The sequence below is a fragment of the Chanos chanos genome, chromosome 7, assembly GCF_902362185.1.
Source record: "Chanos chanos chromosome 7, fChaCha1.1, whole genome shotgun sequence".
Classification (NCBI taxonomy): domain Eukaryota; kingdom Metazoa; phylum Chordata; class Actinopteri; order Gonorynchiformes; family Chanidae; genus Chanos; species Chanos chanos.
In genome coordinates this window covers 5452016-5554158 of record NC_044501.1, presented here as the reverse complement: position 1 = coordinate 5554158, position 102143 = coordinate 5452016, and the positions used below count along the sequence as shown (strand labels likewise).

Sequence of the window (102143 nt, the reverse complement as noted above, 5' to 3'; positions counted from 1 at the left end):
ATGTGACAGAGAGAGATGCAGTTATGTATCTATTCAGATTTATTACAGATAAGAATCAGTGGACTGGCAAACCTGGAGTTAAACTGTCAGTTGCAGGTACGTTTTGAAACAGGATCTCCTGTTCTCTCTGTAAAAACTCCCATCAGTTGTGTTCACGCTGACTTTACTGACAGAGAGGCCTTGTCAAACCAAGAAGAAATCAAATATCTCTAATTATCCATTGGTTGGTTTGACTGAATCTGAGATGTTCTCTGTTCTCTCCTGTTTTCAGACCTACAGGTGGAGACTCCAGAGAGAGTGGTGGAGGGTGATACAGTCACTCTGAAATGTAATACCACCTGTTCCCTGAGTAACACACCAACCTTCATCTGGTATAAAAATGGACATGTTTTAACAAGGAAAACCATCAAGAACAATGAACTCTCTCTCCAGTCAGTCAGCTCTGAGGATAGAGGCAGTTATATGTGTGCTGTACAAGGTCATGAGGATCTTCCCTCTCCTGCTGTCACTCTCACTGTCATATGTGGGTAGAAATTCATTTTATGGAACATAATTTACTGTGAGATCACGCATAGATGTGAAAAATCACAAAAAGCCAATATTACAGCAAAGGGTCAACAGAGTTATACCTCAGCTCACACAAATGATGTTGATCTCAGTAGTTCACAAAAGCACAATGTACGATTTTATGGAATATTTTGTGATACTTAGCATTTTGTATTTGTATTTGTGTAGTACATTATTTGTGAAGATTTTCAAAAACATCATCACTCTAGATGTCGCATATGTTACATATGTGTCATTTTTAATCGACTGTCTCATTCAGATGCTCCAAAGAAGACATCAGTGTCAGTCAGTCCCCCTGATGAAATAGTGGAGGGCAGTTCAGTGACTCTGACCTGCAGCAGTGATGCTAATCCATCAGCCACCTATACCTGGTTTAAGAAGAATGGAGCTGTCACTATAGGAAAAGAACAGACCTACAGGATCAACAAGATCAGCTCTGAGGACAGTGGAGAATATCACTGCAAGTCCAGTAATCAACATGGAGAGCATTTCGCTACTGTGTCCCTAAATATTCACTGTGAGTATCTTTGATCACACTGATATTTAAACTGCTTAATTTTTTAAAGACGTTGTGTCAGTGAACATTTGGGTTTCTTCAGGCTTTTTCTTGTTGTGATGTTTCTCTCATTGAGATCCTCCAAAGAAGACCACAGTGTCAGTCAGTCCCTCTGGTGAAATAGTGGAGGGCAGTTCAGTGACTCTGACCTGCAGCAGTGATGCTAATCCACCAGCCACCTACACCTGGTTTAAGAAGAATGAAACTGTCACTATAGGAAAAGAAAAGACCTACAGGATCAACAAGATCAGCTCTGAGGACAGTGGAGAATATCAGTGCAAGTCCAGTAATCAACATGGACATCAGAATTCAAATACTGTATCTCTGAATGTTTTATGTGAGTGAATTTTTAATGTTTTAAGTGAGACCTAAAATGAGTCTTAGCATTCATAATTCTTAGTGTTATCCTTGTTGTCACTGTATGTTTTGTATATTTTAATTTCTTTAGATCCTCCAAGACATACCACAGTCTCAGTCAATGCCTCTGGTGAAATAGTGGAGGGCAATTCAGTGACTCTGACCTGCAGCAGTGATGCTAATCCATCACATTTAAACTACACCTGGTATAAAGAGAGTGTAACTTCACCTGTAGGATATGGACAGAGTTACATCATCAACAACATTCAGTCCAGTAACAGTGGACTGTACTACTGTGAGGCCCAGAATAAACATGGCTCTCAGAAAACCACTGCTGTACCAATCACACTGAAAGGTACGGAAACTGTCATAGATGTTGTCATATGAAATCTGTCTTTACTAGAGCTATGATGAAGTGATTTGGACTTTGTTTTCTCAGGAGACTACAACACTGTCATTTATACAGTTACTGGGACTGTCACAGTGTGTGGAGGAACTCTAGTTCTCATTGGTTTAATGTGGATGAGGTCAGTCAGCATGTGGGAACAATTACATGTTTTAAATAAAATAAAAAAAAAAAAACAATGACTGAAACTCCAACTTCTGAGTATATTTGTGGAATCAAGAACAAAAGTACTTTTGTTCTTGATTCATCTTGTTTGACAAAACATCTTTTTTTTAACAATAGGAAGAAGAGAAGAGGGAGCAATCCAACCGAACAAAGTTCAAAACAGGCAAGTTTTATGATTTCGTGTTAAATAACATTTGTCTTTAAAAATGTTATGAATCCCAAAATGTCAGGGAGAGATTTAACCTTCTCTTAAGATATTACCAAAAGTACTGTTACAATACCCTTGTAGGTGCAATTGCAGTCCTAACACAGGGACGCCAAAAGATGTAGGTGTGATAGGATTAATAAATCAGTCTCATAAAATTTATTAACTATTAATTTGGGTGTTCAATATTTTATTAATTAAACAACCAAGATTAATGGGGTAAGCTAGCTGTAACACTGTGCTACAGTCTTAGAGAGTATTGCAGTACTAATGTATTACAATTACCCTACTAACTCCATAACACTCATGAACAACCAGACTGGTGAAGGTAATTGGGAGTGCTTTGATGGCAGAGGTTGGCATTCAATGAATACTGTGGCAGGAACAGACAGGACAACAGTTTATTTCAATGATACTATTTATTAACACAATCAATACTACTTGGCAAACTAATACTGATATGGTACAATCAATAATCAGCAGCAATAGAATGATCAAAGGGTAAATGGTAACAAAATGGTAATGAGTCTATGTACAGGTATTCAGTGTAGGACTGAATGAGTGTCAGACCAGAGATGAGTGAGTGTGTGTGTGTGTGTGTGTGTGTGTGAGTGAGAGAGAGAGAGCGCGTGCGTGTATGTGGGCGTGTGCCCAGCTGCGCACTGAAGAGAGAGGGAGGAGTTATTTCGAGAGAGGCTGTGCACAGGCGCACAGAACAGAAAAGGAGGAGCGAGGGAGAGACGCTGTGCGCATGTGCACAGCAAGAGCTATGCGTGGTATGAGGATTTAGCGCGCAAGCGTGTGTGCTAGGCACCAACTAGAGTGGGGGTGGCAACGAGAATCGCATGTGTGCGAGAGACCAAAGAATGTCTAACTTGAGAGCTAGTCTCAAGTAAGTAGGCCCTAAACTCAACAACTCTACCCAACCCTTAAGTCACGCTGCAATTCCAATGTTGGAGGTGTGCAATCAGAAAAGGGGAGTTAGAGAGAGAGAGAACGCATGCCAGATCTATCCTTCATTAGTTGTGACCAAAAGAAAATAGCAAACGGCTAGGGTTAGGGTTAGGGTTAGGTGTGTACATTTAAATCATAAAAGAATTCAAATAACAACACTTCCTTCACGTTAACTGCATGTAATCTTAATACTAAAGTATGCCCAGATGCCAGCCTTACTTTGAACAGCTTATTGCGTGGCGACCAAAGGTGCGTCTTTGGTAGTCCGATGAGCAGTGCGATTCGCAGGTCCAGGGAGAAGTTCCTTTCCTTGTCACTTGAAGATCTTCGGGGCTCCGTTACTCGTCCGACGATCTTTAAGGGTTCTCGATTTAGTTCGTCGACGTTTAAAGAAGTAAAAAGGGATCCGGTCGCCTTTTCTTCCGTCGAATACTGTGTGCGTTACAGTGTAACTAGCCGGTAGAAGTTATAGTTGCAACTGCGCGAGAGAAAGTAAATTAAACTTTGGTTGTACAAATGTCTCGCTTCTTTGTTACGCTGTCCTTTTCTTCGGCGGAGAAAAGAGACACCCGTTGCTAGCGAGCTGCAACTAGAGCGAGCCGCTGTTAGGGAGTTGCAGAATTGAAGCTGGAAAGAGATGGAAAAGAAAGCTAGAGTTTGGAATTTTCTGCGGTTTTATGGCGAAAATTGTGTCATCACTGTATCTGCTCCATTGCTGTAACCAATACCGTTACAGTGAAACCTGAGAAGATGGGTACAGCTTACCCATGCGGTCAAGCAGGGAATTATGGGTAATATGTTCTACGGCCTGACGACCCCTACAGCCTGCTATAGTGATTTGGTTTGGTCACATTGAGGTCAGAGTTCTATGTAATGTTTGGCTCTACAAGCAAGAGTCACTGCCATGGATTTCAGTGTAAATGACTGTATGTACCTTTATTTACAACACCTAACAACAACAACAACAACAAATGTGGACGATAATAAACTAAAATAATAAAGAGGGTAAGAAAGTCCAAGAGACCAAATGAGTTAAACATCCACTTTCAGCTCAGTCCATGTTCCAAGTTATCAGTCAGTGCTAATCTGATTGCATTTCGCAGTGGAAAGTTGTTTTTCCTGTTTTACTGTTTCAATTTATCTTCACATTTATCTGAAAGAGGTCAGAGCAGTCGGTTCTCGTTTTGCAGTGTGTGTAACCTGCAGTCCCGAAATTTAGGACCTTTGGTGATATTGCATCACTTGGAGATCTTTTCATGTTCCTGATGAAGAACCTTAAAACATACTAATGCTTAGATTTGTTTTTCTCATTGTCATAGAGAAGGGCCTTAAAAACTGTCACGTATAGTTTTCTTATTGATTTTTTTTTTTAAAGAACCTTAAACTAAATTGTACGAAAGGTTTCTTTTGTATCATTCTTACTGTTACTTGTGCCGTTGATTTTGTCGCTTATTTTGTTGCTATTCATGTAAAATTTGTTTTTCAATTCTGAGTTGATTCCATTCTCTTTCAGCCCAACAGTGATACAGTCTGAACCATGGCCCAAACACTGATGAACAATTGTTTAATACGGTGAACCGTTACACGTCTAGTGGACACTAAATATACCTTAGCACTTCTTTCAACAACATTTTTCAGTAAATTAGGCCAAGATCTCCTCACAGCAGGGAGGTTAATTGATCTTCACAACGATGAACAGAATTTCAATGTTAGAGTGCCCTCTAGACAAATTCTACAATTACAGCAAGAAGCTGACTCTCATAATGCAGTGCAGTTTATTTAGGTTACAAAAAGACAGTTATCGTAAGTGAGTTGGAAAGGCAGAGTGTCTGCCACTGTCACTTTTTTTCACCTCTTCACCTTTGAGTTTGTCCATGTCAAATCCACAGTCTCCTGTGCCAAAACATCCACACAAAGACTATCTAATAGAGGAAAGTATTTGGTGAAAACACTAGGCATGATTATCCTGTAGCTGTCCCTGATCAACCCCTGCATCAGCACAGCTCCAGAAAGTCAAGATCTCTCCTGTTTGGTTAAGGAGCTTTACAATGGGCCACTGAGCAGAGTACAGGGGAGGAAAATTTTATGTCTGTATGTTGAGTTATTCCTACTTCAACTGATATGAAACCCAATTCATGCTGGAAACTGTTGTTTGTCATTACTGGTTGAAGAGACTGGATGCATGATCAGCCTAGGTTTAATTTTATTTAAATGGAACAAAGGACTTCTGGAAATTTAAAGGGTTCAGGCTTCAAACGAAGTAAACAGACAAATCAATGCAACATCAGACAAAACAATTCCACACAAAGAACCAAGGGCAAGACTAGTATTTATACAGACCAGTCAAGACTAAACTAGCAACGCACAGATGTGACTAATAATTAAACTGACAGGCTGAACTAAGGGAACCAGGAAGTAACACAGATCTTAACAAGACCAGCCACTAGAGGGGGAAAGAGAAGCCCAGGACATGACACAATGTTGGTACCAAATTAGGACAGGAGCTGGAAACATGTGCTCAGTGCTGTTTGTTTGCTCCTCTGATGTTAAGTAAAGAGAGAAGTTAACCTGAACTTTGTGTTGGGTTCTGTGATGTAATTATGAGTTGCTGAAATTGCACTGAAAAAGTTAACATTTTAAACTGATTTACTTACATATTTCATATTTTTTTTCACCAAGATTTACTGAAAACATCTCTTTTTGGCACTCTAGAATGAATGATTTTCTTGGTTTATATGGAATAAAAACTTTTTAAAAATGTGTTTCACCAACGTGTTTTTCAGGACAGTGTACAAAATCATATCTCATCAGAAAGCTTGAGCGATGACCCAACATCACATGACCCTGATACAGCCAATCAGGATGATGATCAGTATGCCAACATTACCTTTCCAAAACCTGAGTCTTCACCTAAACCCTCAGTTTCTGACATGTCTAAAAATGATATATACGCTAATGTACAGAGACATGTTGGCAAATCGACACATAAAACACAAGAAGATGATGTCCAGTACGCTACTGTTCATTTTCACCGTCATGCTGCAACCAAGACATGAGTCTGTGAGTCAGACCCAATTATTTCATATTAGATTGTACAGAATAACTAAAGCTGGAATGTCATAACCTCACATTAGAAAACGATGTTAGAAAAGGAGGTTCTGTAACTATGACTTACAAATTCAAAGACAAGTTCAAGTTCAAGTTTATTTAGAGCCCAATATCACCATTTACAATCTCAAAGGGCTTTACAGGCCACAACAGTCAAATCAAAACATGATGGCACCCCCTGACTTAATTCTCATGGCGGGCAAGAAAAAACTCCCCAAAAACCCAAAAGGGAAATGGGAAAATGGGAGAAATCTTGAGAAGGACCACAGAGAGAGGAGGCCCCTCCTTGGCCAGACAGGTGTGCAATAGGTGCCGACCACGTGGGCAGTTACAATTGAAAGTAAATTGGGGCATGAACAAAGGGGATGGCGATGCAGATAGGAGGCTGACAGGGGGATGAAAGATGATAACACCAGGATGGATCGGTCCACAGGGCGGGAGGAGTCAGGAGTCAGTCTCTCAGGAGTAGCATGTGTGGCTCGACAGAGAGAGATAGAGAGAGAGAAAGAAAGAGAGAGAGAGAGAGAGAGACATTGTTAGATGTTCATTTCCACATAATGGCTAAGGGGAAATATACATCGTGTGCCGAGTGCAGGCAGAGACTCCAGCAAGACTAGCTAGTACAGCATAGTTAAAAGGGAGAGCTAGAAGGTAATATGGACATGATGGCACTCTGGGACACAAGGCGGCCACCCACTCCACCGTCAACAAACCTGAGTGAACGTGTTAGAGAGGGGGGGCAACAGCATTCAAACATCCCAGTTCACCAAACATTCTATGCCCGAGAACCCTCCAGATCTGCTCCTTTGCCTAGTATTCCATAATAATGTTGTGTTTTTTGCAGACATCAAACATATCAAACACAAATATCTGTCCTGGTTATCTGATTGGCTTACAGCATTATGAGATCATTGTGAAGTCATTATTTGGTGAGTTGTGATTTGCGAAGCATTATGACTTTTTATGGACTTTTGCCCTCTCCAGTGTAGCTTGGAAGTGTAGCATGTTTATTATGACACTCAGATTTTTGTTTGTTTATTCCACAACTATGCTGTGTTCTGAGGAGAAGTCCTGTCTATGTTGAAGAGGATTTTTCACCTACAGGTATTGTCACCTACAATACAAAAGGCCATAAGTATGACTTCAGTGGTCTTGGAAAACTTCCCAGATCCCAAACCTATCGCCCCTAGAACTGTTTGGGGATTCAGCCACAACCTCTCTTTTGGAATTTCATCCTATTATCCCACTTGGAAAACAACGAGAGGATCATTTTTAGAGACAATCAAAGATCCCTGAGGTTATACAAGCACAGGGCTCCTCACTGAGATGAACTCAGTACTCTGAAGTTCTCCACTAGATACTTCCCAGCCATTCAGGAGGACCAGCCTAATTGAAGGTTGAGATTACATTCACTGCTGGAGCTCAGCTGCATACACCACAGAGGTTCTGTCACACAACATCTTGGATAGGTAACGTTTGAGGATAAGGTCCCTTATGGACTTTCATCACCAAATCCTTATGTTAGTCCAAGGAAAGAGTATTTCCTTTGGATTTCAACCACAGGATCCTGCCTGGAGATCCAATGGAGTGAAGAGCTATAAAAGAGGTCCAACACAAGCTTTTCACTGGACTTGAACCATGAGACTGGAGATTAGTTTGTTGTTTACAGTCTGTCTTTTAGATTGAGCATATTGAAGCAGTAATCAGTTACATATACATTTACATATTTTAACATTTTACTTATGCATTCATTGTGTAAATGTTAACTATCAAATCAATGTCAAATTATTAACTGAACTATCTGTAGATTGACTTTTTTTAGTTTCTGTATTCTGTCCCTTTTTGCTACAATCTGCCATTTTGTCTTTTAGTTTATAGCATGAAACGAAATTGATATAAATATCAGTTAACTTTTTTCTAATGTTTTTTCCTGTGACTCTCCTTCAGTGATGTTGGTTGTAGATGTGTTTTAGGTTCACTTTCACATTTATTATTGCTTATTTCTGATGTGACTTTAATGTTTTATACGGTCATTTATGGCTATTTATATGGTCAACATTTTCCTAATGTACAATGAAAGTGGATCATTGTAAGTGTTCAATAAAGATCGTGTTTCAATTTGTCAGCGTGGACGTTACTTGTGTTACTATGGCTGCTAATTCTCCAGACCAGAGTTGCTCTGGCTGGGCTTCAGACACAGTCAGTGATAAACTCAGTCTGGCATTCCAGTACTCAGGCAATTCTAGGGATGCAGGGGTCCTATACCAATATCGGATATTGGCCCGATGCTGACTTAAATAGCCAGATCGGGTATCGGTGACAATGGGGCCCATCTATGGGGCTGATCTGTTCAATTCTGTTCTATTCTCCATGCCCACTATCGTTTTCATGCTTTTTTCCAAATGTTCTACGTCCACACCAAAATGCTAAAATGCCTGTTTGTTGTTTGTTGTTACACCATTATGAAGTTGTCCCATCAACTACTTGTTTGCCCAGGTTGCGCCCAAATTTGTCGCTTCACGTGAGGTTTGAACTGCTGTTGCGGCAAATGCAAAGCAGCAAAGAGAAATCTCTTAAGCACAGCAAATACGTAGTTCGTCTTCCACGTTGGAACAGTTGATGTGCATTGTACAGTATGATGATTTGTATTTTTGAAGATAGATTAGCAAATTTTATAGACAGAGCAGCATTGAGTGTATTTTGCCCCTCATGTTTGTTCTGGTATCTCGAACACAAACTTTCGCCAGTGTCATGGCAACCCTATGTCTTCATTTCTGAAACTCTCCATTTTCCCCGTCCACATTACAACGTGAACCCAGTGTTTTCAAATGTATGCACCTCAGAGAGCGTTTTCAAAAAATATCGTTTTCGGTGGCGGAGAATGTTGTTTTAGTGTGGACGGCAGGGCTAAACAGAGAAATAATTATGCATTTTCAAATTTACCTGGGTTAGTGTGAGCAGGGCAGCGCACCCCCAGAAGAATCATGCCAAAGAACTCATGGAGTTCAACCATACAAAAAAAGTGGACGGTTTGAAGAACAGAGTTCCGACACATTTTCCTTTTCAAAATTCCATACTTTTCCAGACTTCTCTGCAGATTGGCAGACCCTATCTGACATCCCAGTACAAAAAGCTAGAAATTTATTATGTAAATATGTCAGGGAAAAAAGGGGACTCAGTTGGAGACTCGCTGATGAATGAATAAGATGTTTATCGTGCCAGGCAGAAGTCTTTCAATACACTTGGCAGAAAGCGGAATCCAAAAAACAAGCAGAGGTTGTATCACAAAGCAGTCAGAGGGAGGCAAACAATCCAAAACGGCAGACAAAGGCAAAATCCAGAGACAGGCAAAAGGGTCAAAAACAGGTACAGGGCAAGGCAGGCAGGCAGAAGAGGCAAAATCCAACAGGCAAAAAATAGTAAAAAAAAAAAAAAAAAAAAAAAAAAAAAAAAAAACAAGCAGAGGTCAAACACAGAAGGCAATCAGAATATGAAAAGGCTGGTACGACACACTGGGGAAAGCGGTACGAACTGACAAACAAAGGGTAGAACAGGCAGGGTTTAAATAGACAGACTAATTACAACTTCAACGAGAGACAGGTGAGCACAATGACACAATAAGTGAGGGGCGGGGCCAGAGCACATGGAGAACCAAAATAAACAAAAGCACATGACAAAACCAAAAACAAATGACAGCTAACACCAGACCTGACCAGCAGGGGCGCAACAGAAAATAGTTCATGCAGGAACCCTGACAAAATAAATGATTTTAAAACCCAACTGTTAACATGTATGTTACATTCTGACTATGTGTACTATTACTGTTTGTTAACAAATAGCTATAAGATTGCAGCTAGGTACTGTAGCTCAAACAAATCAATTTACACCAATTCCAGACCAGTTCAATGCACAGCATTTTTCTCAAGCTACAATGCTCCATAGCCTAGTACATTAATTATTCCTTAAATAAGAGAGCGAGTCATGTTTTAGGTTACCAGGGGACCGAAGGCAGAAATTTGGATTTTTGTATTTATTTCTCCATACCAGAAACCAATTTACCCCCAAGAGATAAGGGAGAAGCCCAGAGAGCTCCCCTGAGCTCCAGAGCCAGAAATTTTGAATTTATTTTTAATTTAGGAGTCTTTTAGTAATTTGGATTACCAGGGGGCCAGAGAAATTTAGACAAAATTTGTCTAATACCTGTTTTCCACTAGGACAGTGCCAAAGCCGAGCCAGGTCTGCCTTGGTGCCTTTTGAGAACTAGTCTGCATTTCGACAGGTTTGAGAACCGAATTTTATGCTAGGCCTCCACACAGTGAATTTTGCCCCCAGAGTGAAAAGTGGTAGGGCGAAATTCACGAAAAGAAGGAAGCCTGTCACCTAGCTCAAAAGTTTGAGTCCTTGAACGAAGCTACAATGGTCTATTTGCCCCTAGCAGAGCCATTGAGAGAGTTTTTTCTACCACTCCGGCCCTGACTTTTGCCTCCATCATCTTGGTCAGACTTTTTTTGTTACTCCCACCTCTCCAGAGTATGTCATATACCAAACACACCACACACCTTCACTGATTGGTTCTCAACATGATTCTCATTTGCATAGCCACTGACTTCAGTGGTTCCAACGTTTGGACAATCAATTTTGAGGAGCCGTCTCTTTTTGGTGGAAACTAGTGGAACTGGTTGTAGATTAGGCACCACAACTGGCACACGTTGGTGGAAAAGGGCTGTAAGTCCCTTTTGCTGGGCTTTTGACTGTGCTGACTGCCTGCTCCAAATGCCATGAAAAACACTCTGCTTGTATAAGTTTATTTGTAGAAATTCTGAATTTTATATTTTAGAAAACAGAATTGGAAACACAAACATTTTTCCACACTCTCTTTTCTTTTTCCATACTGATCCACACTTGGAAATTACTAAAATCAAATTCCATACATTTCCATGCTGCGTAGGAACCCTGGAAGAAGCAGTTAACTTTGTCGTGTGTACTGCAACAAATTCAGCTGCTGGTGCACAATTATTTATTATTTCAGTAATAATTAACAAGTCAGTAAATATATATGTACTTATTTGTTACATCTTGTTTTACAAAGTTAGGAGAGCAATGTTGAAGTCAAGCCTGATGTTGCCTTGCAAATAAAAGAATGATCCCAATCTCTTCCACATAGTGAGGCATACAGCTTATGAATTACACTGATATAGGATCAGTACTCGGTATCAACCGATACCCAAAGCCCAGGTATTGGTATCGATATCAGGAATGAAAAAGTTGGATGGGTGCATCCCTAGCCAAATCCAATCATAACCCACCTGAAACCCACTTGGACTAAACAAAGACATGTTTGCTGGGAAAGACTGATCAGTTTGAAGCCATCTACAATCTAATGTGCCTGAGACATTTTGTTTTGTTTGACATGACTTACACTACTGATATGTATTGTGTTGCAAACATGTTTTGGTCATATGTAAATATGTATACTTATTCTACAATGGGGTCCTGTTATCTTATTTATTTGGAAACCTGTAAATAAATGTATAATTACAATTACAATTACAATTTGATATTTAGCAGACGCTTTTAGCCAAATTGACTTACAATAAGTCATCAGTCAGATCCCATTGCCTTATTAACACAGATCACAATAAGGCTGTACATTAATTACCCTCCGTATTATGCTCCTGGAATTCTGTGACAGTAAACGATAAACACAAGACTTGCGATATAAGGACAAGGTTAGTAGGGGTTTTTTTTGTGACATAGAAAGGGAGGTTAGGCAGTGGGGGACAGGTGGGTTCTGAAGAGGTGGGTTTTCAGTTTCCTGCGGAAGATGGCAAGAGATTCCATAGTCCTAACTAAGTGAGGGAGAGGCGTGGTCAAGAAGAATGGCTGTCAGGTTCCCAAAGTGAGGGGACCATCAGCTGACCAGAGGTAGTAGAGCGGAGAGCTCTAGCAGGGATATAAGGAGTTATCAGAGACTGAAGTTAAGATGGGGCGGAGCCTCTTGTGGCCTGGTAGGCCAGCACCAGTGTCTTGAACCGGATGCGGGCTGCTACCGGAAGCCAGTGGAGGGCAGTAAGGAGCAGAGTGACATGAGAGTGTTTTGCGAGGTTGAATACCAGGCGTGCAGCAGTATTCTGAACAAGCTGGAACGGCCTGATAGAGCAGGTTGGCAAGTCAGCCAATAAAGCGTTACCGTAGTTGAGGCGGGAGATGACAAGTCCTTGGACCAAGAGCTGGGTTGCTTGTTGCATGAGGAAGGGGCAGATCCTCCTGATGTTGTAGAGGGAGAATCTACAGGATCGAGTGACCGCTGCGATGTGGCTTGAGAAGGTCAGCTGCTTGTCGAGGGTCATGCCAAGGTTTTCGGCTGCTCTGGAGGGGAACACCACAGAACCCTCAATGGTGATTGAAGCGTCGATTGTTGGGGAGCTCTTAGCGGGAAAAAACAGAAGCTCAGTTTTCTCCAGGTTGAGCTTGAGATGGTTAGCGGACATCCAGGAGGCGATGTCAGCTAAGCAGGCTGCAATGCGAGGCTGAACCTGAGAGTCGGAGGAGGGGAAGGAGAAGAACAGCTGTGTGTCATTGTCGTAACAGTGGTAAGAGAGACCATGGGCGGAGATAACTTGAGTGATCTGGTGTAAAGAGAGAGAAGGAGTGGGCCAAGTACAGAACCTTGTCGGACCCCTGTGTGGAAAGGGCGGGTGGAGGAGACCGATTCCCTCCAAGAAACCTGGTAAGAATGGTCAGACAGATAGGACTCGACCCATGCGAGTGCAGATCCCGCGAAGCCCATCCCAGGGATGAGAGGAGAATCTGGTGGCTAACCGTGTCAAATGCTGCGGAGAGGTCAAGGAGTATGAGGACAGAGCTGAGCGACTTCACTCTGGCCAAGTGGAGCTCTTCTGAGACAGTGAGGAGGGTCGTCTCGGTGGAGTGGCCAGCTTATAAATTTAGAACTTTTTTTTTTTCAGAAAACATGTAAATCACAAAGACAATGATTAATATCTGAATGCAGAATTTTAGAAGCCTTCTGTTATCGCAGAGTTTGTCTTTGATAATCAACAAAAAACAGGAAGTAACAAGACACAACACAATGAGAGAAGTGTGAAAGAACTCAGCATTACCATAGCAATGGCGCCGTGCTATCAGAAGTGATGCAATGAGAGAGAGAGAGAGAGAGAGAGAGAGAGAGAGAGAGAGAAAGAAAAACAGGACTTCCCCAAAATGTGACTGTATGCACTCCTCTCTATCTGACTCTCTCTGTCTCACACTACATACAAATGACTCATCCCATGATGCTGTTCTAAGTTCTCAGTTCTAAGATTCATTTGCATAAATGAACTCTAGGGCTCCAGTTCATTTCTAGCTGATCTGAAAGCTCCAAACAAACTGACATATAGTGTAAATACCTTACTGAACTCAAATCGGTCACAGACAACTGTTGACAACTAAGACAACTAAGTCCTCAGACATTGATATTGGGCAATGATATCAGGCATCGATACCAAACTTTTCACAACAGATGGCATGGAAGCGGTTGTTAAGAAATACCGACAGATGTTAATCAGCTAATTGATTAGTATTTTTGTAATTACAACTTTGTAATCTAAAATAAATTGAGTAATTATATACGTGGAATAACCTGAGGTAAGAGTCAGTCTGTCCTTCACTGGGAGCATTTGTTAACATGTTCATGCTTTTGTACAAGCAATTTCTTTTTTGTCTGGTAAGTACTATAAGCATCGAGGTTCAGGTCTGTGTTGGATGCTCAAATGCTTGCAGTTCCATGCCTGAGAAAGAGAGACAGACTGTGACAGTTGGAGGCCGATTGCGGAAAAACCCAAAGCGTCTCCAACCCCAGACACCATAACACTCTTAATGCTGTTTACGCTGCTCTGACCTAAGCACTTCCCCTTACTGTTCTTTCGTGAGTTTCATGAGGGCAAATAGCCATCTCAAGCCACACATTCGAAGAATTGAGGATTATTAGTTTTTCAGCCACATTTGTGTTAAAGAGGCCAAGGAAATACCAGGTCTCAGGTCAAACCTTATTAGATTGTTCTGGAAGAACCTGTTGCTACTCCAACTGGAAGGTGACAGAAAACGTTGAGAACACTAGAATCCACCAGCTTTTACATCATCTGACTGGGCAAGACTATAGGCAACATCTGTTACTTTATCGAAATGAAGACTTTTCATGTTGTCATTTGGATTGTTCTCTCAAGTGAGTTTTGTTTGTTTTGATTGTTTTTTTTTTTTTTTTCAAGCAAGTCCAAGCATTGCGATAAAGATGTTGAAAGATAGTTGTATGACATGCTAAAACTAATTACGGTGGAGTTCTGCTTTGACTGCAAGTCAGAGAATGATGTTCATTCACAATGGTCATGACCAATCCAGAACTCAAATATAGATGGTCTTAGACCTGATTACTGCCTAAAACCCACGTCTTAAAAGGCAGACAGTAATCAATGCTCTGTAGTATCTCTTCTGGCAACTATAGCAACAAAACTATAACTATATACTATAGCAACTATAGCAACAAAAGAGATATATTAGCATGTTCGTAGATAATGCACAATCCAAAATCAATAAATAAGCAAAACTGTACTTATATCAATTGTTTGTTTGTTTGTGTGCGTGTGCATGCATGCATGTATGTGTGTGTGTGTGTCTGTGTGTGAGACAGTTGATAGGTTTGTGATGTCCCCCCAGTCACTGCGTGCACATGTTGGAGAAACAATTAAAGTGATTTGCTTAGTTAGTTTGCCTGAATGGGAAACCAACAAGTACATTTGTAAGAAACCATGCAATGATAATGACACCCTTGTCACCTCTGATCGGCCATCAAATGGGAGATACACAGTGGAGGATGCCGGAACAGGAAGGTTCACTGTGACCATCACTGGACTGAAGAAGTCAGACTCTGGGACATACTGGTGTGTAGGCGGCAACGCTATATATAATGTGGTGGAAGTCACGGTTGTGGACGGTAAGATTAATTACAACATTAAGTATATTGAAACAGATTTATTAACAGATTGATTAATTGGTTTATTGTACAGACCCTTGTTCCTTTTATCCAATTTCATGATCTTGCCAGATGCCAGATTCTTGGGACCCTCTATTGATTTCCACTTTGACACAAGTAAAGAATAACAACCTAACCTTAACCCTAACCTTACTCTAACCAAAAATACTTTCACACTTAAATTTACCAATAACAGCAGTATATTTCATAAAAAGCACCTGTGCAATTGTTTTTATTAGTGTTGGCTATGTTTTTGACTCGTCTGTCAATGTGTCCCCAGTAGGACAGTGTTCTTTCAGTCAGACATCCTCCTGAATTAGCAAAAACAAGTACTCTCTCTCTCTCTCTCTCTCTCTCTCTCTCTCTCTCTCTCTCTCTCTCTCTCTCTCGCACACACACGCTCATATACAGACACATTCCCATGCACATATACAGACACATTCACGCGCACACACACACACACACACATTCACACACACACACAAACACACATGGTCATTGCTAAATTCAACAAAGATGGTAAGAGATAGGAGCCTGACATGCTATTTCCCAGAAACAGAGTACCATGAGGGCCAGGATGCATGACCAAATAAGGTGATCTGTGAGGAAGTAACACAGGCATTTGTTTTTGCAGAGCAAAAAAGAGACACAAAACTGGTCAGAACATTTTTCCCCCCAAGAATAAGAGACGTAATGTAAATTAATGCTACAGTTCATGACAGTAGGCACGAGAGGACAGGACATCAGTATTCTGATGTGGAGAAGCTGGCTGAGGAAATTAATATCAGGGGGCTGTGTCTCCTATCTCTGCTCTGGCACATCAAAGCTTGCTAACTGAAAATGAAGAGGAGGCCTTTCATCAGGCAGCATTTGCATAATGGTCCTCAGAGATACTCTTTGAAAGTTTTTGGTCAAATCTGACCTGTTTGAGATTCAGTAGCTCTAGATTTCAGCTGCAGGTGCTCTCTCTAAATGACTGGTAAAAATACAAGGACATACGCAATGTCATCATCCAGTTACACATCAACACAAAGTTCTACCTGACTAGGGGTCGACCGATATGCATTTTAGGACTGATACCGATATCGATATCATATGGCTCAGGATGGCCAATAACGGATACTTGGCTGATATTTTGGGCTGATATTCATTTATCATATTTGGCTGTTGCAATAACAAACCTACATAAAGGAAATCATGATGAATTTGTTTGCAAATACCTCCTATGCCAAACAACAGGCAATATACAGATCTAATACTGCTTTATTGAGTAAATACTTATTCTTTTACAAACTTAAAAGTAGAAATAAATCTGTTTACGTAATGTGAAAAAAAAAAAAAAAAACCTAAAGCGAAGAAACCCCACCACTGTTTAAACTGCGAAGCAGGGCTTGATGCTTACTTTTGTGCTCCTAAGTTGAAAAATTTAGAAGTGCATAAAGAACTTTAGGGGTGCAATGAAAATTTATCAGATTATGTGTTTTCACTTAATAAAGGGATATGAGGAGACATTTATAAGCAAAATGATTTAAGTTATTTGAATACAAAAAGTATACTAGGTTTTTAATTATTTCTGCTTCAATTTATTTAATAATTATGTAAACATTTATACTTTAAACAGTATAAATGGTATAAACAGTTTGAGCACCTTAAGAAGTAGTTCTTAGTTCCAAATGCCAAGAAAAGTCTGTTCAGTCCGCTCAGAAACAAAGGATATCGTTAGTCCAGCAGCTTTTGTAAGCAGGTCATCTGGCCCACTTTGAGCCAGCAGTCCAGAAAAAGTGATGCGTAGAACAGTGGTTCTCAATCCTGCTCCTGGGGCAGGATTGCTCCTACCTGACTGATTAGTGTGATTAGCATGCTCTTGATTAAATCAGGTGTGCTCAGCCAATCAAACGTGCCACTGACGAGTTCAATCAGGTAGGTAGGGCAGGGAAAGATGGAAAATGTGCAGAGCAGCGGTCCCCCAGGAGCAAGACTGAGAACCACTGGTATAGAGGGCCCTTTGTGCAGACGAACGGATCATGAGATGTTTTTCAGCGGACAGCATCGGTTCAGCACAGTGACTGCATAATTGCCATTGTTGTGTTCGGGGCTGCACAGTGCAGCATTGAAAAATTCAAGTTTTGTTTATTAAATTGGCATTCCATTGTGAAATTAAACATGCGATTATTAGGATGGGTGCTCAGTTGCAGTTTTAAAGTTATCGCTACTGTAATACAAGAAATTTAGATGTTAAATGCTTACTTTTTTTATCATCATTTAACATAAGCAGTTTTTCCAATAAACACATTTGCACTTTTTGAATTTCAGTAACGAAAACCTTGTGTTCCTCTCCATCAAGGCATCATAAATTCGCTCATAAGCAAGGAATAAGGTTTGTTTGTGATTCTCAGTCCTGGACAAAAAAAAAGTCCAAGAAATCTCTGATTTGGAAGCATTTTAGCTTACCGATGATTATAAAAAGTGGAGTGCCAGATATGCAAGATAAAACTCGTGTACCATCACTCAACAACAAATTTGGGATACCATCTGAAAAGTGTAAGTTTATTTCTGAATTCGTAAAAATGGCTATCCTTGTAAATTAAGGTCTATAATATCGTTAGTTACGCCTAAGTTTAGTTTAGCCTACTGCGCAAATAATCACTGTATTATTTGTGAATGTTTAGGTGCATCCTCAGCTATGGAAAGAATGCCAACCGTCAACACCGAAAAGACAGTGTTGGGCATCAACGTTTTTAAAAGTGTTGAAAATAACAAACAGGCACGACAATGACTTGAGATAGCTCTTTTGTCTTTATTGAACAAAAGGTAGAGTATACAGCAAAAAGCAGAGAGGCACCCAGACAGAGTCTTGATGGTGGAAGACTAGACTACAAGGTCTCACACACACACAGATATACCTGTGCAGCCAAGGGCCTTTGACCTTGACGCCCATAGATAATGAGAACTTCTAAACTGTGGGGCAGGTGCGTGAGAGAAGTGAGAGAAAATGAACGCATGTCTGTAACATAAGATGAAAGAGTATGTCCACACATTCCATTCACTTAACAAGATATATATTGTGATCGTGTTTTACCACTACACCTCTCTAAGAGTCTGGAGATGTCCGGTGACGGTACAAAACATCAGCTGGGCCCCACAACAGTAAACTCTGGATCAAATTATGTAAACAATGTTCATGAAAGAGTGTTAAACTTAAAAAAGTGTGTCTTGCAGTTTCTCATATTTGTCAAGTCTTTACTCATATTATTGAGTAGATAGTAGAGTATCCCGAAACAACAGGCCAAAACGATGACGTCACGTCACAGACATTTGAAGCGTTGTCAGAAAAGGGTTGGCTGAAATTCGACTGGCAAAAAATGAATTTTGTAATACTTTTTATGCTCCTTGATACATTTTATAGTTCACAAACATCTGTTTTTATTCACAAATCCGAGTGAAATGCTCGCACTGTTGAGCCCTGAAAGTACATAAAGTGTTCAGACATCACATAACACTCAAATAATCCCAGTTCAGGAGAACAAAGTTGTAATATCAGCAAAACCGATATGAGGAGGCCGATACCAGTATGGACCAATGAATGTCAAAAGAGGCCGATAGTGGCCGATATATCGGCAAAGCCGATATATCGGTCAACCTCTATACCTGACCCCAGGGACTGTGCTTCATCAGGACTTTACAAAATCTGCTAGATGACTGGTTAAAAGCAGCATTTACCTCTCTCTGTCTGCTGTGGCTGTGGGGAATATTTGTGGGATATGAAGACCCCAATTTGCATTAGTCAATGCAGAACATCCATATATTTTCCCCTCTATTTTTCACTATTTTTCACAATATGACTGGTACAGGCTATGAGATAAAGACCTCATGTTTATAGCTCCTTCCTGGGGTTACAGATGGGAAGTCATTTAGGGGGCTGCTTTGTCGTGCCCATTATCACCATCACTCCTAACAAACATCCCTCTCCAATTTTCTGCAGATGATGAAACTACCACAACTGTTTTGAAGACAACTACTCAACCTGCTGTGACAGATCATACAGGTTAGTAAGAAAAACACTATTCATCGACATTACCTCTATCTTCACTACCTGTTCTAACATTGGCCTTTACCATTATCTGCATGTGTAGGATGAGTTTAACTGGCTTCCTGGTGCAACAGTGGGCCCATACCAGAATAGTGCATGATTGTATCTCAGACTGGTACTACAGTACCCTCAGTGTCATCATTAAGCAAAAGCCTGGCATCATGCTACTTATTGGACTGGGAGGACAGGTACAGATTAACATGAACTGGTTCCTCCCAAACAGGCCTGGCCAGCAATGTTGATTAATAAACATCCTCTAAACAGCCTAAGCGGGAGGCTTATGCTTCACCCATACAATCTTCGTTAACACTGTCACCTCCTACATCAAAGACGTACACCTTTGGAGCCTGAAACAGCCTTCAGAATAAGCTAAGGGATCTTCTTTGCTTTCTTCACTACTTTCCCCTGTGTTTGGCCTTTGAAGAGCCAAAGACCAGCTATAGGCTGGTCTAAGGCTTCAGCATATGAGTTTCCCTGAGCCCTCTGCCCAGTGGAGGCCTGATATCCCTCTGATCTGGGTGATTGGTGACTCTCTCTGGTGACTGTGTCATCTTTTGCGTGTGCCCTTTTTTAATGTATAATGGTATTCTAACTGGAATAGTCTACGCAATAGTTTACAGTCTTTCATTCTTATGTCCAGCACATTCGGCACTGCCCAGGAGGTAAGGATCAGCTTTCCAGCTGAGAAGTGAGTTGGGGGGTGCTTTGTTGTGTCTGTTATCATCATCACTCAGAACACCTTTTTCAATTTTTTTCTGCAGATCCTGAAACCACCAATTCTGTTTCGGTAAGAACAACACAGCCTGTTGTGACAAAATGCTCAGGTGAGTAAGAAGAGCACTACTCCATCACCACCACTTATACCCTTTTCCTGTGCAGCTTTAATTAGTGTGGGGCTGGCATGTAGTACACAGTCATGTAGTTGGCCTGGTTTCATTATGTCAGCAGACTATGAGGGTAGTTCCTCTGACTACACGGCAGGTCATCTCTGGTTGGCTACTGTGGTTCCTCTTGTATCACTTTGTTTTTTGTACATTGTCCCTGGTTAGAAATGAGTTGGCTTGGGCAACTTGTCTTCTTAGGCCTGCTGCAGAGCCTGTTGCTCTGTCAAGGGTACAGGTTCTCAGCCAGGTTCACTTCGAGGCTATGACGATATTTTAACATTACAGTTACCAACATTCTACAGTAGCCCAAGATAGAAAGCTCAGTCAACAAAGCATGTTGTGCACACTATAGTGGGTTAAAGCAGGTTATATTTGAAAACGCATAATTATTTCTCTGTTAAATGTTCTTATTGTGTTTATTGCAGCTGTTTTTTTTTTTTTGTTTTGTTTTTGTTTTGCCTGGTCATCATTAGTAAGCCTAACTGACTTAGAAATTAAATTAGTCATATTTGCTTGCATCAATCTCTTAACAACATTAATTTGTTTAACCGCGTTAGCAGCCTAGTCTATTATATGACAGACCCAATGTTAAAGCCATCCTTGAGAAATCCGTCCACAACTCACAAATGTTGCACATTTATTTCATCCCAACAACAGTTGGGACAGAAAATTTGAACAGTGAAATACAACAATAAAGCAAACAAACTATCGCTTCACCCTTTTATGCTGTCGCCATCATTCCTCTTGTTTACCAAGGGTTCTAACTGGAAACTGAGTGCGCGTGAGATCTCGTATCACGCGATTAGCGAGTACTCGAGATAATGTAGAAACTCGAGAACTGATGTAACTGCTTAAGATAGAATGCTCGAGCACTCTGTGCAACCCCTAATATGTGGCAGGTGGCACTATAGGTACCACCAGGTGGCATACCTAAGTGGAGCATGTAGTTGAACGGGCAATAAAAGAGACTCGTGTCCTGGGTCTTGCAGTGCATGGTGCGAAGATGCTAGAGGATTTTGAACTGCCCATTGTAGCGGGAATGAGATCCATTTGTTTGCTGCCTGAGGTTGCGTGCAGAAACATCTCAGTTGTGCGTCCATTACAGAGGCAATGCCAACTGCTCTTTTTTTATTGTTTATTTTACCAGTTCTTCTATTGTTTCTTTAACTGTTTGTTTTATTGTTATCATTCCCGTTTTTACTGTTTTAGCGGGTTCTTAGTGATCATTCATTGTTATTATGACAGATGCTCGTCCACATATTTTATCTTTAGTTTTATGTTTTATTTCACATTTGTAAGGCCTTCCCAAGGTAGCCTGGCCATCTGCGTGTTCTGCCGCGAAGAAATTTTAGAAATGTGTGTGTGTGTGTGTGTGCGTGTCTGTGTGTGTAATACAGTGTGAGGGGCAGCAAGAGTAACTCAGTGTTTTATACTAAATTGTATAACAACAACACTCTTGAGAATTCCGTGTAGATCCTGTGAGCTTTACCGTGTGCTATGCTTCACTCTCAGTGTGGTTATATTTTACTCTGTGTGCTGTGTGCCAGTGTGTCTAAACTTAGTGTGGTTCCAGTGACCTTTTTTGATGCACTGTGTATCACTTAAAACTTGCGAGGTTGCCGTGGACTGTAATGTGTATTTCATGTCACTCCTTTGCACTCTTGCTGATCACGCTGGTAAGGATATCCACACTTGGGTAGAGGTGGAAATGCAAACTGGCCATGCATTGTTTTATTCTGTTTTAATTATTCCTGCTCAACACGATATTCTTAATAAATGTCGTAACATTGGCCATTGTTGTCATCATTTATTTGATAACCTGCAGAGTCTCCCCTTCACTCCCAGTTCCCCAATAAGGGGTGGTGTAGTCTCTGGCCCTTAGGGGGCGCTACAAATAGACTAAACAGACTCCATTCAAAATGTACTTATACTTTTATACTTTCACAGATATCTCTCTCTCTCTCTCTCTTTCTTTTATTCTAACAGGAAACAGTACTGACGTGCAAAAGGCATGGAAGGCACGTAAGAGTAACTAATGATTATCACAGATTTGAGACAAGTGACTGTCATTATAACACAATAATTTTTTTGAGTTCAGTACGATATTTTCTAATTTTCTGCTTTTGAAATAACCTGGCAGGATGAATACAGTTATATTGAATAGATCTGTAATGTTGGGATACATTTGGATATAAGGATTTTATGGTTTATTTTAAAATGCAGGAAAGTTCCAGCAAAGATTATGGTGTGACATTTCTGGAATGCTTACGAAATATCTCTGTGTTGCCGGAGGATGTGAGTTACAGTAAACTAATTGCCTATCTATCTATCTATCTATCTATCTATCTATCTATCTATCTGTCTATCTATCTATCTATCTATCTATCTATCTATCTATCTATCTATCTATCTATCTATCTATCTATCTATCTATCTATCTATCTCTGTCTGTCCATAAATAAAGACACTAATTTGTCTGTCATGCTTCTCCTACCCCAGCTCTTAGTGTGCTGTCCAATTTTGTTCTGTGTGCTCACATGGATGTCTTAAAGTTCTCATGTAATATACTACACTCTCTGCTGTGTTTCCCCTTCATTGTTATTCACATTTCAATTAAAATGACAAGAATAAAGTCTCACCCACAGGAAATACTATAATAATAATGAAAGTGTAAAAAGGTTCTATTACAAAGTTGAATTCCACATTTATTTTAAGAAAGTAACAATTCATTTTATCTAATAATTATTCATAATAATTGTATTTATTCATTTATTTTCACAGAAGGTAAAAGCTCAACTGGATGAGGTGTTAAATACACTGCAGAGGAAATCTGATAAATCCAGTGAATCAGAAAATCTGGCATCACGGGCAAGCACATTTCTGAACATTTCTGAGACACTGGTCTCTTTACTGGTGAAACCAACAGACACAGAAGAGCTCCTCAACTTTACCTCCAACACCACTGGTACATAATGTCTTTACTCTGACATCATACACACAGTCCTCTCTATCAGATATGTTTACCTATGCATGGATGGACTCCTCCATGTCAAATACATTCAAAACAGATCAGTGTTCACTTCTGACAGGACTGCTACTGTAGTCCAGGTGTGCTCACTTCCTGTCTCTGAGGGTCAAAGTCCAAACACTCTGGTCTTTTACTTTCTGATAAGTGCATCCATTCTCTTTCGTCTATCTGTCAGAGGTCAAAGTCTACACTGTTGGACCAAATGCCACTTTAAAAAATGTCCTTCGACTCAGTAATACTGCCGCTCTCATGGATATCGACATCATCAGTATTGCAAAGAACAACAAGGGTAAGTCCAGAATCTGAACTCAGATAACAGTCTGTATTATACAGATATTGTGATGGTTGGCCTGGATATGTGTTTGTAAAGTTTAAGTAAATGTTAAGTACTCAACATTAAAAACACTGAATAACAGAGGGCAGTGTGGTGACAAAGTTCTCATAATTAGACTTTAAAATGTTATTCAAAATGTTCTTTATCTGAAACTCAGGACATGCATCTGTGGCCTTCATGACGTATGACAACATGTCAGAAATACTGCAGCCCACCTTCTTCCCCTCAAAGAAAGGCACAGTCAACACTATGATGTCCACAGTAGTCTCAGCCTCCCTGCCCAAAACCACCAACAAAACGCTTATCAATCCAGTTAACTTCACCCTGAAACACATCAGAGTAAGCATTTTGACTCCTTAAATGGATATATGGAAGGAAACAGATGGATCATTACATGAATACACCATTGTATATGATAAATGAGAAAATAAATAATTACTTCATATCAGCAATAATAACATATGCCACAATAAGCATAATTACAAATCATTAAAAAAAAAAAAAAAAAAAACAGAGAGTGATGTGAGAGGGAGGCACCTATGTATTCAGACACAAACACATAAGTGCACCATTTTACTTTGTTGGATTTCACACTTAAAGTTTACGCATGTTCCACCTCCACTGACCAGGAGATGGATCCTACAGGAACACTTTACTGTGTCTACTGGGACAAAACTGAATGGAGCACAAATGGCTGTGTGAGAATCAGTGAGGAAAATTCCAATGATACAATCTGCTCCTGCACACACTTGTCTACCTTTGCTCTCCTCATGCAAACTGAAAAATTACCTGAGGTAAGGGATCACAGGTACTTTAACATGTAGATAAAAGTAAAATATACCACAGAATTATAAAGGAATGTCGATTAAATACACATGCTACTTTGTGTCATGAATGATGTGTGGAGTGATATCAGCACCACAGCATCTTTTGGTGGGAAAGGATCAATAGTTGACGTAGTTATGATGTCATGCTCCAGTGGCCGCTATTTTACGCATCTCAGTTCTGATTTTTACTTTCAACATGAATTCATGGGTTAATTTTAATCATAAACATTACCAGCATGGTCATATTTCCAAAGTCACATCATAGCTTGTGTGTTATTTCATAAGATTATTATGCCAACATTTTAATGATATAAATTTAAATTATGATTTTTTAATTTATTTTATAAAAATATTTAATTTTCCAATTCTTTATTAATTTTTATTACCATCACCACCAACACAGAGCAGCTGAGAGGAAAAACATCACTCTGATGTTTCATAGTCACACTTTACCTTTTTATCACCTGGATGTCTCAGATAGGCAGACAGTTCAGTTTTCTTTAATGGCCTGCATAGAACCTGCGGAATCCCTCACCATCTTCCGCAAGAAACTGAAAACCCACCTCTTCAGAACCCACCTATCCCCCTAAGCCTAACCCCCCTTCCTTAAAAAAAAAAAAAAAAAACTTGTCTTGTATCTATGTTTGTCTAAGAGTTCCAGGGCGCAATACGAAGGAGTAAATTGACGTTCAGTCTTTTTAGCGATGTATGCTTAAGAGGTATTAGGAATCTGACTGATGCACTGATCGTAAGTCGCTTTGGCTAAAAGCGTCTGCTAAATGCTGAATTGTAAATTGTAACCTTTAAGTCAACCCAACAGAGTATGTTTGGAATGAAATAGAACAGACCTTTTTCAGTGTGAATGTGGATTCCATTACAGCAGCATGGACCATTATTCCACTGAAACATTTCTAGCAACTTGTAGGATCAAAGGTCTGAAGAGTTGAGATTGTTCTGGAAGCAAAAGCTCATCTGACCCCGTTCAACCTCAACCACATGTCGTTTTTCAGTGGAGTCATCGCTTGGAGCTGCTGAGCACCATTGCTGTTACAGTAGGGCTGATCTTTCTGTCCTTGGCTGTTTTGACCTTCATCCTGTTTCGTAAGAACTCGAGAGTGAGCAGCGTACTCCGACTGAACCTCTGCATCTGTCTACTGCTATCACACCTCCTCTTCCTGCTTACTCAACGTTTTCTGGCTCACAGCAGTTACAAGGTGTTGTTAATGGCATATCACCCATCATCAGTTCACTTACATTAATGAAATGGTAACAGTGGTATACATGAAAAATAGGTTGATATTAAATTACTTTATCAAAATCACGAGGATGCTGCTGATGTTTATAGGGATGATGAAGATGATGATGATGATGATGATAGTAATGGTGACAACTAACATATTTCTTTTTCTAACATCTCGCCTTCTGCTCAGAGACTGTGTTCTGCATTTGCGGGAATATTGCACTTCCTTTTTCTCTCTGCATTTGTGTGGATGTTCCTTGAGGCCGTAACACTCTTCATCTCAGTGAAGAACCTATCAAAGATCAAATCCAGGCGGAGGGAGGTGCTTCACTGGAAATACCAGCTTGTGATTGGTTATGTGGTCCCCACTCTTGTGGTTGGTGTATCTGTGGCTGTTCAGCGTGACGGTTATGACAGTGAGACGTGAGTACGGACAGAGGATCTATCCACCATTTTTTCAGTTAACAAGAACATGATGGTAATTGCACATTACTGAGTATGCAGAAATCAAAGTTTGATTGACAGGAAGATGCATTCCATTTTGAAGTACTGTGTTGGTCAGTAACAAATAGTAATAAACTTTTTGGTGTGGTGGTTTATAAAGTATGATTTGTGATGGATGCTCTTCTCTTCTGTGTAGGTGCTGGATTAAGTTGGGGACAAGCTTTGTGTGGAGTTTTTTGGGTCCTGTTTGCTTCATTCTTGCAGTGTGTATACTTTAGTGATCCTATTCTGTGTTGCTCAGATAGACTTGCCTCTTATACTGTGAATATATTAAATACAGAGGGTGATGGGAGTTCCCTAGGTCCTGGACACATTTAAAGTAAAGTAATGTACAGTTGTCTAATCAGCAATTGAAACTATAATTTTCTCTCACCTGTCCAGGTGAATTTGATCCTCTTCATCATCATCATCATCACTCTTCAGTGTACACTGATGCACCTGAGCGGTGATGTCTCACAGATCAAAAACAGCAGGTAACACAGAGAGACCCACAACACACGCCTTCACATAAACATCTACATTTTTCTAGAACTCCATCATTAATGTCATTAATGCACCTGCAAACAAACTGACACTCTTTAGGACTATGGTGTTCAAAGCACTGGCCCAGTTTTTTATACTGGGTTGCCCCTGGATACTGGGGTTCTCCATAAAATACGGTGAAGGGGTGGAGATCATCTTCTTACTCCTCACTTCCCAGCAGGGCACCTTCATCTTCCTGGTCCACTGTGTCCTCAGTGAAGAGGTAAAGCAGAGTCAACTTCAGAAACTTAGAATTTTTATACATGCATATGTTTCCAAATGTTACGTTTGTTTCCAGGTCAGAAAACAGTACAAAAAGTTGTGGTACACCCTCTGCCCTCACCATGAGATCAGTGCATCTGTAAATGAACAGATGACAGAGGTGAGTGACACTAGCTGACACCAGTCAGATTCCAGTATCACATTTTCTGTCATGAGTGAGATGTAGTGTGTCTTGGCTTAGGACATGACTTGGACTTGAAATTGAAATAAAAGACTTAGGAAAGACTTGAGCTGCTGTCTTTCTTCTTTTTGGTTGTTTTTGTTCCACAATTCACTGCACAGCATATAAACACATTAAGATATGTAATGAACTAATGGAAACAATTCTGCTGGTTGGATATCTCCAAAGGGTCCTTTTAGCACATCTTATCAGTGTTAATGTTAAAGTTGTGTTTAAAAATCAAAGTATGTATAAAATAACTGTTTTCCTATTACTCTGTGACCATTAATTTGGCCTCTGTGTCTGTGTGTGTGTGTGTGTGTCCTCTGCAGATTACAAGGACTGTCCACAGTAACATGTACAGCACCGATGCTGATCTCAGTGTTGACTTGGATAAAAAAAAAATAGTGAGGAGTGGAGAGGAGAGGAGAAGACAGGGAAGGAGAGGAGAGGAGAGGAGTCTACAAGCGGTTTAGTTCCTGATTTCGTCTTTTAACCCCTAATTCATTGGTTTCCATATATTTAGAGAACAATCCATGAACAAACAAGAGAACGATCCATGAACATCCCAGTGTAGCCTGACAGTTCAGTAAAAAATTAGAGCTGTTTTACTCAGCCCAGATCTTAAACAAATAAAAAATAAAGAGATTATGACAAAATAAAAGCATGGAAGAACAGGGGGTTAAGAAACCATTACAATGAAAAAAGAGAGTTATTTACAACTGCACCTACTTAAAAGCAATGTTAAATATGTTATAAGGTTATTTTAAATATGAGAAGTGTACACATACCTTTGAAGTTTTCTGGGAGGGTATTCTATAGTTATAATTAGGCTATATTCATTAACATTAAATGACTGAATAGAAATGTTCGACCTGTTTTGTTTTTTTTTTTAATCTGGATTATAGAGTTAATCAAACTGAACATAAGCATTGGAGGAAATATGAAAAACAATAAGTTGAGGATAGAACATAGAGAACATGCTTTTTATAACATACGTAAGACTGTAATTTGACAGAGTCATTTCTTCCAGTACATACACATACTCTCTTAAAGACTAGGTTATATTTCTCATCTTAATTTCAACTGTTTCCATCATCTGGAGTACAATAAAACAAATAGTATGATTCATGCTGAGACTGTCCTCTGTCCTCAGAGCTCACTTCTGCCCTCTGCTGGTCATTAAACATTCTCTTTCTCTGGTTCAGTCTTTCAGTCATTTAATCATCAGTTGCACCTGTCTTTTGGTATGTAACAGTACTGATCTCTCTGTGTATATATACCCTCGTGTCTCTTATTGTGAAGTCTTGACTCTGACGTTTAGCAGTATTAAGTCTTGTGTTTCTGTAAGCTCCAAAAACTCTGTGTCACGCTGGCGGTGTGGTGCAGGACCCAAGTGCAAAGACATGATGGTTGAAGGTGGCAAACAGAAGACTTTACTTAAAATGAAGACCAAAATACAAGTGCAAACTAATAACAAAACCAATAACAAAAAGGTGCAGCGTGACTGTTGTGCAAACTAACACAAACAACGATAGACCATGGACAAGGCAAACAGTTGGACTTAAATAGAGGGAGAACTAAACAGGGCAACACAGGATTGGTAGAAATTAACAAGGTTAATAATTAGACAAACAGGAACAGGTGAGGGGCGGAGACAGACACAGCAAGAGCACAAAGACATAGCAAACTAAAAGTCCAAAATGGCGGTGCAGGTTGTGACACTCTGTCTGTACCTGTGCGAGTGTGTGGTTAACCTGTTTTGCCTGAGTTCTCTTTCTCCATCTGCCTGTATCTGAATTTGTTCCCTGAGCTTTGTGTTTTTTAGATTGTTTTCAATAAAGTGTGATTTGCACATGCATCCAGCCTTTACCAGAGGGATTCATGAAAGTCTCCGTACGCTGTATGATTAGTTTGTGTCTGTCGTTGCATTGGGCAGAGCGTGAACTTTCCTACTGTTAACACAGTGTGTGAACACATGCGGAAACCAGTTAGCTTGGGAACCATTTGGGACATAACATCGGGTCCTGTGTGAATCCACTACTCCTTTTGCTGTTAGCCAGCAAAAATGCAGAGTTAACATTACTGACAAACGTCCTTGCAGAAATAGATGTTTTAATCTTGTCATATAAACACAGTACTATTAGTAAGGTCACACGAAGGCAGTGGATTCACGTAGGACCTGATCCCAATAAGACAAGGGGGGCGGGAATTAAGCGGTGACGAGGGTCATCCAGCTCTTTCACATTTCAGGCAATGCTATGTAGTAGAAGTAAAATTAACCTATTCTACAACATTATGACATCTTTATCCTTTCAAGGCCAATCTGAGTTAACCTAGGGCCTATTTAATTGAAGCTATACACCGTCTTTTATTGAGGAAGCATTAGATTCAACTGTGTTTCTATAGGTTTTGTTGCATATTCCACAAGCTTTTTATTCTAGAGGTTCTTCAAGCATGTCAATGCATTGAGTAAGTTGTTAGTGGACATTAGGCTCTGTAAATGCATTGTGGCAGCTCATAAGATTCAGTCTAGAAGGAACACAAACTTGAAATTTTGCACATAATGTCTTTGATATACATAAAATATTTCCTTAATATTTCAAATAAATTAGATATCAGCTACTAGGTGAAGTGACCCTTGTCACAAAGTGCATGAAAAGCATTTTTTTCTTTAATTTAGGTAAGACACTGTACCAGCATTAATGCTTTAATCATTGCAGGTGCTATTTATTCCTAAAGTGCAAATCAGCTCTGTACACTTTTATTTTCCTGACTTTTTATTCCTCTAAGATTCAGGCAAATTTTGTAGCCGTGCTTATCTAATTTTGTGGCCTCTATATCTAATATGTCATTCCATCCAGCATAAAACAAATTACAGATTTGGAATGAACAAGAAATATTGAATCAGCATGCCGAACTTCAGAACTCTGTTCATATTTATGGCCAAGTGACTAAACTCCAGAGATCAGAAAAATTCCTGTTACTGAAAAACGCTTACTTTAAAGGTAGTGTACATGAGTACTAAATAATTTCTAAACAGAAATTCTATGGGAGTAGGAAGCAACATTTTTGGGATATGTCATGTCAGAGTGTATTCTTCAAGACAAAAAAATTATCAGCCAAATTAGAGATGGTGTGATGAAAAGATTTTCCCTGGTTGAAACGACATGGAATGACCCAAATGGATTATCAACAGGCTTTTAAATGACATCCCTACATGTACCAATACAGCTTCCCTATGATCTAATATGCACCTGAGTAAAGACCCACAGGCCTACAGTGCTATAGTTTATAAAGTAGCTCAGATTATGGTCGTGTATAGACGTGCTTTACTTTTCACTTTTGCTATTGGACAGTTATTACAGTTAACTAACAGTTTGTTATGAGTGACGGTTTTACTCTAATGAACTTAATGAGTCTCACATCAGCATAATTAATCATTTAACTGAGCAGTTCTCAAATAAACAAACAAAAACACAACTCAAATAGAAAGAAATGAGGGTGAATCCTCATATAAATACAGCCATTACTCTTTTGCATAGAGGGACAATAGAAAGGTCAAGTAAACATGTTGACAGTTCAGTCCCCTCATCCTCAGTGTAGTCCTCTCAGCCACTAGGTGGCACCACATCCCTTTATCCCCTTCATTGTCTCATAAAAGGGAATAAGGTTTACTGAATCAATGCAAGTTCTACAGCATCAGAAACTGAGATACCAATGCAATTTTTTTCCAATACTTGGACATATGGTGCTGTCCAAGGTGCTGAATCCTATTTTTTTTTTCTATCTCTCTCTGGAATTGTCTTGCTTTTTCCACTAGGGGGACACTTTCACCCCAGGACTGAATGCCTCAATCTCCATGGTAGTAGTTACGTGGTCTACCACTAGGGGCTCCCCTGTTTTGTAAAACATGAGCACAAGAAGGAGCCTTTATTTAATTTTCATAAGTCTGTTTTTATGATGATGATGATGTTTAATAGTAGTAGTAGTAGAGAGCTCAGTAATAATCATGTATGTTCTGTATGTCTATGGATTTACTGACACCACTTGACAGTAAGACTTCCCTCATAAAGGGTTTATGAATGCTTGATAATTAGTTTATTAATCGGCTGTGAACACTTTATAAATCATTATTAATGAATTGTTTTAATGCATAAAAGAAAAAGGGCAACTGTGACCTGCTGCTTGCCAAATAGTGAGCCCACATTTATCTGTACTGTTAAGCCTCAGATCTCAATCAGTTACTTAGCTTACTTTGTCTTCTCCATTAGCCATCATTTATACCTGTCAGATTCATTATATGTTTGTTAATACGTTACTAGCATTTAACCACTGTCAGCACATCTTAATAGTCAAAAGGTTTCATTTGGCATATCAAATGATGGCATATGAAATGAACATACCAAATTACCACATTCATACACTAGGGCTTTGCTAATATTGTTTATCTTGACATTTTCAGCATGTTATCAGCAGCCGTCCTCATTATTATCACAGGTGTTGATATGACATATGCTATCAGGTTATTTTGCACACTGGATATTAAAGTGGTATATTGTGATATGTGTTGGGGGGTAGATGGGCAGAGCTTCCCAGCATGCCTTGGGGTGATGCACAGTTGTTTAGCCCCAGTTCATTATTGTTCAGTTTATGTTTGCTATTGCATATAGTAGAAGTGTATGTGAATTGTTCATCATGTAGTCTTTGTGTTGTGTTGTTAATGCTTGTGATAATTTAATGTTATCTCTGTACATCCGGACAAAGCCATAAACATACTGTAGGGGTTTTAGATCACCACTGGCTGGTTAACCAGCAGCTGATTCTCAAACTGTCAACAAACCTAAGACATTCGCAATGTGAGAGCAATCACGTGATATTGATATCACTAGTTATTGCAATAAATGTTTACATTCACACATCTAGTTTTCAGAATAACTGTAATTTCACTGGGTTCAGGTTCTTAAATAAGGTAATGGTTACAGTTAAGTGATATTATTATTAAGTCTAATATTCATAGTGAACCATTAACCAGATTTTCTCTATACCATTGGCACGACATCTGTCTTCACAGTTAGAGGAAATGGACATTTTTCAGCATGATATTTAAATCAAACACCACCCCCCCACCCCCCTACACGCTCAGCCAGCTTCCTTATTTCATGCAATATCCTGCAATTTGGCCATCTACTCGATACATAACAATATATACAGTACAGACACAGACATGTTCAGTGGTAAAATCATTCAGGCAGCCCACTGTTCAGCCAAATCCCACCTTGACTCACCTGAAACCCACTTAGACTCAACAAAGACATGTTTGAAAGACTGATCAGTTTGAAGGTACCGGCAATCTAATATGCCTGAGACATTTTCTTTTCTTTGACCTGATTTACACTACAGGTATGTGTACGTACTGTGTTTCAAAAATGTTTTTGTCATATGAACGTATGTGTACTGATTCAACTTTGGGGGCTTATTACCCGGTTTATTTGGAAACGTACAAATAAATTTATAAATTTAGGATTTTTTTTTTCTCAAAAGCATAAATCATAAAGACAATAATTAATATCTGAATGCAGAACTTTAGAAGCCTTTTCTTATGGCAGAGTTTGTGTTTGAGAATCAGGAAGAGAGACAGGAAATAAGACACAGCACAATGACAGAAGTGTGAAAGAACTGAGTGTTACCATAGCAATGGTACAATGTGCTCATAAATGGACTTTTCTCTGAAAAAAATTTCAATTCAAAAGTTCAAATTTTATCGTTTGCACCAAATCAGAAGTGAGAGCAAGATAGATAGATAGAGAGAGAGAGAGAGAGAGAGAGAGAGAGAGAGAGAGAGGGGGGGGAGAGAGAGAAGACTTCCCCATAGATCTAAAATACTTTTGTATATGTGAAAACTGTTTCCAAATAAATTTACAGTCCCAGAAACTCATCCATTCATCTCCTTCGTTCATGCATGTTTTGACATGAGGGGGTGGGGGATGGGGGCTTCAAACAGAACAAACTCTAGATCATTTTTGGCTGATCTGAAAGCTCCAACCAAACTGACATATAGTGAAAATAGTTGAAACTCTGGTTGACTGACCTCAAATCAGTCACAGACAACTGTTGATATGGTAACTATTCAGGCATTGATATCGAGTATTAATATCAGACATCAATACCAAAGGCTCCACGTCATGGAGGCAGTTGTTAAGAAATACTGACAGATGGTAAACAGCTAAGGGATTAGTATTTTTTGTAATTACAACTTTGTCATCTATAACCAACTGCGTAATCACACACCTGGAATAACCTGAGGTAACAGTCAATCTGTCCTTCACTGGGAGCATTTGTTAACATGTTCATGCTTTAGCACAAGCAATTTTTTTATTGTCTGGTAAGTACTAACAGCATAGAGGTTTAGGTCTGTGTTGGATGCTCAAATGCCTAAGCCATGTAAAAAAAATGATCATGTCCTACTGCTCTTTCTAGATATGTGTTTGTCAAAGTTAACACTTTGACCTCTGTGCTTTGAGTCTTATGCTTCAGAGCAAAGATCTTTTTTGGGTTCGTGTCAAAAGTTAAACCTGTATGTTTGCACTTAACAGAGAAAAAAAGTAACAGTTGGTGGCTGATTGCGTAAAACCCCAAGGCATCTCTAACCTCAGACACCATAACACTCTTAATGCTGTTTACACTGCTCTGACCTAAGACCCTCCCTTTACTGTTCTTTCGTGAGTTTCATGAGAGCATGCACCCATCTCAAGACACACATACACAGAATTGAGGATTGTTATTGCTGCTGCCAAATTTTTGTTGAAGAGGCTGAGGAAATTATAAGTCTCACTTCAAACCTTGGTAGACAGTTCTGGAAAAACCTGTTGCTACTGAAAGGTGACAGAGTAAGTTTAGAACTCTTGAATCCACCAACTGTTACGGTATCTGACTGGGCAAGACTAGAGGCAACATCTATTAGTTTATCAAAATGTGGACTTTACAAGTTGTCATTTGGATTGTTCTCTCAGGTGAGTTTTGTTTGTTTTTGATTGTTTTTTTTTTTCAAGCGAGTTCAAGAATTTCGATTAAGATGTTGAAGGACAGTTATAAAACATGCTAAAACTAGCTAATTACGGTGGAATTCTGCTTTGACTGCGAGTCAGAGAATGATGTTTACTCACTACGGTCATGACCACTGGATAAGTAAGGTTAAGGCACAGTTCAGCTTGAACCAGAACTCAGATATAGATGGTCTTAGGTCTGATTACTGCCTAAAACCCACGTCTTAAAAGGCAGACAGTAATCCATGCACTGTAGTATCTCTTCTGGCAACTATAGCAACAAAACTACTAGGGATATATCAGCGTGTTCATAGACAATGAATAATCCAAAATCAATAAATAAGCAAAACTGTACTTATATCAGTCAGTTGTTTGTGTTTGTGTTTGTGTGTGTGTGTGTGTGTGTGTGTGTGTGTGTGTGTGTGTGTGTGTGTGTGTGTGAGACAGTTGAGAGGATTGTGATGTCTCCCCAGTCACTGCGTGCACATGTTGGAGAAACAATTAAAGTGACTTGCTCAGCTCGTTTGTCTGTGGGGGGAACCAGAAGGTACATCTGTAAGCAACTGTGTGATAATAAGAGTGACATCCTCGTCACGTCTGATCAGCCATCAAACGGGAGATACACACTGGAGGACTCAGGAACAGGAGAGTTCACTGTGACCATCAGTAAACTAAAGAAGTCAGACTCTGGGTCGTACTCGTGTGTCATAAACAGCACTGCATATGATAAAGTGGATATCATAGTTGTGGGCGGTAAGATTAAGAACAGGAGTAAATAAAGAATATTTTAACAGATTTACTGATTGATTGATTGATTGATTGATTGATTGATTGATTGATTGATTTGTTGATTGATTGGGATGGCAGATTCTGGGGACCATCTACTAGTTTCCACAGTGACAAAAGTAAAGAATGACAACCTAACCCTAACCAAACCCTACTCTAGCGAAAAATACTTTCACACTTATAGTTTTACCAATAACAGCAGTATATTTAATAAAAAGCACCTGTGGTTTTTATTAGTGTTGGCTATGTTTTTGACTCGTCTGTCAATGTGTCCCCAGTAGGACAGTGTTCTTTCAGTCAGATATCTTCCTAAATAAGCAAAAACAAGTACTCTCACTCACACACACACACACATTCACCATTCACACACACACACACACACACACACACACACACACACACACACACACACACTCACACACACACACACACACACACACACACACACACACACACACACAACCACACACACACACACATACACACACACACACACACACACAGATACACATAGTAGTCTTTGCTAAATTCAACAAAGCTGGTAAGAGATAGGAGCCACACACGCTATTTCCCAGAAACAGAGCTGTACCATGAGGGACAGGATGCATGACCATATAAGGTGATCTGTGAGGAAGTAACACAGGCGTTTGTACTTGCAGTGCAAAGGAGAAGCTTAAAGTAGGTCAGAGATATTATCAGTAACACTCCTAACAAATATCCTTCTCTAATTTTCTGCAGATGATGAATCTACCACAACTGTTTTGAAGACGACTACTCAACCCACTGTGACAGATCATACAGGTTAGTAAGAAGAACACTATTCATCGACCTTACCTCCATCTTCACTACCTGTTCCAACACTGGCCTTTACAGATATCTGTGTCTGTAGTATGAGTTTAAATGGCTTCCTGGTGCAACAGTGGGCCCATACCAGAATAGTACATGATTGTATCTCAGACTGGTACTACAGTACCCTCAGTGTCATCATTATGCAAAAGCCTGGCATCATGCCACTTATTGGACTGGGAGGACAGGTACAGATTAACATGAACTGGTTCCTCTCAAACAGTTCACGCCAGCAATGTTGAACAATAAACACCCCCCTAAACAGCCTAAGTGGGAGGCTTACGCCTCACCCATACAGTCACTATGCTCTTGGTTAACACTGTCACCTCCTACATCAAAGACATACAGATTCAGAGCCTGAAACAGCCTTCAGAATATGCTGAGGGATCTGCTTTCCTCACTGTTGTCCCTTGTGTTTGGCTTTTGAGCAAGTGCCAAAGGAACTTTGAATATGAGATTATGTGTCTATAACGGATGCTACGGCTTTGCCTCGCACAAGATCTTCCAGCTATGGGCTGGTTTAAGGCTTCAGCATAGTCAGAATAATAGCCTACCGCTATCTCCGGACAAAGAGTCCCGCCTCCCTATGTCACAGTTTCAAGACAGACTTTCCCTGAGCCTTCTGCCTAATGGAGGCTGAGGAGGCCTAATATCCCTCTTATCTGTGTCATGGGTGACTCTCTCTGGTGACGGTCATCATAAAATGACACAAAATGCCCTTTTTTTGATATATAATGGTATTGTAATTGGAATAGTCTATGCAATAGTCCACAGTCTTTCATTCTTATGTCCATTTGGCACTGCCTAACAGGTGAGGATCAGCGCTCCAGCTGTGAAGTGAGTCGGGGGAGGGGCTGCTTTGTTGTGTCATGCAGAACCTCCATATAATTTCTTCAATTTTTCTGCAAGTTCTGCAATGTCTAAATTGTATCTATGTCATGGCGTTGCCTCACACAAGATTTTCCAGCTATGGGCTGGTCTAAATCCTCAGCAAATGACTTTCCCTAAGCCTTCCGCCATCTGTGTGATGGGTGACTCTCTCTGGTGGCTGCGTCATCCATCTTTTACATGTGCCCTTTTTAGTATATGATGGCATTCTAATTGGAATAGTCCATGCAATAGTCCACAGTCATTCATGAATACAGGTTCTCAGCCAGGTTCACTTCGAGGTCACCTCCTCGATCCAGTCCCCGTGTGCTCAACGTTATCGGAGACAGGCGTTGCTGGGGGAAACAGTAGAGGGTGTTGTGTTGTGTTGCCTTTGAGATGAACTTGCTTCTGCGTGGCTTAATTAGCCACTCCCCCTTGAAGTTTGTGGTATTGAGACATGGTTTTACGATGATGGGGCTTTACAGGACTTTGCCAGTAGTGACACAGCATATCAGTTTAATCATGTGTTGAAATAAACAGCAACAGATAAAAATAAAATAAAAAACCAGAGACAGTCACACGTAGGAATGCACAGATTTTTTTAATTTTAGGAGTAGTTATATATACTGAGAAGCTATGCCCTCTCTTGAAGAATTTGTAAAATATTTATACATTTTTTTTTGTTTTTATATTTCTTTCAGTCTATAGTCAATAGATTAAACAAACAAACTCTATTCAAAATGTGCTAATGGGTCAGAGACAAGACGCGCCCAGTTTTCTGTCCGCCAAAAATTAAATTTACAAAAGTCATTTTATGCATATAGAAAACATATTGAATAAAACTACAGTAAAACTACATCCACTGTCAGACTACCTCAAAAGTGGCTGACAGGCCTCAGACTCCATAGGGTTAATGTTTCAAATAACTTTTGGGAAAATACAATGTCAAAACATGGGTGAAATAATGTTTCAAAATCATCATTCAGTGCAATGGTCCACACTTTGATTTTACAATTACATCTTTAAATAAACATATAAAATACCAAGTAAAAGTCTTCTGTAAATCGTGGTAAAAACATATGATAGCCACTGTATTATTTATGCAGAAACTATTAATGTTACACAGTATGCATTTTGATGTAGAGGAAAACAGATCGAATTTTAAGTTGTGTAACCCTTTTATTTATTTATTTATTTATTTATTTATTTATTTATTTATTTATTTATTTATGTATTTATTTATCTTGATGCTTGAAAACCCCTTTTCGTCTTTGACCGTTATACTTTTACACTTTAACCAATAGTTCTCTCTCTCTCTCTCTCTCTCTCTCTCTCCCCCTTTCTTTCATTCTAACAGGCAACAGTATTGAGATGCAAAAGGCCAGTGACAATATCATTAAAGCACAATAATGTTTTTGACTTCGTTGAAATATTTTCTAATTTCATCTTTACATTGAATAGATTCATAATGTTGAGACGCATTTGGATATGGGGATTTTATATTTTATGTTAAAATGCTATCTATCTATCTATCTATCTATCTATCTATCTATCTATCTATCTATCTATCTATCTATCTATCTATCTATCTATCCATCTATCTATCTATCTATCTATCTATCTGTCTGTCTATCTGTCTGTCTGTCTGTGTCTGTCTATAAAAACATTAACTTCCTGATGCTTAACACAGGCAAGACTGTATTGCTGGTCTTTGGTTCCCTAATTTAATTAATCTTACGTAACATTTTGACAACTGCATTCTCTCGCAAAATTCCACAGCTAAAAACCTTGGTGTGACTTTGGATTCTAGTCTCTCGCTTGTCACTCATATCAAGAACACAACCAAAACAGCCTTTTATCATCTCCACAATATCAGCAAAATTAGGCCCTTGCTATGTACAGCTGATGCAGAATCCACTGTTCATGCATTTGTCACTTGTCATTTGTCTTGCCTTGACTACTGTTATGGTCTGTACTCTGGTCTGCCTGCCTCTAATACCAGAAGTCTTCAGCTAGTCCAGAATGCTGCTGCCAGAATTTTGACCAGAACAAGGAAGTTCGTCCATATTACTCCTGTCCTGGCTTTCCTTCATTGGCTCCTTATTCACGCCAGGGCTGATTATAAAGTCCTCCTATTAACATTTAAAATTCACCTTGGACATGTACCGGCAGCCGTGATCTCTGGAATAGCCTACCTTAGAGAGCTGCGCTTATGAGTTGCCGGTTCGATTCCCAGGACCGACATCCATGGCTGTGTGCCCTTGGGCAAGGAATGCTGCGCACTGCTCCTGTGTCTAGTGTGTGTGTTCACTTACTGTTGTGTTACATGAGTTAAATGCATAGGTCAAATTCACTGTTCACAGTACGTGTGTGATTACAAAAATTTACATTTACATCTGTCTGACTTAATTACACACCCCCCCTCCCGTGTCCTCAGGATGCTAGTTTATTAGTTGTTCCAAGAGTTAAAAAGGAAGTCCACCGGCCACCGCGCCTTTATGTACCGCACTCCCTTTCTCTGGAATAGCCTACCTAATAAAGTCAAAGAAGCAAACTCTCTTGATACCTTTAAAACCAAACTTAAGACTCATTTGCTCTCTCTAACGTATAGATAACATAATTTCGAATTGTCCATCGAGGGATGCTCAGTCTCTGCCGTAGTCTCTCCTGGAATAGTTTAGTTTAGTTCCCGCAAGCTTAGCTGCCTCTCATATTTTCTCTCTCCTTCTCCCTTCCCTCTGCTTTTGTCTTGACCATGGTCATTCGGTATAACAGTTACTAACCCGTTCTCTTCTGTTTGTGTGAGTGGTTGATGTCTGTGCCTTGCTGCATGGATGTGGCTCCTTCCCCAGGTCGACTGACTGACTTTGTCTCCATGCCCTGCTGTCCTTGGCCCTGCTCTCCCTGTGTGGCCCTGCTCTTCCTGCGTCCTCCACAGCCACTAGTGCTGCTACATTCATACATCTATAAAATTATTTTCTATTTTGTTAAGTTCTGAAACCCCAATAATGCTCTCCTTTTCCTCCCTCGTCTTCTGCATGGTTGTGTCTCATTTGTTCAAGCACAAGTGTCTCGTTTGAATGTGGATACTTTCCTCTTAGGTGTGACCCCCCCCCCACCTTCCTCCCTCCTGTCATCTTCCTCTTCATCATTCTCCTGGTGGCTGCTGCCGCTTCGTGGCTTGTCCTCTTCCTGTGCTGCTGTGCTTGTGTTGCATGCCACGGTTGAGCGCCCCCTGCTGTTTCGTTATTCTTTATTTCTGTCTGCTAGTGTATTTTCATTTTCATTATTTCTGTGTTGCTTGCAACACAGACGTTCCTCGGCTTAGGAAATCAGCCAAGAGGCAGTTAAACGTTTGCCTATTGAAATAATGGTGTCGAAAGTGGAGGTCAGAATTGTATGGGGTGCAGTGACCTTCCAAACAGCAATCTTTTTTTGAGGATTAAGTCGGGGGTGCCGCCCTAATTTGGTTGTTGTAAACCTGTGGGCATGTAAACCTGTGAGCAAGCCATTTGAGACTGTAAACAGTGATATTGGGCTTTAAATAAACTTGAAAGTTAATTTGTGCTTATGTCTGTCATGCTTCTGCTACCCCATCTCTGTGCTTGGAGTGCTTTCCCATCTTGTTCTATGTACTCCCGTGGATTTCTTAAAGTACTCATGTAATATATTACGTTCTCTGTTGTGTTTCCCCTACTTTGGTAGTTGCAGTTCAATTAAAATGATAAGAATAAAGTCCCACTTACAGGAAATTCTACAAAAATAATGAAAGTGTGAAAAGGTTCCATTACAAAGTTAAATTCCATATTTAGTAAGTAATAATTAAGACGTAAGTATTCATTCTATCTATTATTTATTCATACTAATTTTGCTTTTTATTTTTTTAGAAGATAAAAGCTCGACTAGATGAGGTGTTCAATACACTGCAGAGGAAATCTGATAAATCCAGTGAATCAGAAAATTTGGCATCACATGCAAGCACATTTCTGAACATTTCTGAGACACTGGTCTCTTTAGTGGTGAAACCAACAGACACAGAAGAGCTCCTCAACTTTACCTCCAACACCACTGGTACATAATGTCTTTACCCTGACATCATACACACAGTACCCTCTATCAGATATGTTTACCTATGCATGGATGGGCACCTCCATGTCAAATACATTCAAAACAGATCAGTGTTCACTTTTGACAGGAATACCACTGTAGTCCAGTGTGCTCACTTCCTGTCTCTGAGGGTCAAAGTCCAAACACTCTGGTCTTTTACTCTCTGATAAGTGCATTCACTCTCTTTTGTCTGTCTGTCAGAGGTCAAAGTCTACACTGTTGGACCAAATGCCACTTTAAAAAATGTCCTTCGACTCAATAATACTGCCGCTCTCATGGATATCGACATCATCAGTATTGCAAAGAACAACAAGGGTAAGTTCAAAATCTGAACTCAGATAACAGTCTGTATTATACAGACATTGTGATGGTTGGCCTGGATATGTGTTTGTAAAGTTTAAGTAAATGTTAAGTACTCAACATTAAAATCACTGAATAACAGAAGTTACTGTGCTGACAAAGTTCTTGTAATTAGGATTTAAAATGTTCTTTATCTGAAACTCAGGACATGCATCTGTGGCCTTCATGACGTATGACAACATGTCAGAAATACTGAAGCCCACCTTCTTCCACTCAAAGAAAGACACAGTCAACACTATGATGTCCACAGTAGTCTCAGCCTTCCTGCCCAAAACCACCAACAAAACGCTTATCAATCCAGTTAACTTCACCCTGAAACACATCAGAGTAAGCATTTTAACTTCTTAAACAGATATAGGGAAGGAAATAGCGGGATCATGACATGAATACACCATTATGTATGATAAATGAAGAAAAAAAAAAAAAAAAAACACAGAGAGTGATGTACATGTGAATGTACATTTAGACATGTGAGAGCGAGGCACCTATCACACAAGCATTCCATTTCACTTTGTTGGATCTCACACTTAAAGTTTACACATGTTCCACCTCCAATGACCAGGACATGGATCCTGCAGGAACCCTTCACTGTGTCTACTGGGACAAAACTGAATGGAGCACAAATGGCTGTGTGAGAATCAGTGAGGAAAATTCCAATGATACAATCTGTTCCTGCACACACTTGTCTACCTTTGCTCTCCTCATGCAAACTGAAAAATTACCTGAGGTAAGGGAGTACAGGTACTTTATCATGTAGATAAAAGTAAAATATACTACAGAATTATAAAGGAATGTCAATTAAATACACGTTACTTTGTGTCACGAATGATGTGTGGAGTGATGTCAGAACAGCATCTTTTGGTGGGAAAGTGTCAATAGTTGATGTCATGTGCTGTCCATTAGTAGTGTATCTTAGTTTGGTCTATCTATCTTAGTTTTAATTTTTACTTTCAACATTATTTCATGGATTTATTTTAATCGTAAAAGTTACCAGTATGGTCAAATTTCCAAAGTCACATCATAGTTTGTGTGTTATTTCATAAGATTATTATGCCAACATTTTAATTATATAAATTTAAATTATGATTTTTTTTATTTATTTGTATAAAAATATTTAATTTTCCAATTTTTTATTAATTTTTATTACCATCACCACCAACATGGAGCAGCTGAGTAGAAAAACATCATCCTGATGTTTCATAGTCACAGTTTACCCTTTATCACCTGGATGTCTCAGATAGGCAGACAGTTCAGTTTTCTTTAATGGCCTGCATGGAACCTTTAAGTCAACCCAACAGAGGATTTTTGGGATGAAATAGAACAGACCTTTTTCAGTGTGAATGTGGAGTCCATTACAGCAGCATGGACCATTATTCCACTGAAACCTTTCTAGCAACGTGTAGGATCAAAGGTCTGAAGAGTTGAGACTGCTCTGGAAGCAAAAGCTCATCTGACCCTGTTCAACCTCAACCACTTGTTGTTTTTCAGTGGAGTCATCGCTTGGAGCTGCTGAGCACGATTGCTGTTACAGTAGGGCTGATCTTCCTGTCCTTGGCTGTTTTCACCTTCGTCCTGTTTCGTAAGAACTCGAGAGTGAGCAGCGCACTTCGACTGAACCTCTGCATCTGTCTGCTGCTAGCACACCTCCTCTTCCTGCTTACTCAACGTTTTCTGGCTCACAGCAGTTACAAGGTGTTGTTAATGGCATATCACCCATCATCAGTTCACTTGCATTTATCAAATGGAAACAGTGATATACTTGAAAAATAGCTTGACAATACGTCATCTTATGAAAGTCATGAGGATGCTGCTAATTATGTTGATAGGGATGATGAACATTATGATGATGATGATGATGATGATGATGATGATGATGAGAACAACTAACATATTTCTTTCTCTAACATCTCGCCTTCTGCTCAGGGAGCGTGTGCTGTGTTTGCGGGAATATTGCACTTCCTTTTTCTCTCTGCATTTGTGTGGATGTTCCTTGAGGCCATAACACTCTTCATCTCAGTGATGAACCTATCAAAGATCAAATCCAGGCGGAGGGAGGTGCTTCACTGGAAATACCAACTTGTGATTGGTTATGTGGTCCCCACTCTTGTGGTTGGTGTATCTGCAGCTGTAGTGCGTGACAGTTATGACAGTGAGGCGTGAGTACGGACAGAGGATTGAGTTTTATCCACCATCAATTAAATTCCTTAAGTGATTTTACATTTTTTCAGTTAACAAAAATATGGCGGTAATTGCACATTACTGAGGGTACAGAAATCAAAGTTTGACTTACAATATGATGCATTCCATTTTGAAGTTTTGTTATTGTTTGCTTAGTATCAAACAATAGTAACATTTGGTGTAATAGTTTACACTGTATGATTTGTGATGGACACTATTCTCTTCTGTGTAGGTGCTGGATTAAGTTGGGGACGAGCTTTGTGTGGAGTTTTTTGGGTCCTGTTTGCTTCATTCTTGCAGTGTGTATCCTTTAGTAATCCTATTCTGTGTTGCTCACATAGACTAGCCTCTTGTAATGTGAATATAATAAGCCAGAAGGTGATGGGAGTTTCCTAGGCCCTGAACAAGTTTAAAATAATGTACTTAAACCAGTTTTAGAATCGGCAATTAAAACTATGGTTTTCTCTCGCCTGTCCAGGTAAATTCAATTCTCTTTATCACCATCATCATCACTCTTCAGTGTACACTGATGCACCTGAGCGGTGATGTCTCACAGATCAAAACCAACAGGTAACACACAGAGACCTACAACACACACCTTCACATAAACATCTACATTTTTCTAGAACTCTATTACTAATGTCATTGATGCACCTGCAAATAAACCAACACTCTTTAGGACTATGGTGTTCAAAGCACTGGCCTAGTTTTTTATACTGGGTTGCCCCTGGATACTAGGGTTCAGTGAGGGGGCAGAGATCATCTTCCTTCTCCTCATTTCCCAGCAGGGCACCTTCATCTTCCTGGTCCACTGTGTCTTCAATAAAGAGGTAAAGCAGAATCAACTTCAAAAACCTTTGGATTTTTTTCACATGCATGTTTCCAAATGCACTGTGACCTGCATCAGTGAACTCTGGCCATGATATCTTTCTCAAACTGTTTCTCTCTGACCCCCCCCCCCCCCTTTTTATGTTTGTTTCCAGGTCAGAAAGCAGTACAAAAAGTTGTGGTACATCCTCTGCCCTCACCATGAGACCAATGAACAGATGACAGAGGTGAGTGACATTAGTTGACACCAGTCAGATTCCAGTATCACATTTTCTGACATGAATGAGATGGGCTTAGACTCAACTTGACTTGGGCTTGAAATAAATCTTTTTTTGTGGTAGTTTTACATCCATCAACTCACTGAACATTGTTTAAAGACGTTAAAATATGTATTGAAATATCACAGTTACACTGGTGGGATATCTCCAAGTGGTCCATTTAGCATTTGTTATCAGTGTTAGCATTAGGGTAAAAAACTATAGTCTATATATATATTTTATTTTATTTATAGAGTCTATATAAAATAACAAAATTATTCACTCACCATTCATTAGCCTTCTGTATGTGTGTGTTTGTGTTTGTGTTTGTATGTGTGTGCTCTGCAGAACATGAGGACTGTCCACAGTAACATTTACAGTACTGATGCTGATCTCAGTTTCAACCTGGAGAAAAATAATTAGTATGGAGAGGAGAAGAGAGGTGTCTCTGTCCCGTTGTGTTCAGTCCCTGATTCTGTCTTTTAGCCTGTAATTCATCGATTTCCAAATATTTAGGAGAACAATACCCAGCCTCGCAGTTCTGTACTATTTAGAGCAGTTTTTCTTAACCCAGATCTGAAAAATATTCTCATGTTTCATTGTCTGCTGTCAGGGCTGGCTGCAGGGTGCTATAACTGAGAGGACACACCCCCTTTGGTGCCGGCCCTGTCTGTGTTTCTGGTTTGTGTTCTCTCACACAAAAAACAGATCTCTTGTCAGTTGGTGTCGTCTGACTCTCATAGGATATAATGTTGAACAGTGTGATGCAGAGAACTCCTTACAAGTGAACGCACTGCTTTACCTGTTATTTTTTAACATTATGGGTAAGTTTCATACTTTTTTGCAGAGCAACACGTTAATTCTGCAGTTGACAGAAAGGGTGGCAAACCTTGTAGTATGAAAATGGCAACTCTCAGCCCTTTAACAGTTAGTGGAATCTGAGTCACTGCTATAGATTTAGCCTCACCGTCACATGCTATAAACTGAGCCTCATTCTCACGCGTGATGCAATAGCGGCCTATAGGAAGTGGTTTATGAATATAGGGGAGCAGAATGAGGATAAAAGACCGTGATTAATAAAGCTGGTCATTCTCTCTCATGTCTTCTCAGAGGATGCCACTATGCACTGATGCTGCTTTACATTCTGCCTTTTGTATTTAGCAGTGCTAATGTTGACAGGTGATCATTTTGCCCTGTCTGAATCTATGCTAAATAACATGTTTAGCTTTAAGGCAAACTACCATGTACGTGATGTAGTTGTGATACACGGTTATTTTCATGAACTTTTACGCTGTACATTTCTGAGTGATCACCACATGTTTGTCACAGTACAAATGAATGATTAGCAAGCTTAAGGAGAAAACATTCATTAAAGTTAAGTGATTGAACACAGATGTGTTGTGGCCTGTTGTGTTTTCTGGTTATATAATATCTGAATATAATAAAACTGAAATTAAAAAGTGGAGCAAAATATTATGAAACAACCAACTGTTGATAGAGCATGTGGAACATGGTTTTTATCTGCATGTATGACCATCTTGTCCCTAGAAGGAGTCATTTCTACAGCTTACCCAAACGTAAGTATAAGCCTGTCCTCATTTTTGTCAGTTTAAATGCATGAGTCAAATACCCTGGGATAAGACCCCCAGTGCATCATAGGACTAAGTACATTGTGAACTCCATTCTAGGATCATTTGTTAAACATCAGTTTACATGGCTAAATGTTTTTCCAAAAATCATATTGAAATGTATGTATAACATAGACACAGAAATATCAACTAAGATCATGTATACAAAAAAATAAAAATCAAAACAAAAGCTTGCATACCCATTTTTCTTTGTGATTTTGGTCCACATAGATTTGATGTCAGATGTCTAAACTTTTGCCAAACCTTCCCTGAGTACATTCTCTCAAGAGAGAAGAAGTGGGTTTCAGTGTGATGTGTAGTGTAATGTATAGAATTTTTGGGACAGTTGCTCCAGTCTTTAGTGGGATTCTTCCTTCTAGACCAGCACCAGCACACTTCATTCAACGTCTTACAAGGGGAGATCTTTGTTGGGTTGAGTTCACTGTTGTTAGTGCAAAATCAAGTGAAAATGAAGGTTGTGAGTTGATGAGGTCTGACATGTATAAAAATATACAGCTAAATCAAGTGTTCATTCTATCTCCACTCTGTTCTCCTATCTTTTGCATTCCTTCTATTGTAAACATTGTTATTTTTCATATCTAATTCATGGCACAGCCCTCGATTTCCCCTAATAACTTGAGCAGGATGAGGTACATCGCTGACTTAAACAAAGCTCAGCTGTACACTGGATCCTGTTGTTGCATCTCCCCCAGTGACTAAGTGGCACAAGAACTTTCTTGCTGATATCAACACAGACTATTAAGTCAAATTCAGTGTGAAAAATCTATTAAGCAGGTGAGCATTCTTCTAACCCTGCAGCGGTAGCCTCGTGTCCTGCACGGGTCTGGCCTCTCTCGAGTATTCATAGCAATGATGCTCAGACCACCGTGATTAACGGTTAGTTACTGTCACTCTGTGAGTTGTCACGGGATAATGAGAACAGTGGCACTTACCTCGAAAGGAATGCTACAGAGGCTGTCCCACAGCGGTGTCTGGTTTCGCTCTTCTCTCCTCCATAGTCCAAAGAAAACGACGGACCTGCTCGTGTCTCCACAGTGGTAGCTAGCAAATTGTTAGGTTCTATGCTAACAGACAATTGATTGGACCTGAAAAATTCAACTAGACTTGGAAAAAAAAAAAAAGTCAGCCTGATACATTTTGTCAAACACATTTATCCACGCATTTGATGTCTCACACTTACAGAAACAGTATCTTACGGTGTCTTCTGAAAGTACATCTCAAAATTCTGTTTTAACATTGTCTTTTTCTCCAAAAACAAGCCTTTTAGACCTATCTCTCATTCTCCTCATGCCTCCCGCTCCTCATTCTACCAAATGTCCCACTCCCCGACCAATTATTATTTAATGCACTTACTATCTTTTTTTCCGCCAACAAGAGACAATATGAACCATACGTGATAAAGCTCCTTGTCTGCTTTGTTATGCATAAGTTTCCAAGAAATCAGTTAATACCATTATACTGTTCATAGGAATACAAAGTCATTGAATAAATATCTTTTTTAAAAGATATCAGATTGCATGACACATGCTTAAAGCTTATACGCTCGGTATGGGTTTCAGTTCTGGTTTCCCCTCCGAAGTTAGTAACTAAAAGAAAAAGATGATAATGATAATGAAAACAATTATTGAGACAACGTTGTGTTGGATTTGAAGAAGTATTTAGTCAATATTTATGGTTAATACATTTGATTTTATGTATTTAGGAAGTAAACTCCTCTACAATTACTGAAAATACTAATAGCATGTCAGTGCTCAGTTTGACCACTTCATTATAATCTTTAGGAGGAAGTTGTTTTTTTTTTTTTTCTCTCACTTCTTCTTTTTTCATTTTTTTTTTGCACTTTTCTTCCCACAGTCTGTTGTCTTTTTTTTTTTTTTTTTTCTATCTGCTCAGCTAGTTCCAAAGAAGCAGGACAGAGAGCAGACATAGTGAAGTGACAGATAGGGCTGATGTCACTCTTTTGACAGGCTGTGAGGTCTGAGGTTGAAAGGCAGTCGTAGCACAGAACGCTACCACATAGATTAACACCGCTCCCCCTAAACGTTTTCAACAGCCATGGACCAATGTAAAACCCAAATACCCAAATTCCCTCAGTCTTATCTCATCTCTATCCAGACACATTTAAGGTCTGACTAGTCTAACCATGCAAAATTAAATAAGGCAAGTTTAATGTAAACAATCATTGAGGCAATCTTGTGTTGGATGTTAAAAAAGCGTTTTGTCAATATTTTTGGTTTTTACATTTGACTTTATGTTTAAGAAGGAAACTCCTGTACAATCACCAAAGTTACCAATAGCATGCAAGTGCTCTGTTTGACCACTTCATTATAATATTTAGGAGGAAACATTTTTTTTTTCTTCACTTCATCCTGTGGAGGAAAAGTTGTGTGTTTTTTAAATCTGCTCTGACAGATTAAAAGAAACAGGAAGGAGAGCAGACAGAAGGAAGTGACAGTTCTGAAGCTCTTTCACTCCATCTCATGCGGTGATGGTAAGAGTCAAACGTTGTTTCTTCAGATTTTGTGAACAAATTTCAGTTTGTTTTACTAGTTTTCGCTCTAAACAAAAGTTCTCAAGTTTTCCTCTAAATAAATCCTCAAAATGTTTTTTGAACTACAAATGTTGTACTGAGATGGGATGAAATACCTTGATGAGACATACAAAACAGTAAATGTTATTAAAATGTAGTCACGGTGATGATAACAAATGCATGTCTTGCAGGTATGTTTAACAATGAAACTGGCATTAGTGCGGCCACTCACAATCACTTGGGTGCTTTCTCATGTAATGTCAGGTAACACCTCAATTCATTTTGCAATATATCATTTGTCAGAGGCCAAGTAAGGAGAGGAGGTAGTTTAATATAGTGTTAATCAATTTTACAGTTATGTTTTCTCTGGGTTCATATATAATGGCTCTCTCGCGTTGTGATGATAGAATATTGATGCTGGAATGTTGCAGGTGTTCTAGCTTGGAATGTTCACCACCTTAGGGGAAAAGTCTGTGCCCTGGAACACTCAACTGTGAACATGACCTGCAAATACACAGCTGACAACGGCCACAATGTCACCACAGTCTTCTGGTACCTCAAAGCAATTTCGGGTGAGGAGCCTGAGGATATTTCACTGGATCCAAGATTTCAAGGACGAGTGGAATATCTCGGAGACAAGGAACAGGACTGTGGTCTCAGAATCTCAGATGCGAGAGAGAATGATTCAGGCACTTATGACTTTTTGTTTAAGACCAACATGAATGAGGGAAGTCAGACCAGTGAATCTGGAGTCCAGGTCACCGTTACAGGTGAGTTAATCACATTATTTGAATTTTCTTTTTACCAATAAACTTAATACTGGATATTTGTGAATAAAGAAATGGCAAAGGATGATTTTTTTCTTTTCTTTTTTTTGTGCGTGGGCTTGTGTGTGATCTGGATTAAATTTGCCGTTTTGAAAATTTGTTAAAATTGAACTGTTCTTTGTTGTTTAAAGTAGTCTTCAGTGGACAGAGAGATTAAGTATGCATGTGGGAGACAAATCAGTCATTTTCTAAGAAATTGTACATTACTGCCATTTTAATGGTGCTCTGAGCAATTCAGCTTCACTGTCTATAATTCAGATAGCAGATGACGGATTCTTGTGCAATTTGGCTGCCGCTCTGTCTCTGAAACCTAAGCATTTTGCCATTTAGTCCACACAGTTGAAGCCGGTATATTTCATTGATTACCCTTTAACCTGGACAAACACTTTTAAATACTTTCAAACACTTTTATTGGATTAGCATCTCCAGAGTAGTTCATAATTTCTACTTGCCAGGAAGTTTCCTCTCCTGCAAGCTCTCCTCTCCTGCGAGCTCCAGGACTCCTGGACTGATTCACAGCCTGACTTCATTGTCCTGCTACCGGAGTGGTCCTTGTCTGCTACATTGCCAGCTACCACGAGCCCATCTGCTTATCCGGCCGAGATCTCCTCCTCCCGGTGCGGTCTGTCCCACTGGGCTCGGGTGGTTTTCTCCGCTAGCCATCACTGATATCAGATCATGGATGCAAGCCAGCTTTCTCAAGCTAAATTGTGATAGATCAGACATCATCGGTCCCAAATCCCTCACAAAAACCATTCACAACTTCTGTCTCACCATCGATAACTTCACTCTATCTCCCTCCCCACACATCTGCAACCTTGGAGTCATTTTTGACAGCAACCTCTCTTTTGAACACCACATCAACCAAGTCACTACAACTGCTTTTTATCATCGAGACCAGGGGTGGGCAAATCCAGTCCTGGAGGGCCGGTGTCCTGCTGGTTTTTGTTTTCACCTCTTAGCTACCTGTTGATTTTCACTTTGAAAACAGATGTGCATGCTCTTCAGCCAATCAGAGACTATATTTAGTTGGTTGACAAGAAAAACAGCAGGACCATGGCCCTCCAGTACCGGATTTACCCACCCCTGATCTAGAGAACTTAGAACGTCTCCGTTCATCAATCTCATTTTCTGCTGCTGAGACTCTGATCCATGCCTTCATCACATCCAGAATTGACTACTGCAACAGCATTCTTTATGCTACATCATCCAATGTCCAAAATAAACTCCAGTACATGCAGAACTCTGCTGTACGCCTGCTCAGTCACTCGTGCTCCTCCAGAAGCTTCACTGGCTTCCTATCCCACAACGGATCCAATTCAAAGTCCTCCTCTTCACTTACAAAGCCCTCCCTAACCAGGCCCCCTCCTACCTCACCGACCTGCTCCATCACCACACTCCTTTCCGCAGCCTCCGCTCTTCTGATGCCAAACTCCTGTCTGTACCATGCAGGACCAGGCACCAGACCTGGGGCAACAGAGCTCTCTCCATAGCTTCCCCCTCCCTCTGGAACTCCCTCCCCAAACACATCTGAGACTGCTCTGAACGGTCCACATTCAAATCACTTCTCAAAACCCACCTCTTTACAATTGCTTTTAATGTGTGAATAATGCTGTGTGTCATATGCTTTTTTTGTTGTATTGACTCTTATCATTATTTTATGGATGTTAACCGTCTCTGAGTTATATGATTTTTACAGTACTGATTCTTATGATTATTTTGTATGCATGTTAAACATGCTTGAATACCCTGAAAACTGCTCCATAAATAAAATGTATTATTATTATTATTATTATTATTATTATTATTATTATTATTATTCATTCTGTTTTCTATATAAAGACACACTGAACTGAGTCTGTTTGGAAACTTGCCCGTGACAGCCCTCCTCCCCCCATAGTGTAACTGCACAGTTTAATCTCAAATAATCTTTGTGTGTGTGTGTGTGTGTGTGTGTGTGTGTCTGTGCGTGTGTGTTTATTGTATATGTTGTTCAGAATTTGATGTGCAGGTGCTGTCTATGAAAGATGTCTTGACTGAGGGCGACTGGTTGATACTGAGCTGTGGCAACTGTATCCCCACCAGTTTCATACCCACCTACGTCTGGAAGAAAGACGGACGTCCCCACGCCACCAAACAAGGCAACAACATCCTCGAGATGGAATCCGTTAAGATGGAGGACGGGGGCGAGTACTCCTGCTCAGTGAGGGGACACGAGAGAGTGAAGACTCCTTTTGTCATCATCACAGTCAAAAGTAAGGACATTTGATATTGTCTCATCTGTCTGGGCACTGGGAGAGTGTAAATTCATTTCAGATTCAGTTCAGTGTCATTTTTTCAGAGGTCTTTCTTAAAAGCCTGCAAAAATTTATCTTTCAGACTTGGCTGCACAGAATCCCAAATCTCAGATTTCTTGTAGACCAGTAATCTCACAAAATTCAAACATAAAGAATATACTTTTGAGGGGATCTAAACATGGATTCCTGTCTTTCTCTGACTGGTAGTGTATTGTGATTTGGAAAATATTAGTTTGTTTTCTAGAACTCTTCATTCTTTGTTAAAATAACTGTCTTCATGCAAGGTAATGATGAAGTCAGCAAGAGACACTTTAAAGGGAAGAATAAAACCTTAGGGTAACAGCTGTTGGAATACAGGAGATTTGAGTAAGCTCTTATAAAACACTCACAAATGTCCTGCGCTTAACTACAGTCCATATCGTCTTTTGTAAAAGTATTTTTCCCATATTGCCTTTTCTAGCAACATTCAGAAACTGATTTGATGTTCATTACAGTTTACATCTTCCCCATATTCTTTAGGTCAGTGTTTAAGTACTTAGTTTAACAAATACTGAGGGATAATCACCCTGTAATACATTACATATTAGCGTAAGAATGTCACAGCATGAACTGGTGGATTTCATAAATGTGAAAGGCATGATGTGTGGCTGTGGCTGTCAGTATTAACATATAAAAACAGACACGCAGCTCTAAAATATCTTCACAATCAGCATTGGAGCACTTCTATTCAAGTCTCATAATTCCATGCTTGGAGTAAAGGTCAATGCATTCACTCCTGTGATTCTCACAAGGCAGCTTTGGCGTGAGTGTGTGTGTGTGTGTGTGTGTGTGTGTGTGTGTGTGTGTGTGCGTGTGTGTTTAAACTGTGGGCCACGGTGGAGGCCACAGAATTGATGAAAGCGAGAGACAGAGTGGAGAATAACGGGGACTTTTCTCTACTTTTGCAAATACTGAGCAGTGTTCCACGCTGACAGAACAGTGGCAAATCAGACAAGAGTGTACATGTGCCAATCTTATTTCAATTTGATAAACAGGGCAAATTCTTTTAATTAATGGACAGACGGCTTGTTTGGCACTGGCACTGAATTGAGGGGCTTCTTTGTAGTGGTTGTTTTTGCCATCACTTATAACAAACACCCATTGTTCTGCAGATTCTGAAACTACCACAACTGTTTGGAACACAACTACTCAGCCTGCCATCACAGATCACACAGGTTGGTAAGAAAGACACTGTGGTCACCACACACACACACACATACACAACTACACAGACACACACACACACATGCATGTGCACACCCACACACACACACGCACGCACACAACCACACACACACACACACACACACACACACACACACACACACACACACACACACACCCCTCTCATGTGCTCACTGCTGAATTTCTAAATTTGACAAAGGTGGTAGAAGATATGAAGCAGACAAGGCTATTTCTCAGAGACAACTTGTTTGGCACTGGCCTGTTATGCTTCTGAAAGGGGTTGGTGCTGCTGAAGGGAAGTGAGTTGAGGGGCTTCTTTGTAGTGGTTGTTTTTGCCATCATTCAACACCCATAACAAACACACACTTTTCTGCAGATTCTGAAACTACCACAACTGTTTGGAACACAACTACTCAGCCTGCCGTGACAGATCAGACAGGTTGGTAAGAAGGACACTGGTATTACACACACACACACACACACACACACACACACACATACAAGTTTGCACTCATATCTAGTGGGGACTCCCATTATTCTGTAACTAAAGAATACTAACCTATCCCTAACCCTAACCCTAACCAAAGAAATGTTTTGACACTTTTTGTTTTATCAGTAACAACAATACAGTTTAGAAAAATATTGATCCCCTAGTGGGAACCAGCATTTTGGTCCTCGCCAGGCAATTTTTTTCAGATAATGCTATCTTACTGGGCACTTGCTGGTCCCCAGAAAGATAGCCATACATAATCCATACACACACACATACACACACACACACACACACACAAACACACACAAGTTTGCACTCATATGCAAGTGGGGACTTCCCATTGACTCCCATTATTCTGTAACTAAAGAATACTAACTTATCCCTAACCCTAACCCTAACCTTAACCAAAGAAATGTTTTGACACTTTTTGTTTTATCAGTAACAACAATACAGTTTAGAAAAATATTGATCCCCAAGTGGAAACCAGCATTTCCATACACACAAACACACACACACACACACACACACACGCATGCATGCGTGTACACATACCACTCTCAAGTAGTCATTGGTGAATTTCAAAATTTGAAAAAGATGCTAGAAGATATGAAGCAGACAAGGCTATTTCTCAGAGACAACTTGTTTGGCACTGGCCTGTTATGCTTCTGAAAGGGGTTGGTGCTGCTGAAGGGAAGTGAGTTGAGGGGCTTCTTTGTAGTGGTTGTTTTTGCCATCATTCAACACCCATAACAAACACACACTTTTCTGCAGATTCCGAAACTACCACAACAGTTTGGAACACAACTCCTCAGCTTGCCGTGACAGATCACACAGGTTGGTAAGAAACACACTGTGGTCACCACACACACACACACACACACACACACACACACACACACACGTTTGCACTCATATCTAGTGGGGACTCCCATTATTGTGTAACTAAAGAATACTAACCTATCCCTAACCCTAACCCTAACTGTAACCTTAACCAAAGAAATGTTTTGACTCTTTTTGTTTTATCAGTAACAAAAATATAGTTTAGAAAATTATTGTTCCCCTAGTGGGAACCAACATTTTGGTCCTCACCAGACAATTTTTTCAGATTATGCTATTTTACTGGGTACTTGCTGGTCCCCAGAAAGATAGCCATACATAATCCATACACACACACACGCACACACACGCACACACAAGTTTGCATTCATATTCATATCCAAGTGGGGACTTCTCATTGACTCCCATTATTCTGTAACTAGAGAATACTAACCTATCCCTAACCCTAACCCTTACCTTAACCTTAACCAAAGAAATGTTTTGACTCTTTTTGTTTTATCAGTAACAACAATACAGTTTAGAAAAATATTGATCCCCTAGTGGGAACCAACATTTTGGTCCTCACTAGGCAATTTTTTTCAGATAATGCTATCTTACTGGGCACTTGCTGGTCCCCAGAAAGATAGCCATACATAATCCATACACACACACACACACACACACACGCACACACAAACACACACAGGTTTGCACTCATATCCTAGTAGGGACTTCCCATTGACTCCCATTATTCTGTAACTAAAGAATACTAACATATCGCTAACCCTAACCCTAACCTTAACCAAAGAAATGTTTTGACACTTTTTGTTTTATCAGTAACAACAATACAGTTTAGAAAAATATTGATCCCCTAGTGGGAACCAGCATTTCCATACACACAAACACATACACACACACACACACGCATGCATGCGTGTACACATACCACTCTCAAGTAGTCATTGGTGAATTTCAAAATTTGAAAAAGATGCTAGAAGATATGAAGCAGACAAGGCTATTTCTCAGAAACAGAGTCATGCAATCAGAGACAACTTGTTTGGCACTGGCCTGTTATGCTTCTGAAAGGGGTTGGTGCTGCTGAAGGGAAGTGAGTTGAGGGGCTTCTTTGTAGTGGTTGTTTTTGCCATCATTCAACACCCATAACAAACACACACTTTTCTGCAGATTCTGAAACTACCACAACTGTTTGGAACACAACTACTCAGCCTGCCGTGACAGATCAGACAGGTTGGTAAGAAAGACACTGTGGTCACCACACACACACACACACACGTACACATACGCATGCGTGTGTGTACACACATCACTCCCAAGAAGTCATTTCTGACTTTGTAAATTTGACAAAGATGGTAGAAGATATGAACCAGACATGCTATTTCTCTGAAACAGAATCATGCCATCAGAGACAGGAAGCATGACACAATATGTAAGGAGGAAAACTCAGACAGGCTACTTCACACTGGCTTGTGATGGTTATGAAAAGGGTCAGAATTGCAGATGGGAAGTGAGTTATGGGGCTTGTTGGAACAAACAGCTCTGATGTGTTCTGTCATTTATGCAAACTTGCTTCTTGATGGCGTAACTAGCCACTTCCACTTGGGGTTTATAGGTCTGCAGTGCAGTTTACTGATAATGGGGATTTACAAGATTTTGCCAGTTGAGACACTACTTTTGAGTTTTTTCATGTATTGAGGTGTTGAGCAGTACACAGTCACATTTAGTACGAAACATACAGTCTCAATAGGTCAGTATGACTCAAGAGTAGGATTTTTTAGCTATATATATATATATATATATAGATCGATAGATAGATAGATACACACTGCCTGGCCAAAATGAAGTCCCACACTCTAATATTTCATTGGACTGCCTTTAGCTTTGATTACGGCACACATTTGCTGTGTTTGAATTACCTTATGCAACGTCACAACATTTATTTCCTCCCAGAGATGCATTAATTTTTGGCCGAGATCTTGTTGACGACTGGAGAGTCGGACCACTCCGTAAAGTGTTCTCCAGCTCAGCCCAAAGACTTTCAATCCCAACGACCTTCAATCCCAAAGACTTTCTGACCAACTGAAGCAGCCCCATATCATAACACTGCCTCCATAGGCTCCAAATTCAAATGGCGACGTTCTTTTTGGCCAGGCAGTGTACATATATATATATATATATATATATATATATGTGTCTGTGTGCGTGTGTGTGTGTGTGTGTGTGTGTGTGTATATATATATATATATATACAGTGTAGTATAGTGTGGAGTGTGTCTGGAGTATGTCAATAGATTCAACTTACTCCATTCAATGTATGCTTATACATGATTTATACTTTTATAGGAAGTGGTTGGAGAAAAGTGCTTGAATCTCTCTCTCTCTCTCTCTCTCTCTCTCTCTCTCTCTCTCTCTCTCTCATTCTAACAGGAAACAGTATTGACTTGCAAAAGGAGTGGAAGGTATTAATGGGGACTGATGATTATCACAAGTTTCTGCCCAGTTATTAGTGCACTGCAAAGGTTGTAATAATCAGACATTATGTTTGAGTCCAAGTGAACGCAGAATCCTAAAAGAATGACTCTGGTACAAGTTCAAGTCACCCGCGAGGAGAACAAAAAAAAAAAAAAACTCGAGTCAAAGTTTTAAAGTATGAGGCGTTTAATGTACTCAAGTTTTCAAAAGTGCAAAATGGGAAAAAAAAGGACTCATGACTGTCATTACTAGTTTCATTTGTCACGGTCAGTCATCAGTAGAGATATGTTGACATAAAAAGGACAGAATTTCTTTTCAGATGTAGTCGGGCGGAAAGTGATGGTTGCTCAGATTATCAATACTCAGTCCAAGCACAAATTCACCAATATTCTATCAACAGTCTCAAAGTACTTTTTCTTTATTACTTACCACCTCTGATGCACATTATTATTACAAATATGACTTCCTATTACTCATATAATGACATTTATAACACTTTCTTTTTATACCCCACTAGGATCAATAATGTTATATTGCATATTGTAATTTTGTGACACAACTGGATATATTGATTTTATGTACCTTGTAACTGGATGTTATAATGCAGGAAAGCTCCAGCAATGATAACGGCACGCAGTTCCTAGAACTGTTAAAAAATATCTCATCGTTCACAGTGTTGCCAGTAAAGGTTAGTGGCAGTAAAGTAATTTTCTATCTGTCTATCTATCTATTAGTCTGTCTGTCTGTCTGTCTTTCTTTCTATGTATGTATGTAAGTATGCATGTATGTATGTATGTATGCATGCATCTATGTATGTATGTATGTATGTATGTATGTATCTATCTGTCTGTCTGTCTGTTTATCTATCTATCTATCTCTTTCTGTATACATACATACCTGCTTCAGTTGGCCATCCTGTATTTTGATCATAATCTGTTAACTGTCCGTTAGTCTTAGTCTTGCTCTAATTAGTTGGATTGCTACATATTATATGTTGCCTGTCCTGAGATTTACATCTTGCATAATATTGTGAATTGAAATAAAGCCAGTTCTTACATATGCATCCAGTATCTCTCCATAATTGTGACACAATATAATCCCTTGCCACAGTGGCAGGCAAGAGTAATTTGTAAAATAATGAAAGTATAGAAAAGTTCTATTCTAGTTACAATTAAAAGTAGTTAGAAGTTCTATGTCTAGGTTTTTTTTTTGTTTTTTTTTTTTAAAAAGTGATATGTCATTTTTTCTTTTAATTATTAATTATTAATTTTTGTTTTTGCAGAAGGTAAAAGCTCAGCTGGATGAGGTGTTAAATACACTGGAGAGGAAATCTGATAAATCCAGTAAATCAGAAAATCTGGCATCAAGAGCAACCACAATTCTAAACATTTCTGAGACACTGGTCTCTTTACTGGTGAAACCAACAGACACAGAAGAGCTCCTCAACTTTACCTCCAACACCACTGGTACATAATGTCTTTACCCTGACATCATACACACAGTCCTCTCTATCAGATATGTTTACCTATGCATGGATGGGCACCTCCATGTCAAATACATTCAAAACAGATCAGTGTTCACTTCTGACAGGACTGCTACTGTAGTCCAGGTGTGCTCAGTTCCTGTCTCTGAGGGTCAAAGTCCAACCACTCTGGTCTTTTACTTTCTGATAAGTGCATCTACTCTCTTTTGTCTGTCTGTCAGAGGTCAAAGTCTACACTGTTGGACCAAATGCCACTTTAAAAAATGTCCTTCGGCTCAATAATACTGCTGCTCTCATGGATATCGACATCATCAGTATTGCAAAGAACAACAAGGGTAAGTTCAAAATCTGAACTCAAGATAACAGTCTGTGTTATGCAGAAAGTGTGACTTGGGTGTGTGTATGTGAAGTGTGAGTGAATATTAAGTACTCCACATTAAAATCACTGAATAACAGAAGTTACTGTGCTGACAAAGTTCTTGTAATTAGGATTTAAAATGTTCTTTATCTGAAACTCAGGACATGCATCTGTGGCCTTCATGACGTATGACAACATGTCAGAAATACTGAAGCCCACCTTCTTCCCCTCAAAGAAAGGCACAGTCAACACTATGATGTCCACAGTAGTCTCAGCCTCCCTGCCCAAAACCACCAACAAAATGCTTATCAATCCAGTTAACTTCACCCTGAAACACATCAGAGTAAGCATTTTAACTTCTTAAATGGCTATATAGAAGGAAACAGCTGGATAATTACATGAATACACCATTATATATGATAAATGGCAAAATAAATAATTATTATACATCAGCAATAATGACACTATCAACATAATGACAAATCAATAAAAAAACACAAAGAGTGATATACATGTCAATGTACATTTATACATGTGAGAAGGAGGCACTTGCGTAGTAAGACAGAAGCACACAAGCATTCCATTTCACGTTGTTGGATTTCACACTTAAAGTTTACACATGTTCCACCTCCACTGACCAGGAGACGGATCCTACAGGAACCCTTTACTGTGTCTACTGGGACAAAACTGAATGGAGCACAAATGGCTGTGTGAGAATCAGGGAGGAAAATTCCAATGATACAATCTGTTCCTGCACACACTTGTCTACCTTTGCTCTCCTCATGCAAACTGAAAAATTACCTGAGGTAAGCGAACATGGGTACTTTATCATGTAGATAAAAGTAAAATGTACTACAGAATTAGAAAGGAATGGCAATTGAATATACATGTTACTTTGTGTCATGAATGATGTGTGGAGTGATGTCAGAACAGCATCTTTTGGTGGGAAAGTGTCAATAGTTGACGTAGTTGTGATGTCATGCTTTGTCCATTAGTGGCCGCTATTTTCCCCATCTTAATTTTTGCTTTCAACATTATTTCATGGATTTATTTTAATCATAAACGTTACCAGTATGGTCATATTTCCAAAGTCACATCATAGCTTGTGTGATATTGTGTTAAATTATTAGATCAACATTTTAGTGATATAAATTAAAATTATGATTTTTAAATTTGTTTTTATAAAGCATATTTTTATTTACTGATTTTTAATTTCTGATTATTAATTTTTACTACCATCACCACCAACATGGAGCAGCTGAGTAGAAAAACATCATACTGATGTTTCATAGTCACAGTTTACCCTTTATCACTTGCATGTCTCAGATAGGCAGAGAATTTCTTTTACTTTAAAGGCCTGCATAGAACCTTTAAGTCAACCCAACAGAGGATGTTTGGGATGAAATAGAACAGACCTTTTTCATTGTGAATGTGGAGTCCATTACAGCAGCATGGACCATTATTCCACTGAAACCTTTCTAGCAACGTGTAGGATCAAAGGTCTGAAGAGTTGAGACTGCTCTGGAAGCAAAAGCTCATCTAACTCTGTTCAACCTGAACCACTTGTTGTTTTTCAGTGGAGTCATCGCTTGGAGCTGCTGAGCACGATTGCTGTTACAGTAGGGCTGATCTTCCTGTCCTTGGCTGTTTTCACCTTCATCCTGTTTCGTAAGAACTCGAGAGTGAGCAGCGTACTTCGACTGAACCTCTGCATCTGTCTGCTGCTAGCACACCTCCTCTTCCTGCTTACTCAACGTTTTCTGGCTCACAGCAGTTACAAGGTGTTGTTAATGGCATATCACCCATCATCAGTTCACTTGCATTTATCAAATGGAAACAGTGATATACTTGAAAAATAGCTTGACAATACGTCATCTTATGAAAGTCATGAGGATGCTGCTAATTATGTTGATAGGGATGATGAACATTATGATGATGATGATGATGAGAACTAACATATTTCTTTCTCTAACATCTTGCCTTCTGCTCAGAGAGCATGTGCTGTGTTTGCTGGAATATTGCACTTCCTTTTTCTCTCTGCATTTATGTGGATGTTCCTTGAGGCCATAACACTCTTCATCTCCGTGAAGAACCTATCAAAGATCAAATCCAGGCGGAGGGAGGTGCTTCACTGGAAATACCAACTTGTGATTGGTTATGTGGTCCCCACTCTTGTGGTTGGTGTATCTGCAGCTGTAGTGCGTGACAGTTATGACAGTGAGGCGTGAGTACGGACAGAGGATTGAGTTTTATCCACCATCAATTAAATTCCTTAAGTGATTTTACATTTTTTCAGTTAACAAGAATATGGCGGTAATTGCACATTACTGAGGGAACAGAAATCAAAGTTTGATTGACTGGATGATGCATTCCATTTTGAAGTTTTGTTATTGTTTGCTCAGCATCAAACAATAGCAACATTTGGTGTAATGTTTTACACTGTATGATTTGTGATGGATACTCTTCTCTTCTATGCAGGTGCTGGATTAAGTTGGGGACGAGCTTTGTCTGGAGTTTTTTGGGTCCTGTTTGCTTCATTCTTACAGTGTGTATCCTTTAGTGATCCTATTCTGTGTTGCTCAGATAGACTTGCCTCTTATAATGTGAATATACTAATACAGAAGGTGATGGGAGTTCCCTAGGTCCTGAACAGGTTTAAAGTAAAGTAATGTACTTAAACCAGTTTTAGAATCAGCAATTGAAACTATAATTTTCTCTCACCTGTCCAGGTGAATCTGATCCTCTTCATCACCATCATCATCACTCTTCAGTGTACACTGATGCACCTGAGCGGTGATGTCTCACAGATCAAAAACAGCAGGTAACACGGAACGACTCACAACACAGGCCTTCACATAAACATCTACATTTTTCTGGAAATCCGTCATTAATGTCATTAATGCACCTGTAAACAAACCGACACTCTTTAGGACTATGGTGTTCAAAGCACTGGCCCAGTTTTTTATACTGGGTTGCCCCTGGATACTAGGGTTCTCCATAAAGCATGGTGAAGGGGTGGAGATCATCTTCCTACTCCTCATTTCACAGCAAGGCACCTTCATCTTCCTGGTCCACTGTGTCCTCAGTGAAGAGGTAAATCAGAGTCAACTTCAGAAACTTAGAATTTTTATACATGCATATATTTCCTAATGCTCTGTGATCTGCATCAATAAACTCTGGCCATGATATATTTCTCAACCTGCCCCCCCCCCCCCCTTCCTTTTTTACATTCACGTTCAGGTCAGAAAACAGTACAAAAAGTTGTGGTACACCCTCTGCCCTCACCATGAGTTTGGTTCATCAGAACATGAGCAGATGACAGAGGTGAGTGACATTGGCTGACACCAGTCAGATTCAAACGTCATATTTTCTGACATGAGTGAGATGTAGTGTGCCTTGGTTTAGGACACAACTTGGACTTGGACTTGAAATACAAGACTTAGGGAAGACTTGAGCTGTTGTCTTTTTTCTTTTTAGTTGCTTTTGCTCCACCAATTCACTGTACACTATGTAAACACAATAAGATATGGAATGACCTGCTGGAAACAGTTACGCTGGTCAGATATCTCCAAAGGGTCCCTTTAGAACTTATCATAGTTAATGTAATGGTTACAATTAAAAATCAGTATATAAGTATATATAAAATAACCTTATTCCTATTACTCTGCGACCATTAATTTGGCTGTGTGTGTGTGTATGTGTGTGTGTGTGTGTGTGTGTGTGTTCTACAGAATATGAGGACTGCCCAGAGTAACATGTACAGCACCGATGCAGATCTCAGTGTCGACTTGGATAAAAACGATTAGCAGGGAGAGGAGAGGAGAGAAGGGGGGGGGGGGGGGCTAGAGGAGAGGAGAGGAGAGGAGTCTACAAGCAGTTTAGTTACTGATTCTGTCTTTTAGCCCCTAATTCGTTGTTTTCCATATATTTAGAGCACAATCCATGTACAACCCAGAGTAGCCGGACAGTTCTGTACAAATTAGAGCTGTTTTTCTCAACCCAGGTCTTAATAAACACTCTCAGTTGTTTTATTTGTTTGAGTGTCCATTATATATATAATGGACATTCAAACACACACACACACACACACACACACGCATATATATATATATATATATATATATATGTGTGTGTGTGTGTGTGTGTGTGTGTGTGTGTGTGTGTGTGTCTTTTTCAGAACATGAGGACACATAGTAATATTTACAGCGCTGATGGTGTCTCTATTGTTGACTCAGATAAAATGGATTAGTAGGGAGGGGAGAGGAGAGGAATCAGTGTATAGTTCAGTCCCCAAGTCTCTCTTTACATATTAAATACTAATGAAACATAAAGAGGACATGACGAAATAAAGGCATGGAAGTGGTTAAGAAACCATTAAAATAAAAAAAGAGAGTGATTTACGACACCTAATTAAAAGCAATGTTAAATATGTTATCAGGTTCAATTTAAATATAACAAAGTGTATACATAGCTTTGAGGTTGTCTGGGAGCGTATTCTATAGTTATAATTAGGCTATATTCATAAACATTAAATGACTGAATGACTGAGTGTTTGGCCTGTTTTATTTTTTTTTTTTCAAACTGAACTTAAGCATTGGAGAAAAATACGAAAAACAGTAAGTTGAGGATAGAACATAGAGAACATGCTTTTTATCATATATATAAGACTGTGTCTTGTCAGAGACATTTCTTCCAGTACATAAACATACTCTCTTAGGGACTAAATTATGTTTCTCATCTTAATTTCAACTCTTTCCATCATCTGGAGTACAATAAAACAAATAGTATGATTCATGCTGAGACTGTCCTCTGTCCTCAGAGCTCACGTCTGCCCTCTGCTGGTCATTAAACGTTCTGTTTCTCTGGTTCAGTCATTCAGTCATTTAATCATCAGTTGCTCCTGTCTTTTGTTATTTAGCAGCGCTGATCTCTGTGTATATATACGCTTGTGTCTCTTTGTCTTATTGTGAAGTCTTGATTCTGACTCTTAGCAGTATTAAGTCTTGTGTTTCTGTAAGTTCCAAAAACTCTGTTTGTACCTGTACCTGTGGTTAACCTGTTTTGCCTGAGTTCTCTTTCTCCATCTGCCTGTATCTGAATTTGTTCCCTGAGCTTTGTGTCCTTTACATTGTTTTCAATAAAGTGTGATTTGCACATGTATCCAGCCTCCACCTGAGGGATTCATGAAAGTCTCCGTACGCTGTCAGATTTGGTTATATATATATAACCAAACACACACACACACACACACACACACACACACATACACATACACACACACACACACACACACACACACACACACATATATATATATATATATATATGGAGAGAGAGAGAGAGAGAGGGAGAGAGAGTGTTTATTTAGAGCTCAGTATCACTAATTAAAGTCTCAAAGGGCTTTACATACCCACAACAAGCAAAACAGACTGGCACCCCCTGACTTAATCTTCTAGCGGGCAAGAAAAACCTCCCTCAAAACCCAGGTGTAACAGGGATAAAAATGGAAGAAATCTTGAGAAGGACCACAGAGAGAGGAGACCTCTTCATGGCCAGTCAGGTGTGGAATAGGTGCCGACCCAGAGGACAATTACAAGTAATACAATCATAATGCAAAAGGAAATACACTAGCAAAAAGACAAAATAATGACAACAAAAGCTGGACAAGGGGGGTGACGATGAGGAGGAGGCTGACAGCGAGGGATGAAGAGGACAGAGGGGGGGCCGGGCACACCCGGGAGGAAGACAGCAACACTCACACATTCATATTCAAGCATATGAGACACACAGACACACACAGAAGATGAGGAGGAAAAGGAGAGCATTAGTGGGGTATTAGACCTTAAACAAGCAAATAAAGAATGTAGATGCATTAACTCTGAATCGTTATCACAGACAGAAAAGAAAAGGTTAGTTAGAGAGAACAACACGGTCGATTTAATCCTATCATACTATTTTTAAGCAACAACGCCACACTTACGTATCGCTAAAAGTATATAAGTATCGCTGGAATACTATACTAACAGTTGCAGGTAGGTTAAACAATTTAAATCTAAACAAATCAAGATGGACGCTGATTCGGTTGAATTACCCTCGGTTGTAAAATTCGCATCCATCGCAGAAATGATGTCGACCAAAGGCTGTCGTAGTTGATCGCGGCGTTTCAAAATGTAGCGTCGTTGTACAAAAACAGTGCGAATAAACTAACAAAACATTAATGCTGAGGTAGAGCCCAGAGAACGGCAGCCATCTTAAGATTCAAGGACTATCGCACCTTGGTTAGTGTCTATAACTAGACTATTTATTTGTTTCTGTGAAAGAAATAACATTTTGACCCTTGCTATCATTTCCATCGATTAAGTGTGGTTATGATCTAAAGTTTGACAAAACAACCTGGTTTTCAAAATGTTGTAAAATGTTAACACAGATAAATTCTACCATATTTATTCAGCTCTGATTGAATGGTAACATGCTAATTGGGATGGATAGCAATGACATTACTACTAGATGTCCTGTCTGTACAAGGGGATAGCGGTTAAAGCGTGTATTCAGATAAGCCCTGGTAAAAAAAAAAAAACAACAACAACAAAAAACAAAAACAAAACAAACAAAGAAACAAACAAAAGAAGAAGAAGAAAATAAAAAAACATCTTTCTGACATCACTGAGCATTTTCCATACTGACTTCTGAACATTGGCTGCAGCTGTAGGACCTCAGTTATTCTTAAAACACGACTAACACTGATGTCAATAACACTGTTATTCTGGCCTTGCCTTAATTCTGTGAATGATCTGAAACATGTTCTACTGTATTATGCTGTTCCATTCAAACTAATGGGGCATATAATTTAAGGGATGTCCTATTGTGAAAGACAGGTTGGTATCTGTGAGGAAAATGAGCTGTCTCTGAATAAGGCAGACGTGAGTACTTATTATTTATTCATTTTTTGAGTATGTTTTTATCATGTATATACTTTCAACCTATGGATGAGTTTTGAAGGAGTATCTGTTCAGTTTGAATTGAAGCTTCTTAGCAAGGTTCTTCATCTTCCAATATAAACCAGTCAATTCCTTCATTAACCACTAGGGGAACACATTCACTTTTGGGATCACTGGAAACACATCTTCCTCTCTCAGAGCAGCAATAATATGCTCTACCACTAGGGGCAGTGCTGGAACTAAGGTAATGGTTAAGATTGAAGTGAAAATTAGAGTCAGTATACACACTTCTCCTGTCTGTTTTATGAGTGAACATTGAAGTATGATCTCCTCTCCATGACTGATCCTAAATGAACAATGGAAAAACCTTTTTATATTCTCTCTCTCTCTCTCTCTTTCTCTCTCTCTCTCTCTCTCTCTCTCTCTCTCTCCATAAACATTTCAGAAGACAGATTCATTAACTCATTCATTAACTTCATTAACTCAGAAGGCCGTTTTTGAAACACTACCCATCAGTCACCCTTTAGACTTCTTGGCAGAAGTTTCTTTTTCATGTTAGACCTGTGTTCAGACCTTCGTGTCCTATCAGATGTTGAGTGTTTGGTAGTGCTGGACTTGTTAAGCTGCGTCAGGACTGAGTGGATGATGTCAGCACTGAGTGGATGATGAAATCCAATCAAACTGTTTGATGTTACTGGGTGCAGCTCATTTTGACAAAACTGCCAGAGATCTGTGAGAAAAGTTTGAGCTGACAGACACACACACATACAAAAAGAAAAAAATACAGCAGTAAGTGTGAAATGGAAAGTGGTCATACGCACTGTTTTAATCCTCTATAAGTTTCTGTAAATAGCTGAAGGGTGTGTGTGTGTGAGGGAGAGTATATGTTTCGCACTCTCTTTTTTACTGTGTGGTTGTCACTTTAAGTACGAGAGGCACAAACAAAGTGAACAAAGTTCAACACCATTTAAAATGTGAGTTTAGTGTGTCTTACTTAATGCTGAGAAACTACGTGTTCTGCCAAAACTGTTAAAAAAAAAAATAGTGTGTTTTATTCATGATCTCAACTAAAATGTTCAAAGAAATGTCTTCACGGTCTATCATACCCCAGTGTTTGTGTCTCTGTGGGACTCAGCAAACAGCTGAAGGGTGTGTGTGTAGAAGCACTTTATTCGTCACACACTACACTGAGCAGTGAAATGCAGCAGTGAGCACATATACTAGAGCAGTGAAGCACACACACTACGCTATGGGGACTAACTCCGGGAAGTGAAATCATTCAGTGGTCAGGAGAGCGATGATTTCTAAGAAAGAAAAAATAAAAATCAGCAGTCAACAGCAACAACAATACTTGTGAATCCCCCCACTCTCTAAGAGAAGGGGTAGAGTTTCAGCTCCCCTTTTCATACTGTAAAATATGACCAAGCCTTTTGGCGTAAGTTATTCATTAACCCTTTCATACTAAGATGAATGAAGCATTCTTATATTATCATAAAGATTTTTGATTCATGTGTGAGAGGAAATTAATAACGTTAAAAGTTCATATAATACTTTGCTTGGATAGTTCAGTCTACTTGTTGATTAAATCCAAATGGTGACTATTCAGTGAACCATCTCTGTAAAGAGAAAGATAAACTAAAGGAAATGTGATCACAAAGACAAAAGAAATATTCATCAGGGAAGAAGAAGGATGGTTTCTAGTTGAAGGTTGATTTTAGATGACTTGTTTGAGAGAGAGAGATGTTTTAACATGAGAAGAGGAAGTGAGGAAGGTTTGTACAGTAAAACATGTTAACCACACTCTCTGAGGACAGTTTATCAAATTGACTATATTTATATGTGTGACAACTTCAGGGTGGCAGTCAAATGATGATACTGAGACCTGCAACACCATGGTAAGAGACATAAGACAATAACTTTTCTTTCTTAAAGAGCTTTTGCAGTTTTAAAAAACTACATTTAAAATGGAATATAATAACAAAGCTTCTTCTGCTGAATAATGTGAGAAATGAACTGACTCATTCCTTTGACTCCTTTGACACATGTAGTTGCAGTAATAAGCGATTAAGATTTCAGAATAACAAACTACATTTTAAGTGTAAGTTTTTGAAAAAAATTGAAGACAGTGATGACGGTGTGTAAAAGTGTTTTTGCTTTCTGTAATGCCTTGGACAATTAAACCAACAAAACAATATTATGACACAGGTTATTGTGATGCCATCATTTGAAATGTCTCTTCCTCCTTCTCTGGTCTTTCTGTTTATGGTTCAGGGTGAGTCTGTTCTCTCTCCTTATTCTTTAAAAATGAAATGAAACAAAGTAGAAAGTCTGGCTGCACAAACTGAATGCATTTGAAATGTACCAACACTAGAGTATAATTTTCCCATTGGTATCTGTGTACTATGTTCTGTGCTTTGTGTTTCACTAAAAAAGGTCTTGAATGTATGAGATAAATGTATGTGAAATGGATCAGAGCGACTGTATAACTGTGCTTAAGGCCTCTGTTTACAACGTCCTCTCAGTTAACACATCTATAAATAAATAAATACATAAGACGGCCTTTCTCTGCTGCCTTCTGACTGGCTCTCAATTTGATCTCAGCTCAGTGACCTGCATGCAGTATCATTCTGAGATCTTTAGTTACACAAACAAACTCACAAGTGACATCAACAACGTTTTCATTAAACTCACTATCAAAACCTCACACAAGCATGAATGACATTTATTCTGAATTCACTTATCCAGACACAGGGGTGCCTGCAGGATTTCATCTTAGGGTAACGAAACCTGACCATGCACGGGCACTTGCACGCATGTCGCACACACGCACACGCATCGAAAGAGAGCTGAGAGAGAGACACACCACTGACTGTTTAGTGGATAATTAATCTGGCCTACCTATTTGAAGTTTACTCTCCTTCATCACGTCGCATTAGAGCTTATTCTCACTGTCTGTTTTCATTTCATAGGGGCAAGATCAGTGAGTCTGTCAGTGTGTTGCATAAATAAGTCTTTAGACGCCTCAGAGTGCTAAATGAGTGTTTGGCAGAGGCTGTGGACACTGGCATAGTTAGAAGGGCTTTCAGCACACAGTGAATGTTGGTAGAAATCTGCCGTACTCGAACATTAACTAGCTAGCGTAGGAGCGTAACTGGTGATCATTTTGGGGGAAAGCGCCTCATTCGAAAAGATACAATGAAACATTCTGGGCATCAGCTAACCAATCAGATTTCCCTTATCCACGTATTTGCACAACAGGAGGCAAAGGTTTGACGACATCAACCTCCTTCACGATTGTTTCTGTGGTAGCATTGACAACAGACCAGATATTGATCACATAGCCTAACTGAAGAGTGTTTAGCTGGAGGAGAAATATAAAGTGGACTTGCACATGATCAATGAATATCAGTAAACACTCAGAGACGGTCACCATGTCATTCCCCGCTCACAAATCGGGAATCTCATGGTACGCATTGTGCATATAGACGTACAGCAGCTAGTGCCCGTGTACAGAAACTTTGCTCACATGACATTTATTTAGACTCAAATGACCCTGTTCTAATGTATCATTATGCAACATATATAATGATGATAATGATAATGATGATGATGATGATGATGATGTGTGTGTGTTATGTGTTTCAGGTATTTATGGTCAGGATTGGGGTGTCACATATAATCCTGATAGTATCTGTGCCCTGAAGGGTTCATCAGTAACCATGTCCTGCTCCTACACATATCCCACTGGTCATACAGTCCAAACAGTTTTCTGGACAAAACATGAAGTTGGGGAGCCCTCTGATTTGTCTGAAGACTCAGGTTATAAAGGCAGGGTTCGTTATCTTGGAGATACACGGTCAGACTGTAGCATGAAACTAATTAGCGTGACTCAGACAGATTCAAGGAGGTATCGATTCAGATTTATGACCTATAACGAGAAGTGGCTTGGTCAACCTGGAGTTCGACTGTCAATTACAGGTACATTTTCACCCAGAATCTCCTGTTCTCTCTGTGTATAAAAATCCAATCAGTTCTGTTCACACTGAGTGTACTGAGTGAATCTGAGATCTTCTCTGTTCTCTCCTGTTTTCAGACCTACAGGTGGAGACTCCAGAGAGAGTGAAGGAGGGTGATACAGTCACTCTGACATGTAAAACCACCTGTTCTCTGAGTAACAGTCCAATCTTCATCTGGTATAAAAATGGACATGTTTTAACAAGGAGAAACATCAGGAACAATGAACTCTCTTTCCAGTCAGTCAGCTCTGAGGATAGAGGCAGTTATATGTGTGCTGTACAAGGCCATGAGGATCTTCCCTCTTCTGCTGTCACTCTCACTGTCATATGTGCGTGGAAAAGACTTTGATCACAGATTTCTATTATGAAATAATTGATGTTCATGAAATATGATATTATATGTCCACATATTTCTCTCATTAGATACTTTTGTGAATTGGTGAAAAAGAAAGACATTTTATTCACACAGAGTTTGCCATTCTAAAACTGCAATATGCAATATTTTGCTGAACTTTTTTGTTGTTGTTGTTTCATTCAGATGCTCCAAAAAATACCACAGTGTCAGTCAGTCCCTCTGGTGAAATAGTGGAGGGCAGTTCAGTGACTCTGACCTGCAGCAGTGATGCTAATCCACCAGCCACATACACCTGGTTTAAGAAGAATGAAACTGTCACTATAGGAAAACAAAAAACCCACAGGATCAACAATATCAGCTCTGAGGACAGTGGAGATTATCAGTGCAAATCCAATAATCAACATGGACATCAGTATTCAAATACTGTATCTCTGAATGTTTTATGTAAGTAAGATATGATGTGACTCTTGATGTTTGTGGTTTCATTAAGACCTCAATGGTTATTGTGTGTTTTGTATCTTTTCTTTTCTCTAGATCCTCCAAGAAATACCACAGTGTCAGTCAGTCCCTCTGGTGAAATAGTGGAGGGCAGTTCAGTGACTCTGACCTGCAGCAGTGATGCTAATCCACCAGCCACCTACACCTGGTTTAAGAAGAGTGGAACTGTCACTATAGGAAAAGAAGAAACCTACAGGATCAACAAGATCAGCTCTGAGGACAGTGGAGAATATCACTGCAAGTTCAGTAATCAACATGGACATCAGTATTCAAATACTGTATCTCTGAATGTTTTATGTAAGTGAAACATGATATGACTCTTCAAGTTTGTGGTTTATTATGACCTAAATAGTGACTGTGTGTTTTGTATAGGATGTTTTTTGTTGTTTTCTCTAGATCCTCCAAGAAATACCACAGTGTCAGTCAGTCCCTCTGGTGAAATAGTGGAGGGCAGTTCAGTGACTCTGACCTGCAGCAGTGATGCTAATCCACCACAGATAAGCTACACCTGGTATAAAGAGAGTGTAGCTTCACCTGTAGGATATGGACAGAGTTACATCATCAACAACATTCAGTCCAGTAACAGTGGACTGTACTACTGTGAGGCCCAGAATAAACATGGCTCTCAGAAAACCACTGCTGTACCAATCACACTGAAAGGTACAGAAACTGTCATAGATGTTGTCATATGAAATCTGTCTTAACTAGAGCTATGATGAAGTGATTTGGACTTTGTTTTCTCAGGAGACTACAACACTGTCATTTATATAGTTACTGGGATCACAGTGTGTGGAGGAACTCTACTTCTCATTGGTTTAATGTGGATGAGGTCAGTCAACATGTGGGAATTTACATTCAAAATCTCAGGGACTAATGATCCAACTCATCTACATCTGAATGTGTTTGTAGAACTGGAAAAAAAAGTGTTGATGGCAAAAATATTATTTCCTCATCATATCTTTGTTCATTTGTATATCGATAGAAAGAAGAAAAGGGGGAGCGATTCTTCAGCACAAGGTTCAAAACAGGCAAGCGTTGTTCTTGTTAATTATTATTATTGCTATTGTTATTGTTGTTGTTGTTGCTGTTGTTTGAGTTCTTGTGGTTGTTTTGTTGATGTTGTTGTTGTTGTTGCTATTGTTGTTGTTGATGATGATGATGTCATTGTTGTTGTTTTAGTTGTTGTTTTAATTCTTGCTGAATCTCTCAGAATGTTACCTGGGATGTATTGCAGAAAGCAGAGGGCTGTACTATGAAGCAAGGTAACTGGCTTATCCTGGTAACTTCTGGTTCAGTTCACTCAGGGTGAGTAGTAAACCTCCTAATAAATGGCTTTGTTTTGCCAAGAGAATGAAGCCATAGGTCTCCTCTGTTAGGAGGTTTACTACTTACTCTGAGTTAACTTAACCAGAACTTACCTTTACCTCGTTTCATAGAACAGGCCCAAGGGCTCAGTGAAAACTATGTGTTAGTTAACTTAGGGCAACTAGTAAACCTTATAGCGGTAAACAGCAGACTGAGAGAGGTCTACTTTTAGTTGGGCGCCAGACGCCCTCTAGGAGCGTCACAGAGAGAGAGAGAGAAGAAGAAGAAGAAGAAGAAGAAGGTAAAAAAATAAGAAGAATAGTCTTGTCTACTTTTACCACCATCAGACCGCATAGGCGTCTAGTAGGGAGACCGTGGTAGGGCTTACATATTTCACAAATGCGTACAAAACCATGCAACAATGTTACTGAACTTTAATACTGTGGCATGTATGGGGATAGGTGGGCGGAGTGTCCCAGCATGCACTGGGGCAATGGACTTTATATTAGCCCAAGTTAGCTATTGTTGGTTCATGTTTCCCTTTTTGTGTCTACTCAAATTGTATGTGTATTGTTGATCAAGTTGTCATTGCGTTTTGATGTTCAGTTCATGTGACAGTTTGTGCACTTGTCTGTGTGAATGATGCCTTCCCCTCCTACCATGTAAGACATTTAAGTGTATATCATTTTGGGTGTTTGTTAATGCATGTGTAAGGCTGATACATGACAGTACAACGTGAAACTACATTTGTTACTTAACTGCTGCAACATACAGTCTAGGTGTCTAGTCTTTAGAAAGGCAAATAACTGCTGGAATAACAACAATGGTAAAAACGGCTAAAGATACGGTGAACAGACACTGCGATTTATCAGGAATAGTCCCAGTTTCAACCTGGGTGAACCGAGTCCCGACAAATGTCCGTAAAACACTAAAATGTACCTGTTTTCAACACTCACTACCAAATTGTCCCGGTTAACCGGTTAACCAGCAGTTTCTATCAGTTGATTTTCAACTGGAACCAGACCGATACATTCCAGTAGAAATTTGTATTGGTTTTTCTACTGGGCATTCCAGTAGAAACCAGTTATGAAACCAGTTGAATGTGTTTCAGTTTCCTTATAAAAACCAATAGGAACCAGTTAAAATTGCTATTGGTTTTCAAATGGTTTTCTACTGGTGCTCTACTGGATTTCAGTTGGATGTCTACTGGGATTTTCTGCTGGTCTTGAACTGGAATTTCCAGTAGGGTTTTCACCACAATTAAAATATTAACTATAATACTAGTTTCCAGCGCTTACATACACGTTTATCATGTTCTGTCCCACTCCTTATTATCTAACCCAGGGGTGGGCAAATCCAGTCCTGGAGGGCCGGTGTCCTGTTGGTTTTTGTTTTCACCTCTTAGCTACCTGTTGATTTTCACTTCAAAAACAGGTGTGCATGCTCTTCAGCCAATCAGAGACTATATTTAATTGGTTGACAAGAAAAACAGCAGGACCATGGCCCTCCAGGACCAGATTTGCCCACCCCGATCAAGCAAAAAACACAAACAACAATGCACCTCGTGTCTGAATTCAACAGTGATGTGTGTGTATATGTGTGTCAGTCAATCAGTATGTCGTTGTCAAAGTTGTTGCCATGACGTTTGTGGCTCAATCAATCTGTCAGTAAGTTAACGGTTAGCATCATGCCAAAGGGAAAGTCAGTCTTTTCTAAAGACCTTCAGAAGGCTACCCGTTTCTTCATGAAGCAGCCGACAACGAAAATGAGGACGGTACAGGAGGACATTCTCAGTCACCCACGGCAGAAATGCCGACATAAAAGAAGGCCAAACAGTGGCTATAAGCAGGAAGTAGCACTGTTGCGACCTACTTCAGGAGGGTAAACTCCAGTGACAAATTCAGTTGTATTTCAAAAGAAAAAAATCACAACTATTTTTGCAATTTTCACTGGCTCCCACAATTTCATCACAAAAAAAAATGCCAAAGAGCATCGCAACATGCCTCGAAATGTTTTAGAGGAGCTGCATTTTAGGCTGCAACAATCCCAAAAAAGCCTCGCAAAATTCTGGAGGAACTGATCAGTGTGTCGGCAATGTTTTGAGCTCGCTCCAGTTTACTGCTGTGTTGAGTTTTGGTTGTGGTCACATGTCTGGTTTTGCATAGCATAGAGCTTTAGCAAATATCAGTGTGTCAAATGCCATGTTAGAGGGCCCTCTAGAGGAATTGGAGCAATACAGCAAGAAGCTAACTGTTACAGTGCAGTGATTTTGTTTTGAAGTGTAAGGGTTGGTTAATGGATTCCGATGCTACTGTACCACTTTATTTATTTATTTATTTATTTATTTATTTATTTATTATATTTTCACCTATGAGTTTCTCCATGACACACCCACAGTCTCCTGTGTCAAACTATCCACACAAAAACTCTTGACTGGAGGAAACTGTTTGGTGAAAACACGAGGAATGATCACCTTCTAGTTGTCCCTGATTAACCCCTGCATCAGCACAGGCCCAGAAAGCCAAGATCAGAGCAGAGTACAGGGGAGGAACATTTTCTATCTGTGTGTTGAGTTATTGCTGCTTCATGAACTAATATGAAGTCATGCAGGATACCGCTGTTCAAGGAGGTAACAAATTAAGACAGGAGCTGGAAACATGTGCTCAGTGCTGTTGGATTGCTCCTCTGATGTTAAGTAAAGAGACAAGTTGACCTGAACTTTGTGTTGAGTTGTTTGTTTGCTTGCTTTTTGTATTGTTTTGTTTTTGTTTTATGTTTTTTTTTAACCCCCATTTGTTTAACAGGAATTCTCAAGTCATATATATATATATGTGTGTGTGTGTGTGTGTGTACACACACACACGCACACACACACACACACACACATATATATATATATATATAATTTTTTTTTCCTTTTTTTTTTTTAATTTGTCTTTCAGAACTGTCTGTATAGTGATGTACAACCGAGAGGCTTCTGTGCTGACAACACATCACATGACCCAGGCACTCAGGATGACCTAGCCAATCAGGATGATGATCTGTATGCCAATGTGACTTTTTCAAACCTTCAGTCTTCATGCTCTGTCTCTGACATTTGTGACGATGATATATATGCTAACATGTAGACATGGTGACAATGTCATGAAAACAACACAGGCACATGACATTCAATGACAGTGGAGCTTAGAGGTTTCCTCTTTATTTTGTTTCATTATTTATTCCACAATGCTGTTTCTGGGCTGTCTTTTGGGTTGAGCATATTCAAACTGTTGTCATTTACATTTACATTTACATTTACATATTTTAGCATTTTACTTATGCATTCATCATTTAAATGTTAACTATGTTTTTAATGCAATGCTGAGATCAATGTAAAGTTATTATTTGAACTATTACCTTTCTGTAGATTGATATAATTACAAATACTTCTTTTTATTTCTACACAGTGTCATTTTTTTGCTGGAATCTGCCATTTTGAGTCCCTGTTTGAAACATGAAATTAAATGAATGTAAATTCCTGATAATCTTTTTAAAATGCCTTTCTGTGACTGTCCTTTAGCGATATTGATTTTAGATGTTTGTATGTTTCTAGGTTTTTAATCACAGTTTGTTATTGCCTAATACTGGTATGATTTTAATGTTGTTTATGTTCAGGAAAATGAATATGTCATTTTTTCATTCAGGATGGTGCCCAAATACCTGCACTGGCTTACTGTCTCCACAGCTATGCCACTGATGACAGTTGCTATCGTGACAGGAGGGTTTTGGTGGAAGTCAATAAGCATCTCTTTTGTCTTAGATATGCTGAGTTACAAATATGAATCATCACACCATTTGATAAAATTGTCCAAGACTGGACCATGGCCCACCTCAAGGTGTATGTTTTTCAGTACTACCTCACAATTTAAGAGATAAAACACACACACACACACACACACACACACACACACACACAAGTAAAATTAAAAAAAAAAAAATCTATTCCTTGTAATTCACATTTTCAAAGTGAAATCCAAATGCTTAGCAACAATTTGACTTAATCTAAACAAAACAAACAAACAAACAAAACACTTGTATGTAGGATTACAGTAAATCTGAACATTGATTGTGATTCAGAAAACTGACATAGAACTAGACCTGGTGCTTAGTTTGATTTCATCCACACCATCACCAGCAGCTGGAAAGAGACTGGAACCATCTTCAGTCCTGTAATAGTTACATGCTTTGAAGAAGAATCTCTAAATTTGGTAGGTTGACAGCTCTGGAGTGTAGTGACATTTCCAACCTGTTCTCATGGAACTGGAATTGAACATTAATATGTGTTGACATACACCATGGACAAAATGCCACTAATCAAATTTACTTGAGAAACTGTTGCAGTTCCCAACTAGTTCAGCGCTCTCAGTACTCAAGTTAATTTTCAAAATGATGTCTTGAATGTCATTTCATTGAGAATCGATATAAATAAAGAAAGGTTGTTTTAGAAACTTTTCTGATGCTTAAGATTAACACTTAAAAGTAGGTTTACTTTTAAGTCTCACAATCATTTTTTCTGTACAGACCAGACTGTGGTGTTGTTGAAGGTAGTCTGAGAAAAATGGAAGATGCACAGTTAGTCCAGTTTTCTTGCAGGGTCTTTCAAGCTGGCCGCTTACGGGATTTCATTTGGTGGAGTTCAGGTGTGTACCAGGGAGCTGAGTGTGTTAATGAAACCTTTTTTTGTTGTTGTTTTAACGGGACCCAGCCGATCAAGACAGGAGGAGAGCATGTCATTATAAACCAAATCAGAGGGACCACCAGACAGCAGGGGAGGGGAGGCAGACATGTTACTGTCCGGAGAAGCTAAAGGAACAGAGGGAGGGTCAGATTTGAGATTCCTGAAGGATATTTTACATTTTTCTTTTAGAATGGGGATAAGGACATCGATGTTCATGGTGATTGGCAGGTGGTCAGAGACACTGAGGTTGAAGCTGGAGAGCTGATGTACTTAACCATCTTTATTCAATACTCCTTTTCCATGTTTTACCATCCAGCTAAACCACTCGCCTTAACACCTTACAGATATCAGGCTCAACGTTTTAATGCACCATTTGATCACAAGTCGATAATGATCTGTCATAGAGAAGACCGGATCACCTCAGAGGTTAGTTTACCATGTGAGTGGAATTCAAACCATTCCCACACTCACTCACAAACTATATAGAAGAAAAGAAAATTAAACAATCCTGTACAACGTTACAGAATAATCGCACGTATTGAACCAATAATCAGTGCTATAGCTGTGAACATAGGGATTTAGATAACCACTGTATGATTAACCAACAGCTGACATATTTGATATCTGCGGGTTGTCGCAATGAACGCTTACATTCGCGTTTCTGTTCTCTAACTACATGACAAATCACTTCCTATTTTATTGAATGTGGTGATCCAGGAACTTAGCGAGAGGCATTTAATTTGGAGAGCATTACTGTATTTGCTACATTAATATATTATGTAATATACATTAGAATTTAGAATTAGAAATTTAGAATATGTTAAGGCTAGTGAAGAGTTATTCTGAATAATTTCTAGGTTCAGTGTTTCAGGCCGCTGAGCTACAAATGGAGTTTTCAGAATAACTATAATTTCACTGGGTTCACGTTCTTAAGTAAGATCATGGGTACAGTTAAGTGATATTCGTATTAAGTGTGATATTCACAGTGAACTATCAACCATATTTTCTCTATACCAGTGGCATGACAGCTGGATTCACAGTTGGAGGAAACACTTTTAAGCGCGATATTTAAATCACCCCCCCCCCACCCCCCCAGCATGCTCTCAGCCAGCACCCTGCCCTGACACACATGCCTGCACAGAGAGAGAGAGAGAGAGAGAGAGAGAGAGAGAGAGAGAGAGAGAGAGAAAGAGAGAGAGAGAAAGAGAGAGGGGGGAGGGCCGGGGTCAAGCACCTCTCTTTAACCACTTCCTCTTTTTTCATCTGAAACTCCTTCAGCTTCAGCTGGGCTAATGTTAAAGTAAAGTGTTACGCACCCAGAGGTGGGTAGTAACGAGTAACGTTTACTCCACTACCTGTACTTTAGTAACTTTAGTCCAATACTCATAGGAGTAGTTTTACTGCACAATACTTTTCACTTTTACTCGAGTACATTTAACCCTGCACAGAGAGAGAGAGAGACAGAGAGAGAGAGAGAGAGAGAGAGAGACAGAGTGAGAGAGAATGAGAGAGACAGAGAGAATGAGAGAGAGAAAGAGAGAGAGAGACAGAGAGAGAGATAGAGAGACAGAGACAGAGAGAGAGAGACTGAGAGAGAGAGAGGTTCAAGCTCTTTTCTTTAACCTCTTCCTCCATTTTAATCTGAAACTTCTTCACCTTCAGCTAGGCTAGTATCGATAAAGTACTATAGGCAACTTTGGTAAATGTGCTTATGTCTATCTCTCGCTACATACAAATGGCTCATCCCACGACACTGTATTCACACATAAGTGAAAACATTTCCCCTGAGGGGGGGCGACATTATCCCTGGTTAGAAATGACTTGGCTTGGGCGACTTGTTTTCTTAGGCCTGCTGGAAAGCCTGTGGCTCTGTCACGGACACAGGTTCTTAGCCAGGTTCACTTCGAGGTCACCTCCTCGATTCAGTCCTCATGTGCTCAGTGTTTTCAGAAGCAGGCCTTGCTAGAGGAAACAGTAGAGAGTGTTGTGTTGTGTCCTTGAAATAAACCTGCTTCTGGATGGCTTAATTAGCCACTCCCCCTTGAGGTTCATGGTTTTGAGATGTGGTTTACAATGCTGGGGCTTTACAGGACTTTGCCATTTAAGACACAGCCTATCAGTTTGACCTGTCATAGTTTGACCTATCATAGTTTGACCTATCATAGTTTGACCTGTCATAGTTTGACCTATCATAGTTTGACCTGTCATAGTTTGACCTATCATAGTTTGCCCTATCATAGTTTGACCTATCATAGTTTGATCTGTCATAGTTTGACCTATCATAGTTTGACCTGTCATAGTTTGACCTATCATAGTTTGACCTATCATAGTTTGACTTCACAGTCTGAAAGCCCCTCTGCAGTGTGAACATTCATCATATGTTGAAATAAACAGCAACAGATTAAAAAAAGAAAATTGATACAGCCACACTTAAGAATGAACAGAGCTTTTAAGTTACTATGACTTTTAAGAGTAGTTATATATACTGAGAAGCTATGCCCTCTCTTGGAGACTTTTTAAAACTATTTGTACATCTTTTACCTTTATATTTCATTCAGTCTGTAGTCAATATGTAGCAGGTGGCTGAACAGGCAATAAAGGAGACTCCTGTCTTAGGTCCTGCACTTCATGGTGTGAAGAAGTCAGAGGATTGTTTTTACAGTAAAAGTACTGTTGCTTTTACTGTAAATGAGTATTTTAAAACTAGTTTATTTTAAAAATACAAAGTGCATTCATAGCTTTTTCTAAGAGGGAATTCTACAGTTGTAATTAGATTAATCTTAGATTCGTTAACATTAAATGACTGAATGACTGAATGTCTGTTTTATCTTTTTTTTTTCCTGATTATGAAGGTGATCAAACTGAACATAAGCACTGGGGAAAAATATGAAAAACAGTAAGTTGAGGATAGAACATAGAGAACACGCTTTTTATCACGTACATAAGACTGTGTCTTGTCAGACTCATTTCTTCCAGTACATACACAGGCTCTCTTAAAGACTATTTCTCACAGCTCTCCTCTGCCCTCTGCTGGTCATTAAGCATTCTGTTTCTCCGGTTCAGTCATTCAGTCATTCAGTCATCAGTTTCACCTGTCTTTTGTTATGTAGCTGTACTGATCTCTGTGTATATATACCCTCGTGTCTCTTTGCCTTATTGTGAAGTCTTGATTCTGACTCTTATCAGTTATAAGTCTTGTGTTTCTGTAAGTTCCAAAAACTGTTTGGACCTGTACCTGTGTGTTCTCTTTCTCCATCTGCCTGTATCTGAATTTGTTCCCTGAGCTTTGTGTCTTTCACACTGTTTTCAATAAACCGTGATATGCACATGCATCCAGCCTCCACCTGAGGGATTCATGAAAGTCTCCGTACGCTGCATGATTTGATTGTGTCTGTCGTTGCATTGGGCAGAGTGTGACCTTTCCTAGTTGTTCTTGTCACATTATTAGAACAACAAAACAATTTGTGTGTGTGTGTGTGTGTGTGTGTGTGTGTGTGTGTGTGTGTGTGTGTATATATATATATATATATATACACACACACACAACCTTTTAACTGCTAATTCTGAATAAGTGCGTTTTAAGAACACACGTGCTTCTTACATAAGAACACACTGCAGCTACAGAAGTGTTTTGATTTAGATTTACCGATCAGTGAGCATTTTGGTTCTCTCTCTTAATGACATGATAGGATTATGTATTAATGTAATTTTATTCATTAATAAGTTTAACTAAAGGCTTTCAAAAAGGGGTGGGGACATGTCCCCACCGTCCCCAGCATAAATGACGCCAGTGGTTCCAGTGTACTATGCTGTCCAATTAAACTAATAGGGCATATAATTTAAGGGATGTCCTATTGTGAAAGACAGGTTGGTGTGTGTGTGAGGAAAATGAGCGGTCTCTGAATGAGGCACACCTGAGTGTTTCTTGGGGGGTTTTTTTGGATTATGTTTTTATTATGTATGTACTTTCACAACCCAGACTACTGTTAGTTCTCTATTATTTAGTTTGAATTGAAGCTGCCTACCAAGGTTCTTCATCTCCCAATATAATCCAGTAGATTCCTTCTTTGACCACTAGGGGAACACCTTCACTTTTGGGATTACTGAAAACACATCTTTCTCTCTCAGAGCAGCAATAATATGCTCTTACCACTAGGGGCAGTGCTGGGACTAAGGTAATGGTTTAGATTGAAGTGAAAATTAGAGTCAGTATGCACACTTCTCCTGTCTGTTTTATGAGTACACATTGCAGTAAAAATGATCTCCTCTCCATGACTGACCCTACATGAACAATGGTAAACCTTTTATATTCTCTCTCTCTCTCTCTCTCTCTCGAAACATTTCAGAAGACAGATTATTGATTCTATTATCAGATTATCAGATGTAGCTTTTGAAACTCTGGCCATCAGTCACCTTTTAGTCTTCATGCCAGAAGTTTCTTTTATATATTAGACCTGTGTTAAGACCATCTTGTCAGATCAGATGTTGAGTGTTTGGTAGTGCTGGACTTGTTAAGCTGCGTCAGGACTGAGTGGATGATGAAATCCAATCAAACTGTTCAATGTTACTGAGTGGAGCTCATTTTGACAAAACTGCCACAGATCTGTGAGAAAAGAGAGTTTGAGCTGACAAACGTACGCATACACAAAAAAGCAGCGATGAGTGTGAAATGGAAAGTGGTCATACGCACTGTTTTATTCCTCTATAAGACTCTGCATACAGCTGAAGGGGGTGTGTGTGTGTGTGTGTGTGTGTGTGTGTGAGAGAGAGAGAGAGAGAGAGAGAGAGAGAGAGAGAGAGTGTATGGTTTACACTCTCTTTTTTACTGTGTGGATGTCACTTTCAGTACGAGAGGCACGAACAAAGTGAACAAAGTTCAACACCATTTCAAATGGGAGTTTAGTGTGTCTGACTTAATGCTGACAAACTACATGTTCTGCCAAAACCCTTAAAGAAACAATATATTTTATTCATGATCGCAACTAAAATGTTCAAAGAAACGTGTTGTCTCAGACCTCAGATCTTTATCATCTAAAATTATCAACATAAGAGAAAAGTTCATATCTGTGTGATTCAATTTTTCACCCCAATTTTCTGTTCGTAGTTCTTTACAGAAAGTGAAATCATTCAGTAGTCATATTGCTATCATTTCTAAAAAGAAAAAGAAAAAAGAAAGAAAGAAAGAAAGAAAGAAAGAAAGAAAGAAAGAAGGAAAGAAAGAAAGAAAGAAAGAAAGAAAGAAAGAAAGAAAGAAAGAAAGAAAGAAAGAAAGAAAAATCACCTTTTAGTCTACATGCCAGAAATTTCTTTTTCAAATGAGACTCACCTTGGTCCTAGCAGATGTTCAGTGTTCAGTGACTACTGATTTTTCGGTCATTCAGTCCTGACCCATCTCAGCAAGTCAAGCAATACCAGTTAAGCTGTTAGTTCTTTGTGGGTGGAGCTCATTTTGAGTGAACTGTCTCTGATCTGATCTATAAGAAAAGGCAGTTTGAGTGCTAAAAGAAAAATAAAACTGCTTTAAGTGTGACACTTGTGGACACTTGTCTGTGGATCGGAGACAAACCAATGTTTGTTTCCCTGTAGGACTCTGAAAGGTGTGTGTGTGTGTGTAGAAGTACTTTATTCGTCACACACACACTGAGCAGTGAGCAGTGAAATGCAGCCTCTGCATTTAACCCATCCTAACACCAGTGAGCACACACACTAGAGCAGTGAGACACACACCATAAGCTACGCTATGAGGACTAACTCCTGGTCTTTTCTGCCAGGGCCTTGGAGCACTAATCCTTCTTCTTTTCATATGAGACTCACCTTGGTCCGAGCAGATGGTGAGTGTTTGGATTTACTCATTCACTCAGTCCTGACCCATCTCAGCAAGTCAAGCAATACCAGTTAAGCTGTTAGCTCTTCCAAGGTGGAGCTCATTTTGAGTGAACTGTCTCTGATCTGATCCGTGCGAAAAGATAGTTTGAGTGCTAAGAGAATGTTTTCATGAGCCTCATCAAGTTTACCATGTCTGACTAAAAGCTGACAAACTGCAGTCAAACCTCAACTCTCGTGGGTTTAATCTTCATGGATTTGATTATTTGCGAGTTTGCCAATAATAATTACGTGGGAATTTTTTTGAGTTTTGCAGCCTACTACAGAAAATTGCAGATGGCGCGAAAAATTAGAAAACGTAAACAAAGCTAAAAAAAAAAAAGAAAAAAAAGAAGTTTAGCAAGTCATAAAAACATAGAATAGATTAATAACACATTTACTATCATAAACATATTGTCACTGTCAGGTGGAAACCTTGTATCTCCATATTTCATCTTTTGTTTTTATTCATATAGCAATGCTATTTTTCACCCTTTACATCTGTCTGTGGGTTTTATAAATATTCGACTGATGAAAAGTTTTAAAAAGAGGCCTGAGACAAGCAGAAACGCAGAAGAATGCAGGCAAACCACTGTGGGTTGGGGTGCAGTTTAGTCTAACGTTTACTAAAGGAGAAAAAACAAACTGTTGTGAGTGTGAAATGAGCACTGGTCTGTGTATCAGAGATCTCACATGTCTTCACACTCTATCATACCCCAATGTGTATTTCTCTCTAAGACTGTGTGTGTGTATGTGTAGAAGAAGAAGTACTTTATTCGTCACACACACACACACACACTGAGCAGTGAAATACAGCCTCTGCATTTAACCCATCCTAACACCAGTAAGCACACACACACACACGCACACTAGAGCAATGAGACACACACTATAAGCTATGGGGACCAACTGTAGGCCTTTTTTGCCAGGGCCTTGGTCAAGGTCACCGACTGGTAGATGCTGGTGTCCCACAAAAGACATTATTTACTGGTCTGTTTTCCGAAAACAAGAATTAAATAATACTATTCCTAACATGCAAGCTCCCCATAAAAAGGGCCTGTGACAGGCAGGATTCAAACCCAGGGCCCTCTTGCTGTGAAACACTAGTGCTAACCACTGAGCCACTGTGAAGCATGTGTGTGTGTGTGTGTGTGTGTGTGTGTGTGTGTGTGTTTGTGTCTTAAGTAGATGTGTTAAGTTTTCTTTTTCTGTTTGGTTGTCACGTTTAGACTGAGAATGACAAACAAAGTGAACAAAGTTCAACACCTTTTTAATCCACAGACACTGAAGATGTCATGAGTGGGGAGAGGAGAGAGACACACATAGAGGACGAGACACTAATACAAACCTCAGGCAAAATTCTGTTTGTTCTATAATTATCAAACCATCTTTAACATTTTCATGAGCTGTGTCCCGTTTAGCGTGACTGGCTGAATGCTGACATGTACATGTTTTGTCAAAATTCTTAAAGAAATAGTGTGTTTTATACATGATCTGAATCCTGAAAGAAATAGTGTCTTACACATGATCTGAATCCTGCAGGTCTTTTTTGCCAGGGCCTTGGGCAAGGTCACTGACTGGAATACTGATACTATTCCTAACATGCAAACTCCCCACAGAAAGGGCCTGAGACCCAGGGCCTTCTTGCTGTGAAACACCAGTGCTAACCACTGAGCCACTGTGAAGCATGAGTGTGTGTGTGTGTGTGTGTGTCTTAAGTAGATATGTTAAGTTTTCTTTTTTCTGTTTGGCTGTCACGTTTAGACTGAGAATGACAAACCTGGTGAACAAAGTTCAACACCTTTTTAATCCACAGACAGTGAAGATGTTATTCTAAATGTGGAGAGGAGAGAGAGATAGAGGAAGAGACACTCATACAAACCTGAGGCAAAATTCTATTTGTTCTATAATTATCAAACCATCTTTAACGTTTTCATGAGCTGTGTCCCCTTTTAGTGTGACTGACATGTTCTGCCAACATTCTGCAAGAAATAGTGTGTTTTATACATGATCTGAACTGAGATGTTCAAAGAAATGTGTACTCTCAGACCATCTTTGAATTTTTGTTTGGTTATTTAAAATTATCAGCGAAAGAGGGAAGCTTTCATCTTTATGGGCAATTTTTTTCACAGTGACTTCCTGTTTTTAGTTCTTTACAGGAAGTGAAATAATTCAGTAGTCATGGCAGCAATCATATTTAAGAAAAAAAAAAAAAAAAAGACACTACTGAAACCCTCCACTCTCTAAGAGAAGGGGGTGGAGCTTCAGCTCCCCTTTGTCATACTATGACTTATGACCAAGCCTTTTGGTGTATGTTATTCATTAACCCTTTCATACTAAAATTCGTAAAGCATTCTAATATTATCATAAAGATTTTTGATTCATGTGTAAGAGGAAATTAATAATATTAAAAGTTCATATAATACATTGCTTGGATAGTTCAGTCTTCCAGTTGTTTAAATCCAAATGGTGAATATTCAGTGAACCATCACTGTAAAGACAAAGAGAAACTAAAGGAATTCTGATCACAAAGACAAAAGAAAGATTTATTTGAGAGAGAGAGGGAGATGGTGTCTAGTTGGATGTTGATTTTAGATGCTTTGTTTGAGAGAGAGAGAGAGAGAGAGAGAGAGAGAGAGAGATGTTTTAACATGAGAAGAGGAAGTGAGGGAGGGTTGTACAATAAAACATGTTAACCACACTCTTTAAGGACATATTGTTGGGTAGACTATATTTATATGTGTGACAACTTCAGTTTGGCAGTCAGATGATGGTACTGAGACCTGCAACACCATGGTAAGAGACATAAGACAATAACTTTTCTTTCTTAAAGAGCTTTTGCAGTTTTAAAAAACTACATTTAAAATGGAATATAATAACAAACCTTCTTCTGCTGAATAATGTGAGAAATGAACTGACTCATTCCTTTGACTCCTTTGACACATGTAGTTGCAGTAATAAGCGATTAAGATTTCAGAATAACTAACTAAATTTTAACTGTAAGTTTTTGAAAAAAATTGAAGACAGTGATGACGGTGTGTAAAAGTGTTTTTGCTTTCTGTAATGCCTTGGACAATTAAACCAACAAAACAATATTATGACACAGGTTATTGTGGTGCCATCATTTGAAATGTCTCTTCCTCCTTCTCTGGTCTTTCTGTTTATGGTTCAGGGTGAGTCTGTTCTCTTTCCTTATTCTTTAAAAATGAAATGAAACAATGTAGGAGGTTTATGTGTAGAAAATGAATGCATTTCCTGTACCAACACTAGAGTTGGTCTCTGTGTTCTATGTTCTGTGCTTTGTTTTCACTAAGAAAAGTCTCACTGTATGATGTGAAATGGAGAGAGACTGTGTAAGTGTGCTGAAGACCTCTGTGTACAACATCTTCACAGTTAACACATCTACACAAAATAAATAAATAAATAAATACATACATACATATGGCCTTTCTCTACAGCCTTCTGACTGGCTCTCAATTTGACCTCTGCTCAGTGACCCAAACACAATATCATTCTGAGATCTTTAGTCACACAAACAAAATCACAAGTAACAGCTCCAACAAAGTTTTCAGTAAACTTAATATCAAACCTCACTCAACCATGAGCGACATTTATTCTGAATTCACTTATCCAGACACTTTGCTCACATGACTTTTATTTAGACACAAATGACCTTCAACTAATGCATTACGTATGATGATGATGTGCGTTCTATGTGTTTCAGGTATTTATGGTCAGAGTTGGGGTGTGTGGTACAGGCCTGATAGTATCTGTGCACTCTCTCTCTCTCTCTCTCTCTCTCTCTCTCTCTCTCTCTCTCTCTCACACACACACACACACACACACACACACACACACACACACACAGGCTCTCTCTCTCTCTCTCTCTCTCTCTCTCTCTCTCTCTCTTAAACATCAATACAGATATCAAATTAAAAGTCTCACAATTCCATCAATCGTATAATGTCTCAGGACGGCTGTAAAAGCAGAGTTAAACATTTAAGAATATTCCAAAAATAATCTTATGTAGGATGTGCTGTGTCTCTGTCTATATGCTGATCTTGGCAAATTTGAATCACACAGGTGATGTGAGACCAGCTGTTAGATATAATCATATGCTGCAGGCCATTGTGGTTAGCGTGGTTGACTCTCACATCAAGTACTAGTGATGGAAACTTCAGGCCTATGTACCACTGCCTTCCTTGTTGAAACGGATTGATCAATGAGTCATTTTCCATAAATAAATACACATATTCACTTTTGCCACCTCAGTCTATGGAAATGCTGCTACTGATTTCACTTTATAATGATGTTACTTGTAAGAGGAAAAATAAATTCTATAAAAAAAATTATTTGTGTTATGTGTTTCAGGTATTTATGGTCAGGATTGGGGTGTCACATATAATCCTGTTAGTATCTGTGCCCTGAAGGGTTCATCAGTAACCATGTCCTGCTCCTACACATATCCCAACGATAATACAGTTGAAAGAGTTTTCTGGACAGAGGATGGGGAGCCCTCTGATTTGTCTGAAGACCCAGGTTATAAAGGCAGGGTTCATTACGTTGGAGATAAACAGTCAGCCAATACCATGAAACTCAGTGATGTGACAGAGAGAGATTCAAAGATGTATCTATTCAGATTTATTACAAATAAGGACAAGTGGACCGGTGCACCTGGAGTTAAACTTTCAGTTACAGGTACATTTTGACACAGAATTTCCTGTTCTGTGTGTGTGAACAGTATAAAAAGCCTATCAGTTGTGCTCACACTGAGTGTAATGAGAGACCAAACTGACAGATGAAAATCAAACATTTCTCATTATCCATAGGATGGTTTGACTGAGTCTGAGATCTTCTCTGTTCTCTCCTGTTTTCAGACCTACAGGTGGAAACTCCAGAGAGAGTGATGGAGGGTGATACAGTCACTCTGAAATGTAGAACTACCTGTTCTTTGAGTAACACACAAACCTTCATCTGGTATAAAAATGGACGTGATTTAACAAGGAAAACCATCAAGAACAATGAACTCTCTCTCCAGTCAGTCAGCTCTGAGGATATAGGCAGTTATATGTGTGCTGTACAAGGTCATGAGAATCTTCCCTCTCCTGCTATCAATCTCACTGTCATATGTGAGTTGAAAAATAATTGTATCAGCGATTTTAATTTTGAATTTATCATGTTCATGTAGTATAAAATTACACATATATCCATATGTTTCTCTAATTAGATACTTTTGTGAATTGGTGAAAAAGAAAGATATTTTACTCACAGAGAGTTTGCCATTCTAAAACTGCAGCATTTAATATTTTGCTGAACTTTTTTTGTTTGTTTGTTTCATTTAGATGCTCCAAAGAAGACTACAGTGTCAGTCAGTCCCTCTGGTGAAATAGTGGAGGGCAGTTCAGTGACTCTGACCTGCAGCAGTGATGCTAATCCACCAGCCACCTACACCTGGTTTAACAAGAATGAAACTGTCACTATAGGAAAAGAAGAGACCTACAGGATCAACAAGATCGGCTCTGAGGACAGTGGGCAATATATATGCAAATCCAGTAATCAACATGGACATCAGTATTCAAATACTGTATCTCTGAATGTTTTATGTAAGTAGGATATGATGTGACTCTTCTATGTTTGTAGTTTCATTATGACCTCAATAGTGACTGTGTTTTGAATAGGATGTTTTTTGTTGTTTTCAGATCCTCCAAGAAATACCACAGTGTCAGTCAGTCCCTCTGGTGAAATAGTAAAGGGCAGTTCAGTGACTCTGACCTGCAGCAGTGATGCTAATCCACCACAGATAAACTACACCTGGTATAAAGAGAATGTAACTTCACCTGTAGGATATGGACAGAGTTACATCATCAACAACATTCAGTCCAGTAACAGTGGACTATACTACTGTGAGGCCCAGAATAAACATGGCTCTCAGAAAACCACTGCTGTATTAATCACAGTGAAAGGTATGGACACTCTCATAGGTGTTGTCATATGAAATCTGTCTTAACTAGAGCTGTGATGAAGTGATTTGGACTTTGCTTTCTCAGGAGACTACAACACTGTCATTTATACAGTTACTGGGATCACAGTGTGTGGAGGAACTCTACTTCTCATTGGTTTAATGTGGATGAGGTCAGTCAACATGTGGGAATTTTACATTCAAAATCTCAGTGATTAATGCTCTAACAGGTCTACCTCTGAGTATGTCTGTAGAATTGAAAAAAGAACAAACATATTGCAGGCAAAAAGTATTGTTTCCTCATCATATCTTCATTCATTTGTGTCAACAGAAAGAAGAAAAGGGGGAGTAATCCTGCAGCACAAAGTTCAAAAGAGGCAAGTATTGTTCTTGTTCATAATAATAATAATAATAATAATAATAATTATTATTATTATTGTTGTTGTTGTTGTTGTTGTTGTTGTTGTTGTTGCTGCTGCTGTTGTTGTTGTTGATGATGATGATGTCATTGTTGTTGTTTTAGTTGTTGTTTTATCTATTGCTGAATCTCTCAGGATGTTACTTGGGGTGTATTCCAGAAAGAGGGTGTGCTGAGTTAGTTAACTCAGGGCAAGTGGTAAAAATCCTAAAAGAAGAGTCCTATGGCTTCGCTTTGCTAGGAGAATGAGCCCTAGGGCTCTCTATTCAGAGGTTCACTACTTACATAGTTGACAAGTGCGTACAAAACCATGCAACAATATTACTGAGCTTTAATACCGTAGTGTGTTGGGGGACAGGTGGGTGGAGTGTCCCAGCACACATTGGGGCGATGAACTGTAAATTAGCCCCAGTTCACTATTGTTGGTTCATGTTTCCCTTTTTGTGTCTAGTCAAAGTGTATGTGTATTGTTGATCATGTAGTCTTTGTGTTGTGATGTTCAGTTCATGTGACAGTTTGTGTACCATCATTGTAGTGGTCTGTGTGAATGATGAATTCCCTCCTAACTTGTTGGACATTTAGGTGTAGGTCGCTTAAGGTCTCTGTCAATGCGCATGTAAAGGTGATACCTGATTGTATACAATATGAAATTGCATTTGTATTTAGCTGCTGCAGTACATAGCTGCCCCGTCTTTAATATGGCAAATAACTGCTGGTATAAGAACAATGGCAAGATGACCTTATTTCTTTTGGTGGTGGTATGGCTTTCCTAAGATTTCTTGGCTATTGCTGCGGTATTAACGGTAATGAATGACATGCAGTTTAACCAATGTTTATGGCATGATAGTATACATGACTGTCCATTGGCTGTCCATTGGTGGCATGCCAGAAGGTGGGACCTAAAGAAAAAGGTAAAAGCAATGCAAATGCACATACAATGAATGGCGACTGTGCAGAGCAAAAGGCAAATCCCGGGCATTTTTGGCCATTTAGAAATCCCTTCTGGATGCATTTTTTTAGGTCCAAAAAAGAGGACATGTCCGGGAAAAAGAGCATTTTAGATCTGTATGCTGAGTTATTGCCACCTCATGAACTGATGTGAAACCCAAGTCATGCAGGAAATCATGCTGTTAATGTTGGTAACAAATTAAGAAAGGAGCTGAAAACGTGGTCAGTGCTGTTTGATTGCTCCTCTGACGTTAAGTAAAAAGACAAGTTCACCTGAACTTTGTGTTGGGTATTGTGATGTAACAGTGAGTTTGTTAAAACTGCACTGAAAAAGCTAACACTGAGAAGTGATTTACTTGTTTTTGTTTGTTTTTTTTGTTTTACGGTTTTTTACCCAGAATTTCTTTTTAACAGGAATTCTCAAGTCATCTTCTAAATACTCTAGAATGAAGAATTATCTAGATTTATGTCGTATAAAAACTCTTAAAAAAACAAAAACCAAAAAAAAATCACTCACTTTTCTAATGTGTCTTTCAGAACTGTCTGTATAATGGTGTACCACCAAGGGGCTTGAGTGATGACACCACATCACATGAACCAGACACTCAGGATGACCCAGCCAATCAGGATGTCTCAGCCAGTCAGGATGATGAAGTGTATGCCAACGTTTCTTTTTCAGAACCTGAGTCATCACGTCGTGTCTCTAACATTTGGGATGATGATATATATGCTAACATGTAGACATGGTGACAATGTCATGAAAACAACACAGGCACATGACATTCAATGACAGTGTAGCTTGGAGTTTTCTCCTTTATTTTATTTCTTTATTTACTCCACAATGCTGTTTATGGGCTGTCTTTTGGGTTGAGCATATTCAAACAGTTGTCATTTACATTTACGTATTTTAACATTTTTCTGATGCATTCATTGTTTAAATGTTAACTATAACGTTTCTAACGCAATGCTGAGACCAATGTAAAATTACTAACTGAACTATTGCCTTTCTGTAAACTGACTTATAATTAGAAATGTTTCTTTTACTTTCTGTACAGTGTCATTTTTTTTACTGAAATCTGTCATTTTGAGCTCTCATTTGAAACGTAAAATGAAATGAATGTAAATTCCTGACAATCAACTTTTTTCTAATGCTCGTCTGTGACTGTCCTTTAGTGATATTGATTTTAAACGTGTTTTAGGTTTTTATCACAACTTCATATTGCTTAATACTGATATGATTTTAATGTTGCGTATGTTGAAACGTTTTCCTGATGTACCTGAAAGTGGATCATTGTTAGTGTTAAATAAAGATGTCAATTCAATTTGTCAGTGTGGATGATTCCTGTGTTACTATGGTTACTAATTCTCGGCGTGCATGAGCACAGCACTACTGGGACAATATCTCTTCACTAGACACCAGTGTCAACCTGTTTGGCTTCGTGTTACTCAAGTATGCTGAGGCTTTTATGTGTTCATGGATTTCCTCTGATTTCACTTGTTCATTCATGAAAACAGCAGTATGGCCTTTCATTTTTCACACAGTTGAGTTTAGCAGTACTACCCTAAACTTTAACAAGTAAAAGAAAACACAAATGAATTTTTAAAAAAAATCTTTTTGTATGTAGGATTACAGTAAATCTGAGCATTGATTGTGATTCAGAAAACTGACAGAACTAGACCTGGTGCTTAATTTCATTTCATGCACATCGTCACCAGCAGCTGGAAAGAGACTAGAACTATCTTCAGTCCTGTAATGGTTAGGTGCTTTGAAGTGGTATCTCTAAATCTGGTAGATTGACAGCTCTATATGTAGTGACATTTCCAACCTGTTCTCATGGAACTTGAGTTGAACACTGACATATGTGGACATACACCATGAACAAAACATCAATAGTTGAATTTGCTTGAGAAACTGTTGCAGTTCTATGTTGAATCCTTTAGAGGGCACTAGTTCACCTCTGTCGCTTCTCAATGTCATTTTCAACATGATGTCTTTAATGGCATTTCATTAAGAACTATTATAAAAAATGCTGTTTTACAAACTTTTCTGATGCCTAAGATTAATGCTTCACAGTAAAAGTAAGTTTACAACTTTCACACAATACATTTTCTTATGTTCAACATGATGCTATAAGCATGTTATAACATGTCCATATCTGAAGCCTGTTTAATGAGATCAGACTGGATATGTCAGATACAGAGTCATGTCTCCAGTGGTAGGAATGAGTGTGGAACAGTCTATAATCTTATTCAGAGGCGGCAAAAGTAAAAGTAGAAGTGCCCTTGCAAAAAAAAAGTACTCTATGTGGAATTAAACCGACTACCATTTTTGGAAAGTTTAAGTGACTAAGTATTTTACTCTTACTTAGGTCTTTTTCAGGAGGGACATTTTAACTCTAGCTAGAGTAATATTTTTTTTGCAAAAGTACTTCTACTTTTACTTTTGCCCCCTGACCTTAACATGGTTAATATGACATTTTCTTTCATTCTGGATTCCACAAGTTTCTGTGTCGTATTAAACTAATCTACATGTCTTAGCAAATACCTTAGCAAATTGTCTGGTAGCTCAGGTTTTGCTAAGCTGGAGTCAGGACCAGTGGAGTCCTAGCAGATGAGGAAGTCTAATGAAGTCTAAAGAACTCTAAAGAAGTCTAATGAAGTGTAATGAACTCTAATTAAGTGTAATGAACTCTAATCAAGCTGTTAGAGATGGTTACATGGAGCTGATTTAGACAAAACTTTCACTGATCTGTGAGAATAGTCAGTGTGATTACACTTCTACAATGGAAAAATGTCTGAAAGAAAAGTGAAGAGCAAGAGAAAAAGAGATAGGGGGGCTTTGACCCTAAATAACCCCTTTAATGATCACAGAACACATCCATGCTAACAGACAAATGTTAAAGTTAGAAAAGTGTTATGTTTTCTCACTGAGGCGGTTATCCGGAGATAAGACTGTTGAGTAATTGGCCCACATTGTCACTGGTCTAATGTAATAACAAATCTAAAAAAAGATATAATGCTTATTCTGAGAACATGCTCTTTTATGGAGAGTGTGTGTGTGTGTGTGTGTGTGTGTGTGTGTGTGTGTGTGTGTGAGAGAGAGAGAGAAAGATGAGATGCAGTGTAAAATCAAATTTATTAGCACAGAAGGATAAGATCTCAATAGTACAGTGTATGAAGCATTCATTTGTTAGAGTTCACAACCCATGATTAATGATTAAGAGAAACAGCTAATCACTAAGTGTAAATGGAATATTTTAAATCTCCCGGTCTGTCGTTGTTCAGTTTGTCATCGAAATTAAGATTGTTGCAACACTATCGTGAGAGAGAAAAGAAAATCCTTTTTCTTTTAACTTTTCTTTTTAAGAGTCATTATGGTTTAAAAGAACATCATTTAATTTGTGATTTAAAACTGAATGTTAGATTAATAAAAAGTTGAATTAATGCAATTTAACACTAAACCTGTTTCTATTGAGAAAAGCGTAGTTTTATTACAGCGATATCATTGTAACGGTGGCCTTCCTAATAAAAGATAGAGGGAAATAAAAAAAAACAAAGAAAATATTTCGGTTTAATCATATATGTTAGATAATATGAAACAAACTGGAATCATGCCAAAGGAATGCTCTTTGTATATTGTATAGTATATTGATTACATCGTTAGGAAAACTAATACTTGTATCATATTCGAGTACAAGTGGCTGTGGTGTTGTTATTCAAAATGTCTCTTTTGCTTTCTCTGGTCTTTCTTTGTATGGTTCAGGGTAAGTCTTCTTCCCATTTTGTTCATTAATGATGAAACTGAATTAACTGCCCTCTGTGAACTGCAATAATTGCAGTTACCCTCAGTTCGTTTATGAGTACCTCAGAGTTTCTCTTTGCAGAGATAAACTGTAACCCCGGCTTTAGTGTGTTATGAGCCCTAAACGTGAACATACATGTCCATAAAAGGACTTCCTCCTCTTCTCCTGCGCTCTGATTGGCTCTTTTATTTTTGTTGTTTCTCACCACAGCTTCAGCTTTTCTGTGTATGCTACAGTCAGTGGCACATCCAGGGCTGGAGTTTTTAGACTGGGGCTAAACAGATTCTCCATCTAAAATGCATTTTAGTCTGGGACTAGACAGAATCTTTGTCTCTCAAACTGTGGCCTTGATATTTAGTTACACTCGGAAAACTCACAGTAGTCACTGTTTAACTACAGTCATCATTAACTGCAACTCCATACCCCATTTCACTGATGAGTTCACACATACTAAAACCTTCCAATGCATTTATGAAGACATACATGGCTCTCCACAAATGTATTGGTATAGAATGTTGGTAATGTTGTGTTCTGTGTGTTTCAGGTGTTTATGGTCAGGATTGGGGTGTCACATATAATCCTGATACTATCTGTGCCCTGAGAGGTTCATCAGTAGCCATGTCCTGCTCTTACAAATATCCCATTGGCCCTATAGTCAAAAAAGCTTTCTGGATGGAAAAGCACTTTAAACCTGGTTTGTCTGTAGACCCATATTATAAAGGCAGGTTTCATGACCTTGGAGATAAACAGTCAGACTGTAGCATGAAATGAAGTGATGTGACAGAGAGGGAGATGCAGTTATGTATTTATTCAGAACTGAAACAGCCAAAACAGGGCGGAAACGGACTGGTTTACCTGGAGTCCAACTCTCAGTTACAGGCATTTTTGCAACTCTTTGCAATTTTGCATCTCTAGGTACATGGAACATTGGATTATAAATATTATTACAGTATATTTTAAATGAGCACCAAACATCTTTCATTATTATGATCATTAAGACAGATGTTGGAAACATGTGCTCAGTGCTGTTTGACTGCGTTACGTTAAGTAAAGAGAGAAGTTAACCTTTGTTCCATCTTACGCTCCATGTCTCTGAACACCTTCATTACTTCAGTTAGCTGACAGGCGCTACATCGCAGCTCCTCTATTTCTTTCTGATCCTTAGGCCTGTACAGGTTGTCCCTGTCCTCCACGAATCGTAGGATGGTGTGGCGATGATTCTCATTTTCCATACTATGAGCTGCATTCTCTTGCTCTACCTCTGTGCGAGGGCTCCATAAATCCATCAGCGTCCAAGAGCTTGGTGGCTGGCGGAATGGTTCCCTAGGGACTGGTGAGTCTTCTCACTCTGAATCACTATCTTCATGTTGAGGAGTGTGTAGTCTGGTGGTTGAAGCACACTCTCTTCTGCTATTACTGGAAAGGTCGTAGACCACAAGTTAATTTGGGGGATGAACCTTTCTTCTAGGATGGATTATGGGTAATCCCTCATTCTCAGGCTGGCTGTTGTCATGACTGGAGAAAATCATTACTGTGGTAATTCCCCAAATCCGCCTGGAAGGACCAGTTTGTAAAGTGGGTAATTCTAAAAACGTGACTGACGAGCTAGGTTGCAGATTCGGAGGAGCCTGGTGTCGCCACAGAGCATCCAGTCAGGGATGAAGTTAGGAATTTCCCCTTATTAATTCCAATACACCAACCACATGCACCTTTGGCTTACTGTTGTTTATGGATGTGGTTTCTGACAAAGACAAATACAATGATAATACAAGAGAAGAAAAATGGACATAACTAAGATACTGAATTCGAAACAAATTTATACTGGATTAAACTGTAACATGAGTTGGGTACAGTTATATGAAATGTTCTGATCCTTTACTAATATGTTAACAGTGAGACAATGAGAGATTATCTCTGCTTAAAGCTCTTGTAACCAATATATCCATGAATGAACATTAGCGACTTTAGCTAATATGCTAGTATGCTAGCGTTAGCACATCAGTAGGTACATACAAATACAATAAGGAGGGTAATTAGCAAGTTAGCAACTTTTGGCAGTATTTTGCTAACATCACACAGACCGAAAGTGCTTACAGATAAATTTTCTCTCCACTTCAAACAACATGAGAATTCACAAAGATAGATATTATGAATTTAAGTTAATCTAAAAGGAGGAAATAAACGGGGTCTGATTCTGCCTTTTTGGCTGGCTCACACTTGCATCTCCGAAGTCAACACTGAACCAAAGGCACGTAAACAGTAATTGGAGAAGGGGGGACCCTGTGATTGACAGACACAGAATGCAAGACACAACGCACTGAAAGTAAGCAGTGCATCTACATGGGAAATAACAGAAAACCTTTTCCACAAAAAGAAAAGAAAAGAAAAGATAAGACAGGAGGAGTCATCTTGTCACGTCCACTGTGACTTTGGTCATGAATATAGGAATCAAAAGGAATAAATTGGGGAGACAAAATAGCAATGTGAAAACTGGCATTTATTTATTTACATTTTTAGTCATGGTAAAGTGAAACACGTCAGTTACTCTGTCCACTCACACTCACTCACTCGAAAACTTGAAATTACTCATTCCAGCCACTAGATGTCATCACTTTCCTGCAGACTCCACGTGAACCTGTAATAGTGGATGCCTGACCACAAACCATTTGCATTGATGGTGCTGTCAGGAGGATTTAATCCTTAAAGTTAAGCCAGTGGATTCTTACTTCATCCAGAAGAGAGACATCTTCACTTTAAGTGTTGCCATCATCACTGCTCTTCCTCTCATAGCAGCAATTATGAGTGGGGCAGTGTTGGAGCCATGGTAAGGGTTAAGGTTGGAGTAAAGATTTGAACCAATATACTAACTTCTCCTGTCTGTTTTAAGGGTGAAAATTACACAACAATGGACATGATCCCCTCTCTAGGACTGATCCTTAATGAACAATGGAAAGCCTTTTCATATTTTGTGTCTCTCAGTTTCTCCCTCCCTCTCTCGCTCTTTCTCTCTCTCTATCTTTCTCTCTCTCTACATGAACATTTAAGAAGACAGATTCATTGGCTTTATTATCAGATGCTCACATATAGTTTTTATAATTGAGGCCATTAGTTACCTATTCGTCTTCATGCCAGAAGTTTCTATTTCATATAGACCTGTGTTAAGACCTTCTTATCTTATCAGGTGTTGAGTGGTTGGTGCTGGAGTCGTTATACTTGGTCAGGACTGAGTGGATGAGGAAGTCTAATCAAACTGCTCAATGTTACTGGGTGGAGCTCATTTTGACAAAACTGTCACTGAAGGCAGTTTGAGTGATACCCCCTCACACACACACACCAGTGGCGGCTGGGGGTCTTTGAAACAGGGGAAGAACAGTTTAGGCCTGCTTCATGTTATTAGTCAGTTATTACATTTTTGTTATTTATATGTGAATTCTGTCATCCTTTCCTTTTCTAAAAAATTGTCTGTTACCCTGTCATACCAACAGGGATTCTTTTCTAAAGACTTGACCAGTTTCCTTTCAATGGTCAACAGAGCAAGGTTACTCAAATGGTTTTGGCCCACTGTGTTGTGGCTGTATGACTTCATTCGCTTTAAGCAAGAGAAGCTCCTTTCTACGCCTGATGATGTAGCTCCAATCGTTGCAGCTAAAGACATCAGCTTTATTTCCTGGATTAGCATCACTGCTACAGGTCAGAGTCACTGAACTGCCCTCCACTATTTCACCAGAGGGACTAGAAGTTTGTGTGGTTATCAAAATATCGGCTAAATATTACATATAGGCTAACTGATAGAAAGTTACAGTGAGGAAGGGGGGCAGGCTTCTATACCCAGTCCCACCTAGACCACTGACTGTTATTAGCATTTGAAAGGCCAAGCCATCAGCTAACGACTGTGGTCACACGGATGCCTGAAAACTGCCGTCTAACAGCTGTATTCGGACATTTGCGGGAGTTTTCAGGTCCGCATGACAAAGTTCTGCGGGCATCCGAATACCTCCGGAAAACAGCAGGTTTAGCGGAAGTTTACTTTGTCCGGATATTTCCGAATACACCACTTTTCACGCAGTGTGACACTGTGGTATTTCTTGGAGAATCTAGAGAAAACAACATATAAAAAACATACAGTGACTACAGAGGTAATGATAAAACCACAAACATGAAGAGTCACATCATGTCTTACTTACATAAAACATTCAGAGATACGGTATTTGAATAGCGATGTCCATGTTGGTTACCGGATTTGCAGTGATGTTCTCCACTGTCCTCAGAGCTGATCTTGTTGATCCTGTAGGTCTCTTCTCTTCCTATAGTGACAGTTTCATTCTTTTTAAACCAGGTGTAGTTGGCAGGTGGATTAGCATCACTGCTGCAGGTCAGAATCGCTGAACTGCCCTCTACTATTTCACCAGAGGAACTGACTGACACTGTGGTCTTCTTTGGAGCATCTAAATGAAACAAACCAAAAAAAAAGTTCAATAAAATATTACATGCTGCAGTTTTAGAATGTCAAACTCTTTGTGAATAAAACGTCTTTCTTTTTCACCAGTTCACAAAAGTATCTAATGAGAGAAACATATGGACATGTATGTAATATTATGCTACATGAACACATGTAATAATAAATTCATAATAACATTTTTGATCAATTCTTTTTCACTCACATATGACAGTGAGAGTGACATTGGGAGAGTGAAGATTCTCATGACCTTGTACAGCACACATATAACTGCCTCTATCCTCAGAGCTGACTGACTGGAGAGAGTAGAGCTCATTGTTCTTGATGGTTAAAACCACTGTTATTCTCACCTTTAGACTGAGAAGGACAAACAAAGTGAACACAGTTCAACCCCATTTAAAACCACAAACACTGAAGATGTTATTCTGAGTGTGGAGAGAGAGACAGAGTTAGAGAAAGAGTCACTAATACAAACCTGAGTTAAAATTCTCTTTGTTATGTAATTATCAAACTGGCTGTAATGTTTTCATGAGCCTTATCGAGTTTACTGTGTCAGATTAAATACTGACAAAGTACATGTTCTGCCAAAATCCTTAAAGAAACAGAGGAATTTATTCATGATCTGAACTAAAATGTTCAAAGAAACGTGTACTCTCAGACTCTGTGTGTGTGTGTGTGTGTGTGTGTGTGTGTGTGCGTGCTCTTCCACAAGCCTTTTCAGTAGCACAGTAGTCCTTCTTTGGTGGTCCTTCTGTTTGCATTGATGACGTTGGCGAAAGGATTCAATCCTTAAAGTTAAGCCAGTGGATTCTTACTTCATCCAGAAGAGTGACATCTTCACTTTAACTGTCACCATCATCGCTGCTCTTCCTCTCATAGCAGCAATTATATGCTATACCACTAGGGGCAGTGTTGAAGCCATGATAAGGGGATGGTCGGAGTGAAGATGGAGTGAAGAAAATCAATACACTCACTTCTCCTGCTTGTTTTAAGGATGAAAATGACACAACAATGGACATGGTCACCTCTCTAGGACTGATCCTTAATGAACAATGGAAAGCCTTTTCATATTTTGTGTCTCTCTGTTTCTCTCTGCCCCCCCCCCCCTCTCTCTCTCTCTCTATTCCTAAATAAACATTTCAGAAGACAGATTCATTGGCTTTATTATCAGATGCTCACATATAGTTTTTATAATTGAGGCCATTAGTTACCTTTTAATCTTCATGCCAGAAGTTTCTATTTCATATAGACCTGTGTTAAGACATTCTTGTCTTATCAGATGTTGAGTGGTTGGTAGTGCTGGAGTCGTTATGCTTGGTCAGGACTGAGTGGATGATAAAATCTAAGCTTGCTACTGGATGGAGCTCATTTCGACAAACTGACAAAAAAGACGCTGTGTGTGAATTGGAAACTACACATGTGTGTATGTGTGAGTGCGGATACGCGTGATTGTATGTCTTAAGTAGATGCCACCTGGATTCATATACCATCATCAATTGCATGTTCCACTCTGACCCTGCCAAGTAAACTTAACCGTGCACATGAACTCAAGTGTTCCTTGCTTTTCTCGAGTCTTTTGTATGCCCTGTCAAAGTTAGCCAAATCCCCAGAACCCACTTTTGACCAAACAATACATCCCTGAGATGGTCTCATCAAGGGACATGGCCAGCAGTACTTTTTGTTTGTCAAAGTACTTCCAGTCAACCAGTTCATTTGGGTATACCAGGAAAGCTGAAACAATTGTTTCTTGCTCCCTGACTTTTGGACTAAATTAAAAATTAAATTAATGTTGGGCATTGATCTGCCCTGTCGTTTAATTCTTAGTTTCTCCTCGTAAGGAGGACTATCAAAGGACCTCGCCAAAATCAGGTCGACTACGTTAGCCATATCTGCCATTTTGCTGCTGCTAGCTAGCTAGCTGACTAGATCTCCCCTCTTTCCCTCTCTAGCTTAAAACAAATGTTACTAAAGTGAGCAGCCCGGCGTCCGGCGGCACAAAACCAAACCTACTGTCCAATAGACGTGCAGATATTTTTTTCAAGGCAGAACTCACTCGGTACAGTCTCACTGACTGCCATTGAAGCCGTGCGTCCGGAAATGATGTTTTAAAAGCATGTTGTGCAATAAATGTCCAGCTTTGCTCTACTGGAAACGAGGCATACTCTGAAGTACCATAGAACCCCAGAGACGCATCGACGGGTTTAAATGGATTGTGCTTCCGCGGGCTTCTATGAGAAAAAAAACATCACGTTATATTATGGCGATCTGCAAGACTACTGCTGTGCTGAACCACTACTAACCATGAAGTTGAGCACATTTTAGTCCAAAACATTGTTTTGGAACAAGAGAGTTAAGTAATGTAATACAATTTTACATATTTAACTGACAAACTCTTTTCTTTACAATGTAGAGGAGGCCGGGCTTCCCATGTAGTCCTACAGCAGTCACCTCTGCCACACACACACACACAAAAGATGCTATGTGTGAAATGGAAACTACACGTGTGTATGTGTGAGTGTGTATACATGTGATTGTGTGTCTCAAGCGGATGTGATACGTTGTCTTTTTCTGTGGTATTCTCACCTTTAGACTGAGAAGGACAAACAATGTGAACAAAGTTCAACCCCATTTAAAACCACAAACACTGAAGATGTCACTCTAAATGTGGAGAGAGACAGAGTTAGAGAGAGAATCGCTAATACAAACCTGAGTTAAAATTCTCTTTGTTATGTAATTATCAAACTGGCTGTAATGTTTTCATGAGCCTTATCGAGTTTACTGTGTCGGACTAAATACTGACAAAGTACATGTTCTGCCAAAATCCTTAAAGAAACAGAGGAATTTATTCATGATCTGAACTGAAATGTTCAAAGAAATGTGCACTCTCAGACTATCTTTGGAATTTTTGTTTGTTTATTTTTTTCACCTTGCCATTCTGTTTTCAGCTCTTTACAGGAAGTGAAGTTGTTCAGTAGTCATGGCAGCAATCATGTTAAAAAAAAAAACAAACCCTGTGAATTTGCCCTGCTCTCTGTGAGAAAGGGGTGGAGTTTCAGCTCCCCTTTGTCTTACTGTGAATTATGACCAAGCCTTTTGGTGTATGTTATTCATTAACCCTTTCATACAAAAAGTCGTAAAGCATTCTTATATTATCATAAATATATTGGTTCATGTGTGAGAGAAATGTTGTAACAGTAATAGTTCATGTAATACTTTGCTTGGACAGTTCAGTCTTCTAGTTGTTTAAATCCAAATGGTAAATATTTAATAAACCATCGTTGTAAAGGAAAAGAGAAACGAAAGGAATTCTGATCACAAAGACAAAAGAAAGATTTATCGGGGGGGGGGAGGGGGGGAGGGGGGGGGGGGTTGTCCAGTTAACGGCTGATTTTACATGACTTGTTTCAGAGAGAGAGATGTTTAACACAAGCAAAAGAGGTGAGGAGGAAGTGTACAGTAAAACGTGTTAACCACACTCTCTGAGGACAGATTGTTGGGTAGACTATATTTATATGTGTGACAACTTCAGTGTGGCAGGCAGACGATGGTACTGAGACCAGCAACACCATGGTAAAAGACACAAAACAATAGCTTTTCTTTCTTAAAGAGCGATGGCAGTTTTAAAAAACTACATTTCAAATGGAATATAATATTAAACTCTCTTTTGCTGCATAATGTGAGAAATGAATTGACTCATTTCTTTGACTTGATCATACCTGTAGTTGGAGTAAGTGATTTATCAAACTTTTTAGCATAATGAACTATATTTTAAATGTATGTTTTCGATAAAATTGAAGCCAGTGATAGTGGTGTCTAAAAGTGTTTTTGCTTTCTCTAACGTTATGAGTGAGTAAATAACTAAAACAATACTATTACAGAGGTTATTGTGGTGCCATCATTTGAAATGTCTCTTCCTCCTTCTCTGGTCTTTCTGCTTATTGCTTCAGGGTGAGTCTCTTATCTCTCCATATTCTTTAAAAATGAAATGGAACAAAAAAGAAAGTCTGTCTGCAGAAAATGAATGCATTTGAAATGTTCCAAGACTAAAGTGTAATTGTCCTATTGTTCTCTGGGTACTATGTTTAACTTTAGTTCATTAGGATCGACTAAACAGAACAGTGAGATACTGTAACTCTAACCAGTGACTTCCCCAGGAAAGCAAAAAGTCTGACTGCAGAAAATGAATGCATCAACACTAGAGTGTAA

General features: G+C 39.2%; 5 protein-coding genes and 1 pseudogene across 5 annotated transcripts in view; all 6 read left to right on the top strand.

The window, feature by feature from the left end:
* LOC115815889 (B-cell receptor CD22-like) overlaps positions 1-1867 on the top strand; it is a 35268-nt gene extending 33401 nt beyond the window's left edge. The window contains exons 8-10 of the mRNA XM_030778857.1: positions 827-1084; positions 1200-1460; positions 1572-1867. Of these exons, the coding sequence (XP_030634717.1) occupies positions 827-1084; positions 1200-1460; positions 1572-1867 (815 nt within the window). The remainder of the gene's footprint in view (positions 1-826; positions 1085-1199; positions 1461-1571) is intronic.
* Positions 1868-19477: 17610 nt separating this feature from the next.
* LOC115815887 (adhesion G protein-coupled receptor E3-like) lies at positions 19478-36134 on the top strand. Its single transcript, XM_030778856.1, has 15 exons — positions 19478-19621; positions 22541-22612; positions 23099-23282; positions 23521-23634; positions 23837-24018; positions 24309-24473; positions 25517-25722; positions 25939-26169; positions 26387-26453; positions 26632-26723; positions 26833-26995; positions 27071-27154; positions 34866-35013; positions 35785-35847; positions 36004-36134. The coding sequence occupies exons 1-15, from the start codon at positions 19478-19480 to the stop codon at positions 36132-36134; spliced, it is 2046 nt and encodes a 681-aa protein (XP_030634716.1).
* Positions 36135-40132: 3998 nt separating this feature from the next.
* LOC115815886 (adhesion G protein-coupled receptor E3-like) lies at positions 40133-45280 on the top strand (annotated as a pseudogene).
* A 3890-nt stretch (positions 45281-49170) lies between these two features.
* Positions 49171-62001, top strand: LOC115815885 (adhesion G protein-coupled receptor E3-like). Its single transcript, XM_030778855.1, has 14 exons — positions 49171-49441; positions 49974-50140; positions 50781-50939; positions 51510-51701; positions 58101-58284; positions 58523-58636; positions 58821-59002; positions 59301-59465; positions 60237-60442; positions 60653-60883; positions 61138-61204; positions 61389-61480; positions 61590-61752; positions 61900-62001. Exons 1-14 carry the CDS (start codon positions 49171-49173, stop codon positions 61999-62001), a joined length of 2295 nt encoding a protein of 764 aa, XP_030634715.1.
* A 5825-nt stretch (positions 62002-67826) lies between these two features.
* LOC115815884 (B-cell receptor CD22-like) lies at positions 67827-71158 on the top strand. Its single transcript, XM_030778854.1, has 6 exons — positions 67827-67869; positions 69243-69575; positions 69691-69942; positions 70152-70412; positions 70503-70763; positions 70863-71158. The coding sequence occupies exons 1-6, from the start codon at positions 67827-67829 to the stop codon at positions 71156-71158; spliced, it is 1446 nt and encodes a 481-aa protein (XP_030634714.1).
* Positions 71159-86316: 15158 nt separating this feature from the next.
* LOC115815883 (sialoadhesin-like) lies at positions 86317-90419 on the top strand. Its single transcript, XM_030778853.1, has 6 exons — positions 86317-86332; positions 86725-87051; positions 87231-87482; positions 87696-87956; positions 88053-88297; positions 90216-90419. The coding sequence occupies exons 1-6, from the start codon at positions 86317-86319 to the stop codon at positions 90417-90419; spliced, it is 1305 nt and encodes a 434-aa protein (XP_030634713.1).
* The last annotated feature ends 11724 nt before the right edge of the window (positions 90420-102143 follow it).

Coding starts and splice junctions, on each gene's coding strand:
- LOC115815885 (XM_030778855.1), top strand. CDS start 49,171: ATGACCTGCAAATACACAGCTGACAACGGCCACAATGTCACCACAGTC. Junction 59,003..59,300: donor TCACCCTGAAACACATCAGA/GTAAGCATTTTA, acceptor TCCACTGACCAG/GAGACGGATCCTACAGGAAC. Junction 61,205..61,388: donor CTGTTTGCTTCATTCTTACA/GTGTGTATCCTT, acceptor TCACCTGTCCAG/GTGAATCTGATCCTCTTCAT.
- LOC115815887 (XM_030778856.1), top strand. CDS start 19,478: ATGAGTTTAACTGGCTTCCTGGTGCAACAGTGGGCCCATACCAGAATA. Junction 25,723..25,938: donor GCTCACAGCAGTTACAAGGT/GTTGTTAATGGC, acceptor TTCTGCTCAGAG/ACTGTGTTCTGCATTTGCGG. Junction 26,724..26,832: donor TCACAGATCAAAAACAGCAG/GTAACACAGAGA, acceptor GACACTCTTTAG/GACTATGGTGTTCAAAGCAC.
- LOC115815884 (XM_030778854.1), top strand. CDS start 67,827: ATGTCTCTTCCTCCTTCTCTGGTCTTTCTGTTTATGGTTCAGG. Junction 67,870..69,242: donor CTTTCTGTTTATGGTTCAGG/GTGAGTCTGTTC, acceptor TATGTGTTTCAG/GTATTTATGGTCAGGATTGG. Junction 69,943..70,151: donor TGTCACTCTCACTGTCATAT/GTGCGTGGAAAA, acceptor TGTTTCATTCAG/ATGCTCCAAAAAATACCACA.
- LOC115815883 (XM_030778853.1), top strand. Junction 87,052..87,230: donor AGTTAAACTTTCAGTTACAG/GTACATTTTGAC, acceptor TCCTGTTTTCAG/ACCTACAGGTGGAAACTCCA. Junction 88,298..90,215: donor GCTCTCAGAAAACCACTGCT/GTATTAATCACA, acceptor TGTGTCTTTCAG/AACTGTCTGTATAATGGTGT.